Source organism: Cupressus sempervirens, chromosome 7 (genome assembly GCF_028749045.1).
Source record: "Cupressus sempervirens isolate cs-2001-9-10 chromosome 7, ASM2874904v1, whole genome shotgun sequence".
NCBI lineage: Eukaryota > Viridiplantae > Streptophyta > Pinopsida > Cupressales > Cupressaceae > Cupressus > Cupressus sempervirens.
The window spans coordinates 653,677,312-653,821,490 of NC_143124.1; the positions used below are offsets into that span (position 1 = coordinate 653,677,312).

General features: G+C 35.8%; 1 pseudogene; it reads right to left on the reverse strand.

The window, feature by feature from the left end:
* Nucleotides 1-39,491: 39,491 nt before the first annotated feature.
* Nucleotides 39,492-115,878, reverse strand: LOC149548362 (RNA-dependent RNA polymerase 2-like; annotated as a pseudogene).
* Between the last annotated feature and the right edge of the window lie 28,301 nt (nt 115,879-144,179).

Below are 144,179 nucleotides of genomic sequence, written 5' to 3' on the forward strand. Positions count from 1 at the left end.
TAAAGTTTTGGCATAGCCTAGCTCCTTGTGCAAAATTTCCATATGGGGGGTAAGAGTGGTCTAGATGCTAGTCAGTGATGTTGGCTTCATCTGTTGTCAATACAGCTAACTAACTTTGGGTTTGAAGCAATGTTCTGTAATGCTTCTCACTCTGAGTTGGATTCATTGGTAGTTTTGCACCTAATGTAGTAATTTGGCTCTCCAGAATCATAATGTGGCTTTTGGTCTCTTGAGTGAAGAGTGATGGATTGCACAATTTAGTGTACAATGAGAATATGTTCTCAAGTACCTTCTTCACATCCTCAACCTTAGTTGCCAATGCAACTTGTGTCAGTGTTGTATCACTTGATATCTTTTCATTCACTTTGTTTTGGAATTTCTTTTCTGACCATTCAAGTAATTTTACATTAGTATCTAGGTCTTCATTACTAAACTTCACCACTATATCTATTAGTTGTTCCATTAGTGGCTTGGTCTCATCCAGAGTTGGCAAACTGAATGCATCTAAAAAGATGTCTTTAATATCTTGTAGTGCCTATTTCTATCTATACTCCCTTCTAAGTATTTCTTGATGCTTTTTCCTTGCTAGGGCTTGCTATAGTATGCCCATCTACTCTATGGTCATGGTATAATAATCATATTTTAGCAAAATGATTTCTTCATCAAGGTTCACATCTCCATATTGAATTACTTCTTCAGCCTTTGACGAACTCAGGCTCAGTACTGAGATCTGCAATGGAGTAGAATTTGTGATTAGCTTTTGAAGAGTATGACTTGATGGAATGCCAAATACTAGTAAGGTTACCAAGGCTTGGATAGCAATTTTCTCCTTCAGTTGTGGTGTCATCTCACTCTCTTTAGGCCGTCCCTATTCTGCCACAATGACCTAACTTGCACCTTGATCTTGTGCAATAGGTGCAGATAAGTCTATTTAACCTATTTCTTGTTGTTCAACAATAGCAACTTGTGTTTCCACTATGCTCTTCTCTACTATATCAACCTTGGCATTTGTATCAACCTTGTTTGATATGGATTTTGGTATCTTGACCAAAGGTTGTACATTAGTGACTTGAGGGATGATAGAAGGTGGTTCTTGTGGATTCACCTTTTCCCTTTCAGTATCAGTCACTATCTTATGTAATTTATCCATACTTACCAAAATAGGATTGTCACAAAGTTTGGCCTGCAATATAGATTGATCTAGTATCTTCTTCAAATCATCCTCTGTAAGAGGATTGATGTTCTGAGCTAATAGATTAGAAACATCCTTAATAGTTATTATTTCAATAGTCTCCCTTGTTACATGTAGAGGACTAACACTCTGCAATTGTATGTCTTGCATACTCTGTTCTTCTTGCTACTACTCTGGCTTAGCTATTTCCTTGTCATCTATGTTCATTTCTACTTCTCCCTCAACAATACCTTCATTCTTGTCATCTTCTTCATCATCCTTAACTTCAACAGGTTCTTCCTCACCTTCCTTCATTATAGTTAACCCATGAGTAAGCTTCCCTAATCTCCATATCACCAATGCTACCAATTTTACAATTATAGCATTTTCTTACATCTTGTACCATTTTCACATTCAGTGGAATCATCAACAACTCACTAGAAGGGTCTTGCTTATAAGAAATGTTAGGAATAGCTTTGAAAATGGGTTGCTTAACCTCATTACTCACTAACTGAACATTCAAAACTTCCTTCCCCTCTACATTCTTTGAACTTGATGCCATAATGTGAAACTAGGGTTTACAAAATTTAAACTGCATAGCTCGGCTCTTGATAAATACCTTATGAAATCTGATGAACTAGTGTAGAATTGCTGCTCAAATCTTCTGCAATATCTTTGAATGGATTTCTAGCTTTCCTTCTACTTTGCCGACTCTTTCTCGAATTTGAAGTGATGAAAAATGAGCTAAAATCAATCAAATACCCTTTGAAAACCTCACAATAAATGTTGAGTTCTTACACAACTGTAAGCTCGGCATCAACCAATTTCAGGCTCACTCAACATCCATTAACATTTCAATCACTTGGCAACCACTATGAGCTCAACATCTTCTAGCATTTCACTTGGCACACATAGGAAATATTTCATGCTCAACAACAACATGAAAAACTTAAAGATTTATCTTGGATTTCTAAATCATCTTGCATCATTATTCATGCTAATGTAAACTTTTCAGTGCTAAGTCATTTTCAAACTGATGTATGATATAACCTTTAAGTATCAGTCTGACATACCTCTTGATTGCCTAGTTTAATGAGGTATGATTGCCTAAACCATTAGGGTGAAGTGATCCCTTCTCCATTTGATGTACTACAATCATCCTTTCTCTTCCATGTCTTGTTCATTTCATCTCTAATGTGTTCGACATTTGCCCTGCCTTTGCTTTTATCAATTTCACAACTTGGTGCCTTTAACCTGGTTGGACAATACCTACTGATGTGACTAGTCTTCAAATAGCTGAAACATGTGGTTTGGCTCAACCACCTTTGGTAGTTACCTTTGAAGTGTGTCCTAATACAATTCTCAGGAACATGTCCATATTCTTGACAATAGTGATAGCTATAACTTGTATTATAATCCCAGATATAAGAGTTGCCATTGTTTCTTACCTTTGCTTACTTGTTTGATGACCACATAGGTTTGGATCTACACTCAAAAGCTCTATGTCCATACTTTTGACAATTGTAGCAATATCCTTCAAATCTTTGTGTATGCATGGTCTTGGTTCTGCATTCATGTGCTTGATGACCTTATTTGTTGCACTTATGGTAGTAAACCACGTTCTTAGGTTTGACGTTCTAATTTGTAGACTTGCTCCTGCACACATTAGCAGTATGTCCTTTCTCACCACAATTATGACAAGTGGGTTTGGAGTTCTTACCTTTGTTGTTCCTTTCTTTTGCATTTTTGGATGACTCTCCTTTAGTGCTTGTGTATCCCAGTCCAGATGTATCATTATTAGATCTAGGAGATCTCAATAGTTTCTCAAAGTATTTGATGGCTTCATTTGGTTTGTTGAAACTTTCAGCAAATTCCTCTTCCTTCTTTAGGTCACTTTACAATTGCTCATTCTATAGTTTCAATGTTATCTCAATGTCCTTGACATTTAGTTCATAGTTGGAATTCATCATTTGACTTAGAGTATCCAATTGCATGTTGGAAATCTTGGTTAGTTCTAATGATTTCTCTTCCAGTCTATTGGCCAAAACTCTTTTGTCTTCTTCAAGCATAGCTTTTTCATCCATGGCTTTCTTCTTTTGTTCAATCACCTCACATAGCAGTATAGCTTGTGATTGTTTCTCTAACTTGAGATTTCTAATTTCCTTAGCTTAGGCTCTATTCTTTTCCATTAGATTTGCAACTGTTGCATCAAATTCATTGGAGTCTCCATCTGCCAATAGCTTAGTAATATCTATCTCTCTGTATTGTGTGTCATTCTCCGCAATAGCAATTTCCTTCCTTCTCTTCAAGGATTTCTTTAGTTCTTATCTTGTTTCATTTAGTTGATTTAGAATGAGATGTATTTCAATCTCCTAGTTCTCAATAGTCTTTCCCAACTTGTAGACTTCCATTTCAAGATCTTTCCTCAAAGCTTCAAAGCTTTTCTTTTAGAGAACAAAGCTCTGATACAAATTGTTGGAATTACAATAGGAAAGGTAAAATTAAAATAACATATAAAGCACATAAATCTAAATCATGTAAAACATATAAGCAATCACACACATATGACACCAGATATGATTACCCAAAAACCCTCCAAGTGAGAAGGTAAAAATGGGGTGGGGATGAAACCCACATATCTTCACTACTACAGTAATAAAGTGTATCCAATGAAGGTTACAATGTTTTTATCATGAGTCATGATCTACCCTATAAAAGGTTTATCTTGTTAAAGGCTTACAAAGACTGTTTGGTCTCACCTTGATAGAGGATTTCAACACCTTGTTAGAAGTGTGCCTTGCTAAAGGACTTTAACTCACAACTAAGTAAGCACCCTATTAAAGGATTTCATACAGCCTATTAGGACTACTTTGTTAAGAGATTTTGACTGAAATCACCTGTTAGAATGTCTCATTTTTGATCCTATGATTAACACTTGATTGCTTGATAATAGATCACCTCAAAACAATGTCTTTTTGTTGTATCCTTTTCTATCCTCTATTTTTATTTATCTAATTCTACAATGCAATTTCACTTCATAACTTCTAAGCCACCATGAATGCTCTATTTGCACATGCAAACTGTTCTCTTCACTCCTTCTACACCTTACACACTTGCTAAAGAGTTTAGGGTTTGTCCTCCTTATTAAGACAGGTGACTTAAGGTTAGGTATGGATCTATAGCTAAGATTCATCCATTTTACCACTTAATCCTTCCCATTTTTTGATTGGTTGCATATAATTGCATAGGGAATCCAACTTGAGATTGGTCCTTATCTCCAAAATATCAAAATTCAATCTTAAGTCAGCTCAAAAATAGTTTACATAGTTGCTTGTGCCTTTACAAAAAAATACGTCAAAACTATCTTACTCAACATCTGAAGTCTTTGATGCTCAACATACACTAATCTGTATATTGTGATTCGGCACGTGTATTGCTCAGCATCCACTATTCACTTGGCCCCTATGTCACTCGGCATAAATTGTTTGCTCAAGACTTGAGTGTCTCGGCACATTAGTAGCTCGACACTCACTATGACCTAGCATGGTCTAATATATACATGTTGTGCTCGATATGTACTACTTGCTCGACATGAATTAAGTAAATAGCTTAAGTGTGTTAGCACTCACTTTTCAAAACCAATCTGAGATTAGGATGATTATGAATCAATTTTTCTTTTTTAATTTATTAAGGAAGGCTTTTTTTATGATATTTAGTTTGGTTTTTGTTAACATTAAATATTTTATGCTATAAAAAATCTTTACTATTATTTAAATGGATAATAATAATTGAATTTCTATCATTCATTGTATTATTGAATTTTTTTAAATTTAATTTATATTGATGAGTGATATTATATTTTTGAAATATTAAGTAGCCAAAACAAGGGGGTTGGCCCTTACAAAATAAATTGCCAGACTACCAGCATACTACCATTCACTTAAAGGATCACCCCCTAACATAGATTAACACTCCAAAAACAACAACTAACAACAAACTAACAAGTAAAGAAACTAACAACCATCCTACTCATATAACCTGTAACCAAAATGCTAAAAGGAAAGAGTTTTTAAAATAAAGACATCATAGCCTTAAACCTAACCAAGTCCAAATACCAGCAAGACGAAAACCAAAAAACCATAAAGAAACAAGGCACTAACTAGGCTTTCCCTCATTTTTTCCTTTGAGGAGGATGCTCACCCAATCTTTGGCTAGGAACCCAAATAGTAACTTGGCATCCTCCTAGTTTAGGTCCTCCTCCTGGTTGTCCTTTAGCAAATGTAGGGTAGTAGTCACCGCATGAGTCCCCTTGACAGTAAACTTTGTCAACGAGCTAAACCTATCCTTTAGGACCTACACTTTGTCTCTTAGCTCCTTTACCCCCAATTTTAGGGCCTCCACCATTTCCTCCATTTTGCCTCTCGACTTGTCCATCTTGCTACCCATACTATCAACCTGCAAAACTAGAGAGTCAAAAATATTTTTTCCAATAGGGGTCACCCGAGTCGAGGAGGACACTGTCATTGGAGAGGGGGCCTTATCCACCATCTCTGGGAACTAATCCTACATGAGGTCCATTGTATTCATCATAAGGGACTCAGAGATGTGAGTCACCTCCTTACCCTCCTTTTCCTCCCCTCTTGAGCTCGACGTAGAAGAATCTGAAACCTCCACCTCCATATCCCTATCGTCTTCCTTTCCCCCTTTGTAATTCAACATTTTCTATTTCATCCATTGCTTGGGGGGGCATTTCATCTTAACCCAATCCATCCTCCTCTTGCGAGGCAATTGTTCTCATTTTTTTTTTTTAGCATTCATTTTTGCTAGTCTCCTAGACCTCGTTCTACCTTCTCTGACTTCCTCTTTCGAATTACCAATTCCTTCTCTTTCCCTTTCTCCAACTTCAACTTTTTACTAGTGTAGTCTTCTTTCTCTCCTTTGGGAACCCACTAGGTGAGGGTTGAGGGGTGGGGGCCCTAGCTCCAATAATTCTCAAAGGGACTTGAAGGGGACATGGATTATGAATAGTAGGGATATCTATCTCCACAATTCTAGGATGTAACACTGCTAGATGAAAATGGTATAGGTGGAACATTAAACCGTGGTGAAAGATAGTATAATTAGCACTTTTTTTCATTTTTTCCTTCACATCTGCAACAATATCGACCAACTCATGAAATTGAAAGAAATGAATGGAAAGGATTTCACGATGCCTAGAATGGTTTGCCAGGGGAAAATGATAGTAATAGTTAGTGATATTATGTTAATCATACATGAATAATATATTTTTTTAAATCTTGATAGAGTTAATTTTTAGATTTTTATTATTTCTTTTTATCATAGAGAAAAAAGTTTGAAGAAAGACAAGAGCTAACTTTTGAGTCTCTCATGTGGGAGGTTGGGGTTCAAGTCTAGTCAAGCTTAACACATAAACTTTTCTTTTGTCATGTTATTTTTATGACAACAATACATGCAATCAAATCAAACAGAACAATGACTACTTAAAACAAAACAAAACAAAGACTAATAGATCAATATATTAAACAAAATGGAAGTAAATTGGTGGCAAACCTTTTATATTAATAATTTTGATTTCTCTCTTACTTTAATTTATTCAAACACTCTTTCAAGTCAACATTATTATTTTTCCTTTATTTTAAATTGGACATTATCACCCATTACATTAACCCATGTCATTCAACTATTGCACCATATACTTAAAATAGAAAATTAAAGTTTGTCAAGAATAAATACTTAGTAATAAACAATATAATCATACTAATTTCACCAAATTTAAATTCAGACTATTGGCATGACCTTTGATGCTTCTCTTTTGTTGTATATGTGCCATCTTGATTTTATGGTAAAATTAATTTGATATTCATTTTTAGCCGATAGGCTATTATAATTGAACTTTATTCCATTTTGTGTGATGTTTTGTAGAAAAAAAGAAAACTATTGTTGGGGAGAAAACTTACCAATTTCTATGCCAAAAAATAGTAAAAGACACATGACTATCTTTATTCATTGCCATAGCAAACTTTATAAAAAAATGGACTAAGATTTTCAACTAGACCTCACCAAAGAATTAACTAAAATAGAGACAAGTCAAAAGTGCTTGTAGAACTCAACATGGTAGATCAAGCAATAACATATTGTGGAAAAATTTGACATCGCCATCCATTTAAACATTAATTTAGTGTTTTAATAATATAAGAAAGTTATAAAAGGTTAATTCCTATGAATCTTGCTATTAAAATTGATTATTAAAAATATTGAATTGAAGCTACAAAGAAATGAAAACACTGATTATGTGTGTATGTGTGTGAAATTATAAATATATACAAAATTTTTAAACTTACTAAACATAACTCTAAATTCATACATTCTATTAATCAAATTTCTAATTGTATACATTCTACTAATCAAATTTCTAAATTTGTATATTTTATTTTGAAATTAAATTATATTCTTGTAAATATATAATAAATAATATAAAATTAAAAGAAAATCATAAAGTAGTATTATGTGTCCACAAATCTCATAATTTATGAAGCCAATTTATAAATCCATATGTTTTATTTTAAAAGGAATTAAAATTAACATATTACATACTAACATTTGAATGATAAACCCATAGACAATTAATACTAAGTTTTATATATTATGATACATTTCTAGATTTATATTTAAATTGTTAAAAAGAAGAATAAATACATATTTATATTATAAAATATTATAAAATAAAGTAATTCAGTATAATGTTATCTAGGATGGTCAAAATCTTGCACAATCAAATCAAATTAAAAATGTGAGGATTAATCTTTGTAAATCTAATTTCTTTAAAAAACCTATCAAGTACAAGATGAATTTCAAGAGTGCATCCAAAAGTAAATTATATTTACTTCAATAATTTAATTCAAAAAAGTTAAGTTGATGATCCCTCAAATATGTATCATCGAATTTTAATTTCTATAAATTGTTGCATTCAAATATAAATGTTCAACACAACCTCTTATATGTTAACTATTTTTAGATCTTCCATGTTATTGACTAATAGCAGATATATGTCATTTTAAGTTCTCTTTCTTGAAAAATGGGACTATCATTCAATGTAAAATTTGTTTAATTAGAAAAAAAGTAATTATAGTGCATTGTAAAAATTTAAATGTTGAGTTGTGAAGGCTGTGGCCTACCTACAGTATTATAGCAGCAATGTTGCATTGCCCAAGGTGATAAGATATAACCTTCTTATCACTTAGAGGCATTTTTCTCCCTTACATATAAGAGAAGAAAATTTCTATTGAAAAATATATTTTTAATGGACTAAATGACACATTAGAAGTCACTCCAAAACATGAGGACAAAGGAGTCCTTGTCACATACCTTTCGTTACTAGATCCTTAACAACTCCATCATATGATGTGAAAAGAATAAAGTAAACCAATATGAGTTTCAAGGAGAATGTGAGAGGTTAAAAGATATTTGCAATTTTCTAAAGTTACATTATAAATACATTTTGCATTGAATAAACAACTGTAAATTTATGGTGACCATTGGGAGGAAAATCCAATAAAGACCCAAAGATGTGAAATGAGGATCATGATGTTTTACACAGAAAGGCACTTGAGCATATTCATTTATGCTTGAGACAACCAGTGGCATTCAATAGTACAAAAATAAAGGCAACTGAAGAGTTGACAAAAACCCTATCAAAGTTGAATGAAAAACATTTTGCTTCATAATAAGGTATTTCTCATGAAGCATTTGTTTAATATGAATATGATAGAAGGTAGGTTTTTTGTTGATAATTTAAACAAGTTTTATATGATTATAATTCAATTATCTTCTTTAAATGCCCATTTTGATGAAAAAAATAGGGCTCTTTTGATTATGTGCTCTATGCCTAAAATTTGGAATGACTTTTGGTAATGGTTATTAGTAACTTTGTTTCTGGTTCAAATACATTGAAATTTGATGATATTGTTAGTGTTATTTTGAGTGAAGAAATTTGTAGGAAAAGGCCAGGCAGATCTACATCAGGCAGTGTTTTGAATGCATAAAGTAGGGGTAGGTCAATGGATAGAGGAAATAATATTGAAAATTGTGAGAATCATGAAGAAAATCAAAGGGAAAGAGGTCTCAATCTAGAGGACCAAAAGATTGTTGGTATTGTAAGAAACCAAGTCATGAGAAGACATATTGTTGGTCTCAAAAGAATAAAAAAGGAGACAGACAAGAAAATGTAGAAGATTCACGAGTTTAAGCTTCAGGGGCTTTATTTCTTACTGCACCCTATAGAAGTTATTTTCTTGATTATGTCCAAGGATATTTGAGGCTTTTTATTTGGGAGATAATGAACCGTGTCATATTGTTGGAAAGAGAAGAATTAAGATTAAGTTGTGGAATGAGAATCATTTGTTATTACAATAGGTAAGGCATGTTCCAAGAATTGGTACAAATTTAATTTCACTTGGGAAACTAGATGATGAGGGTTGCATAATTACTTTTATAGATACAAATTTGGAAGGAATCAAAAGGGTCCCTAACTTAGTAGAAAAAGGTGTGAAAGTAGGCACCTTACATCTTTGTACAAGTCATATAATTCCTTCTACTTTAATTGTTAGAGAGAAAAGTCAATGTTTGAGAATAATGATCACATTTGAGTAGGTAGAATTTGAAATAGTCACTGTGGATTGTGAAACAACACTTTGACACAAAAAACTTGGGCACATAAGTGAAAAATTTATGCAATTACTTCATTAAAATTATTTTTTACTAGACATCAATATGGATTTTGTATGAATATTGTGTGTGTAGAGAGAGAGAGAGAGAGAGAGAGAGAGAGAGAGAGAGAGAGAGAGAGAGAGAGAGAGAGAGAGAGAGAGAGATTTCTGAAGATTGGGAAGGAAAATAAAGATGATAAATTAGAGCTTGTGCATGCAAATGTATGGGGACTACCTCATGTATCTTCCCTTGGTAGCTCTCTATATTATGTTAAATTCATTGATGATACAATTAAAAAAGGTATGAATTTATTTTCTTAGACATAAATCTAATGTATTTGAAACTTAAAAATAGAAAAGCTTGGCTGAGAATGAGAATGGTAAAAGACTAAAATGTCTAAGATCTAATAATGGTGGTAAGTATTGTAGAAAAAAGTTTGAGTATTATTGTTCCTCCAATGGTATTCCTAGGTAGAAAACTATTCCAAGGAATGGAAGATTATTCTTCCTCCTAAAGGATTGCCACACAATGACCACTTAGTTTTGTATCAATATTTATGTGCTTTCCATTATATGGTTTGAAGTAAATTTTACTAATGGCATTACCATTTCACCTCCTTTTGGTGCAAGTGTTAGTTTATAAAAAAAAATTGAAATACTTTAAATTTTGATGTCAAACAATCAATCCTAATTTTTTGAATAACACTACATAGAATTATAGGTACAACTTTCTAGAAAGGTGAATAGATTTATTGAAGGATTTCAGAATTACAAATCCACAAAATATGAAGAACACCTGCATGCAAGAACCTATCACAAAGAAGAAAAGACAAAGAAGAGGCAAGCATTTTTCTCTAAAAATATAGAAAATTATATTGTTAGACTGAAGGAATGAATGAAATTTACAATTGATCAATCCTTGTAGAAGGAGATTGTAAACCCTAAAAGAGAAACCCTAAGAGGTAAATGACATTTAATAATTATTATTTAATTATTAAATAAAAATGTAAGTGCATAAAGGGAAACCTTAAGAAGGGAGTAAAGGTAATTTAATGAATGAAATTATATTAACCATTTACTCGAACATGCCCCTTTAAGATGAGCAACAATGCATGAAAAAGAAAGAAACTACAATGCTAAAAGAAAACTTGGGTTTCAGCAACAAGACTTGATGAGGTACCCAATCACAACCAAATCTCTATGATATGGAGAAAAAGGGAAAACCACATGGGAAAAATCCTACTCCAAAAAGAGATAGAACAAATGATATGTCTTAAGAGACTCTCTCAAAACCATAAGTACAATGAAACCACCCATGATAGAGGCTTGAGACTCCATAGCCCTCCTAGAATGACAAAACTCATGTGTTGATGAATAGACCAATGTGGCTCCAATCTAAAAGAAATAAAGGTAGTGGACAAGGAAGATGAAACCCCTAAATGTAAGGTGAAGCTAGAAGTCCTAGTTGATCCTCAAAGGATAATGCGTGAGAATCTTGAAATGGAATATCCAATGGAGGTGGGATGATAGGTGTGCTAAATTTACCATTTGAGAGGAGGTGTGTTTCCTTTGATATATCCTTGACAACTAAAGTAGGTGGCTCAATGAGTGGAGCTGCAATGGTAGGAAATATTGAAGGGTAATCATGTGCAATGGATGGAATTTCAATAGGAGGTGGAGGTGTGGAAGTCACAACACTGGCCTCAGGAACAACACATAAGTTCAAGTAACCTAATTCACCTCAATAGTCTCTCATGAAAAAGGAGAGTGAGTCTCTGATAGTGGAGATGGTGGACCAAAATGAGAGAAATCGTATAAGTGGAAAGAATGATCAATAGTCCCTATAGCAACAATATTGCATGTCTCACTATCTCTAATGTGTACTAAATCTTGTGCAAACTCAATTGTCTTCCCTATCCTACAATGTGTAATATGATAAATCGATAGAAGGTTAGAGGAAAAAATGGAACACATAGTACATCATGTAATCTACCATCATCAATGTTAATAGAACCTTTACCACATAGAATTATAATAGTGTTGGTCCCCATCAAAATATGTGGAGTAGGAGAAGCCTCAAAAGAAGAGAACAAATCCAGAGAAGATGCCATATGGTGTGAAGCACTTGAATGGAGTAACCATCTAGAAGAATGTGGAGTAGTAGTTGTAGATTGTACATGACCATTTCCTATGCCTTTACCATCTGACTAAAATGATGATGATGATGAAGATCTATGAGAAGTAGAAGGAATATCAATGTTTCTCTTCTGAAGGAGAGTTGTCAAATCTGAAACCTGTTTGGCATAGCCATCTAACTTCTTCTCATAGCAATGTAATTCATCATGATTGGGCTTATTAAAATAAGCACACCTTGGTCTATTTGGATTTTTTTTATCTCCCTTAGGAGGAGGTGGGCATGATGTGATGTAAGGGCTAGAATCAATTTGAGACTCTATAGGATGTGACTTTTGTTTCTTCTCCTTCTTTCGAGAAGATGTTTGAGCTACCAATGCATAAGTCTATGAGCCTGTGAGAGAATCCAATTGAGAGAGGTTAGCTTCCTCTCAAATCAAATGATAAAAAAAAACCTCAAAGGATGGCATGATAAATATAGTACCCAAAGCATCCATGGTGGAATTGAAGGTAAAAGAAAAAACTAAAAGTTTCCACGAAGCTTAGAAAGAATCAAGTAAATGAACTCAGTGTTAGTCTTGGTTTTCCCACAACCCTACGATAATGATCTCTATTGTTTGAACTCCATCAAGAAGTCCTCAGTGGAAGGAAAAGAATATGGTACAAGAGAGGTAAGCTCTTCCTCAATCTGAAGTGCCCTAAACTCATTCATTGTAACTAACAAGTAGTCACACTTGATCCACATAGCTAGAGGGGTATTGCACCCATCAAGAAGAAACTGTAGACTATCAGATACCTGTAAAGAAACCAACTCCATTTCCTCATCCATCTTGTTCCTATGCTACATGACCTCAAAAGGCATCTATAAAATTGGATGCACTACATCTAATCAAGACCACAACCCTTTTGACGAGAGAAGCCATGTCATTAGGGACTTCCATGTGTGATAGCTATGATGGGTCAAAATTTCTAGACAAGAAGAGGTCTCAACCATTTTTTTAGAAGGTGTTAGATTGTTTTTTGAAAAATTTATGGTTTATTGATGTAAATAATAGAAACAACAATACAAAACACCCCCCACAATGCAAAAAACCAAACCCCAACTGCTAGAAGGAATGTATACAAGAAAAGAGGAAAAAAGATTTAGTTTGAAAATCACATTTACCTTTAAAAATAATTAATGAAAATAATGCATAATCTCGATAGTGCTCGAGAAGAGCTTTCTGGTGCTTCTTTTAGAACAAAAAATGGAGCTAAAACGAGAAAGTTATGCCCTCTAGAAGATAGAAACAATCATTTGACCTTGAGAAAAAATAGGTGTCAAACTGGAAAAAAAATCCAAAAAATACCTTCATTATCATGTCTGTCTCGGAATTAGCTTCCTAACAATATTTTGTTTTCCAAAAAAAGATACAGAATGCTCAAGTTAGAGCCAAAACACCAATAAGGCCTCTAGAAGTCAAAGAAAAACTTCCAAACCCTAACAAAAATTTGAAAAACGGCTAAAGAATTAGTCCCCGACCCCCCATGTGACCATAAGTTGGGTGGGGTGCGGCCGATGGTGGTGTACGGGTGGGGAACATGGGATGTTGTGGCAGTTGCTTGGCATCACATTTTTTAAAACACACTGTATTTTTTATAAACGTAATTTTATATTCATTTATTTTTTTATAATTTTCCTTGTTAGAATGTGTATTGAGGGCCGTAGGACCTTGGAAAGAAAAAAAAAATGCCACAAATTTGCCCAGAGTCCAAAATTGACAAATTTTATATGAAAATAGGGGTTTTGACATTTTTGAAACCAACCGTGAGGTCTATTTGGCCTCAAAGTTCTCTAAAATTTAGAGACCCCCTATTTTCACAAAAAAAAACTCAAAAACATCTAGATGTGTTCCAACAAACCCTCATTCCCACTTTCTTCAAAAACTTAACAAGCCACAACAGATCCAACTCTGATACCATGAAGGATTTGAGCAATACAAATCCACAAAAGATGAAGAACTCCTACATGTAAGAACTTATCATAGAGAAGAAAAGACAAAGAAGATGCAATGGTTTTGTTGTGAAAATATGGAAAATTATATTATCAGACTAAAGGAATGAATGAAATTTACATTTGATTAATCCTTATAGAAGGAGATCATAAAATCTAAAAAGGAAACCCTAAGAGGTAAATGACATTTAATAATTACTATTTAATTATTAAATAGAAATGCAAGTGCATATAGGGAAATCTTAAGAAGGGAGTAAAGGATTTAATAAATGAAATTAAAATAACCCTTTACTCTAACATTTATAATTCCTTTTATCTATAATTTAACAAATTTTAATTATTTTGCTAATTCCAATTCATCCACGAGCATATGATTTTCATTATATTCTTTAATATATTAAATTATTTTGATTATGTGTAGTATGGGACATGAGATTCAAAATATTTAATATTTATTTCCTATGAAAAATTGTAATTTCATTCCACAAAGTGGACACATGTCAGTGATGGTTATAAAGAATATTGGAGGATTCCTCTTAAGTGTCCACTTTATGAGTAGGAGCAACATGCCTTGCATATTGATTATTGTTGATTATTGTCATTTGCATATTCTCTCAAGTGGGGCATCCAAGTGCATATTCTTTTGCATGCTTTGTTTGTCAACCCATCAAAGTTAGTTGAGATTAATTATACACAAGAGAGTAATAACTTTGATTATCTAAGGACTATATATCAATGTAATGTCTTGTGAAGATTTGCTAGTTTTTGCTAAGTTTACAAACTATGCACTGTGGGGTTGTTGTTAGATAACTAAGAGGGGAGGGGTGAATCAATTATTCTTAGGTCTCATAAATTTTCAACAACTTAACACTTTATACTTTCAATACATCATCTTGTTAACAAATCTAAACTTCACAATTATATTCACTTTAATTATTATCAGCAAACAGTCAACTTCATTATGTTCACGTACTGAGTATTAGAGAAATTAATCATGTATACATTGAGTTGCAATATGAAATAGTAAACATGAAATAACATGCAAAACTAGAAACATCCACACATATTGACATGAATATTTTAATGTGGAAACCTTGTTAAGGGAAAACTCACATGGGAACTAGCAACCCAAAATTTCACTCTTTTGCATTGAGATGTATTAGAAGCCTACCTTGTCAAAGGTTACCTACACATTGTTAGATGTGACCCTATTAGGGGATTTACATCAAAGATCATCTAGACCTTACCACTCCTTATTTGGACTAGCATGTTTTAAAGGACTTACAAACATTCAATGGAATGTTATCTTAAAAATGATTTACAAATAAGATTGTTAAGTCCACTCAGTTATTAGATTTTCTTCTACAATTTTTAGATAGTAATAGTGAAATGATTTGATAAGTAATGCAACTACCTTTTTTGTTTTTGATATCCATTTTTCTTAGCTTTTCACTTCTATTCTTTATATTTCTTCATTCTAGTTGATCTACTCACATACACATCAATTTCACACTTCACTTGCTTGATCTAGCAATACAATTATGCGCAGTGACCCTTCTTTATTCTTCTTCACTAAAAAATTGATCAACAACAATGAACTTGGCTCATTGATCCCTTAAATAGATAATTTATTACTGTTTCACTAGATTTTCCAATGTTTTTATGTTTTTAATTACAATCATCTAGTGTTCATCTAGTTAGATTAATTGTATCTAGACACTCAGGTATCACACTTTGACCTTGAACTTTGAGCTCCATTTCAAATCATTGAATCTCCATAGTCATATCTTTGTTGAATTTCTCCATGTGTAGATCTCATAAAAAATGTTGTCCTTATCTTAGAAAAGTCTTGATTAATCCACATTTTTATGAAATATCGACCTGAAATTGATTCTTCTAGAAAATGTTCATATTTCCCTTTCTCGATTAACATTACAATCACTCGGTTAATACTATGCTTGGTCACCACTAGTCAAACTCAGTTAATCTTTTTCATCCTTCACTTGTTTATCTTGTGTTTGATGACTATTGCGATTGCTCAGTGATCACTAGTCCTTCTTTTACTGAGCTTATTTGTCTAGCTTGGTGCACCTTATTGTTTCCTTGTATCCTCACTTTACAACTTCTTTCCTTCTTTGTTAAGAAACATATCTTGCTTATATATAATCTCAACACTTGATCAACTCATGTAAATAACCAAATCAACATTATACTGTCAAAGTCTAACTCACCAAGTGTCCATTGAAATCCTTATACTTATCAATACTTTCTTCCATTTTCTTTTCAAACCATCTTCACCAATCAACTCTACATCCTTCAAATGATTTAGTACTTTAAAGAATAACCATAATGCCTTACCATTTAATTCTTGACATCAATGACAACATAACAACTGATATGATTCTTTCACATACATTATCTTCCTTATCTTCAACATTATCAATTAGGGATAATAATCTCCCCCTTTAGCATTGATGAAAACACATGGCCACATACTATTACATTATGAAACAAACCACCAAATCATACAGTTCAATTTTTTCATTGTTAGGTTCTCTGTAACTTCAGGTTCTTTGATCTTCATAATTTAGGTTCTCTAGCTAGTGTCCATCAACAACTATTGCCCCTTTAGATATACTTCACTATTCATCAAATTTTCACATTCTCCCCCATTGGGTGTACACAAATTCTAAACAACATAAATTATCTTCTATTTGTAAAAAAAATCATTCTCATTATCTCCCTTTGACCATTCTTGATATCTTAGACTTTTTCCTGATTCATATGCATGCTCTCCCCTTTAGTGCACTCAACATTCTCCTACTTTTTCTCTTCATCTCCTTGGTAATCTCTCCCCTTTTTACCAACTTTACCATTTCTCTCCCCCTTTGATGACAATGCCAAAGGTAACTATAAGCTTCAGTTTGAAACTTAAATCAACCTTATAGTTACAGCTTGTACTTTGCATGTAATTATTACACCTTCTTCATTACACTTATTTTCACAAATCTTAGAGGGTCTCTAAAAAGTAAACTCCTCCATCAACTCCATAAAGATATTTTTTGATAAACTATGAAAAGATGCAACATGCATCTTCACATAGTGAATATTATATAGGCGAAGGACTCCTAGTTTACCTCTGAGATACTCAAAAGCATCCTTAGGTAATAGCTTAGTGAATATATTTGTAATTTCTCTTTTAACTTCACAGATTCCAATCTAACCTATTTTTCTTGAACTTTCTCTCTCAAGTAGTTATACTTAATAGATATGTGTTTTGTTTTTGCATTGCATCATCAAATTCTTTGATATGTATTGTCACAATAAATAGTAACAAGTTGTTTGACTTCTTCCATACCTTCCAATAGATGCTTGATCCATACAATGTTTGAACAATTGATTACAACAGCTACATATTCAACTTTAGTATTGTATTGAGATACACAACATTATTTCTTACTTATCCATGTCACCAATCTTTCTCCTAAAAATAAATCTCTAAAACTAGTATTCTTTATGTCATCAACATTTCCTTCCCAATCATCAGTAGTGTAATCTCTTAACTCAAAATCAAAAAAATTTTGTACCATAATCCATAATCTTTAGTTACTTTAATATATCTAAATATTCTTTTCACTGTAGTCATATGTGTCTCCTTAGGATTGGTTGAGAATATTGCAACTATTTCAAAAATATTTGCAATATTAGGTATGCTATGAGATACACATTGCAAATTTCTAATCATAGATCTATATAGTGTCTCATTTACTTCTACACAAAATTTTCTTCTTTAGATAGTTTGCATCAAATGACCATATGTGTACTTACTAGTCTTGAGTTATCCATGCCAATAGTTTTCAATATCTCCTTTTTGTATTTGGATTGATTAATGTGTATTCCTCCTTTAGTTTGATGAACTTGTAGACCAATAAAGAATTTTATCTCACCAAACATTGACATCTCAAACCCTTTCCTCATCTTATCAACAAATGACTTACACATCAATTTATTTCCTCCAAATATAATGTCATCAAAAAATATCTCAGCTATTAAGACCTCATCTTGATAGTCACTTTTCAAGTATAGATTATTGTTGTCACTAGTTCTAACAAAACCAGTTCTCATCAAATAGGAATGCAATCTTTCACACCATGCTCAAGTTGCTTGCTTCAATCTATACAAATCTTTGTGTAGTTTACATACCATGTTCCTCTAATCTTATTTCTCAAATCCTTTAGATTGTTCAATGTAGACCTCTTCCTCAGAATTCCATTCAGAAATGTAGAATTGATATCCATTTGCCAAACTTTGAATCTTTTTTATGCAACATATGCAAGTAGTGTTCTTACTCCTTCCAATCTTTCAACATGTGAGAATGTTTCACCATAGTCAATTTCTTCTTCTTGTGCATATCTCATACATACTAGTATGGATTTGTTCCTAAAAACTTCTCCATTCCCATTGAACTTTTTCCTAAAAGTCCATTTTGCACCAATCACATTTTTATCCTTTAGTCTCAGTACTAGTGTCCATGTGTTATTCTTCTCAATTTTCTCAATCTCCTCATTCATAGCATTGCTCCAATTTTCATTATCAAATCATATTTTACTATTCTAGCCACAAACTTAGAAATAAAACATCTATTATCTTTCAACTTCTTGGCAAGATTCCAACACTCTTATCTCCAATTATACGATATTGGGAATGATTTATTCTAACATATTTTGCTAAAATAGGTTCAGATCTTGGTTCTTGATGACTTTTATCACTTGGTTGGGGTTCAACATTATACTTGGCAGTGGCTTGGGTCCATTTTTTTCTCAGTGGCTCTCTACTGTTGTTTGATAAACCTTTGTTGTGACTCAATTTTCTACTCAGGTAAAATGTTAAGTCTCCTTGTGCATAAACAAATCTATGATAGTACTTAGGTTCTTTCTTTCTTTCATCATCATTCTTATGTGCAAACTCATCAATTCTCACATTTACACTTTCAACCATAGCGTCAGTCACTTTATTCAAACATTTGTATATTTTTCTCCTAGTAGAGTATCTTAGGAATATTCCTTCATTGTGTGTCCATACTAGAGTTCATAAGGTGTCTTGCTTGTACCTTTCTTCAATTTTACTTGGTTAAGGGTGTAGACACTAGTACTAATAGCTTCTCTTGTCATGCCCAAAATTACAGTGCAAAAACACAACTACATTTTCTTTTTGATAAGATAACTTAAGGAATCGCCTATTGACATATGCATGTTACAACCAAGTTGTCACAGTGTTAAGTGATTAGAATATATCTACTCTAGGTTTTCGAATAACAGTTACATTCAATAGGTGCTATGTGTTTTACATATTTAAATAATAGAATGAAAGTGATCTCTAAATTTGGTTGTTTATCATAGAGTAATACACTTATCAATAATAGGTTGTTTCAACATTCTAACTATGTCTTAGGTAACACATGATAAGTAATTTTTTTTGAGTACCTATAGGATATAGTTGATTGATTGTATGGTTCTAGCTTGATGATGATGTCAGATGATTTGTTTCATTTGATGCTCTAGTATAATGAAAATAAATTGTTAGAATTATTTTTAGAATAACTGAGAGGGGGGTGAATCAGTTATCCAAGGTCCAATAATATCCAATACAATTTTTTGTCAAATCCTTAATGGCATATAATTGAAATTATCATGCATGCAATTAATTATTAAACAATCATGAAAAGTAAACATGCATCACGTCATAACACAAAGGATTTTGGTGACCCAGAAACCCTCCAAGAATAAGAAGGTAAAATTGGGGTGGGGATGACACCCACAAAATAACTGCACAATTGATTTCAGCCACTTTTGATGGTTTGCCCTGTTAAAGGCCTGCCCTATTAAAGGCTTTACACACTATCCGATGTGACCTTGTTAAATGATTTCTACACCCTGTTAGAGGACTTAAGAACATTCAACTTAGAATGCCACCCTGTTAAAGGATTTACATAGAGCTATTAGGCCCATCCAAGTCCATGGGATTTATAGTCACCTTCTCAAAAGAATATTTTATCCCTCTCTCTAAGGATCTCCTATCCTTCTCCTGAGGATCTCTTATCCTTCTCCTGGGGATCTTCTATCCTTTTCCTAAGGCTTATCCACCTAGCTATTAAGCTAACCTAGCAATGTAGGATTTCAATGTCTAATACAATGGTAAGAAAGCATTAGAAAGGTTTTGACCTAATAAAGATTGCAACTCTAACCTTGTAGATTTTAGATCACTCTTCAGTTCTTTTCTTTGCTTGGCTTTTCTTCCTTGCAGTGCTGACAGCTTGTCCACCCTTCAAGATCTGTTTCCTTGAGTTCTTCCACTCATTATGCTAATGCACTCTATGGTTGCTTGATCAACTCAGAGTCTTGATGCTCTGTGCTTACTCCTCACTGTGTCCTCTTCTTAACACTTCACACTAGCCTTCTCTTGGCTTCTTCACACGACCACACTTATGACCATCTCACTCTATCTCCCTTTCAATAATCTTGACACTATCTAGTTTTGGATTTCTCAGCATCTTTTGTAGTTTCTATTTTACTCGGCACCTAAAGAATTTGCTCAGCTCTAACTAGCTTGCTCAGTTCTCACAAATGAACTTAGTTATGCATTACAAATGACTTAGTTAAACCTTACATCTTTGATGTGTCTTAGTGTGTCCATCCCCTGTGTCTTAGAGTATGTCATCAATACACTATTTCATCAATGGCTTAGTTGATCCTTGTACTTCATTACAACATCATAACTTCAACCGTTCTCTAGGTTCTCTAGTTACATCTTATTGATTGCCTCCTCCTTGTCAATCAACTAAGTGATAGTATTTGGATCACTTAAGCAATTGTCATTCCTGTAGTTAGCAAGTTTGACATCAATGAAAAAACAATGATTGAAAGAATTCTTTACCAATTCCATCATTCTTCATTCATGATCTTTTCAATCATTTCCAACATAAATAACTTTGACAAGAATCCTATTACATTTATTTATGGTTTATGACTAGATAATAATAGCTTTCAAGGTAATAGGTTTTCCCACAAGATCTCATTGAGTAAGCATTGATATTACTTTCAATTTCATAACCTAACTTGGTAAAAAAATGTTGGATACCTAGTCTTTTCTCAATATAGCTTCACAAACTTAAATATAGAGATGTAAAGATGTTGAATTTGCATATTCATTCACTACGTATATATGTTTTCCAACATCTATACATCAACCTCAATTCATTGCTTATATTATTATTTGTTCCAATTTCCACAACTATGTTTGATTTGAACTCTAAGTAATCTCCTTCACCATTCATATATAAGGTTAGGTGTTGTTATCTCCTACTTACTAAATAACGTAGATTATTATAACATGCATTATGGTTTGAACTATTGAATATTCTTATATGAAAATTTAATTATGGTACTAGTTTAAATATAGATACTCAAAAATTTATGTCATAACAACTATATAGCAAAAATTTTCCTTCAAATCCCTAATTAATTTAATGGCCAATTTACTTCCTACTACTACTTATACACAAACACTAACTTACAAACTACTAATCCTTAATTAATCACTAACTTGTTACATCGAATATTGTCCATACTTCACATCTTATTAACCAATTAACTAATATCTACTAACTAAATTATTAGAATTGTCTACCCATTGAGTAATGCCCCCTTACTTTCTAAATGACATAAAACTAATTATTAACTAACAATTTATTATCTACTATCCACTTTATTAGTCACACCAATTATAATCTTATTAACTCCCTATTTAAGTATTATTATACAATTACAACTATCATAATATGGTGATCCCCCTTACTTGACTCAACCATACTACTAATTAAACACATTCTATTAAAATCTAATTTACTAACCAATTCACATTAGCTATTATTACTACCTACTAATCTAATGACTTTACCCTAATTATTACCTACACTTAACTATCCCTTAACCTTATATGCTATTCCCTAGCGACATCTCCCTCCCACCCCACTCAAACCTAATGTGGCCAACAAGAGGCATGTGTGGCAAGTGTAGAGGCGGTAGCCCTTCATAGGGTATCCCATTTGGTGCCCAGAACCCCTTGTGTCATAACTCTCATACCAGTTTGCCCCTTCAAAAAAAAAATTCACTTCTTGGCACCTCTTCCAACATGGAGAAGTGCATGAATAACAAGGTGGGGAAGGTTGTGGTGTATAGGATAGGGAGAGTGGTAGGGACCACCTCCATCTTCCCTCCTCCAAAACATGTGATCGCTCCCCTTTGTTTTTCTGTTTGTTTCATCTTATTTTTTTAAAAGTATTATTTTTTTATATTATTATTCTTGTCATTACTTTTTCACATAATGAAATTGATAGGACATATTGGTTTTAATATATTTGATGGTGACTTATTCTCTAAGTATAGTCATGGGATATTTATGCACTAGCTCCATTTTCTTTTTATGACTTGGTAATGTTTGATTTGTGATAGCCTATCACTCTTATTTTATTTTTTTATTTTTTAAATTTAGGGGAATCCCAAGGAATATCCCTTATGAATATTTTAATGGACTGTAATAGGTAGTGGGGTATTTTCTCTTCCCCGTACAAAATCTAGAGAGCTAAAATGTGCATCTAGAATATGTTTTCTCTCATAATACATTTATACTTTTCTAGCTATTGATTCATTCACCCTACTTTATTTTTTTGTTATGATAGTTCTTGGTGTAGAAGAGGTATAATGTTAATTGATAGTACATTACAAATGACATATTTATGAAATTATTAAAATCAATAGAAGGCAACATCAACCTTTTCCTAAGTGATAAAATAAAACAAGAACTATATAACTATTTGGTCCATCTTCCTTATCAATAATAAAGCTTACATAAGGATTCTCGTTGAATGGAAACATAGTGAAATTTCTTGAATGAACTCTTACTTGTATGGGTTCTTAATTCAAATGAACACAAGCACATAACACATATACACCACTTAAGCTTTAACAAAAATAACTATTGCAATGAATCTCTTACACCTAAGCAATCTATGAAAACATACCTATGGTTTTGATTCATAAATCAACATAAGGAGAAATTCTTCATTTACATAATAACTACTTGGTCATCATAGTAATGACAATCCCTTTACATGAGACTCTCTCTTTTCCTTCATTTACAACTATGATATTGAAATAATATTTCTTTTTCAATGAAAACTATATGCATAACATTAAATCTTACAATGTAGCTACTTATGTCCATATTCCAACTTATTTATTCACTTCATGAATCAATCCTTCACAACAATGTACATAAAATGAAGATCTCGCTTTTACAATTCAATACACAAATGACAGAAAAATAGAAGGGTTCAACTCTTACAATGCAATATACAATAACATAAAGAAGGACTACATTTTTTTCAACTACATTAGAAAATGGCATACCCCTTCCTTGCTACTATGCAATCTTTCATTGCAACAACATGAATAAGATGGAGAGAGATTCTCCAATACATGTACAATGCACAAAGACAAGTTTTCTCCTTTAAGAAACATCTACAAAATGACCATTCCAAGCTTGTTTCGATTGCTCCTTTTAACACCAATCTGCAAATGTATCACAACAAAACAACAAAGACCATGGGTACTCTCCTCCCAACCATAGGCCTCCAAAGAGACCACCCCCAAGCTTAGGGAACAAGGCTCAAATAGGGTTCATTCCAATCTCACAATGCATATACATCCCAATGCAACACTTGAATAATTCCATCCCAAGGATATTTCACAATGGTTCACCAATGGAACCATGAACATAGGATGAAGGTGTGCTTTTCAAATGGAGACTTGCCATATCAAACAATATTTGCAATAAATAAATTTCATGCCCTTTTGGGGCTTTCACAAATTAGAAATTCCATGCCTTTTCGAGGTTTTCACAATTATCCTCCAAACACACTACCATTAGTTATAGCTCCCTTGGAGCCCATAATACATAAACTTTCCTTTATTTATCACACTACCCTTATCACCCCTAAAAAGATATGAATGATCATGGCATACAATGGAGCCCATACTCCAAGGTTCTCAATACATTTTCAAGTCCAACTAACTACTTCACCCTAGACTTCTCTTCCCTTCCCAAAGGGTGAGTGAAGTCCTTACACTCATACAATAAATACATAAAAAAATGGAGAAACAAAGAGAAAATTAAATGCAACAACATATTTCATCTCAACCCCACAATACAACAATCTTCCCACAATGTAGAACACCATTCAAACATTTACATGAATACTATATCACAATACAACACCATGAACTCTACTTACAATATAAACTTACACTCCTTCATGCTCATGAATGCAATACCATTATGCAAGTTTTGAAGAAAAATACTACATGGGCAAGAAGAAACCAACCTTGAATCCCTTTTACAAAATGGTAATGAATGGTTGTAGAAGAGCTCCTTCCCAAGCTTCTAACCATAAGAGTCTCTAAAATTAGAGAGTGGGTAGACAACCCACTAATTTCCCCCAAGCCCTTTAAAAAGCCTCCAACTTCTCACTTAGCTAAAAATGGCCCAAACAAGAAGCCTCCCTTTTCTTAAATCCTTGCCCCTTTCTAAAATTGTAATCTTGACCAAGTGGGAGGAACATGTGAACTCTTAAATTTCGAAATTCTAAGAAAGTGACATGTTTGGAGGGTTCTCAAGGTCATTTAGGCCTACTAAAGGTTAAATTTAGACCCCCAACCCATAGTACTATCATGAGAGCACTTATTTTTCACCAAAATAACCCCCTAGGACCACTTTTTGATCCTTAAAAGTTAATAGGAAGTTGGAATTCTAATTTCCCTTGATGGAGACTTCTCTTAACACTCTACCATAAGGGGTTAACTTGAGTATTGCATTGGGTTAGGTTTTGGTTAGGTGACTTTTTCCCAAAACCCTAAATAACAAGTCATCAACACATGGACAACACAAGTGTCAAGTGAAACATAAAAATAACATAGTACATTTATAGTAACATGTCTTGAATTATATATGAAATAAACTATTACACACCCATACAATTCATGTTTATGAAACAAAACAAATTACAATGAGGTTTGAATATTTTCCACTGATTCAAACTTGGCTAAGTCATATTTACATGGGCTTAAGCCTTAGTTCCCCATTAACCCCATGGTTAAAATCCTACACACTAAACTCAAGCATCAGTAGTCCAAGAAAATCATGTAAGTAATATGTAAATATGTGCAATAAATTATTACATTCAAATATTAGGGTTTCATACTTCATCATTTCCAATTGACTTACTTTTTCTAATCATTTTCACATTAAACATTCAAAACATTAAAATATCAAATTTTTCTTATCAACATCAAACTTCACTTAACATGATCAAATTAATATTCTAAATAACTTCATAATCTATTTTCTATCATAGTGACAAAATATTGGATCCACAATTATTGAGTCCCTAGGCATGTGAAGTAGATCCTAGTGCATATCACAATCTATCCTTTCACCCTAATTTCTACTTAAACATTACAATTTGACATTTCAAGCATTTCTACAATTTAGTTTCTATCAAAGAAATTGTAATAGGTTAGAACATGAAATAAAATAATTAATCATATAAATCAGGTCCTAATGTGCAAACATAAGTGCGGATCATCAAAATGCAGATATTAAAATGACAAAACCCTGTAGTCTCAAAAGTGTATCAAAACATAGAATTAGAAGTATCAAAATGCAAATATGTTATCTACGCTATGGTAGATTGGGTGAGGCCTCACATCTCTCCTAAACATTTGTACAACTCCTTTCTCAATCAATAATGGATTTATTTCTCCTTGCTGCAATACCATTATGTTGTGATGCCCTCGATGCAAATACTTTCCTTTTAATTCCATTCTCATTATAGAAGTCAATAAACTCATTAGACATAAACTCTCCTCCTCGATCAAATCTTAAACATTTAATTTTCTTACTAGTTTCCTTCTCAACTCTTGCCTTATACTATTTGAACATTTGAAATGCATCATATTTAACTTTTAGAAACATTAAGTTATCATTCTTGAATAATCATCAAAAAATAGAATGAAGTATCTATCACCATAATAACTTTCAACTTTCATAGATCCACAAAGGTTAGTATGAACCAAATATTGCATATCATTAGATGAATGTGATTTGATTGAGAAACTTGACTCAATCATATTACCAAGTTGACATTGTTTACACGTAGCATTACCAGTTTTATGCAAACTTGGTAAACCTCTTACTTTGTTTCTCCTATGGACTTTAATCATATTATCAAAGTTTATATAATAGGGTCTCTTATTTCATAACCAAACATCTTCAAATCTAGCTAAAAAGCATATATTTGAAGTAGAATCTAGATAGAATAAGTTGCCTCTTGTGTGATCACTAGTCCCAATCATTTTTCCATCACCATGAAATATTTTCACCCTCCTTTTCCTTGAATTCCAGTTAGTGACCAGTGTTATTTAGTTGTGTAACACTCAAAAAATTGTATTTCAGACCTTGAATCCAATAAGGATAATCACATCTAATATTTTCATTCAACATCATTGAACCTCTTTCTTTCACATGATAAGGAACATCATTTCCAAGTTTAACAAATTCACCATCATACTCCTTTAGTTTATCAAACTTATCTATATCACCAGTCATATGATATGAATAATCACTATCAATAATTCAAGTATCATTCGTACTAACATGAGATATAAATACTAAGACTTTCTCTTCTTCATACCTTTTCTCCTCTAAATATTCTTTCACAACAACATACACAACTTCCCTAATCATCATATTTTAACTTAGTGTGCTCTTCCTCATCTAGGTAACATGAATTCTTTCCCTTGTCTTTTTAATCTTTATTCCTTCAATATTCTCTCTCTCTCTCTCTCTCACACACACACACACACACACACACACACACACACACACACACACACACACACACACACACACACACACATCATTCCTAATCTTTTTAGGACATCTATATATAATATGACCAACTTCATTACATTTGAAACAAACCAGAGGTAATCTACCTTTGAACTTTCATTTTCCTTTTGGTACCCTCCTAGCTGATAGTGCTTCAAACTCTTCTTTATCTTCCCCATCAATATCACAATCACTTCCATCTTTGATATGATGAATATTATTATCTTTCCTTGAAGTTTCAATGGTTAGACATGACTTGAAATAATTTTCAACCTTAGGTAATATGTTATCAAAGTTACTTAGCTCAAAAGTAGTTAATCTACTGTCTAAAGCATCAAGAGTAAGGATATTACCAAGAATAGATCTCATCTCTTAAATAGTAGAAACTCTAATAACATAAATAACAAACAAGTTTCTTAGTACTTTACTTACAACTTCTTCATTCCTTATGAATCCTCCAACAACTCTAATGTAACTAACCACTTCCTTGATTCGGTTACTATACTATGTAATGTTCTCTCCTTCTTTCATCCTCATGTCATAAAAGTTTCCTCTTAGACTTTCAACTTTTCCCTTAGCACATTCTGATCATGTCCATGAACAAGTACTAGCTTATCCCACATCAATTAGTAGTAGCACGATCTTTGATATCATCAAATTCAACATCATTGAGAGAAGAAGTTATCACTATCATATATGTACATGATCATGGTGTACCAAACTATGGCCTTAAGTAGTAGTGAAAAATTAGCAAATAAGGGTTATGTCAAATTGACACATAATTTTAAAGTGGTTATCGACTTTATATCAAAAAGTTGTAAGAAAATAATTTGTAGGAAATTGAATTTAGTTTCTAAACTACTAGGCCTTATTAGGAGAAAAAATAATTGATTGGTAAAAAGTTTAGATTTTAATGCAGTATTACAAAAATTTTGAGGCGAAAATAAAAAGTAAGTGTATGTTTGACCACCTTAATCAAAATCAAATGATAATATTTTTTTAATATAATTATAGATATAAAAAGTAGACTCATGCCTGGATGTGACGCATATTTTTCAATATTTTTATTCCAAATAAATAATTAAATATGAATTTTCTACCAAAAATTTTTTGAAAAAAAAACTCCCATGTCTGACCACCTTAACTAATAGAAAATTTTACCAAATTTAATTTAATTTTTTTTCTTATACTAGGCGAAACATAGAATGTGATGCAACTTTTAGATTTAAAAAATGTTATACCGTTTGAAAGTTATAGCTATTTTTCAATCAGTATGTCAATCAACACTTTACAATAATCTTCATTGATAATTAACTAATAAATACTTATCAAACTTAGAATTTGACAGCAATTATATCGATGGAATCTTGAGAGCGATATTAAAAAACTCTTTTCATTTCATTCAATTTTGATCAAAATAACATTGTCAGATGGCAACCCGAAGTTTGAGTGTCACTAAAACCCTCCTCAAACACATTTTTTGGGTTGACCAGGCAGGCTTGGTAAATACCAAGCCTAATCATATATACGATATGGCTCAGTGAGCTCCCATACATTTTTGGAGGGAAATTTCAAAAGGCAAGCTTTTTTAAATTTTAAATTCGGAGGGAGACAAATTTAAAGGGAAATAAACATAAAACAATAACTTTAGACAATTTTAGAAGAAATTATATATTTCATGAATGTGTGAACATTAATATTATAATTATTATTACATTATACTAATATATATGATTATTATTATTAATTATAATATAGTTTTAAATATAATATAGTGATATATATGATATAAATTATTATTATTAAATCTATAATCTAGTAACATATATGATTATTATTGTTATATAATCTAATAATATATTATCATTATATTAAAATATACAATACAATATAATTATTAAATATAATATTGACATGTAATGAGTCAAACCTATGACCCCCTTTGACCCATAAGAATGATTCTAATATGTCTCTAGGGGCCCTAGGACCCCTAGGGACATATGTCATCATGTAATGGGTCAAAGGGGGTCATATGTCAACCTATGACCCCCTTCGACCCATAAGAATGATTCTAATATGTCCCTAGGGGTCCTAGGACCCCTAGGGACATATGTCATCATGTAATGGGTCGAAGGGGGTCATAGGTCAACCTATGACCCCTTTTGACCCATAAGAATGATTCTAATATGTCTCTTGGGGTCATAGGACCCCTAGGAACATATGTCGTCATGTAATGGGTTGAAGGAGGTCATAGGTCAACTTATGACCCCCTTTGACCCAAAAGAATGATTCTAATATGTCCCTAGGGGTCCTAGGACCCCTAGGGACATATGTAATCATGTAATGGGTCAAAGGGGGTCATAGGTCAACCTATGACCCCCTTTGACCCATAAGAATGATTCTTATATGTTCCTAGGGGCCTTAGGACCCCTAGGGACAAATGTTCTCATGTAATGGGTCAAAGGGGGTCATAGGTCACCCTATGACTCCCTTCGACCCATAAGAATGATTCTAATATGTCCCCAGGGGTCCTAGGACCCTTAGGGACATATGTTTGTCATGTAATGGGTTGAAGGGGGTCATAGGTCAACCTATCAACCCCTTCGACCCATAAGAACGATTCTAATATGTCCCTAGGGGTTCTAGGACCCCTAGGGACATATGTCATCATGTAATGGGTCAAAGGTGTTCATAGCTCAACCTATGACCCCCTTCGACCCATAAGAACGATTTTAATATGTCTTTAAGGGTCCTAGGACTCCTAGGGACATATGTCATAATGTAATGGGTCAAAGCGGGTCATAAGACAACCTATGACCCCCTTCAACCCATAAAAACAATTCTAATATGTCCCTAGGGGTCTTAGGACCCCTAGGGACATATGTCATCATGTAATGGGTTGAATGGGGTCATAGGTCAACCTATGACCCCCTTCGACCCATAAGAAAAATTTTAATATGTCCCTAGGGGTCCTAGGACCCCTAGGGACGTATAATATAATGTAATGGGTCGAAGGGGATCATAAGTCAACCTATGACCCCCTTTGACCTATAAGAATAATTTTAATATGCTGCTAGGGGCCCTAAGACCCCTAGGGACATATCTCGTCATGTAATGGGTTGACCTATGAACCCCTTCGACCCATAAGAACAATTCTAATATGTCCCTAGGGGCCTTAGGACCTCCAGGACATATGTCGTCATGTAATGGGTCAAATGGGGTCATAGGTCAATCTATGACACCCTTCAACCCGTAAGAACGATTCTAATATGTCTTTATGGGTCCTAGGACCCCTAGGGACATATGTCATCATGTAATGGGTCAAAGGAGTTCATAGGTCAACCTATGACCCCCTTCGATCCATAAGAATGATTCTAATATGTCCTTAGGGGTCTTAGGACCCCTAGGGACATATGTTGTCATGTAATGGGTCGAATGGGGTCATAGGTCAACCTATGACCCCCTTTAACCCATAAGAATGATTCCAATATGTCCCTAGGGGTCTTAGGACCCCTAGGGACATATGCCATTATGTAATGGGTCGAAGGTCGTCATAGGTCAACCTATGACCCCCTTTGACCCATAAGAATGATTCTAATATGTCGCTAGGGGCCCTAAAACCCCTAGGGACATCTGTCATCATGTAATGGGTCGAAGGGGGTCATAGGTCAACCTATGACCCCCTTCGACCCATAAGAATGATTCTAATATGTTCCTAGGGGCCGTAGGACCCCTAGGGACATATGTTATCATGTAATAGGTCAAAGGGGGTCATAGGTCAACCTATGACCCCCTACGACCCATAAGAACAATTCTAATATGTCCCTAAGGGTCTTAGGACCCCTAGGGACATATGTCATCATGTAATAGGTCGAAGGGGGTCATAGGTCAACCTATGACCCCCTTTGACCCATAAGAACGATTCTAATATGTCCTTAGGGGTCCTAGGACCCCTAGGGACATATGTCGTCATGTAATGGATCGAAGGGGGTCATAGGTCAACCTATGACCCCCTTTGACCCATAAGAATGATTCTAATATGTCGCTAGGGGCCATAGGACCCCTAGGGACATATGTCACCATGTAATGGGTTGAAGGGGGTCATAGGTGAACGTATGACCCCCTTCGACCCATAAGAACGATTGTAATATGTCCCTAGGGGCCTTAGGACCCCTAGGGACAAATGTCATCATGTAATGGGTCGAAGGGGGTCATAGGTCACCCCATAACCCCTTTTAATCCATAAGAATGATTCTAATATGTCCCTAGGGGTCCTAGGATCCCTAAAGGCATATGTTGTCATGTAATGGGTCCAAGGGGGTCATAGGTCAACCTATGAACCCCTTCGACCTATAAGAATAATTTTAATATGTCCCCCTAGGGACATATGTCATCATGTAATGGGTCGAAGGGGTCCATAGGTCAACCTATGACACCCTTCGACCCATACGAATAATTCTAATATGTCCTTAGGGGTCCTAGGACCCTTAGGGACATATGTCGTAATGACCCCCTTCGACCCATAATAATGATTCTAATATGTCCCTAGGGGTCCTAGGACCCCTAGGGACATATGACATCATGTTATGGGTCAAAGAGGTTCATAAGTCAACCTATGACCCCCTTTGATCCATAAGAATGATTCTAATATGTCCCTAGGGGTCCTAGGACCCCTAGGGACATATGTTGTCATGTAATGGGTTGAAGAGAGTCATAGGTCAACCTATGACCCCCTTTGACCCATAAGAATGATTCTAATATGTCTCTAGGGGCCCTAGGACCCCTAGGGACATATGTCATCATGTAATGGGTTGAAGGGGTCATAGCTCAACCTATGACCCCCTTCAACCCATTAGAATGATTCTAATATGTCTCTAGGGGTCCTAGGACCCCTAGAGACATATGTCATCATGTAATGGGTTGAAGGGGGTCATAGGTCAACCTATGACCCCCTTCGACCCATAAGAATGATTATAATATGTCCTTAGGGGCCTTAGGACCCCTAGGGACAAATGTCATCATGTAATAGGTCGAAGGGGGTCATAGGTCAACCTATCACCCCCTTCGACTCATAAGAATGATTCTAATATGTTTAGGGACATATGTCATCGTGTAATGGGTCGAAGGAGGTCATAGGTCAAACTATGAATGATTCTAATATGTTGCTAGGGGTCCTAGGACCCCTAGGGACATATGTCATCATGTAACGGGTTGAAGAGGATCATAGGTCAACCTATGACCCCCTTCGACCCATAAGAACGATTCTAATATGTCCCTAGGGGTCCTAGGACCCCTAGGGACATATGTCATCGTGTAATGGGTCAAAGGGGGTCATAGTTCACCTTATGACCCCCTTCGACCCATAAGAACGATTCTAATATGTCCCTAGGGGTCCTAGGACCCTTAGGGACATATGTCATCGTGTAATGGGTCGAAGGGGGTCATAGGGTGAAGGTCACCCTATGACCCCCTTCAACCCATAAGAATGATTCTAATATGTTCGTAGGGGTCCTAGGACCCCTAGGGACATATATTATCATGTAATAGGTCGAACGGGGTCATAGGTCAACCTATGACCCCCTTCGACCCATAAGAATGATTCTAATATGTCCATAGGGCTCCTAGGACCCCTAGGGACATATATCATCATGTAATGGGTCGAACAGGGTCATAGGTCAACTTAAGACCCTGTTTGACCCATAAAAATGATTCTAATATGTCCCTAGGGGTCCTAGGACCTCTTGGGACATATATCATCATATAATGGGTTGAACGGGGTCATTGGTCAACCTATGACCTCCTTTGACCCATAAAGATGATTCTAATATGTCGCTAGGGGCCCTAGGACCCCTAGGGACATATGTCATCATGTAATGGGTCAAAAAGAGTCATAGGTCAACCTATGGCCCCCTTTGACTCATAAGAATGATTCTAATATGTCTCTAGGGGACTTAGCACCCTTAGGGACATATGTCATCATGTAATGGTTCGAAAGGGGTCATAGGTCAGGGGACTTAGGACCCTTAGGGACATATGTCATTATGTAATGAGTCAAAGGGGGTCATAGGTCAACCTATGACCCCCTTCAAGCCATAAGAACGATTCTAATATGTCCCTAGGGGTCCTAGGACCCCTAGGGACATATGTTGTCATGTAATGGGTCGAATAGGGTCATAGATCAAACTATGACCCCTTATGACACATACGAACGACTCTAATATGTTCCTAGGGGTCTTAGGACCCCTAGGGACATATGTCATCATGTAATAGGTCGAAATGGGTCATAGGTCCTTTGACCCATAAGAATGATTTTAATATGTTGCTAGGGGCCCTAGGACCCCTAGGGACATATGTCATCATGTAATGGGTCGAAGGGGGTCATAGGTTAACCTATGACCCCCTTCGACCCATAAGAACGATTCTAATATGTCCCTAGGAGCCTTAGGACCCCTAGCGACATATGTTATCATGTAATAAGCGACCCATAAGAACAATTATAATATGTCCCTAGGGGTCCTAGGACCCCTAGGGACATATGTCATCATGTAATAGGTCAAACAGGGTCATAGGTCAAACTATTGCATCCTTTGAGCCATAAGAATGATTCTAATATGTCTTTAGGGGTCCTAAGACCCCTAGGGACATATGTCATCATGTAATGGGTCAAAGGGCATCATAGGTCAACCTATGACCCCCTTTGACCCATAAGAATGATTCTAATATGTCGCTAGGGGCCCTATGACCCCTAGGGACATATGTCATCATGTAATGGGTCGAAGGGGGTCATAAGTCAACCTATGACCCCCTTTGACCCATAAGAATGATTCTATTATGTCCCTAGGGGTCCAAGGACCCCTAGGGACATATATATTAATATATATATATATTATATTTATAGATTATAATATTAATAAGATAATATATTATTATATATTAATAACATATATATATAACGTTATTATATTTAATAAAAATATAGGAAAAATAATAATAATATAATATAATAATATATATTATATTTTTAGATTATAATAAGAATAACATAATATATTATTATATATTAATGGATTATATGTTATATCTTTACGTTACGTTATTATATATATAATATATTAGAATATATTTTTACATAGTAATATAACTCAAATAATTGATAAGTTATAAACTATTAACTCACAAACTTGGTTTTCCCTCCAAAATGTCTTTAGGAGGCATATTGGATATCCGATTTGAAATCAGATATCCAATTTAATATCGGATATTCAGTTTGAAATCGGATCTCCAATATTACTGGCATCAGTTTCCAACATATTCCCTATCCTTGCAGACCCAAGAACATCACTTTTTGAGTTTTGTTTTTCACGAGTTTTATAGAAAGTTGCATTTTGGGGCCCAACCAATCGAAAAAAGTTTGAAAATATAACTCTAGGTGTCTGATATTGTCATTTGAATGGGGAGTAGTAGTCGTTGAAAGGCTAAATGCAAAAGGAAGATATCCAATGAAGACATTGTGGCATATAGGGAAAGGGACAAAATGGAACACTGTAGAAAAAGACAAGGTATGCTAAATATCAGTCAAGTTGACAATGAATTAGTTGAAGGTGAAATCATAAAGTCAGATAATGAAATGTACAGTTGGGGAAACAAAATGTGCTTGTTGAAAATGATAATGCCAAAATTGAAAATTTAGAGAATGAAAATTTTGAAGACGAAATGCTACCAAGTCATAATCCAAATTACATAATTGACTATGTCGAACATGACAATGCATAGGAACCTAATGCACAAGAACCTTACATATCTCCTAATTATAATCGATATGAAGGTTCTAAAATGCCAAAATGGATAATTGAAATTGATGAAATGATTATTACTAGTTTGGAAGGGAAAAAATTAGAAAGAACCATTCGGTTATGGGCTTCAAGACTATATAAGATTGTTTTCGGAAACAAGACAGTGGTAGAGCAATGTCAGCTTTTCATGCACTTATTAAATATGCAAATGATGAGATCTATGTTTTCCAAATTGAAGATTTGTGTCAATAGAAATTTGGAAAGAAATACCATTATTGTGAAGAATCTTTTCAGTGCTCTCAATAGCATTGAGAAAAATAGCATGGAGAAGGATAACAGAGTTGCTCAAAGGGTTATTACAACCTCTTTGGTAAGTCATCATTTGAGAAAGGGTAGATAAATGAGACAAACTTGTATTGATTTGAATTTAAATCGTACTACTTTGAGAAGAGCACTTAGTCGAAGAGAGAAAATTGATGATCCTCTTCAAAATGAAACATGGGCATTTGGTGGGAGACTTCCACATTTTGATAAGAAGCTATCTGATGATGTGAAGGAAGAAATTACACAATTTTGGCACTCTAATTCACGAGTATCACCTAATGCTAAAGATGTGTTAAAGTTGAGAATTGGCATCAGAGACCGCATGCTACATCCTAAACACTATTTGGAGGTAAGTAAAACTATGTTGTTCAAATAATTTAGAGAGATTCATCCAAGTCTTCATATATCACAAGGGGCTTTTGAATATTTGAAGCCATTTTATTGTGTGCCACTCAAAATTTGAAACACATGTTTTTGCAAATATCATGTTGAGTTTTCTATGCACCATGAACTATTACGCTCCATCCATTCTACTTTGCATAGTAAAGAAATGTTGGAGGATTGTGGTGCTAGTGGGTTTCCAAAATCATCAAGAGACTTGCTAGATCAAATTTTATATCATAGAGTTGATGGTTATTTCTTTTATAGAAATGCTTGCTCAAATGAGAAGTGTTCAGAATATGGTGGCTTATCCAAGTTTGGCACATGTTTCCATGGAGGGTGCGAACAAGATCTTGGAAAGAAAATGGTGAAAAAAAGGTATATGAAATGGGTAAATACACATTGGAGAGTGGAGGTGAGAGCTCTAGAAGTGAATTGGTTGGAAAAGATATCAATGTGGCTAGTTTTATTTCAGATTTCAAGGCAAATTTTTTTTACAAGTGTGCAAGACATAGTCACAGGTCTCAGTGTTTGGATCAATAATTTAGAATGTGCAAGGAGACTTTTCCCATTGGCACTATTATATCGGTTTTTGATTTTGCCAAGAACTACACATTGCAACCTCAAAATGAGACACAATCTCAGTATTACAACTCTATTCAGATTGTTATTTTTGTTCACATAACATATAGACATGCCCCTGATAGTGTAGAAGATAATCGAAAGATTATTAGAGAGTATCATTTTTATATGAGTGATGATAGATCTCACTCTCATGAGTTTGTGCAACATTGTTTCAAGAATTATTTTGATTTCTTACATGAGCATGCAATTGCTATGGATAGACATATCATTTGGTCAGATAATGTACAGGTCAATTCAAGAATGCTCGCATGTTTTATTGGTTGTGTAGGATGCACGTAGAGAGAGGGGTGCCTCATATTTGAATTTTTTTTGAGTTTGGCCATGGAAAAGGGGAACATGATGGAGCAGGGGCATGTGTGAAGAGAGCTCTAGTTAAGGAGCAACTAAAGATTTCAGCAGTAGAGCTTCTTGATGCTTGTAGCATTATTGATTGGTGTAGTTTACCATTATCATAGGGGGGGACTCTTGATTCAGTGGTACACAGGTTCTTTTGGTTGGTTGAGGAAGAGTCTATAGCTGATAGATTAGATTGTGCTACAGTGAGAGACTCATAAAAAATGCATTCATTCTTGAGCTTTGATTCTAGTACATGGACCATTTGGACACGACAGCTAGCTTGGTTTTGTCCTAGTTGTTTTCAGTGTGATTGGGATCACTGTGAGTCAAGTGAGTGGGTGGAAACATGGGCTCCACATTATCTTTCTCCATTGTCTATCATACCCTCTATCAAAAATGATGACATGGAAAGTTCACTTGAGCATAACCATCTATTAGATCTACTTCAGCTAGGACATGTCTTTGCATTGGTTGTACCACAAGGGAATGATGAGAAATCTGATTATTGGTTAGCATGTTGTGTAAGAGGTAAAAAAAAACTTGCACAACTGATCACAGATGATGATGGATTCACATATCCTACTGGTTCAATGGTTGTTGCTGGAACATGGCTGCAGACATACATGCTTAGAAGGAATGAAATTCCTGCATTCGAAGACTATCAGAAGCACAAAATAATTCTCATATATTCGCATCTTATTATAGCAACAAATGTAAAGTTGTTGAAGCATCAAGGAAGACCAAAAGTAAAAGAACTTTTTACTATTGCTAATGTTGATCATGAAGCCCTGTTGGAGACCCTAAAACAGAGAGAGGACCCTATTGGAACACTCAACTAGGTATATTTACTTCTTATGTTATTTTCTTCATAATGATTCAATGAACTGATGATTATCTTGTTTAATACAATAAGTTACTAATTTTTGTATCATATTGGAATGTAGGTGCATCATGAAGAGTTGTGGGGGGGGGGGGGGGGGGGTGGTACTGGGGAGAATTCCTAAGATTTATGATGTATTATGATGTAAAATGTGAACTTTTTTTGTATATGGTTTTTGTAATAATGAAAAATATAGGTTAAATTAGTTGCACATTCTAATTTTTATTTTGGTACGTTCTTTGTAAGGAATTATAAGAGGAAGATATTGAACAAGTTCTTGCAAATCATATTTGCATGTGATACAAGGCTATAAGGACAATTTTAAGAGAATTTATAACTATATGAAAAATAATTGCTTGCAGATATCTTATTTCAAGTTTGGCTTTTTTCTTATTTGACATAAAGCTGACATTATGATTATTAAAACTATTTTTCTCAAACTAATCAAATAAGAAAAATTAAGAAAGTATGGATGAACAATTAGAATACTTGATTTCTTCCATTTTGCAACCAATCATGGCATTTGAAAGCATAAAGAGTCATAATATTGTATAATGTTTTGAAAGACTTTCATATTGAAAAGTTGTAAAGGACCATGAGATTTGAATTTTAGCAATGTCTAGGTTTTCATAGGGTAAGTGAGTCATTAGATAGGTCCTAATAAGGTCTCATAATAATCTCAAGTCATTTCATAAGTTGAAACATTCAATAAGTCACTTAAAATTTAGCTTATTGCTTTAGAAAATTCAAATCTTGAATGTAACGGCTACATGAGCATTTTGGAGAGAAACTCCATAGTTTAAATTTTATGAAGGAATAGGAAGTGAGACCAATTGGAGGTGGTTGAGGGGGTTATTAACCGTCCCTTGAAACTTATAAATAGTGTTTGTACAGACTGTAAGGGCAGTATGTACGGACTGATTTAGAATTTTGAATAAAAAAGCTTGGATTTTAATAGCAATTTGAAGGTTCTTTGGATTTTTTGAGTTCTTTATGATATTCTAATGCATTGAGGCATCTTCTAAGATCTGTAAAGAAGTTTAGGACCAAGTTTTGATTTTTTTTTTTGAAGGGTTATTCATCTAACTTGCTGATTGTTGGCTACAGCAATCCTTTTCATAAGCATTTTGATAGTTTTTTCATCTAATCATGGTCATTCCATGAAATGCTTACTTGATTCTTCATGGAATGCCATTGTCCTAACATGTATAATGTCTTCTAACCCTGAAATGATCAACCAACTAGAATAATTGGTGGCTACCAAACATAAGAGGGTGAAAACAAGGGTTGAAAGTGAGGGGACAGTCTTATAGGAAGAGATTTTCCTTAAAGAGGGAAATGTTTGTGAGTTGATTCATGTTTATGGTGATAAAACATAGATGTCTAAATTTTGAATTAGCCCAAGAAGGCTTGGTAAATGTGAGATTGGTGATGCCCTAGGAACAAGGGTTTTGAGAAGGTGAATTGAGGCTTTTGGGGTTAGGGAACCCATAGGCATTCAAATCGTTAGTGCTATTAGCTCCAATTGAGTGGGTGAATCCTAGTCACACCCTTGTTCTATCCATGGAGACCATCCATCATCCGCGGCCACCCCGTTTTGAGGAGTCTCCAAGGTGCTCTAAATGCATTTCAAGGTCAATCTTCTGAGGGTCATAACTTGGAGCTCATGAGGACTATTGATGAACTATCAAATGCTATAGGATGGTGATGTTGAGACCTAAAATAACCTATCTCATTTTCAAGAGATCATATTTCATTTGGATTCGGCACAATGATCTCACTTGATGCCAAAACTCGCAGTGTGTCTTAGTTCATAGGTGCACCATAGCGCAACTTTGAAACTGCTGATCTTGGCATTGAATCACTAGTTCCATTAGCTCCAAGTGGGCAAGTGAAACCAAGTGACTCCCTTGTTCTAGCAATGAAGACCATCCATCATCCGTAGCCACCCTGTACCGAGGAGTCCCCAAGGTTCTCTAAGTGCATTTCAAGGTCGATCTTCTGAGGGTCATAACTCAGAGCTTGTGAGGGTTATCAATGAACTGTCAAATGCTACAGGATGGTGATGTTGAGGCTTAAAATAACCTATCTCATTTTTGAGAGATCACATTTCGTTTGGATTTGGCACATCGATCTGGAACATTGAAGGAGGAGGCATACTCAATCAACAAATACGAGCTATTTGCTTTGCTAGACATAAAGAAATCTTCTTGATTCCATCTAAATAATAGTAGTTGATACCATCTATATGAACGTAACTATCAGGAATAAGGGAAACTTCATGATCTCAAACATTTAATGTTTACTTGAAAGAGTTAGATGGTTGCCCCATTTTTGTGGCATGTATGGCTGAATCATTTGTACAATGGAAATTTCCCATCCATTTTTTGATGGACTTGGCAGTAACTTCGTCATTTGAAGCAAACATCCAGACTGAATTTTCCCTTAACTAATTGGTCAAGAAGCCAAGGAATTCAAATATTTTGTTGCCTATTGTAATGCCTTCCGTCAAAATTGACAATATTCTATCATATACTTGTGATCTTTGTGGTCTTGCATGAAAACCATATTTAGTTTTTGCAGTCAAAGTAATTGAATGAAGCTTATTAAAATCCTCCTCCACAAAAGAGACTTTGAGGAAATCATCAACATACTTTGAAAAATGCCTTGTCACTCGACTTGAAATATTCAAGTCGGGACCCAAAAAGTAGACCCTAGTTGGAGTAACTAGGGCCGATGGAATTTCAATGTGTCATTATGTCCAAAAATTGTCAGAGACTTCAACTAATTTTGACTAGTTTGCAACTTCTTTACTTGATTTTGAAGCCATGTTTATAGGTCGAAACATGTCGAATTCAATTTATGTAGTTCTATTAAGGCTAGACATATGTGCAAAGCTGATTTCTTCTCATTATTTAGCAAATCAAAAAAGTGACAATTCAGTGTTGGGCCACTGAGTATCCCACAATGAATAAGAGAGTTGATTTGAAATAGTATTTTGTAAGGTAGATTAACACCCTCTAGAACATTAACAACTAGAACCATACATGGAAAGGGAGAAAATGAATTGCCATTTTCTAGAATAAGTTGCTCTGTCATTGCTCTATGCAGAGGCAAGCTTTCAATGATTTTAGTAAGCTCGATACCATCAGGAAGTTTTAGAAAAAATGCATTTGACTATCCAATGCTATAGAATGCTGAGAAATCTATTGTCCTACACTAGATAATCTCAATTTCCTCTTTGCAAAATTTGTAAGGATCTTGGTCAACTATCAAACATGATCTCTGCACTGCAACCTTCTTAAAAATTCTTGGACCAAACTGCCACTGCGAAAAAAACAAATAACATCACATGTTAACTTTATTAGCATTCTACTCCAAGTCTGTAAGCACCATAATATTTTTAATAAAAAGACAATTGCGTGTGAAATAGAAGGTGAATTTAAAACCTTGCCTAAGCAGAAAAATTTGATATCCCTCAAAAATTGTATACCTTTTTTATAGTTTGTGATAACAACTTCCTTTTCCTCATTTAACAAATGCTTAGTTATCAAAGGTGGGTGTGATAGAAAGTCAACATGTAAGTATGCTTAGAAAAGGGTTAAGTAACAAACAATAAGTAAGAAGGCTGAGGCGCTTCTTCGAGAATCTAGCATCATGTGTTAGTATTTAATGTTACAAAAATTACTTATATGTCTTCTATTCTTATTATTATTTGTATAAGTCACACATCTTTTTTATATTATTACAGTTTACATTTAAAAGACAAAATATATGTTAAAAGCATTTGGTTAGCTCAGCCACTCAGAATAAGACTTTTCCAATGCCAGGGACGTTGGGAATAAATATTGAATTCATATGATATTAATTTTTAAATGGGCTAGTGAATTGACTGATTTTGATCTTGAAAATTTTATGGTTAAATAGGTTTTGAGTTAGAGTAGTGCAAGGTTGGAGATTTTTAAGAAGTTTTTTCATTTATATCAGCATTGCTAGAATGCAATAAGTGTTAAATAGACCATACATTCTTATAAGTCATAAATCTGTATAAACCACTACTCATATAATATGAATCAATAATAAAAATTGGAACTGTAATATACCATTTATTAATAATGAACATGTTAAAAGCAAAATTTAAAATTGATGATTGAAAAACTAAATGGATGTCTGCTTTTCTGTATTTTTCATTCGTTCATCAATTAGACCAGTGTATCCATAGATAAAGTACTCAAATATATATCAAAATACATAGATCCATATACAAAATGTGGCTGATCATGCCATCAGAATGTGTATAATATCAATGTTTATGTATACAATGTGGCATATGCTATCTCAAAATGTCTCATGATGCATCCTATGACAACTATACTATCCTAGGGTGCTGGTGGATGATCAAAATGTAGCCTCTTCGCTACACTAGGTGGATCAGATGCTTCCTACATAAACAAAAATGGAAAACCCAAAGTTAAACTACTAAATTTATATGATTCTTTGTATCTAACATTGAATTACTCAAATACATAATGATCTTTTTTGTAATGAAGATTTATACTATAAAAATTTCATAATAAATACCTCTCTTGTTGACCTCCTGTGCCGGTCAGGAGTCCTCTCATATGCCCTCGACAATGCTTCTATCTCTCTAATTGTGGGCTATATATGTTCAAATACGTTTGTCAGATGAATCTACAATTTAAACCATAACATTATAATTCATAGCATGCTAAATTTATAATATATTTAATCATGAATTCAAACCACAACTAACTATTGTAGGCTCCTCCTCCAGAGAGAGTGGCTGCATCATCAAATCTACATAACTCTCCCGTCAGACCTCCTGTGCACTAGGAGTCTCCTATGAGATACAAAATAGTAGTTTTTAATATCATAGAAATCAGTTTTGAATCTATTTATGAAGATAAGGATAATACAAAAAAATGATAGTTATACATACAATGGGGCTCTCAATGCGAATGGAAATGGTCTACGATGTAGAATCTATACATGCTCATCGCTAGTAGGCATGCCCGATATACAATAAAGAATGCAATTAAATGGGATTACCAAAAACATGTTACAAGAATGCATCGATATTTAATCAAATAGAAAGCACCTAATTACCTTTCCTTTGTCAATGGGTGCTGGCTCACCCCCCACACTTTGTCCCCCTGGACAGGTGGTACCTACAAGATAAAAGAAAGTTTAGCAACCATATATGCTACAATATCAAATAGAAAAAAAATGTGAACACAACATAATGTACCGTAGATGTCTCAAGGCCAAATGAAATGGTCGAGAGGGTGGCATCATCAATTTGTCTAAGCTCCTCCTCGATCATCAACTAAACATGAATGAAGATCACATACATATAAAAGTCAATATGGCTTAAAAATTAAAATTACTCTACTATAAAAATTAACTTTAAATCACATATGTCATAAAAAAAAAGTATACACGTACCAACACCGAAGGAGTCCATGGCTCTGCATTCCCCTCCTCTCTCACATCAAGGTCTATAGCCTCTACGCATGTGTTTGGTGTATCCTCATCTAATACAAAATGATACTCATGAAGGTCACCTATGGGACCCATGCAAATATTCTTGCATGCAATGCAAGTGTGAGGCACACAAACGTATGATGAGCTAGCCGATGATGAACTAGCACCAGCATCATCAACACAAGGAGGCAGGACTGACCTAGCTTGAGATATCATTACGCTACTCAACCTATGAATGGCTCTGATGGTCTGAGAGCTAGCCTCTATCATAATATCTAGATGCTACACTCGAGGAGGAGGGGAGATATTAGTGGGAGGGACAAAAGTGCCAGCTTTCTTCCATTGGGAAGAGGGTCTATCCTGAGGAACTCCTAGTCCTAAGCCCATGTTGGGCTTCATGCTCCAATAGTTCACTTTAAGTTTCAATGCAAATTTTGCATATAATTTTCTAAGGAAATAAAATGGTATGTCTAAATTTCCACGTGGAGGGATATCAAAGACCATCCACCAACGATCCCAAAAGTTTGCACGTATGGCATCATTTGTGCACCATTTAATGGATAGTTTGGATTTTTTTGGGTCGACTAGTAAACTCATTTTTGGGTTCGCAAAAAGGCTAGCCAAATCATCTTTGGTTATGTTGAGGCCTACAACCTCATCATAGTCCAAACCATCATCAAACATCTTGTGCATTTCATCACGCCAATGAAGAGTGACATTTTTTTGTTTTGTAAGGGTTTCAATGTTATCCATTATGGTGTTTAACATGGATAACATAGGAGCCAATGCGGGTACATTATTATATGTTCTATGCAAACCTCTCAACTCGGTGAGATTTTCATTTATCAAATCCTCGATTCAAGGAGGGTTTTGAGGGGGTAGAGGATCATTTGGTGGATGATTTTGTGGGGGTACTGGATCATTTGGTGGGGGGTTAGAAGGAATATTATTCCCTACCTCAGTGTCATCATTCTGATCAGCCATTCCTATTGAATTGCAAAACGTAATATATATTTAAAAAAAGCCTTAATTTTAACCATTTTTTTCAAAAAAAACCCTAGATTCAACTAAAACAAACAAAATCATGCTAAAATCTATTGAATTTAGGTTAAAAATGAGTTGGGAAAAAAAACATACCTTAATATCTGATATCTGATATTCAATCGTATATCCGATCGCCCTAGCAAAAAACTAACCCCAAATAATGTAATAATGGGCCCGCGGGTCTATGTTTTTTGTTTTTTGTTGTACACAGATATCGGATATCTGATATATTATATATTAATTATAACATATAATATCTTACATTTTTATTATTATATGATATTTTATATATAATATATTACATTATATTATATTTTATATTATATTATATTATATATATATATATATATATATATATTTTATATTATAATATATAGTAATAAATTATTATTATATTATATTATTATAATTTATAATATATTATACTTTTTTTATTATATATTATATTATAATATATTACTTTTTTATTATTATATTTTATATTATATTTTATTATATTATATAATAATATTATTATTATATTATATTATTATAATGTATTATATTATATTATTATAATTTATAATATATTATACTTTTTATTATATTATATATTATTACATATTACTTTTTTATTATTATATTATATTATATTATATATATATATTATATTACATTACTATATATTATAATATTAAATATTATAATATAATAATATTATTATAGAATAATATTATATGATTATAATATAATAATAATAAAATTATATTATATAATATTAAATAATATATTATACTATTATAATATAATATTTTTATATTGTTATTATATAATAATAATAATAATATATTACATTATAATAATTATAATTGTGGGATTGTGATTATCGGATATCCAATAAGGCTCAGCTTTACCTTCCAAGTTTGGTACCTAGATAGGTGGAAAAAAGTTAGAGTAGATTTTGAAGCATTTTTGGACGTCTTCAACCTCTATTTTTTTCACATCGCCACTTTTTGGCACACCATGATCTTGCACATACCCTATCATCAAGTTATTATGTTATCACCATAGGAGAGGGTGGAGGTGTGTACTCATTATCCAAATAATATAATGCATAGTCTCTAGATCCAAATAGATACAACCTCGTCCTACTTTTCCATGATGTGAAGTTCTCTTTGTAAAGCTTAGGTTCCTCTCTCTTATACATCTTCATATCTTTAGCTTAAGTCCCTTAAACTTTCTCCTTTAAGCACTTAGCTCTAATACCAATTGTTAGATAACTAAGAGGGTAGGCCGGGTGAATTAGTTATCCTTAGGTCCTTTATATATTGTCAACAACTTAACATTTTATGCTTTCAATATATAAGATTGGTAGTAGATCAAAACTTCACAATTATATTTAGATTAGTCATTATTAGTAAGCAATTAACTTTATTATTTTAATCTACTGAGTATTAGATAATTTAATCATGTATATACCAATTTGTAACTTGAAATAACACATGACATAATCAACATCCATACATTTTGACACAAGTATTTTAACATGTAAACCGTGTGAAGGGAAAAAACACCTAGGAACTAGAAACCCAAAATTTTACTCTTTTGAAGTGAGCTTCATTTGGAGCCTACCAAGTTGTTAAAGGTTACATATACATGGTTAGATGTGACCCTATTAGGGGATTTAAACCAAAGATCATCTAGACCTTATCACTCCTAATTTTGAGTGGTCTTCTCTAAAGGACTTACAAAAAAAAAAAAAAAATGCTACCATAAAAGGACTTACAAATGAGACTGCTAAGTCCACTCGGTTAAGATATTTTCTACTACAATTGTTATAGAGTAATAGTGAAATGATCTAATAAGTAATTTAACTACCTTCATTGTTTTAGATATCTATTTTCCCATCTTTTTACTTTATTTCTTCCTCTTTCTTCCTTCTAGCTAATCCACTCACATACACATCAAGTATGCATTTCACTTGCTTGATCTAGCAATACAACTCTTCTCAGTGACTCCTCCTTTCTTCTTATTCACTAAAAAATTGATAAAAACTTGTTCATCCCTTAAATAGATAATTTATTACTACTTCACGAAATCTTCCAATACTTTTCTTCTTAATCATAATCATTTGATCTTTATCCACTTAGATTCATTGTATATAGACACCCAAGTATCACACTTTGACCTTGAACTTTGAGATCCATTTCAAATCATTAAATCTCCATCATCAGATCTTCTTTGAATTTTTCCCATCGTAGACCTCATAAAAAACTTTGTACTTATCTTAGAAACTTCATGATCAATCCATATTGTCATCAAATGTCACCATCAAATTGATTCTTCTAGAAGCTATTCAGCTTTCCCTTGATTGGTTAACATTACACTCACTCAGTTAATACTATTCTCTAATACCAATTATTGGATAATTGACTCACCCCTCCCCTCTTAGCTATCTAATAGGTGTAATTTTTTCAGAAAGGTTTATGCCTCTTGTTTCAAAAATTTACAATTGTTTTAGATTATGGTAAAATTAGGTTTTGAAGGGCCCCCAAAACCCTTTAACAACAAGAGAAAAGATAAAGCAAATTTACAATTGTTGTCTACATCAAATTTTCTATATATTTATGCCTTGGGTTAGTATAATGTAATGGATTTTTGCAAGGTAAAGAATTAATAAAGTGATATCACATCAAAATACATTGAACAAGTGATGAAAGTAAACTTATTGTAATCTAATATAATTGAAGATAATACATGTTTGGGTTCTCTCCTTTGTGGATCCTTTTTTCCACCACTAGTTTCTTTGTGTTAATCCTATATTGTGAGATGTTTCTGTTGGAAATATTCAAGATATAATAGGTTACTAAGAGGGGAGGGGTGAATCAGTAACAACAAAACTTTTTAAGTCAACCATACACAACATTTACTTATCTATCCTGCTGCATAAAAACTGTTAAACATTAAAACCATATATGCACAGAGATTTGGTGACCCAGAAACCTTCCAAAATAGAAAGTAAAACTGGGGTGGGGATGATACCTAAAAAGCTTCGTTAGTTCAGTATGAAGTTGGCTGGTTAAGGCTTACAGTGATCACTTCTGGTGATCTGCCCTGTTAGGAGCATAGAGGATTGCTAGATCCACCTTGTTAGAGGATTTACAAACATACTTTATAAGTATGCACTCTGTTAGGAGATTTGAATAAAGACGACTAAGTCTACCTTGTTAAAAGATTTACAAAAATGATTCACCTGTTAGGATGAACCAACAAATCAACTTACAATTTGACTGAGTTCTTTATTGTAGATCTCCTTCTGTGATTGATGAAATCATTTCTACTCCTGGTAGACCTTGCTGAGTATTCTTTTCTGCTGATGAATTCACACTATCATCCAAATATCTTGTACGTCTTCTTGAAAATCTATATCGCCTTGAATGTCTATAATATATTACATATATATATACCATTCCAATAATTATTCATGCAAGGTCAACCAAACACAAGTAAACAAAATATAACTGAGTCAGCCAAATGGTAAAATAAACTCGGGTTCTTCAGACAGAATTGATGGCCTTCTGATACGCGACATCCACTATGTTACTCGACATCGTCATGCACTCGGTAGAGGTACGGGCTCGGTTCATACTAGTCATACAACGTTGCCTGGAACTCGATAACCATTGGTGACTTGGTAGATATAGTGTCACTCGGTAAAAACTAACTTCTTTGATAACCTCCTGAGCTCGGTTATCACTGAGTTCTTCCTCACTCGGTCATCACTGAGTGCTTCCTCACTCGGTTAATACTATGTGCATCTTCACTCGGTCATCACTAAGTGCTTCCTCACTTGGTCATTACTGAGTTCTTCCTCACTCAGTTAATACTAAGTGCAACTTTACTCGGTCATCACTGAGTGCTTCCTCACTCGGTTAATACTAAGTGCAACTTTACTCGGTTAAAACTGTGTCTTGATGCTCGGTTGAACTATGCCTTCAGTGCTTGATTTGAACTGTGTCTCCAATGCTCGGTTTGAACTGTGTCTTCAGTGCTCGGTTTGAACTGTGTTGCCATCATTCAGTCTGCACTGTATTACTCGGTGTGAACTGTATTACTCGGTTAGAATTGTAAGATGAGTGTTGTCACTATGGCAAATAACTTTATGCCAACAATCTCCCCCTTTGGCATTAGTGAAAAAAACAATTATGTGAAAAAATAATAGACATACAGTTCTGAATATTCAAAATTGATCTTTGCAAGTCTTATTACACATATCTTTCTTACATGTATCTCCCCCATACAATATGCACAGTATTTACAAGTTATTACACATATCTCTTTCACAATTATCTCATGGAAGTGTGCTATCTCCCCCTTTTTGACAATAATGCCAAATTAAACAATATATATTTACACAGAGAGTCCAAAATGAGAGATAAACTCAGAATGTACCTTGAGAATAAGAGCCAATGTCTTATCCCAATTTTCTTGCAAAAGTTTGCTAGTGGAGAGTGCTATTTGAACTTCTATAGATAGTTCAATCATATGATCTACAATTGAGAAGTTTTTGTCATGAATCAATGTTTTGGAATGGGTAATATGCTTTTGCATTGTGTCCATGATAGGAAGGATCATATGTTGGATGTCAATCAGGGTACACTTGATCCTTGCTTCCTCTCTCAACAATTCTGCCAGTTTTTCTAACAAAAATCTTATTTTGAGATGATGGGATGAACTTGAACTGTGGTCAAGCTGCAACATTTGTGCACCGACCTTCATATCCTCATCAATTTTATTCAACTTTTCTTTGATTTCCTTAGTATACTCAGTAACATCACAAAGTTTGCCAAAAAGTGAAGTTACATTTTTAAAAGAATGTTCAAAATTACTCAAAATTGTAGACAGTTCTACCTGTTTTAATGCAATATGCTGAGCAATGTGCTCAAGCACCTTATTGTCAAATTTCTTCTCTGCCTTTGCAATCAATTTTTCTTGGCCAAAGGTATCTTTATTGAATTTATATACAGCCTCTTCTAACTGAATCAAAATGTGTTGAGTAGAATCTACTTCAACACCTATAGCCTCTATTAGAATATTCTTAGCACTTTCAATAATACTATATTCCTGGTCTCTCTCATGCCTCAGTTATTTTTGTCTTGCCTTCTGATCTAAAAGCTGACTCACCATTCTCATTTCATCAACTGATGCATTATCCAGATCTATCTTAGGAATGATAATGTCCTTATCCAAGTCTATTTCCTCATCCACTGCCTTCCTGGAAATCATGTATCTTTTTGCTTTTCCTACAGTGTCTTTACCTTTTCCCTTTGAGACTGAAACAATAGTTGATGAGGCTGGACTGGCCAAAAAAACTGGAATAGGACTAGCTAGAGGAAAACTGAGAGAAGTGCTTTTAGTATCAAAAATTGATGTTCCTCCCAAGATTGATGTACAGGTTGGAATGGGAGAACTAACAGATGCAAAAATTGGATTAGATGAAGTTGTCAAAATTGAAGTACTAGTGGGTACACTTACTGAACACTCTGTAGTGGAAGTTGATATGCCTGATGAGCTTACTGTTGTAGCTGATGATGCCTCGATCAATGAAGATGGCTACAGCTCAGTTGATGAAGTGGTAGAAACTTGCATAGATGGTGCCCGAAGCTGAGAGGAGATAGGTGAAGATTGAGCAATTGATGAAGCTGTTGTGCACACAATCTCACTAGTAGAGGCTATCTCCATAGTTGATGTAGCTACTTTAGGTGGAGAGTGAGGAAGAGATGCAATGACTTTGGCTGCAATTTTTACAGGATCATCTTCCTCCTTAGCTTGATCAGCTTCTTCTTCCTCATCTTCCTTGTCTTCTTCCTCCATTTCATCTTCCTTGAATTCTTCCTCAACATTTATCATCATTGAGTGCAGATCCCCTGGAATATCTTCAATATCATCATCACTACTGTCATTGTCCTTGATTTCAACAATATCTTCATTGGGTTTATGTAGATGATAGATATGTTTCCACATGTTTGTTGCATCATTGACAACATACTCAATGTCTTTGATAAGTATCAAACAAGTGTGAAATCTAATCATCATATTACCTTCATGATCTTTCAGTGATTTCTTCACTTCTATATCAGTGAGAGTCGGCAGGAGATTTTTCAGGGTTTGCTCAAAGATATCTTTGATAGTTTTGGTTGCAATTTCCCATCTTGGTTGCAACCTCTCCAATAGCTCTGTGGGGATCTGAGAGGCAATCTCTTTAGGAGAGTATTTCCATCTTCCCATTTTATTCAATACCAATTCTTCAATCTGCATTTTCTCCTGTTCTGTTCTTGTCTCAAACTTCAATGCTTTGAAGTTTGTGAAGCTAGTACCTTATTCTAGTTGCTTCATCCTTGACTCAAATGTGAGTGGAGGCTTGAAAAATACAGGTTCCTTCTTCCCCTGTCTTTTTCTCCTGGAGAAGACTGTAGTAGTTTTCTTTTTAGGTTTGGTGATAATCACCTTACCTTTCTTCCGTTGAGGCTCCTCTTCTTTTTCTGACTCGATTTCCTCTTCTTCTTCATCATCTTCTCCTTTCCCTTTAGTAATCATCAGAGGACCAAGTTCTATTTTTAGCTTTGCAATCTTCCTCTTTCCTTTGCTAATGACCTGAGGGATTTTGATTGAAAGCTCAATTCTGGCTTTAGCTTCATCATAAGTTCCAAAGACTGGTTGCTTTGGGTCTACTAGTTCATTCACCAGTGCTTCTATGATGTCTTTGGTTTCATCAATATTAACCTCATAAGGTAGAGGTTTCACCCATGCAACTTGGGGCCTGACTGCCTCTATGTATACTTTGTCACAATCTACCATAAAGCATACATCTTCTTTATATTCCTCAACCAGTTTTGGTGGAATCTGGAACCTATTGTTCATTCTTTCCTTAAAATCTTCAAAGTAATTATCCAAAACACTATCAAAATTTTCTCCTAACTCGGCAATAAACTCATTTATTTGATAAAGAACGGGAATATTCTTTCTCCATATTATTGATCCTTTTGATGGAAAAGACTTTTGAACATAGAAAAATAGACAGATCAAAAGTGAACCAAATTTGCAGGAATTGTTCTTTGAAGTCCTTATGCTTTCCATATTTTTATTAAATTGAGACAAAAGCAATTCAGACAGATCAAACTCAACATTCTTCTTTACTATATTATATGCTAAATCTACTGCTTCGCAAGGTACACTGTTTGGATGGCTGGAACTGTAAATTTTATGAGCAATGATGTGAATACCAAATCTTAATTCAGCGTCAGTTACTATATTGAGCTTAAGTCCTCTACCATCCCATTCTGCTTGGGTTAGCCTCTGCAGTTCTTCTCGACCTAGGGTTTTGGTAGTCTTAGCTTTGCTCAATATGGGAAGGCTAGTAATCTTGTTGATCATTTTCTTTGTGATAAGCACTGGTTGCTCTAACCACAATTTCCCGTTGTGAACCTGGCTAAGTACATACCTAACCCATTTAATTTGAAAATTTCTTGGCAAATGTGAAATGTGGGTTAACCCTTTTTTTAAAGATGCTTATGCTCGGGTTTCAAATTCCCATCTATGCTCATTTTACCTAGGACATTATCAATTTCTAGGTTTCCAAGCTCTTGAATGGAACATTTGAAATGAGAGCGAATGTCATTTATAAGGAGTACCTTTGAAGGAATTCGAGACTGGGCACCGTTAGGGTCAAGTGATTCTACAATTGCTGGTGTCAATTTGAAGTTCAGTGCCTTCCATTCCATACCTTTAACCAGCATTTTTGAGCCTCTCTTTGCCTTGGAGCTGCTACTTCCAGATGCCATTGTTGCTCGGTAGGTGAAGAGAAATTTTGAACAGATTCTTCACTCTTAAAAAAATTCGCTTGAAATTGCTTTAAGCTTTCTCTGGAATCACAGAAGATAACTTAGCTCAAAGTTTGTAGTGAAGAATGAGATCAAATTTTTGCCCCTTTTGACGAAACATTTGTCATAAATTCTTGGTATGACAGTAGATGAAATGACAGGTTGTCATCCACTTGCTCGGTAGAAACTATCAACTCGACGATCAAAAAAAAATATTGATGTACCGACTTAACTCGATAAAGTCATGAACCGACCTCACTCGGTAGATACAACTCGATGAGTGAAACTTTTTTGTACCCGACTGAACTCGGTTGAGTCTTGAACCAATTTGGGATCAAAGTGTATCTGCATACTGATCTGATCATTTTTCTTCCTTTGGAACTGCTTAGGATGATTCTTGGAGGATGCAGTTCCATACTTTCTTTTATGAATATTAATTGGAAATGATGGAGTCACTTATTTCTTGAGTGACATTGTCATTGCTTGACTTATCTTGTTTAGTAGATTTAGGAATCCATTGTTGCTTCATTTGCTTCCAGATGTTGTCTGCTTTGATTTTCTTTTCATCTTCAATTCTTTCTATATTCATACAATTTCTAGCTATATGACCAAGTTTTGTACATGTATAGCACCTTACAATAGTGTCCTTCTTCCTTAGGTGATGTCTTGCACAATTTATGCCAGTATGTCCATATTCTTCACAATAGTGACATCTACACTAGGTGTTGTAGTCCCATCCAAATATGGCTTTGACAAGTTGTTCAGCTGGATTGAATGATTTGGATCTACATTGGATTGCCTTGTGACCATGTTTATTGCATTTGTGACAGTTGCCTTTAAATTTTGGTTTTTCTTTGCACTCATTTGCTTTTTGACCATGCTGATTGCAATTGAAACATTTACCATTGAATTTTTCTTTTCCATTGCTCTAGCATTTGTTTGATGCATGACCTAACTTTCCACAGTGATTGCAAGTAGGTTTTTTATTCTTTTGGGTACTTAGATTCACCTTCTTCATTGTATCCAAGACCAACTTTACCTTTTTGTCTATGAAGATTTTGCTCATTTTGCAAATTCAATTGATCCATATCTGCTTGGGATTTCATCATTCTTTCATTGACTTGCCTTTCAGAGATTAGATCATTTTCCAAGCTTTCATTGATTTGTCTCTTAGTTCTTAGATCACTATGCAAACTTACATTGATTTGTCTCTCAGTGATTAAATCATTTCTCAAACTTTCATTCTCAGATCTTAGAATCATGATTTCTTCATTTGCATTAGATAGTTGTCCTATAAGATCTTCATGCTGAAGGGATAGATTATTCCTTATCTCTAAGTCTTCATTTGCTTTGTTTTTCTGTTCCAAAACTTCACATAACCTGATGGACTGGACTTCTTGTTCTCTTTTGAGTTTTCTTACCTCTTCTTGCAGAGATCCATTATTTTCTAGAAGTTCTTTGATTGCCTTGTCAGCTTCTTCTAAACTACTTGATGGTAACAAATCTTCAATCTTTTCTTCAACATAGTGATGGTCATTCATTTTTCTTGCAAGTTCCTTTCTTCTTTTTAGGGATTGAGAAAGATGCTCCTTTACTTCTTTGAGTTGAACCATGGCCATTTCTAGATCTAGCTTTTCATTTTCAATAACATTCTCCAGTCTGAATATCTCCATTACTTAGATCTTTGCTCAAGCTGTCAAACTTTGTCCTGAGAACCAAAAAGCTTTGATACCAATTGTTGGAAATATTCAAGATATAATAGGTTTCTGAGAGGGGAGGGGTGAATCAGTAACAACAAATTTTTTTAAGTCAACCATACACAACATTTACTTATGTATCCTGCTGCATCAAAACTGTTAAACATTAAAACCATATATGCACAGAGATTTGGTGACCCAGAAACCTTCCAAAATAGAAATTAAAACTGGGGTGGGGATGATACCCACAAAGCTTCGTTACTGCAGTATGAAGTTGGCCGGTTAAGGCTTACAGTGATCACTTCTGGTGATCTGCCCTATTAGGAGCATAGAGGATTGCTAGATCCACCTTGTTAGAGGATTTACAAACATACTTTATAAGTATGCACTCTGTTAGGAGATTTGAATAAAGACGGTTAAGTCTACCCTGTTAAAGGATTTACAAAAATGATTCACCTGTTAGGATGAACCAACGGATCAACTTACAATTTGACTGAGTTCTTTATTGTAGATCTCCTTCTGTGATTGATGAAATCATTTCTGCTCCTAGTAGACCTTGCTGAGTATTCTTTTCTGCTGATGAATTCACACTATCATCCAAATATCTTGTATGTCTTCTTGAAAATCTATATCGCCTTGAATGTCTATAATATATTACATATATATATATACCATTCCAATAATTATTCATGCAAGGTCAGCCAAACACAAGTAAAAAAAATATAACCGAGTCGACCAAATGGTAAAATAAACTATGGTTGTTCAGACAGACTTGATGACCTTCTGATACGCAGCATCCACTATGTTACTCGGCATCGTCATGCACTCGGTAGAGGTAGGGGCTCAGTTCATACTAGTCATACAACATTGCCTGGAACTCGGTAACCATTGGTGACTCGGTAGATATAGTGTCACTCGGTAAAAAATAGCTTCTTCGATAACCTCCTGAGCTCGGTTATCACTGAGTGCTTCCTCACTCGGTTAATACTATGTGCATCTTCACTCGGTCATCACTGAGTGCTTCCTCACTCGATCATTACTGAGTGCTTCCTCACTCGGTTAATACTAAGTGCAACTTTACTCGGTCATCACTGAGTGCTTCCTCACTCGGTCATTACTGAGTGCTTCCTCACTCGGTTAATACTAAGTGCAACTTTACTCAGTTAAAACTGTGTCTTGATGCTCGGTTGAACTGTGCCTTCAGTGCTCGGTTTGAACTGTGTCTCCAATGCTCAGTTTGAACTGTGTCTCCAGTGCTCGATTTGAATTATGTTGCCATCATTCGGTCTACACTATATTACTCGGTGTGAACTGTATTACTCGGTTAGAACTGTTAGATGAGTGTTGTCACTAATAGAAAATAACTTTATGCTAGCAGTTGCTCTTGTGTTACTAGTTTGTGTCATTCTTCTTATTGTTATCCCATAGTGAAACAATATGTATTTCTTAGATGGCATATGTTCATCTAAGATAGGTTTAATAAGAATGGTGCACTTGTTGATTTTTACATGACACATAAATTAATATCTCTACGATTTTGTGTATTATATCAAAGCATTTTTTTCTTAAAAGTTATGTGAAATCATACAGATGCTTGCATATGCTTGTTTATGAAGGATTTGTGATAATTTGGCTTTAGGTATTTCTTCATTGTGATTTCTTAGCTTGGAAACATTTTGAAACTCTATAATAAGGAATTATTAGTTATTTAAGGTTTGTAGATTACAAAAAATCTAATGATTTCTTCATCATTTTCCACATATATGAGAATGAAAATCATAAAAATCTAATTTTTAAATGAAAACTGTCAAGGAGATCTATAATGGGAGTTTGATGCTCATGGATGTTTCTCTTAGAGTTGGTCAAGCATGAGTTTCTTACATAGTGGTCATTTGGAACTCCAATTTGGTAATATGCGACTCTTATGTTTCATTGTGGTTGTGTTCTTCTAAAAGGATTTTCACGTTTGTCATTTATTTTTAGACCTCTAGTCACATGCGGAAGAAGCTACTATTTGGATTACAATATGGAGTTATTTTGTTGGGTTCATGGTTTTAGTCCATGGTTACATCAAAGCACTAGATTCTTAGCCATTAGTCATCTATGTATTGTAGAGTTGGTGTGATTTACACTTGATAATATTTTGGAGAAACTATATGTATGTCTATTACGAGTTGTTGGATTGGTTATTATATAAATAGAATCCCCTTGGACACATTAATAGGGTTTTTATGTTTCCTATTTCTAGAAGATATGAGTTTATAGATTCACACTAAATCCATTGATTCAAATGACATAGTAAAAGCACAGATCTATGTCACCTTTTAGGATACCAAAACCTATTTTGGTCAAATATTATTTCTCTATCAAAACTCATTTTAAAAAAAAACTAAAAATACCCTTTTATAGATTTTAGATTCAATATCATCATTATATGAATTTCAAAGTGTTTTGATTAAGTATAATATGTTATAATTTCATAATATTATAAGTTGATATTTTAACATTTTAGGAGATGCTCCCTCAAAAAAGGAAAAAAAATAGTAAATCACATCAAAAAAATTAAAAGTTTATATTTATCTCTAGAGGAGAGAGAGTCCTTTTCAAGAATATGTAATTTGTTTTAAAAAAGGTGTACATATGATAGGGAATTTTTGACAGGAGGAGAAAATTGTTGGATTCTGATAAGGTCAACCTTAAGTATTTATAACAAAGAAAATATATATTAAAAATAATAATATATTTTTCCCTTGCTATACATATCATCTATAAGATATTTTCAAATCAGACCAAAAAAGATGATTTGCATATACTTGTTTAACAAGAACTACATCCTATATTTTTTACAATAAAAAAAATTGACTTCAATTTTTATTTTCTAAAGAATAAATTCTTACTCAAAAAAATTATAAAAATTATAGGCATAAAACTCATCCAATTCTACACATTTCATCAATTTACATCATCTTCAAATTCTAAACACAAATACCATTTTTTATGTCATTAAAGTTGAACAATTGCATTTTGAGATTCTTTTTCTTTATAAAGGTGTCACAAGTTTGTTACTTGAATGCAGTTGATCTAGATTATAGAAGTAGCTTTTTACCTGTTTTACATATTGACCAAGATTTATGATTTCTAGATCTATAAAATTATTGTATCCATGCTATTTGATTTTCCTAAATGGAGATAATTTAAATTTTTTAGGACTTCTTGGTAGATTCTTATTGATATATAGTTACTTTTATGTGGGTTGTTTGGCAAATCAAGTCTACTATTGATCATGTTGTTTGACTCTTGTAAATTTTTATGTTATACCTAATTATCTCTATTATGTGTGTTACTTCAATGTGGAATCTATTTGTTATGCCTTATTCTTGGTCACCATTATTACATTGGTATTTCTATCATGGTGAGAAAATAATTGTTTAGGAGTAGCTAATATAGTTTATTTGAATATGTAGTAGTATTTTATTGTGTATGATAATATAACTTTTATTAGAGTTTTTTTTCCCACAATTATATGGTCATTACACTTTTTGTAACCCAATATCACTTTTAATGGAATCTTTATTATAGTTACATAATATGGAAATTTATGTGTTATACCATATCTTTATTATAGCTACATAATATGGAAATTTATATGTTATCCAATATAATATTTCCTATCATACATGTTACTTATGTAGTTTCTATTTGTTACGCCTCATTCTTAGTCACCTTTATTATGTTGGCATGTTTATTGTAAGAGGAGATAATGATTTAGAAGTGTCTAATATGGTTCATTTGAATATGACATAGTAGTTTATGGTACACGAGAAGACATGTTAATTTTCAATAGTGTTTTGGCAATTATATGGTCATTATGCTTCGTATAACTTGATATCACTTTTAATGAGAGCTTTGCTATAGTTATATAGTGTATATCCTATCTTTTTATTTCAGTATTTTGATTTTAACATTATTTCATTGCACTATGTAATAAGTGCTACATAATGGCATGTGCTTGTTATTTGCATTGTAAAAAATAGCATGTAGAATAATAATAGTTAAAATAAAATTGTTATAGTAGATTTGTAATAGTTAAAGATAAAGTATACCAAAGATTAAAAAAAGGTGTATTATCAAATTATTATTAGTATTGAATTGTATATTATATTATATTTTAGTACTATAAAGTTTCTTCTTATTAATTTAATATGTTTGTTTAATTTAAATTATTCATTTTCGTTGCTAACCACTAAAATGATTATAAGCATTTAAGTTGAGCTAACCTAATTTTAACATAAAAAGTAATTATTTACATAGTAGTATATTAAAGTAAATTTTTTAATATTAATAAAATGTATTAACTAGGTGAAAATCTAGGCGAAAATAAATCAATATGGGAGAGCCTTCGGAAAAAGGGGTCCTATAACAACTAATGAAATCAACTAATTATGGTTGAGATAAATAGTATATATAGATATTAAAATAATAAATTAATATAGGAACTTTATAAATATTTGATTATCTAAAAAATATTCATTCTTATTGATTAATTGATATTGAACTAATTCACTAATTGAGCAAAGTGAATGTAATAGTACTAGCCTACAACAAGTACAATAAGTCATGTATAATCTTTTATTAGAAGATGAATGATGTTTTGCAATTTTTGTTGGTCTAATAAGGAGATCTTGAATTCTAGCCTTATATTATAGTAAGATTTTAGTGACATATTTGAATCTAATGGAAAAATATTATTGACATTCATATTATTCGAATAAAATGGTGATACCTTGGTTTTCCATTTGAAGGTTCCTTTGTTAGTTTTGGTAGACGATCCTTTCTTTAGATGTGTTTTGTATTACATCTTGATTTATTCTATATACTAGTTGGAGTTCTAAGATGATATATGTTTTCTTAAAACTAATATATGTGTTTTGTTGCATGAGATCTCCTAGAGGGGGTATTAGGTAATGATGACATTATGTGTTTCTAATTCTATAGTTTTATCTTTGGAAATGGTCATGTTGGTTCTCTCTAATTTTGAGTAGTAATCATTTGATTGGAACTTCATGATTTTGCAAGGTTACATTTGAACTTGGCATCTGGATTATTGGTGGATGCTCATGAATATTAAGGAGACATGGTTAAAGCTAAGAGATCTTCCATTATTTTGTATCATAATCAATATGAATACTCTCTGATAAGGATTAAAGAGAAAGAATGAGGAACCTACACCTAATTATAGACATGAAGAAAATATTATCTTTTATATCAATGTGTATTTCTTGGAATTGTGTGCACATGACAATCTTGAATTTTACTCTTGGTTTACTTAGTAAGTGAATGATCATAAAGGTATTACTCACCCAAATATTAGATGCATTATATAATTATGAGTTAGTATTGAATATAAAAGCTTAGAGGACTTGTCAAGAAGAAGAATGCAAGCCAATAAATTTAACTTTCAAATGTATATTGTTAATAGGATTTATGGGTAAGTGCACAAAGTTGTGGTGCCAAAAAAAGGGGTATAAGTGGCCACTATTTTTTTATGAAATCAACAATTTCTAAACTTCGACAAGAATTTGAAGATAATTACACTCAAAATTGTGAGATATGACAAAAACAAAAATAGTAGTCATTTGAATCTAGTTTCTAAACTACTAACATTTTTTTCAAAATGGTTTAGTTTTAGGCCCTCAAAAAGGGGGTCCACAAAAAGTGGTCCTATTTTTTCAAAAAAAAAAACATAACATGGTACAAAGTGTGCCCTCCCCCCTAAAAAAATTCAACTTTTTTTTTGAAATCCTTTAATCGCTCTAGTCAAATGTTACCTAACATTATGTAGTTTATCCCAAAATTTTCAGGTACTTTTATAACTTGTAATTTTTTTTAATGAATTTGTAAGTGGGAACATTCCAAAAATGTGAAATTTCTATGTGCTCCCCCTCGAAATTATTGAAAACTAATCTAAAATCAAAACTTTTTTTCAAAGTATGTAAAATGGAGTCTAGTTTCTAAAAAAATTAACATGTTGCAAAATTCGATGAACAAACTAAAATCTATACTCCAATTAGTACATGTTGGTTTTTGAGAGAAAATGGACATACTTGCAAAATAAATTATAGTTGAAAGGTTTGAAATAGTATGAATTAGAAATAAATTATATGGTTATATAGCTAACACAGAGATCTACAATATCATGTAAGGTGATTTTATCAATACTCAACCATAAGGAAACTTGAATGAGATCACATAAGAAAACTCAAGCATTTTTTGTATGCTCTCTACAAAACATGTCTCACACTAGTTTAGAGCCTCCAAAACTTTAGGTTGGATCCCCAAGGAAAATCCAAGCCTTGGCTTGGTTTAATCCAATGACTTTTATAGTGCATGCACTCAATAGCATGCATGCGCTATAGTGCATCTGTGCAATGTAAATTTTTTTAATTCAAGGCTTACATAGTGTGCACACACTTTTTAAGCCTTGTATTTCAATAGAAAGGATGGATAGGGAGAGAGAAAAGGAGAGAGGTATAGATGGAGATAGGCTAGAGAGTGAGAAAGAATAGAGGATGGGAAGAGAGTAGGGGATAGGATGTAGAGAGAGAGGATGGGAAGAGAATAGGGGGAAAAAGAGAGGACAGAGAGAGAAGGGGATGGGGAAAGAGCATGGGATAGGATGCAGAGAGAGAGAGGCTAGGTTAGGGAGGGCAGGTGGGAGAGAGAGGGAGAGAGAGGGAGAGGGGGGGAGAGAGAGAGAGAGAGAGAGAGAGAGAGAGAGAGAGGATTAGGGACAGAGGGTGGGAGAGAGAGAGGATGGGTTAGGGAGGGAGAGAGAGAGAGAGGGGGGAGGGGAGAGAGAGAGAGGGGGGGGAGGGGAGAGTGGGGAGGGGGGGAGAGAGAGAGAGAGAGAGAGATGCAATGAGAATTTGAGGGTACCTCTACTAGAGGTAATCCAAATCCCTACAAATAACCACGCAGTGGAAACACAATACAAAAGATATACAATCTAATACCAAATGCAACTCTTTATTCATAAAATAACCATTTACATGCAATGTGCCCAACTATAAGGCCTTCCTAGTTATGGCCAAATACAATAGCAATTGCAACAATAATTCTACAAGATTCCTTAAGATCTAATCACAACACTAGCTAGTTCAAATCCACACTCTAGTAGAAAGTTCCAAGGAAAATTTAAAGTTGTGCTTGTAAGCCCACCAATCAATCTCCTTGTTTCCCAAGCCTTAGCTACTAGACTTTCTCAAAATCTATCCAAGATGTAATGTAAATTGCCTCACATTCAATGGTTTGTCCGCACTTAGGAAAACTTCACTTACTTAGTTACTTGATCATGATTCACTCCACAAATGAATAAAGACTCTACAAAACCCCCTTACTTATACCCAACTAAGTCACAAGTTGGCCTAACAATTACAAATTAAAATAAATCCTTACATTAAATGCCCATGTAAACCACAAGTTGGATGAAAAAAAAATTAAATACACACAACCCAAATTAAATACCAAGGTCAGGTCACACTAGAGATCAAACACAAATAACTCAGGAAAAGATAGAACCAAGACTTGACCAAGTTTCAAAAACCACCACCAAGAAAGAAAAATTCCTCAAGCATAACCAAACTCCTTCATTTCTCAGTCAACACAACAATTGAACCCTATAGTTTCAGCTGAGCTACCCTGTCTATGACAAATTCCTCCTTTGATGATTGAGTCCCTTCAATGACTAGGCTAATTTGGGAAGCACTACTACCAAGTTCCCAGTGTAAACCAAGACACAATATACAATGAGTTCCTTGGGCATCTTTGAATGCCTTCATTAACTAAGTCATTGAGTTAACACATCAACAAAACACCACCCAGTAATGATCGAGTACCATCTCTTCACTAACTAAGCACAAACCAAAGCTTAACCAAGCATACTTGGTAAACACACATATTAACTCCAAAGTAACTATAGAGCCCTCCTCCAAAGTAGTCACCAAGAAAACCCAAGATGCTCCTACATAATTCTCCCTAGGTAAATAGAAAAGTGTGTTCCACACTTTGATGCCCAAAGAAAGATCAACAACTATCTTCATGTAGTGCCTACCCTTGTTCACATCTTTTCTAGACTTATTTTTGCTATTATTATCAGACTTTGATGGACTAGTATTATGTTGATGGATTAGTGGTATTGTTTTGAGACTATCAGACATTATGTTATGGATTCAGTGGTTATATGATGTGATCATTTAGACTTTACATTTCATGCATACATGATGATTATTATATTGTTTTCAGTTATTAATGATGATCAGTTAGATGGTTTATTATCTCATGTATTTTATTATGGATACTTACCCCATACTTGCATGTGTATGGTGTGCGCGTTTTCTTATTGTATGGCATTTCTGATGTGCTTAAGGAAGGGAGTCGTAGTCACCTGCTTAGTCGGGATCTACACGATGCACCACTTCCTGCCATTGTCTGTTTAGCTTAGCATTATATATATATATATTGTATGTACATGCATGGTTTTTTTGCAGGTTGCAGGTACCGGGTATCGACTTCCCTGAATTGCTAGGATGAGCGTACCCTATTACACTATCTCAATGATAAGAGAAGGGAGATAAATTCTCAAGTCCAAATCCCAAACCCTAAAACCATTTGCCTAGTGAGTTAGGACAAGTATCTGAGTTGAATACTCACCGAATGTGTCAGATGATATATTTTGTGATTTTTAACCCTTTAGACTGATTTTGTATGATTTGTTCTATGATGGGTTTTCATATTTTATCTTGGAGGTCTATGGTGAATTTTCTATTAATTAAGTCTTAATAAATAGATTTAATTAATAAATTAATTATTTGAGAAAATTAATAAAATATCATGATCTTTGATATTTTGATTATAATTAATTAAATGAGAATTAATTGAGGAAAATTAATTAAATAAAAGAAAATTAGTAAATTAAAATTAATAATAATTATAAAATAATAATAAAGTAATAAATAAAATAATAATAATAAAAGTTATAAAAATCAAAATGAAAGTTATAAATATTTAAATGGAAATTATATAAAAAGTAAATTGGAGTTATAAGCTTGCATTGGAATTAACACACTTTTCTATTTCTCATGTGTCAACAACACGGGGGTTAGTGCATCAATTAAGCACATGGTGTCTACAACCCTATGGTTCATCAAAAAGGTTGGAAAAGACCCATGCTTAGTTGGTGACACCTTCTAGCTATTTCTAGAAGCATTCTAGAGGTTTCTTGAGAGCTCTTTATATTCAGGCATCCCTAGAAGCTTAGACATAGTGTTGGAGAGCAATTGGAGCATTGAAGGACTCAAGAACTCTGAAGAAGGGAGCTTTCTCTGCGGGTTTTCTAAGGAAGAGCTAATTAACATCAGAATCCGGGTAGATTCTTGTGATTTTACTTATGCTATTTCCGCATCATGCATTCCTGTCTTCTTCGTGTCTTCCATATGTCTTCTGAGAAATTTCATATTTCTATTGTATGCATTCTCAATTTGGGCAATTAAATTTATTTGAGAATTTTATATGCATAGATCAGAAAAGGAAAACGGGGCTAGGGTTGAAATTCATAGTCAAACCCATTAGATTAATTATTGGAAATTTTGGAAATCAAAGGTTTATAAATTTTTTTTGAAAATTGAAGATTGCATTCATAAATTTGCTTATACATGCTTATATATATATGCAATTATATATATATATATATGTATATATGTTCATATACCGTGATGTTTTTAATTCTACACACACACACACACACACACACACACATACATATATATACATATACCTTTACATATATATATATATATATATATATATATATATATATATATATACATACATATGTATATATATAATATATATAAATAAGAAATCGCATCGCGATTTATCTCTATGAAAAAGGTTTTAAAAATGCTGTTTAAAAAAATAATAAATAAATATGTTTGGGCAGGTATGTACCCCCCCACCTTTATCTGTCCACCGATATTTATATTGGCGGGTCGCAAGGTACCTGCAATGCAGTGTACCGGCGACAAAAGAACTGCCATACGGCAGTGGTCGTAGGGTACCCGCGACGGGTATGATCGCACGTCATCGACGACGATTCAAATATATCAATTGCTTTCGACTTTGGTTATAAATTGTGATCGATTTTTATATAATTTAAAAAAAAAGTTATTATCAATTGATATTAATATATAAATATATATTTATGTATGTATATATATATATATATATATATATGTATGTATGTATGTATATAAGTATATGTATAATAGTTATAAATAATTATTTTATTTAAAATGATTTATATAGATGGATCATTTTGTAAAGATAAAAGATTAAAAGAATATGATTAATAATTATAATGAGGAGATAATAATAATTAACTTAATTTAGTTCATTAAGATTAATTATTAGAACGTGATATAAGTTTTGACATATGCAAATTTTGTTCAATGGAAATGTCATTTTTCAAACAAAGTTTATATGAATAAAATATTATTAGATCAATTAGAAAATTGAGTCTAATGGAGAAACTTTTTATCTATCAAACAAATACATGGGTTAGGTAAAACATGAAATTTCTCCACTTGATATAGTTTGGGAAACGTAAACTGAGACTTTTGCATTTGAATTCAAAATTGAAAACTTAGCAAAACCAAAACATGTGTTTACATTGTGTATTCTTTATGCAATTGTTTTGGGTTTTGGGTTGACTAGTGTTGACCAGTTATAGGACATCTACCAGAGGCTTGGGGGTTTTGTGATTGTGATGTCATGATGATGTTTTAATCTCGATCTTTATAAACCCAACCATGGTTATGTGATGGAATGCACTATGTATTGGATGTGAATACTGATTGTTATAGTTGAGATTTTTTATTTATGAGACTCTTGACCTAACCATTATTTTGGTCATCGATCAGTTATCCTTAGTTATTTTCTAGTCGCCATGATGGGACTAAAATGTGATTTATTCTTGATGATGTCATGTTGTGACATGTTTGACTCAACCATTTTTGGATTCTTCGATCAGTGTGTTTGAGATATATTTTGGTTATTGAGAACCATTGGATACTTTTGATTATCAGTGATGCTTCAGTTGCCAATAGAGAGCTGTTGTGGTCATGATTTTCTATGGATGTTAGCTCATGGAGATTTGATGCTTTTATACATATTTGATGATTTTATTATGGATTATTTTTGTGATTTTGAGATTTATGAGTCCATGAGCATTAGGGTAGGATATCTGCATGTAGTGATGGGAAGTGGCTTACAATGGGGGCCAGGGCCCTAAGAGGCTGCTAGGGTAACTCATTGTAAGTTGGATTAATAAGTGATAACATTTACACCTAATACTAACTGAATGAACCTAAAAAGATAAATGTTTTGGTTCTTGCCCATGCCTTGAGTGCTTGTATAGGCTAGGATGGGAGTAGTGAGAACGCATGGTTGCGACTTTGCATTCCATAGTATGCCTTGTCAGTATGAGAGGATACTAGTGGCCGCATGAGATCAGTATGGACCCATGGAGTTTAGCTAAGTGCCAGGGTAACTTGTACATGATAAATGCGATAACACTTTCCCGCTTGCATAGTAGGTTCCTACATGTCATTGTGTGCCTCTGGGAAGTAGATGTCAGTTTTGTGATTGGAACCTTTGAGTTAGTATACTTTTAGGATTCCTGGACTTATAGAGATATGTGCTATGTGATTTTGATAGCCTGTTTGGGACTTGAGATTATCTCCTTAGCACGGTGGGAGTGGACCACTTAGGTACCACGTGGTCGGGTGGTAGTGTATTTTTCACTCTTATCATTTGAGACTCATTGAGACATCGTGGCTAATGCGTCCTTCGTGATGGTGGATATGTATCCTTTCATTGATGATTAGCATATGTTAGATGATGTTATCTTATGCTTATATTTGCATGTTAGATTACTTTCTACATATGATGTTGTATATGTTAGGAGTTGTAGACACCTAAAAATCCTTTAGAAAATAAAGTATTTTTATTTTTTGAAAAAATCTCTGATGACATCATCATTAATTAATTAATTAATTTTTATGTCATTAAATCCCTTTATCTTAATTAAAAATATTTAATTAAGGAATCCCTCCCAAAAATGTTTAAATCTTATTTAAACATTATTTCCTTATTTTTTAATTATTTAATTAATAAATTGACCAAAAATTCTTTAGAAAATAAAGTATTTTTATTTTTTGAAAAAATCCCTGATGACATCATCATTAATTAATTAATTAATTAATTTTTATGCCATTAAATCCCTTTATCTTAATTAAAAATATTTAATTAAGGAATCCCTCCCAAAAATGTTCAAATCTTATTTAAACATTATTTCTTTATTTATTAATTATTTAATTAATAAATTGACCAAAAATCCTAAAATAAATAAAAAAATTATTTTTTGCCCAAAACTTGGCCAATCTTCTTGAGACCAATAACCTCTTCCAAAATCTTCTAATCCTTCTTTAATTTCGATTAAAGGCTAATCCCATCATTTCCTACCCCTAATCCCAACTCAAAATATTTAATCAAGATTAAATATTAATCCTCATGTTTATTAAAAATATTTTAATAAATATCTCCTCAACCCAAACCCTTGAAATAAATAAAATTTTATTTATTTCATAAAATCTTATCCTAAGAAGTTCTAGACTCTTCTAGAAAGTCTTCATCCTCATCCAAAGCCTAGACTCTTCTAGAAGATGTCTTTAACCCTAATCCTAATCCCCTCCTAACCTTGTCACATTCCCTAAACATGGGTTAAGACTTGCTAACTCAAGCCAAAGTTAACAAATATCTCCTCCTTCACCCACCCTCATTAATTGCAATCCACTTGCCATCCACTTGCCTACTCCTAAGCCATCTCTAACCCTTCCTCTAATCATTTTTTCAACCCTAAGCAAACTTAAAACCCCCCTAAACCCTCAAATTCGAATTTCATGGTATCTCTCACAAAGATCTTCAACCACAAAACTTTATAAAGCCCACAAAGTCATAAATGTTCTTACAAAGCACTTATGAAGATTTTATCTCTTGAGCCTCCTTTGTTGACTCATCCTTGCCATTTCCTCCATCCTCTCACCCTGTGACATGTGTCACTCCCTGATTGGTTGTAAGGAAGCACAATCCATGTGCTCTCCTCTCATGCAATCTAAGCCCTCCATGATTTTTTCCCCATCCTTTCAATCTTAGCCCTCAATTCCTCAAGCCTCTTGCCTATAAATTGGATCCTTCCCCTTTGCAAAATAACACAATCCATGAAGTAAAGTCATAATGCCATTTTAAGAAGCCATTTTACATCAAAACCATACACCCACACCCAAATTCCAACTCTATTTGAAGCCATTTTTGAAGCATAAGCTTGAGCATACATCCTATCTATTTAGACAAAGCTACTCAACAAGAGAGCTTCTCATTGAGAGAGCCCATTAATGACTCATATTCTCAATTGAGAGCTCATCTTAGTCTATCTTGAAGTTTATGAATTTTGTTTAGTTTGTAGAAGCATTATTTAAATTTGGTTTCTATTACCATAATAACATTGCTCATATACATTATGGCACGCCCGGTGGGACCCCGCATGGGTCATCTTCATTAGCTTTTTTAGTCAAGTTTTGTATGTCATTTGCTGATTTCGGCTAATTTTGCTTGTTTTTGTGATTGGTAGGATTGTATAAATTGGTTTTGTAGGTCCACATGAGCATGAAGAAGACAAAGGAACTCATAGTCTATCTCATAGTATTTGCAGATTTTTCAAGCTTATAGATGGACAAAGAACTTGAAATTCTTCTTCCTCTTCTTGTCTATATTCTTCTTATTCCATATACTTCTTCTTCTTCTTCTTGTGGGAGATCTTGGCCATTTTTTTTTTTAAGGAAGCAAAATCATACATACTTCTTTTTAGTGCTTAAAATGAACCCCCAAATCATACTTAGATCTATTGAAAAATTAAAAATTTGCAAAAAAGAAAAAATCTTTTAACAAGTGAAACTAAACCAATCTAATCATTTGCATCCTTGCAACATCAAGGTTTTAGATGCATTCATGCAAAATTAGGAACACTTCATTTTTGGGAATTTAAAAAGAACTTCAAGTTTCCATTTCAAAAGGTTCAAAATCAACACTAAGTGCACACTAAAATCTAAATCAAACTCAAAGCATCAATCAAGGATAAAATGAACCTCATTTGCAAATATTTTAAAGTTCTTTTAAAAATCTCATGAAAACTAAGAGTCCTAAATGGTTGCCAAAATTTTTCCTAAAAGCTTTGTTATTTGTTCCAAACAAATGTCTTGTTGCAAAATCTTGAGTGTTTCTTAGGTTTTTCATGCATCAAAACAATCTAAGAATATCATTTTTGGGCTTAAAATATGCAAACTAGAACACAAAATCTTGAATGAAAATCAAAGCCCAAAGAGTCATTTTCACTTTTGAGTCCAAAACAATCTTGAATGATCTAAGGTTTAAACAAAACACTTCAAAGTTGTTAAAACAACACACAAAATCTCAATCTTGAATGCTCAAAGGAAAAAACTTGAATGTTTAATCACTTGTCTTTGAATGCATGTTGCTAAAATCACTCTTGAGTGCCATGGATTAAAATCAAGTTTGTTTTTTTATGAATGCATGATTAAAACAAAAAATCCAATCTTGAATGCCAAGGATCAATTAACCATTGCAATATCAAACACTTCATTTGGAGCTTCTAAAATTGAACAAAACAAATCTCTTTTCCACATGCAATTTAGGTAAAGTTTGATTTTTGGACATTTAAGAAACTTTGTTAAGTTAAATACAAATTTACAAAAATCAATTTGAGTAGTTCCTTGGACTCACCTCTTTTCTAATCACCCATCAATTCAACCATTGGTTGCAATCTTAGCGCCATTTATGGGGATGGGTCTACTTGAAAAAGGTGTTAAATATTCCACAATCTAACTCACTCACTTGGTCTTTGAACGTTTTCTTTAACTTTATCAAAAATTTTAAATGACCAAAACTCTAGATTAAATCGATCACACTTCAAGTTTGGGCACTAAAATTGAACAACTATTGACGTGGAGGGCCTCTGAGCGTGTGCTTGACAAATCAAGTCTCACACATCTTTGCTTTGGGTTTAAAACAAAATCACACCAACTCTTGAATGCTTTAAAGGAAATTAATTGATACTTGACGTGGAGGGCCTCCGAGCACGTGAGTTTGCTTTTGTTGACCCTAACTCTTCTTCTTGTTTGCATTCTTCGATCGATTTAATTTTGTTGGCACTTCAAGTTGGAATTGAACATTGTCTCTTAAACATGAGTGCTTGCAAAGTCTAGATTAGCACACATAAGAGTTAGTTGGTAAAAGAACAAGCGTGTTTTTTTTTTTTTAGCCCAAGGTCATCCAAGTCTTCTCTCCCTTTGTTGTCTTTCGAGGCCATCTTGGGTACATAAGATTAGGATCCAAAACCTTGTTTCTTTTTAGGAGGCCTGCTTGGGGATTTCATCACCCCTTGGACGACCTCAACTCCAGCATTTTGGTGGAGTATAAGAATCGGGAGGTGAATCGAAAGACACATCTCTTGGGATCAAGATTTTGTCACTCGGGCTAAGCCTCAAGGAACTTTATACCCTTGAGAAGTGAAAGAGGAGAAGTGGGTTACCGCTCCTCTCGGCTGTGTGACATCTTTTTGGTCTCATCTATGGATTTGGGCCTCATGTACCTTGGGTATATCGAGGACTCCTTAGCTAAACCAACTGTCAGCCTTGTAGACAACCATCTAGGATGTTAATGTGTTTGAGGTGACTGATCGAAACATTTGTAGAACATACACACTCCTTGGCGCAAGTATCACTTTCTAAGAATCAAAAACTTCTATCTGGTTGTTTCTATCTATTGCTTGATCTTTTATTTGTTGAATGAATGTTTGCCAAACTTGGTCAATCCTAGCTTAGGGCATACTTAGCGTAGTCACTGCCTATTCCAGAAGTTGAACAAGTTGAAGCAAAACAACCAAGATCTCTCAAAGCCAAGCAGATTCAAGAATTGATGTTAGAGCAACCCAAACCCAAACAGAAGTTCCACAAAGTTAAACTCAAACCATCTCTAGCATACCAAGAACTTTCAGCCAAGAGAAAAGAAATAACACCAAGCCCACGAATTGCCAAAATCCACAAAGAAGAGGACAAAGCTACCAACGAAGCACTTCAAGAGGCCTGGTTAGAGCGCAACATCAAATTTAGCCAACATCCAAGAGTTAATCCTGCTTATGCCTTACCAACTAGGCATGATTTCTATGATTAGACACCCTTGTTTCTCCACATCTTCTTGGATAAGCTTCACTTTAGAGTCATCTTTGTAGAAAAGCCAACCATCTTAGGTTATCCCCTTAAGCATTATTAGCTCATCCATCTCATTTAGAATCAAACCATCTAGCTAGCAATCCAAAATTTGCACATCTAAGCGTTCAAAATTATTGTCACCTTGCCAAAAGTTTGCCATTCCTAAAATCTTTCAAAATCCACCAATCTCACCAAGGTTATCCCTTTGACAGAGCTTTGTCTAGGGTAATCCAGCTTTGTCACTTGTTATCCCTCATCACCTTGAGCTAAAGGTTGGGATCCACAAGTGGTCAATCTCATGTTCTTCCTAAAGGATCATCAGTCTATCCTTAAGTTGACACAATCACCACCAAGCTTGTACATAGGAAAGCATACCTTTTGTGCTTTGGCAACATATCTTTGAAGTTAGAATCCCAAACCCAATCCTCCTTAGGTTTTGTCATATAGCTTTGCCTCAACCTAGGAAATCATTTGCATAGAAAAGCCTTCCCCCCTTTTTTGCATCCACCAGCATTTGTTGCATCCCATCCCTAGGAGCATTTTTCATGCCACCCGTCACTCACTTAGCCAAGAAGAAAGAAACAATGGAGCCCTATCATTTGGATCAAACAGCCTCACCCCCCTTGAGCACTCAACCATCCTTTAGCTCAGAGAAAGCTATGCCATCACCTACTGACATTGAAGCTTTCATGAACCAACCAAGAAATGCAGTATTGGTAAACGCCATTATAGACAAGAACAAAGAGACAATCATGGCTAATTTTCGAAGAGACAATGTAGGAACCTTTGACTTTGGAAGACCCCCTCCATTATCAGATCCATCTCACCTATTTTTTGGGCAGCTGCCACCACCCATAGGCCCTTATGATCTAAATTATCCTCAATATATGCCAAAAGAAGAACCTCCAGCCAATCCATATGATCCAACAGACCCAAACATACTATCATCCACCCAAGTTGAAATCTCCATGCCGCAAGCCAACCTAGCCACCACCACTCCATCCTTGGTTCATACCTCTCCGCTCCAAACCCCCTTTACCCAAAACAACTCACCGTTCACCTCCTTCACTATTGCTGCTGCTGCTCCCCAACCCAGCCTTCCAAATCCACCCATCTCCCAAATCAGTGCTAGCATCTTTGGCCAACCTCAGCAATATACAACAGGGATGCCACCCATGGGGCCAAGTAATCAACCTTTCATTAACCCTAGCTTGTTCACCGCAGCCCAAAGCACAATCCCATCATTTCCATTAGGTCTTGGGAGCTCAATACCATTATCCATAAATCTACAACCTACTACCCTCACTCCACAAAGCTATCAAATCCCACAAGCTACTACCAATTTTCTACCAAGCTCCCAAGTGACCCCAACCCCTGCCACCACTCTACCAAGCTTCCAAATCCAACCACAAAGCTATCAAACCCCATCAGTTCCATTCCCAAGCTTTCAATTTCCACCACCTCCACCACCAACTAATCCATTACCTCCAATTACCAACTACTTTTCAATGCCACTTCTAGGAGGTAATCCACCACCCTAGCCAACCACCAATTATTTGCAGATACCATCCCAAATAGGGGCACAACCCACATATATTGGTCAAACCCCACAAGCCCCCCGATCCTTTCCCCAAGCCTCACAACCATCTTATACCTTACCTCCACAAAGAAATCCATTTATCCCACATCCAGCTTATGTTCCTCAATCCCAACCTCAAATCCCATATCAACAGCAAGCCTCACAGCACATGCAGCAATATGCACCACCTCCCCCTCAGCAACCTGTCATCCACCATGTAGCTGCCTAAACAATGTATAATCCCTATCAGCAAATCCCTCACAGCCATCCATATTCAGTGGCCCCATACAGCACATACCTACCTCAAGGCACTCCTACATTAGGGGCACCCCAGCCATCACCTATCAATTCAGAATGGGAGCAAATGAAGATAGCTCTGAAAGCCATCCAAGAGGAGAATGATCCAAAGACATTCAAGTTTGAGAATGTGTGTCCTTACCCATTTGACAGAGCCATTACCATGACACCATTTCCCGAACACTTTGAGGCACCCAAATTTGACAAATTCAGAGGAAAAGGAGAGCCTGTCACACATATCAAAGAATTTTACATGCACTGCCAGGACGTGGCATACAATGATGTCTTCCTCTTGCAGCTTTTTCCCAAAAGCTTGGCTGGACCAGCTCTTGAATGGTTTTATAGAATCCCCTATGGCACAATTAAAAACTTTGCTGAATTATCTGAGGCATTTGTAGCCCAATATGCCCATCTTGTTGAAATAGAGCTATCAATAGTTGATCTTGTCCACGCCAAGCAAAAAGGTGGAGAAAGCCTTGCCGAATACTTGCAAAGATGGCAAACCCTTACCACCCACATATCCTGCACCTTACCAGAACGCCATGTGGTGAAAATGTTCATTGATAATGCCCATCCTAGCTTGGCTCACCACATGACCATGAACTGTTTGCAGACCTACAAAGATATCAAAGAGAAAGGAATGATCCTTGAGCAAGGACTCATTAAAGATGGTGTGGTCAAGATTTACAAGGAAGACAACCAAAATCAATCACATTCCAATGACAAGTCTAGGTATTGGAACAAAAACAAGCACGTTGCAACAGATGGCGTCACTGACACCAGACATGTGACTATTGTTGGTCCTTCTCACAACCAGTCCAACCCACCATATCAACCAAACAATCAACAAGCTATCAACTACCAACAACAGAATAACCAAAGCTATCAAAACCACAATCCAAGACCCAACTTCCAAGGGTCTAGCAATCAAGCTAATGCCATCAATGTAGTTGTAGGACAAAAGCCCAGATTCCAACCTACACCTAGAAACTATACACCCCTTGGTGAGCCATTGGATGTCATTTTTGAGAAATTAGTCAAGGAAAACCTCATCAAATTTCCTCCTACTCAGCAAATTGACCCAAGCCAATCCAAAGCTGCATGGTACAAGGACAATGAGTACTGCAAATTTCATAGGGTAAAAGGTCACACTACCCTCAGATGCATGCAACTGAAAGACTATGTGCAGGACCTCATTGATCGGAAGGAAATCACTGTTGGTGCCCAAACCTCTCCGAATGCAGGCTTACAGATCTATCAAAATGCTTTTCCTCCTCACAACAATCAAAATCTTGGAAAAGCACCTATCCAAACCAACAACAACACCAACAACCGTCAGCCAAACCAATAGCATGGGAAGAACAATGACCACACTTCATCCTATATAGACTATGGTAGCCTTATAGGTTGTATATCCAAGAAAGAGCCTTCCGTCAATGTTATCAATATCCAAGGACCAAACAATGAGTGTGCAGTCACCACTCAAAGAGCACGATTTAACATCGCAGGCCCACCCGTTACACCAACACCATCAGCTCCATCAAAAAGCCAGTACAATATCTTGGAACACCTTGGGAACATGCCAGCCCAAATCTCCATTTTAGACCTTCTTCACACTAGTCCTGTGTACAAGAACATCCTTGATAGTCCTCTCATAGAATCCTGTGTCCCTTTTGATATCAATGCTACTAATTTTCATAATCTTGTTGGAAACCTCTCATCCTCATGTGCCCTATCGTTCAAACCCACTGACATACCCGTGGTCGAGCCAGATCACACCCTTCTACTTTGCATAGCCATCATGGTATCCAACTTTGCTGTGAAAAGAGTAATGATAGATAATGGATCAGCCTTGAAAAATATGCACCCTAAAATTCATAAAACAAGCTGGGTATACTGAGGCAGATATCATCAGTGAGGTTATCACCATCAAAGCTTATGACAACTTGGAAAGAACCACAGAAGGAACTATTTTGCTGCCAATCAAGGTTGGGCCAGTCATCCAAGAGACACTCTGCCATGTTATTGATCTAAACCTACCATTCAACATCCTCCTCGATCGCCCATGGATTCATGCCATGAAAGCCGTTCCATCCACTTACCATCAGTGCGTCAAATTTCCACATCAAGGCACTGAGGTAACCATCCATGCCGATCCAGAACCCTTTGCTTACTGAAATGCGATTGAAGCTTCATATACAAACCATTGCCCTGGAATTGATATCGGTACATCCATTGCCAGCTCATCCCACACTTATAATGACCCAGAAGCCATCCTCGCCTCTACCCTGTCTACCGTGAAGATCAATAACAAAGGTTGTGGAGAGTATAGTCTATCAGATGCATTTGCTATCGGGGCACTCACACTTGATCCACATGCCCATGGACAACCGACATATCATGAAGGTAAAGAGATTCCACCTCCTTGATACAAACAGTTTGGCCCAACAACCTTTGTATCCTCGAAAATCCCTCTTCATGAAGAGCTCACTCCAGATATCAACAAATGGTTACATAAGGATGCACCTCAAAGAAATCAAGCACGCCTTGATCACTTCAGCTAAAAGTATCCACAAGAACATAAGCTCATCACTGACAAATGGAACTATCAAGGTGGTGGTCTAAGACCAAAAGAAAGAGGCATGCAGTGCCCCATCAACACATACAAGTGGGAATTGAATTCAGGTCTTGGCTTTGGCATACCCACAACTGGGGGCACCAATGAGAATGGTCACGCTTTTTCGAACATTCAACACAACCTTGTCAAAATCAAAGACATTCCTGAGGAAGTTGAAAAGAGAGCCTACGATGATATCCTAGACCAAATCTCCCTCGGAGACTTTGTTCTCCAAGAACTATCCATCCACCTCATTGACCTACCACTCGCCCATCCACAACTCATAGATTGGGACCAACCAAGCGTCATACACATTGATGAGTTCACATCAGAGGAAGCGCTTCTAAGATTCATGGGAGCTGAAACACCTCACAAGAAAAAAAAGCCAGATTATGCCTATATCTACAAGCTAGATCCCAAGGGGTATTTTGGAGAAAATCCCCAACCTAGTTATGATACACCCAAAACTGGAACTAAGGTGAATCTGAGACTAGCTAAGGTAGTGAAGAGAACCCCTCAGTAAGAGCATCCAGAGCCACAAGTAGAACATGAGGATTTAGCATTACCTCCTCAAGATAATCGACCAGAGATATCTTCTATTCTAATTGAGGATACTAGGGAAGTCAACATCGGTTCTTCAGAGATCCCTAGGCTTGTTCACATTGCTGCATCCCTATCACAAGACCAAGCTGACCTCCTCTTTGAGGTCTTAAGAGAGAACATTGGCCAATTTGCATGGTCATATCAGGACATGCCAAGACTTGATCCAAAGCTTGTAGTTCATCATCTTGCAGTTGATCCAAAGATCAAGCCCGTCAGACAAAAGCTTAGAAAAATGCACCCCAAGGTGGCATTATTGGTTAAAGCTAAATTAGAAAGAATGTTAGCTGCTAAGGTTATCCGACCTATCAACTACTCAGAGTGGATCTCCAACATGGTCCCTGTCACTAAACCTTCCGGTTACATTAGAATTTGCACTGATTTTAGAGATCTTAACAAAGCTTGTCCAAAAGATGATTTTCCCTTGCCCAACATAGATATGATTGTAGATCTTACAGCTGGACATGAAATTTTGTCCCTCATGGATGGATTTTATGGGTATAATCAAATCAAGATTGCAGAAGAGGATCAACATAAGACAACATTCACTACCCCTTGGGGAACCTTTTTCTACAACATGATGCCTTTTGGCCTAAAGAATGCTGGGGCTACCTATCAAATAGCTATGACAGCCATCTTTCATGATCTCATCCATAGCATTTTGGAGGATTATGTGGATGATATCTTGGTCAAATCTCATACCTTCATGGATCATCTTGTTGACCTTGAGAAAGTCTTTGATAGGTTAGCCAAATATCATCTCATGCTGAATCCCAAGAAATGTGTCTTTGGGGTCACATCTGGCAAGCTTCTAGGCTTTATAGTTTCTAAACGAGGTATAGAGATCGACCCCAAGAAGGTCAAGGCTATCTTAGACATGCCTCCTCCCCAGACACTGTGACAACTTCGTTCTCTTCAGGGAAAGCTTCAATCTGTTCGGTGCTTCATCTCCCAACTTGCAGATAAGTGTACACCATTTTCACATTTACTAAAGAAGGATGAGAACTTCAAGTGGGATCCTTTATGTCAGCGTAGCTTCAACCATCTCAAGAAGTATCTCATCAATCCTCCTATCTTGGTTCCACCAGTTCCTGGTCGTCCCCTGATTTTGTACATATCAGCAACACCTACTACTCTAGGGGCACTTCTAGCACAGCTTGATGACTACAGCAAAGAAAGAGCCATCTACTACATCAGTAGAACCCTAGTTGGTTATGAACTCAATTACACTCCTATGGAAAAAGCTTGTTTGGCAGTTTTTTTCTCAACTCAAAAGCTTCGCCATTACATGCTAAGTCATACCATCCAACTAGTCTCCAAGGTTGACCCTCTCAAGTATATGCTCTCCAGAACAGCACTTACATGCCATTTGGCCAAATGGGTTATGCTCCTTAGCGAATTTGACATCCAGTATGTGGATAGAAAGACAATCAAAGGGCAAGCTATAGCAGATCACCTAGCTGATGCACCTCTAATAGATGCTTATCCGTTGATCACATAATTTCTAGATGAGCATATCTGTCTAATTGAAGAACAACCCCCATGGAAACTTTATTTTGATGGCTCATACACATCTCATGGATCAGGGGTAGGAATATTGTTGGTCACACCTCAAGGAGATTACATTCCAAAAGCCTTCAAGCTATAATTCCTTAGCACCAACAATATAGCTGAATATGAGGCCCTCATAGCAGGATTAAAGATAGCTGCAGAATGGAACATTGCTGAGCTACAAATCTTTGGCAATTCTCAGCTCATCATCAAGCAAGCCCTAAATGAATATCAAACCAAAGATGAAAAGCTATTACCCTACAAAGAGCTAGTTGATTAGCTAACCTAGCATTTTACAAGGCTTCAGTTTACACAAGTGCCTCGAATATAGAACAAAGCAGCAGATGCTATGGCTACTATAGGCTCGCTCTTGGAAATTCCCCAAGCAGCTACACAGTATGAGTTTTTAGTGGAGCAGCTCCTCACACCCGCCTATGTGAATGAGGATTCAAACTGTGTTTGTATCTTGGTTGGTCCCCAATCCCCTTGGTACCATGAGATTCACGCTTACCTTAACGATGGTATCATATCCCCTCACCTCACACGTACCCAACGCTAGAACCTCATCCGAAAATCATCCCACTATGTTATCATAGCCAACACCCTATATCGTCGGGGTTATCACGATACTCTCTCTCGATGTTTAGACCAAAACGAGGCTGCAATGGTGTTAAAGGAAGTACACTCTGGACTTTGTGGTGCCCACACGAGTGGTATTGTCCTAGTGCGACAAATCCTTAGAGCAGGCTACTATTGGCCTACCATTGAAGAAGACTCCTATGACTTTGTCAGAAAGTGTCTCCCATGTCAGTAGCATGCAAATCTTGTGCACGCTCCAGCACAGGATCTACAGCCTATTGCACCACCTTGGCCTTTCTCTTGTTGGGGCCTTGATCTAGTTGGAACTATCACACCCCTCTCATCTGATGGACATAAATGGATAATAACAGCTATAGACTATTTCACTAAATGGGTGGAAGCAGTCCCCCTAGTCTCAGCTACAGGAGTTCAGGTCTCCAAGTTCATCTTGTACCACATTGTTTGCTGCTTCGGCATCCCATCCACCATCTTCACCAACCACGGAGGTAACTTTGAAAATCTCAAAATGGAAGACTTATGCACTTCCCTCTGCATCCATCACCACTTTTCTAGCCCATATTTCCCACTAGGTAACGGCTAGGCAAAGGCAACTAACAAAACCCTCCTCAAAATCCTAAAGAAAGTTGTCAATGATTCCGGCTGTGATTGGCACCTACAAATAAATCCAGCCCTATGGGCCTATCAAACTTCCTTCTGTACATCCACAGGCACAACTCCATACTCCCTAGTCTATGGTGCCGAAGTGGTACTACCTATAGAGGTTGAACTTCCCTCCTTGTGCATATCTTTGCAAGGGCAAATATTAGATGAAGAATATAGAGTAGCTCGGCTCACCCAGCTAGATCTCTTAGACGAGAAGCGACAAAAAGCCTATGATCATCTCACAGTCTATCAAACTCGTCTCAAAAGGAATTTCAACAAGAAGGTGCTTCCACGACACTTTCAGCCAGGTGACATGGTCCTTAAAGAAAACATGAAAGTCCAAGCAGATCGAGAAAAGAAAGGCAAGTTTGAACCTACATGGCTTGGTCCTTATGTTGTCACTGTTTCCTTTGGCTTCAAAGCCTATAAGCTATCTACACCGGAAGGAGAACTCTTGAATGATCCTACTAACATCATTCATCTCAAGAAGTTCTATGCTTGAAGATCCTTGGTATACCTAGCTTTTGAAAAATACAAAAAAAAAAATAGTAAAGAGAAATAAGCGTCCAATGGTGAAAACTTGGCAATTCAAGCGCCTTGGATAGGTACCTTGGTGAAAACCTGGTAATTCAGGCACCTTATGTACTAAGACTAATCCATTATCTATCACTATCCTACCCCTCATCCATTCACCCACCATCCCATAAAATACCTGCTTGTTCCCTTGGTGTTCCAACCAAATATCCAAAATCTAATGGAGCTTGTAAATACCTCATGTACAGCTTGTAAAATCTTGTACCAAAGCTTGTATTATACTTTGTAAATCTTGTACCATACCTTGTATATCCAAATCTTGTCCAAAGTTTGTACCATATTCTAGCCTATAAATAATCTTGTATCCTAGCTTGTATACTATCATGTGCACACACAAAACTCCATTTTCACTTAAGCTTTTCGCAAACCATCTACCTATCCACCTATCACCTATTATAGACATCCCATCCTTCACAAACATTTCCATCTCACAAAAACCAAAACATGAACAAACTTGTACATTTGTAACATATCTTGGTCCATCAGCTTGTACATCCTCTTTAGCCTAGTACCATTGTATCTATCCAGTGTTCGTGTCAGTTCGTCCTTGATCAGCATCTTGCACCCATCGCACATCTTGGTTAGCTATTCCAATGCATTCTTTAGCTAGATTTTCTATCACCAAAGTGTTATCTTTCTTAGTTCAGCTTGCCAGACGCATCACTCATCCAAATCCAGCAGCTTAGGTGCTCTCCGATAGGTCCTTGCAGGATATAGCTTTCCTCATGTCTGATCTTGGTCCGTTAGTACCTCGTCCTATCCATCTCGTTGGCAAACGGTTCTCTTTTGGATTTTCACTTTCATTTGATTTGGACACTTCCTTATTGGGTCTTGAAATATCTTTTCCAAGCAATCTCCTTGTTCCCTCCTCAAGGTTGCCACGATCTTCCATATCATGGTATACTGCGAATGGGGCAATCAGAGCGTAAGGTCTTGATCATGTCTTTTGCTTGTTTTCTTTTCTGCTTGTGGGTTACCCAGTGTCGGTTCCACTCTGATTCTTTCGATATTCATGTGTGATGTTGGGACAATCCTTGTGTGTTTGTTTTAAGTCAGTCCGTCAGTCCTCTGGATAGTTGGTGAAAAGGCCTTGATGTTTTTGGTAACCTTGGCAATTAACCAACAGTCCTATAGAAAATCTAGTGCTCAACTACATGGTGGTACTTCTCTTTGAAGTATCCCCCCGCTCAAAAAGCTTCAATGGTTTTCCTTCATCTCCATTATCCCCCATCCATATCCAACATCCATCTCTCCTACCCCAGCTTATGCATCAGTATCTCTTTGAATCACTCCTCACCTTTAGCTTTAGGGATCCACAATCCTAGTCTTAGGGATCCACTAATCCAAATCAATCCACCAAGCCTCATCTTTCGAGATCCACAATCCTAGTCCTAGGGATCTATGAAACCCATCTTCCGCCAATCTGACTCTTTGAAATCCTGTTGCATCAACTTTTTAATCCCATCATCCATCTCCCCATCCTGGATTCCTTTCTATAGCACTCCGCTCCTTCATCCTCCACCTTCCCTAAAGTCTTAAGCTTGCTTCCTCTTGTGCATCTGATTCTCCTTTATCATTCTCCTGTAGTGAGAGTTTGTGCTAACTAAACCTCTTCTCTTAAGCCAATCTGAGTCTCCTTGCTCATCCCAGATTCTTGTATTTTTCAAGAAGCCATCGTGCCTCTCTTTCTCTCCCCACTGCCTTCTTGAGGGGGCATCTCACAGTCCATTCTCTCCTCTTCTGCTCTAGCCTTGGGCATCTTATTTTCTTATCTTTGATGCCATGCCACTTGCGGCATCACATCAAAGAGGGGCAAAATGTAGACACCTAAAAATCCTTTAGAAAATAAAGTATTTTTATTTTTTGAAAAAATCCTTGATGACATCATCATTAATTAATTAATTAATTATTTAATTAATTAATTAATTTTTATGTCAGTAAATCCCTTTATCTTAATTAAAAATATTTAATTAAGGAATCCCTCCCAAAAATGTTTAAATCTTATTTAAACATTATTTCCTTATTTATTAATTATTTAATTAATAAATTGACCAAAAATTCTTTAGAAAATAAAGTATTTTTATTTTTTGAAAAAATCCCTGATGACATCATCATTAATTAATTAATTTTTATGCCATTAAATCCCTTTATCTTAATTAAAAATATTTAATTAAGGAATCCCTCCCAAAAATGTTTAAATCTTATTTAAACATTATTTCCTTATTTATTAATTATTTAATTAATAAATTGACCAAAAATCCTAAAATAAATAAAAAATTTATTTTTTACCCAAAACTTGGCCAATCTTCTTGAGACCAATAACCTCTTCCAAAATCTTCTAATCCTTCTTTAATTTCGATTAAAGGCTAATCCCATCATTTCCTACCCCTAATCCCAACTCAAAATATTTAATCAAGATTAAATATTAATCCTCATGTTTATTAAAAATATTTTAATAAATATCTCCTCAACCCAAACCTTTGAAATAAATAAAACTTTATTTATTTCATAAAATCTTATCCTAAGAAGTTCTAGACTCTTCTAGAAAGTCTTCATCCTCATCCAAAGCCTAGACTCTTCTAGAAGATGTCTTTAACTTTAATCCTAATCCCCTCCTAACCTTGTCACATTCCCTAAACATGGGTTAAGACTTGCTAACTCAAGCCAAAGTTAACAAATATCTCCTCCTTCACCCACCCTCATTAATTGCAATCCACTTGCCATCCACTTGCCTAGTCCTAAGCCATCTCTCACCCTTCCTCTAATCATTTTTTCAACCCTAAGCAAGCTTAAAACCCCCCTAAACCCTCAAATTCGAATTTCATGGTATCTCTCACAAATATCTTCAACCACAAAACTTTATAAAGCCCACAAAGTCATAAATGTTCTTACAAAGCACTTATGAAGGGTCTTTATGAAGATTTTATCTCTTGAGCCTCCTTTGTTAACTCATCCTTGCCCTTTCCTCCATCCTCTCACCCTGTGACATGTGTCACTCCCTGATTGGTTGTAAGGAAGCACAATCCATGTGCTCTCCTCTCATGCAATCTAAGCCCTCCATGAGTTTTTCCCCATCCTTGCATCTTAGCCCTCAATTCCTCAAGCCTCTTGCCTATAAATTGGATCCTTCCCCTTTGCAAAATAACACAATCCATGAAGTAAAGTCATAATGCCATTTTAAGAAGCCATTTTACATCAAAACCATACACCCACACCCAAATTCCAACTCCATTTGAAGCCATTTTTGAAGCATAAGCTTGAGCATACATCTTATCTATTTAGACAAAGCTACTCAACAAGAGAGCTTCTCATTGAGAGAGCTCTAAAAGCTTGCCTGTTGCCTCCATCTCAGAAAGCTCCTAATCTAGGGCTAGGGTATCCTGTTTCCTAGCGTTGGATTTGGTTCACTTCCTTGTGCCTTCATCCAAAGTCTTATCCTTTAAGTTGTGGGTGTCAAGGTCCTGCTCCTTATTGATGCTCTGATCATCCTCATAGTGGATGAACTTCTTGATGTTCTCATTGTCCTTGAGGATGCTAGAGCTCTGCTCAACTATGCCTTGCATTGTCATGTCCATCACATGAGTTCTATTGTTGACTTCCTCCACCCTTCCATCCATGCATTGTTCATCCTCATTGACCCTATTGTTTAAGCTATAGATCTCCCTTTCCAGAGTGCTCATTTTGTGTTTGAGGTCAATGATTTTATGGAAAAGCCACTTAGTGGTACTAAAGCTATCCACCATGTTTTTCTTTGCATTGTTAAGGAAATCCATGTTCGGGCTCTCCTTAGTAATGTCACTGAGGATAACTAGAGTAGGATCGATCAACTCCTCTAGCTAGATTCTTCCCTCTTCATTTTCTTTGACCTGAGTTCTGATTAGCTCCCATTTAATACCCATATTGGTCAAAGTAGAGTCAAAGTTTGTCCACACCACCATCCTATCCTTCCCCATGACTGAGTATCTATAGGTACTGGTGTCAAAGTCCTCATAGCTTTGTTTGGGTCCCTCCCTATCAATGGGGTCCCCTTCCACCTTCTCACTCTCCTCTTCTTGTTTATCCTTGTTGTCATCTGGGGTTTTCCTTTTTTGATTCCCTAACACCAGGACTTCCTTCTCTTTTCTTGTCGGCACTTTGATAGTGATGGTCCTCTTACTCTTCTTTCATTCCTTAACATCCCTTTCCCTAATTTTCTCCTCTACCTCAACACTATCTTCACCCATGTCCATCCCTTCAACCCATTCATTGTAACCCCTATCTGAAGAAGTGTCAATGTCCTATGTGGGCTTGCGGTACACATTTTTCTCCTCATTGTTAGTTTTGAGGGTTTTTGTCCTTGAGCCACACTGTGGGGTCTTAGATTCCTCTAAATACATGTGCATCTCAAGAATTTCCTCCATATTTGAAGGCAAATAAGTCTCCTTAGACTCATCAAAATCACCTTTTTTTTTCTTTCCCTCTTTCCTATCTTTGATTTGTTTATTAATAGTCCTAGATTTAAAGTACTCATATATTAACAATAGCAACCCCTTGTGGAGCACTAGATTGCTAGTTTACTTTTCTTTATACTCATTAATATTATCATTCATGGACGAGTAAAGGTAGAAGGGGATAGAGATTTTTGCCCCATACCTAAAATGGTTGAGGAGCACAAAGTGGTAAGTGCATATGTGATCAAACTTGGTATCAAAAGTAATATACTTGATGATGGCACAGAGCATGAATCTCCACATAAGCTTGATGGAGCTTAGGAGATAATAGGTACCTTTCTTCACTAGTGCATCTTTCTGCTCTTGGTTCTTAGTAAACTCCACCACCGCTTGCTTGGATACTTTCCAGTCTCTATAAAATTTCTTGCCAATAATAGGGATGCTAGTAATCTGAGAGATAATTTCTTCCATAGCAAAGAACTCCACCCCATAAATTTGAACCATGCTCTCATTCTAGTTTCTAACCATACTTTTGGTTATAGAGGGTTTCCATTCATGGAGGTGTTCAATATAATTCATTATTTCTCCTCTCCTCAAGATGTTCCACACCTTGGATCTTCTTCTCCACTTCTGGGCTTCATCCTCTTGTTCCCTCCTATGTCTTTCCCCAACCATGGTGTTCTTCTCAATGCAGTCTTTGTAGTTAGTATCAAAACCCTTCAAAACCTACAAGCCTTCAGATCTCCTCATATTCTTACACCTTCTTTTTGCCTTGTGCATTCACTTCTCAAAAGTGGTACTTGACATAGGATGATGGATATTGTAGATATGGGAAGTATGAGAAATATCATACTTTCACCTCACAACTCTGCATATTCCCCGTAAATCATTGATTATCATAATAAATCCAGACATGTTATTATTGACCGCAGCCAACAACTTACTAACTTTCATTATGGCATTCAATTATACCCAATCTACTTGGAAGATAATCCCTTTCGATAACCTCATTAAACTCTAATGAGATATCATGTCCATTTCTCCACTTAGCCACCTCATTATACTTGATTGCCCAATTTTCCAACTAGTTTGACACATTTTTGGCCTCACGGTACTCATATGCCACATAGATTTTTTCAAAAAAAATTAGGTTTTCTATGCATTCATCAATAGTATTTGCAGTAGTCCAAGTAGGCTTGTTCCTCCCATTAAGGTAGTCAATAATTTTTTTAGAGTCTCCTTCTAGCAAAAGGAATTTCACTCCAATTCCTTTTGCTAACTTGATTGTTTGGTGCACTACAATGGCCTCTGCATAATGATTAGTTTGAATCCCAAGGGGGGCGGCGAAAGAAAAAATCCCTTTCCTATGCACATTTCTTATGATGCCACCAACCCCAGCCTTTCCTAGGTTGCCTTTTGCCACCCCATCAAAATTGGCCTTAAGCCAAACCTCAAGCAGGAAAGACCAACTACAACCCTCCCTTTTGCCTTTGACTATTATATTCAGAGGGGGGATGGGGCCATTAGTATAGGTGTAATTTTCTAGCAAAACATTGAGACATTTGTGAAAAACCACTTTGGCATTAGACTCCTTATCCCTAAAGATTTGGTTGTTCCACTCTTTCTAGACCCCCCAACACACATGAGGTAAGGACCATATCCATAAAGTCTTGGATTCCTTATCAGCCATCCCAAATTGTCATTGAAAAAAGAGCTCTAGAATATTGGATGGAAAACACTAGGACAGGTTGAAAAAAGACAAGAAAAATAGACCAGATAAAATTAATAAAAGGACAATGAATAAACATATGGTCAACACTCTTACTGTTATTTTTACATAAGATACATCTATTGGGCATCATGTTATCTCTTTTGGTGAGGTTATCCATTGTGAGAATATGATTTTGGAGCAAGATCCAGAAGAAAATGTTGATCTTTGGGATAAGGCCCAGATACTAGGCTTTGTCCCACACTAGGGCCTGGCCCTGTTATTGCAATGTCTTATAGCTAGAGGCCATAGTATAAAGACCATGCAAAGTCCCCTCCAAATAGTTCCATATTTGTTACGGGATAGAGGAATATGTCTAACCATATCCATCAATGGCTTCAGCTCCTAAAACACCTCTACTAGGTCAATCCACCCATTGTGAATTTTGTAGTCACTCACCCTGCTCCCAAATCTTTCAATGTAGACATTAGCCCATCTGTTGAAAGACTCGTTTTCCTAGAGAGGACCTAAATTGAGCCAGTCATCAAGAAAAAATTTAATATCTTCCCCATTGCCCATATGCCAGTTGGCTTTCTCAAAGGAAAGATCCTTAGTTCTCATTAGACCATTCCAAATGGAAGATCCACTGGGGTCAAAATCCCTATTAATGAACTATCTAAGATTGATATCATTAGCATATTTGGACATCAAAATATCTCTCCATTCACCTTTGTTGTTGAAAATTATCCAAATTTGTTTCACTTGAAGAGCCAAGTTGAACTATTTTAGCTTACAAATCCCCAAACCCCCTTGGTTCTTAGATTTGCAAATGGAATCCCATGCAACTAATGGGTATTTCTTGCTCTCATCAGTGCCTGACCACATAAAGTTCCTTTGGATAGCTTCAAGGTGGTCAACCACCTTGGAAGGAATAGAAAAAATGCTAAGAGCATAAGTAGGTAAATTCTATAAAGTAGATTTAATTAGAGTCACTTTACCCACCTAGCTCAAAGTAATACCTTTCCAACCATCAAGCTTCCTATTGAATCTATCCACTAGATTATCCCAGAAAGTGTCTAGAGGTTTAAGCCCCAAGGGATGCCTTAAGTAAGTGGAAGGAAGAGATCCAACCTTGCACCCCAAAATATCTGTGATTTTCTTCTCTCTTCTAACTAGGGTATTAAAGAAAAACACTAAGCTCTTGTCCTAGTTAATGAGCTTCCTAGAGGCCCTGGAGTAAGTGTTCAAATTTTTTTTTAAAAATCTAGCTTCCCTCAGTAAGGATTCACCCCCCATGTGTAAAGACTAAAGGACCAGAAGATGGTTTCAAACCCACTAAAGCCCCTCTATCCCCTCTAGATATAATGAGTCTACCTAGGTCTTCAGCCAAAATGATGAAGAGGATAGGGGATAAAGGTCTCCCAGGAAAAGACCCTTGGAGGGTTTTATAAAATTAGAGGGGGCCCCATTCACAAGGACTACAAAGGTGGGAGTGGAAATCAGTTGGGGTAATAGCTTCCTTACTTTAGCATTGAAACCAAAAGCTTCAAGAATTCTAGCCAAAAACTCCTAGTCCACCCTGTTGTAAGCCTTGGAAAGATCTATCTTGAGAAGAAATCCTTCCTGCTTCCCCACCTCTAAAGAGTGGACAACTTCATGCACTTCCATGATGGAATCCAAAATTTTCCTGCCAAAAACAAAGTTTGACTGTTGGGGTGAGATGATCTCCAAAAGAAGATTGATAAGTCTATTAGCAAGAACTTTCACAAAGATCTTATAAAAAGAGTTGCAGAGGCTGATAGGCCTACAAGAATGAAAGGTATCCATCCTAGTAAGTTTAGGAATAAGAACTAGAAAAGTAGCTTTAACTTCTTTTAGTAGGTCTTTAGCACCAAAGAATTCCCGGATAGCTTTAACAATATCAGCATGAATAATACCCTAGTACAACTAAAAGAAGAAAGTGGGGAAACTATTAGGGTCAGTGGTCTTCTTGACCAAAAGATCAAAAATTGCCTTTCTAATTTCATCATACATAGGTATAGCCAGTAAGGCCCAATTTTGAGCATTGCCAATGATCTTGGGAATGGAGTTAACAACCTCATTCTAGTCCTCAACATCCAAGTTGAAATCTTTTGTAAGAATCGAAGAGAAATACTTGATAGCATCCTCTGCTATTTCATTAGATCTCATGAATTCTATTGGTTTCCTAGTGTTTCATGGTGGACAGGTGGAAAAATCTAGAATTTTTGTTCCCTTCCTTAAGCCATACTGATCTCGACCTCTGCCTCCAGAACATTTCCTCTTTCCCAACAATGTTGTGAAGCTCAACTAGGATTTCCTTCTTAGAGTTAAGAAAATTATCATCATAACCCCAAGTATAGATATTATTCTGCACCTCAATCAGGTTCCCCATGATCCTCTCCTTATCCTAAAAAATATTACCAATTTATTCCATTTGTGAATCTCTGATTTAATGAACCTAATTTTCTTAGCAACCTTATACATGGCAGTCCCATCCACCTCAATATCCCACCACTCTTTGATTTTGTTATGCAACCCAGGGTGAGTTGACCACATTTTTTCAAATCTAAAGGGGAAGGCTTTCCTTCTATTGATTTTTTCTAGAGTAAGAGAAATAGGAGAGTGGTCTAAACCAAGCCTCACAATAGTAGAAAGCTTGTAGTAGAAGTTTCCTAGCCAATCCAAAGAAATAAGTGCTCTGTCTAACCTCACCTGAATGTAATCCTGGCCAATTATCTTGTTGGACCAGGTGAACTTCCAACCCCCAAGGTCCACATCCAGAAGAGCTAGATCCCTAATCAAATCAACCAAGTATTGTCTACTTTAAACATCAAGCATAAGCCCTCCTAACTTATTAGAAGCTAAGAGAGGAGTGTTAAAATCCCCCATAATAATGATTTTGGTATTGCCTAAATTACTAACCAAATACAAAAAATCCTTCTGCTATTCTTGGTATTAGGAGCATAAAGATTTAACAAAAGCCACCTCATCTGATCTTTAGGATTAAAAAAGTTCATGAGTAAAATATTAGCTTCATTAAATAAGATATTAGCATCCAAAGAGTCCTTCCATATGGTAAGAAACCCCCTCAAAGCACCCTCTGAGTTCATAGCCACATTTTTCATGGCTTTCCCAAAGGAAATCTTCTCATTCTTTTCCTTCTTCATTTTTGTTTCTTGGATTAAAAAAACATCTGGTCTACCCTTACCATATTCCTAACTATTTATTGTTTGTGGGTTCCATTGAGCCCAGAAATGTTACAGGAAATGATCTTCATTCTTTGATTGAAGTGCATGATTCCTAGATGGTTCTTTACATCCCATCCATCAAATTCCTTCTTTTTATTCCTTTCTAATTTGGTTCTTGCTTTTTCTTCCTAGGGTGTTGGATTTATTTCCAAGATCAGCCTTCACCCTACTCCTAGTGGTAGCTAGAGAGATTGAGTAAGGATCCCTGTTGTTCTTCTTTTTCTTCTTGATAGATATCCAAGGGGCCTCATTTACCTCCTTTTAATTATCAAAGAGAACCTCTAACAGGGAGAGGTGCCTAGGGGTAGTAATTGAAAACATCTCAAGGATTCTATTCATAGTTGTAGGGGATACCCCTTTATTAGGGCTGGTGTTTGATTCCTGAGAGAGAGGATGATCCTACAGCTTTTCAATAGGCCCTAGCTGAGAATCTAGAACAATAGAGATATCCATCTCCTTCTCTTTGGTATCTAAAGCAAAGAACTTCCCACCCATCTTGAGAGAGGGAATCCCCCCTTCTCAACCATAGGGTTAATTGATTCAGGAACAATAGACAAGTCATTATTTTTCGTAGAGTGATCCAACTTCTCAACTTCTTTGACTTCTTCTAGACTATTCCTATCCTTTGGTAAATCCTTCTTATCATTACCTTCTTCTCCCCCTAGGTTCTTTCCTTCTAAGGCTTTTTCCTTTCAAATTTTTTTGGGTGCACCTGCTTTGTTCTTACCTAGTTTTTTCTAGGCTTTACCAACCTTAACCTTCTCTTTGACGATTGAGCAAGTCTTCGCTTTATTTCTTGCGTTTTTGAAATGGAAGTAGGAAAAAGAAAAATTTTCATAGTCAATCTACTAAACCCTTCTTCCTAGCTGAGACTGAAATTCAATCACTTGGGACATATCTTGACCCTTAGGCACCCCAACACATATTTTGGCATACATAAGTCTTTTCTTGGCTACAATAATGGGATCAATTGAAAGAAATTCTCCAAAGGATTTGGCTACGCCATCAAAACCATCCTTGTGCCAATATTCTAAGGGCATCTTCAACAACCTCTTCCAAATTGGGGCCTAGGTCTGAAAGTCATTACTCGGGTCAAGGTTGGAAGTCCACTTTTGAAGGATGAGAGTAGACTTACCCATCCACTAGTTTCCTGCACACAAAATTCTAAAGTAATCCTCTAGGCAAGTGAACTCAAAAGACATAAAACCTTTAGCCATGGCTATTACTTCAACCTACCCTTTCAGCTCCCATTTGTTCCTTGCAAAAATCCTAACTAGATCAATGTTTGGTCTAGGTCTAATAAATTTACCCACTAGGGTGTGGTCGATAATTTCAGTGGGTACTTCTAGAGCAAAGATCCCCTTTTTCTTATTGGATTTATCAATGGCCTTGGGGAAGATTGACTTACCTAAAGGTTTGATCGACTTACAAGTCATTGTTGTTCATAGAGTAATCCAACTTCTCAAGTTCTTTGACTTCCTCTAGACTATTCTTATCCTTTCGTAAATCCCTCTTATCATTACCTTCTTCTCCCCTTAGGTCATTTCCTTCTAAGGCTTTTTCCTTCCACAATTTTTTGGGTGCACCTACTTTTTTCTTACCTAGTTTGTTCTAGGCTTTACCAGCCTTAACCTTCTCTTTGAAGATTGGGCAAGTCTTCACTTTATATCTTGCCTTTTTGAAATGGAAGTAGGCAAAAGAAACATTTTCATAGTCAATCTACTAAACCCTTCTTCCTAGCTGAGACTAAAATTCAATCACTTGGGGCATATCTTGACCCTTAGGCACCCCAACACATATTCTAGCATACGTAAGTCTTTTCTTGGCTGCAATAATGGGATCAATTAAAAGAAATTCTCCAAAGGATCTGGCTATGCCATCAAAAACATCCTTGTGCCAATATTCTAAGGGCATCTTCAGCAACCTTATCCAAATTGGGGCCTAGGTTGGGAAGTCATTACTCAAGTCAAGGTTGGAAGTCCACTTTTGAAGGATGAGAGTAGACTTACCCATCGACTAGTTTCATACACACAAAATTCTAAAGTTGTCCTCTAGGAAAGTGAACTCAAAAGAAGTAAAACCTTTAGCCATGGCTGTTACTTCAACCTACCCTTTCAGCTCCCATTTGTTCCTTGCAAAAATCCTAACTAGATCAATGTTATGTCTAGGTCTAATAAATTTACCCACTAGGGTGTGGTCAATAATTTCAATGGGTACTTCTAGAGCAAAGATCCCCTTTTCCTTATCGGATTTATCAATGACCTTGGGGAAGATTGACTTACCTAAAGGTTTGATCCCAAAGAGATTCATCCACTAACCCCAGGCCCTAAGGGGCCCTCCTCCTAAAGACGTTGGAAAAGGATGAAAAATATTATTTTTTCTTGAATGTGGCTACAAATCATGTGGGTCCCCATCCTATGTAGCATCGACATCTTTCCCATCCTTGTCTTGCTCTGACCCTACAATCTAATCACCATTTCCCATCTTCTCCATGTTCCCATCTAGCTTTTGATTCAAAAATCCACCTTACTCCGCTATGCTTGCCATTACATTTCTCATAATTTGACAAGTTGTTTAATATATAGTAAATTCATTGAAATTTGTATGTTTGAATGAATTGTTATTTGGAAATGGTTAGAAATTTTAATGTATGAATAATTAATTATAATTTTACAAGTTATTAAATATATATTGTGTATTCATTGAATTAATGATAATTTGTATATGTCTTTGAATGATTTGTTATTTATAATTTGTAAGTAATTTGGATGTTTGAATAATTTAACATGTATAAATCATCATCATGCCAAGGAAGAAACCAAAAACTCAAACAATGGAAGAAAGAGAGAGAGATTTGGCAATTAAAAGAGATAAAATGAAACTACTACATGAACAAAGAAAATTACAATGAAATAATGAAGAATTTCCTTTCGAAGAGGAACACGAACCACTAATATAAAGAAACAAAGAGGGAGAATTGGAAAGTCAAAGAGAATAAATGTGACTCTTAAGCTCAAGAAGACAATTGAATTGCAAAGCTACACCATCTTCCAATGTTGGAGTCATATCATCATCTCATGTCGAAGAGACAAATTTCTACATTTTGCAATGTACACACTCCATCATGTCATGTTGAAAGAACAACATCAACATATCAAGTAGGTGATATTACATATCTTACATCTTATTGCCAAGGCACATCATCTTCAGTTCAAGGTACATAATTCACTCAACCTTATGTTGATGTTTAAAATGTTGAGGGAATGGAAGAGATTATAACACCTACTATAATTTATTTTAGAAGATCAAAATATTTGATTGATATTGATACCAACATTTTGAAATCAATGCTTGACAATATTAGCAAGCATACTTGTCAAAAAAAATTTAATCGTATGTGGAGATTATTATTTGAAGAATTAAATGTGATAGGTCAATGCCAATTATTTTTTGAAATGATGAGGGATTTTTAATTTAGGCCTGTTGTGAAGATTCTTGGGCTAAGAATGATGGATGATTCAAATGAAAAAAGTATTGTAAAGAATCTAATGAGTGCATATAACAAAGTGGGTTCTCAATATCACATCAAAGATAGTAATATCACAAGACATGCACTTACATCAACAATAGTAAGTACCCAAATTAAGAAAGCTCAACTCATAAGAAAGACAAGAAAAAAATTGAAAATTAGTAGAGGTACTATAAGGAGAGCCATGGTAAGGCATGCAAGAGTGGAAGATCGAACAAAAATATGAGTTATGGACATTTAGTGGTAGACTACCGTGAAAGGATAAAAAAAATTAGTAAAGCTTTGAAATCATTGATTGAATATTTTTGGACAAATAACACACATTTTTTTCCTCAACAAAGAGATTTTGTAAGGAGGATTGGTAGTCAAAATTGTGATCCACATGTGAAATATTTTTTGGACTCAACATAGACACATTTTTTTGCAAAATTTATTGGTATGTATCCTCAAATTCAAATAAGTCAAAGATGTCAAATTTTTTTTGAGATGGGTAAACTTTTTTATGTGAAGATAAACCATACATGCACAACTTGTTATTGTAGGATACATATTTATTTTTTTGAGCATTTTGATGTTGCAAGGCATATATGTGTGTTTTTGCATTCTAAGTTTTCTTTGTAGGATTGTGACATAAATAATCCACCTAGATCTTCAAGGGAATTCATATCCAATATTTTATGTGAAATAGGGTATGGTCAAAAATTTTACAAGTTATCATACTTGGATGGTACATGCTTATTTTGTGGTTCTTTGTAGATTTTATCAACTTGTGAACATATGGATAATACACATGCAATTGAAAATCAAATAGTAGATTATAAAAAATATAAGATAGTGACATATGTTCTAAAAGATGGAAAATAGGGTAAAAGATGTGATCTAGTCATTGAAAATATTTCAGTGTAGGAGTTCATGAAATTGTTTTGTGCAAAGATTATTTACAAGTATTCAAGACATACACATAGAGATCAATGATCAGATTTGCAATTCAAGTTGTGCAAGGATACATTTCCATTGGATACTATTATTTTGAATCTAGACTTTGTAGAGAACTACACACTAAAACCAAAAAATGAGGTGCAAAAAAAGTATATATATATTTCTCAACTAGTTTCCATATTTATTCACATAACATTCATGCATTCACCCACAAGTACAAAGGATGACAAGAAGATATTGAGGGAGTACCATTTTTACATTAGTGACAATTGATCACATTCTACAAAATTTTTACATGGTTATTTTCAACTATTTTTGGGTGAGTTGGATAATAGGGGCATACCATATCACCAATACATTATTTGGTTAGAAAATTGCACATCTAAATTCAAGAATGCATGGATGTTCTATTGGTTAAGTAGGATGCATAGGTTGTCTAGAATTCAACATATGTGGAATTTTACAGAGGTTCTTCATGTAAAGGGAGAGCATGATGGTGCATGAACATGCATCAAAAGAGCCTTAGCTTGTGAAGAATTAAAGTAAAAATATGGAGCAACATTGAAAAATACAAAATCCATCATCTAGTGGTCTAATACTACAATGGGTCTAGGTAAGAAAGGTGAGTCTATAGTCCATAGATGTTTTTGGTTGATAGATAATATTTACACTGCACCATATGAGGATTGTTGCACACTAACAAGATCAAGTGAGTTGCACTCTTTTATCAGCTCTGACGCAAGTTCATGGAGTATCCAAAAAAAATGACATGCTTTTGTCCATCATGTGCAGAGGAAAATTGGGATGAGTGTGAGTCAGCTGAAAATTGGAATGAGTGGACAAATGGGATATACAGGTTTTGGACCCAATTGACACCTATTGTCCCCCACAAGCACTAGAAATGGTAGAGATGGATATATTGATTGACTTTGACCGCTTGTCTAATCTAGTGCAACCTGGTTATATATATATATATATATATATATATATATATATATATAATATGTGACTCTATAACTTTTACCTAAGTAATTGTTGAATTAATGAGCGCATTATGTAAATTTATCACTATAGGCCATATTTTTGCTATTATTGCACCTAAAGACAATGAATAAGGGATATATTATTATTTGTGTTGTTGTGTCTAGGCTTTTTTTTTTTTTGAATCACTCGATTATAGATTGTGAAGTTTTAGAGTACCATATAGGTGTGGTGGTTGTAACCAGTACATGGCTTAGACGATATTCTATGAAAAACTCTAACTTGTGGTTATTCAAGGATTGATAAATAGAGAGGAAGATTCTTCATTGTTAGAACCTTGTCTTCATGTCAAATGTTCACTTGATCAAATATGGAGGAAAATCACATAATAAGACTCTTTGGAAGGTTTGCAAGTTAGACCATGAGGCAATACTTGAGATAAAAAATGTAGAACAGATCCAACCAGTTCATTAGATTAAATATAATTACAAAAATAGTTGACGTAACATTTATATTTCATATATATTTTTGGGCAAGATCAAAGGTTTTCTGTCTTAGCTCTTTCCTATCGGTGCCTTTCAAAGATAAGTTGTGCATAAAAATGAATATCATTAAGATAAAGATATGAATATTATTGTCTACTTGAAATATTTGTTGACTTATATTAAATTAGATCCATTATTGTCTAGTTGAATTTTTTTTTGACTTTTCTTAAATTAGATCCAATCTTGCAATAAATTTTTTTTAGAGTAATTGGTCTTTGATATATTTCATTTTTATCTACACATTTCTTCTCTATTACTTCTTCATCCCATCTTACTAACCACTTGAACATTCTAGGGAACACCTGACAGAATTGACCTTGAGAGTTACTAAATGCCATAGGGAAGGGATCTTTCACAAGGCATATTTTGGAGCTCATGCAAGGTATCAATGCAATGTTGAGTGCTACAAGATCATTTTGTCAACACCTACAATAACCTCTCTCACTTTTTGGAGATTTGATTCTATTTTGATTTTGTAGCCACATCTCGAGCGATGGTGAAAATTGTAGTGTTGGCTAGTACAAAGTCACTAACTAGTGAATCTCTCTGACTATTCATTGTAGGATTGACTATCTACATTATTAGTTCTGAGTGGGTGGGTAAACCCTAGTTATAGGCTTGTCTTTTCCTATTGATCACTTGAACATTTTGGGGCACATCAGACATAATTGACCCAGAGAATCACTAAATACCTTAGGGTAGCAATCTTTGACAAGGCATATCTTAGAGCTCATGTGAGGTATGGATGCAATTTTGAGTGCCATAGGATAGTGTTTTCAATAGCTATAACAACCTCTCTCTCTTTTTGTAGATTCAATTCCATTTTAATTTTGTGGCCACATCTTAGGTAATGTTGAAACTTGTAGTGTTGGCTAGTACAAATTTGCCAACTAGTGTATCTCTCTAACCGTTCATCATGGGATCAAATTATCTACTCTGTTAGCTTCGAGTTTTTGGATAAACCCTAGTCCCAAGCTTGTCCCATCCCTTTGATATATTGAACATTCTTGGGCACACTAGACAAAATTGACCCAGAGAGTCATTACATGTCATAGGGTAGCAACCTTTGACATGGAATATCTAGGAGCTCATGTGAGGTATGGATGTAATGTTGGGTGTTACAAGATAATATTGTTGACACCTAAAATAACCTCTCTCTCATTTTGAAGATTCAATTCCATTTTGATTTTGTGACCCCATTTTGAGTGATGTTGAAACTTGTAGGGTTGGCTAGTACAAAGTCACCTACTGGTGAATCTCTCTAACCATTCATTGTGTGATCAAATTGTCTTCTCCATTAGATCTAAGTGGATAGGTAAAACCTAGCCCCAAGCTCATTCCATCTCATTAACCACTTGAACATTCTCAGGAACATAGGATGAAATTGACCCTAAGAGTCACTAAATGTCATATGGTAGTGATCTTTGATGGGGCATATCTTGGAGCTCATGTGAGGTATCGATGAATTGTTAGGTTCTATAGGATCATGTTTTTGACATCTACAATAATCTCTATCTCTTTTTGAAGATTTGATTCCTTTTGATTTTGTAGCCCCATCTTGGGTGATGCTAAAACTTGTAGTGTTGGTCAATACAAAGTTTCCAATTGGTGAATCTCTCTAAACATTTGTTGTGGGATTGAACTATCTTCTCCATTAGCTCTGAGTGGCTAGATAAATCCTAGTCCCAAGCTTATTATGTCCTGTTGACCACTTGAATGTTCTTGGGCACATTGGATAGAATTGACACTAAGAGTCACTAAATTCCATAAGGAAGTGATCTTTGAAAAGGCATATCTCGAATCTCATGTGAGGTATGGATGAAAAGTTGGGTTCTACAGGATCTTGTTATTGACATCTATAATAGCCTCTCTCTCTTTTTGGAGATTTGATTTTTTTTTTTTGTGGCCCCATCTCGAGTGATGTTGAAACTTGTAGTGTTGGCCAGTACAAAATTTCCAATTGGTGAATCTCTCTAACCATTCATCATGGGATTAAATTGTCTACTCTGTTAGCTTTGATTGACCAAGTAAACCTTAATCCCAAGCTTTTTTTGTCTTGTTGACCACTTGAATGTTCTCGGGTATGATGCGTTACGCCACTTTTCATCATCTAAGAAATAAGTAAAAGTGAAGACTTGTGCTATAGTGAGTTCCTAGTTGTTTTTGAGTCTAGTTATAAGCCTTCTTAGGTGGTACAAGTCTCCATCAGATTTCTCCTTTTCCCCTTCTTCAAATTTCATAGCTGGGTGGTTCTCCATTTTGTCAAAGGGATCATATAGGTAGGTTAGTGTCTAGTTTGATGGAGATTCATGTTGCTCATGCAATGATCATTTACAAGTTATATTTTATTTTAATCTATCACTTTATCAATAGAAACAAAAGCTTGCAAAAGTCTAGAATTCATCTTCTCCTCAGTAGGTTTCTAACCCATGAAAGCAATTTCTTGCGAAGGGCACCAAATGATATGTATGGATCAAAAACAAGAAAATAACAAGGTATCCTATGGTGAGTCCATACTCCCTTTATGATTATTACCTCAGAAAATGTTAAAGATTCATCATAGTTTTCATAATCATTTCTAGCAGAAAACTCAAAATGAACTTCTGCTAGGTGGGTTTTCAACCCATGAAGTTGGTTTTCCACTAAAGGTAGTTCTAAATGAAAAGAAACAATAAGTGGGCCCTTACAAAATTTTTGCACCTCACTTAGACAATTCCATACCCCAGAAAGGACAATGGTCTAAAGGTCAATTAAAAAGGAAGTGTTGGCAAAGACAAAAAAACTATCTTCTCCTCGGGGGGTTTTCAACCCATGAGGACAATTTCCCAAATTTCAAAGAAAATCAAGCTGTAATCAGATTGGACCTGCAATTTGTGCATAAAGAATCTTAGAATGATAATAAAAAGAATCTAATGATTACGAGAAAGAGTTAATGAGTAGAATTCAACCCAGTGGATATTTTCCCATGGAGTACTCTATTGTTAACCTCCCAAAACTTAAAGGAAAATGGAAAAGTAAGAATGAGGAGATATAAAATTACTATTGGGCCAATGGAATAGTGAAAAAACCCCAAAATATCTGTTAAAACCATGCATTTACTATTTTAATAGATTTCTCAATCAATTCATTCGTGTGGCACGAATTTTGAAGATCAATAGATGAATCAAGGCTCCTATATATATGGAAACATGAATAGTTGGACAAACTACTGCTCTTTCTTTTAAAGTGTTATTTTGTTAATGTGCATAACTTTTTTAAAAATCTAGTATCTATTACATTAGCTTTTCTTCTCACTTTCTTAATTCAAAACTTGTTCTCAAAACAATGGCAACTAGGTTTGCATGTTTTGACGGGTTGAATGGAATCAAGTCTCAATTGTAGAACTTCACAGATACATCCTTTTACTTTTATGACATGGAGGATTTCCAAAAGAGAGTGAAGTTAGAGTGGATTCATCCCATCACTAAGAAGCTTTGAGGATGTGGGTTGGTTGAGGCAGCTAGTTTTTCAGTTGCAGTTCAGGCTCCAGAGTTGATCTATGAATGTATAGAAATCATTACAATCGAGACACAAGGTAAATTGTGCTACCAGATGACACAATGCAAATTTCAATCGATAGGAAAACTATGGTGAATTTCCTACAAGTACTAGAATGAAAGGAACTCTCAAATTTGACCTTTGGAGGAGCCATTTTTGAGTTCTCCACAAAGAAGATGATCTGAAGAAAGGAAATCATATAGGCATGGTTCCAAAAACCATGGAGCACCAAGAGTAAGGTTCCTTAGACTCTATTTGGAACTAATCTCAAACCTAAGATTATCAATATCTTGGTCCACTTACATAGATTGAAAGGTGAGGTAGAAGCTTTGAATTTCATTTAGCAATATTTCTTTTTAGTGCAATTCATCTGTTTTGACACCCAATATATTAATTGGGCTCATGAGGTAAGCGAGATTCTATCCAATACTCTCTATGCCACAAAGTTCTACAATACATTCTATATGTCCTCTTTCCTCATTTATATTTTGGCTTCTTTGCAACAATGGCTACGCCTGCCAAGAGTGGAAAATTTTCCTGATAATGTGAAGTCTTATGAGATTTACCCATGCTTACAATTGGAAAATAGCTATGCAAAGTATTTTAAAGCTAATGATGCATTCACTATGAGAATTTTTAGGGAGCTTCAGGGATGTCCAGAAATGAGATTCAGTCTTAAAGCCATGGTAGCCATTAGCCAATTTGGGAGTTATTTCATCCAATTCTCATCCTTTTCTTATTTGTGTCTTACAGCTTTTGATGGTTTCCCCTTAAACCTACTGAGATATCCTAGTGATATGATCATGTTGATCAAGATCATGCGATAAGCTACTCAACTAAACATGTTAAGTGGGAGTTTGAAGAAGAAAGGGTACGAGTTTCCCATGAAGGTGGGTGCTTTTAGTTGTGAAACACGTTTTGATGCCAAGAATATGTTGAAGGTGTTTGAAATGAACTATAAATTAGAGATATATGAAGTCGTGAGGCCCATGTTTGATCCAAATAGGTACACAAGAGATGCTCTACAAATTGAAAGTGTTATAAAGCACATCACCACCATTGAAGACTATTGGGCCAATTGCAAACATGAGTTTGAGAGCTGTGATCATGCTTTCACCAAACTGATAGTGTATCAAGTGAAAATGTATAAAGGCAATATCAATGTAGAAGGAGTAGAAGATGATGGTCAAAGCATTTATAGTAAAACATACCTGACCAAGCTAAGAGGTACTCTGATAAGCTTGGAACCTTATGAGGATTTGGGAGAAGAGCTAGATATAATGATGGGTTAGATTATCAAAAGGACTAGAAAATTGGTCAAATGGACCATAACTAGAAGGATTCAAAGATAAAGTACAACCGCTCAAGCTTCCCTAATAGTTACAGTGGATTCCTCCTCCTAGGGTGGCACATTAGGAGCAACCTTGGCCATTACCTCAGGGCTATCAAAACCATTAGATGGAGGTGATAAACCTCCTAACAAAAGTATTTCCATAGATAAAACTTGTCAGGATGGCTCCCTCCTAGTGATAAGAACTTCATTAGAAGCAAAGAAGAAGAAGGTAGAGGAATCAAAAGTTGGTGCAGTCACTTTTGCCCTCTTGCCTCATAGCAGCCCAATCCCATCTGTAAGTGTTGCACTTCTCTTGCTAAGTAGTCCTCAAGTGCAAGTAGAAGATCTAGGAGATGGTGGAAGTAGTGAGAGTGAGTGGACTAAATCCAATAAGGCAACGAAGAAGATTTTAGAGGTAGATAAGGTCCTAGATTCTTCAAAGCTCATTTCACAAGCTCCAAAGAATCCTTTTTTTTGGCTCTGAAGACAATCAGTCTAGCCAAGAGAAAGATGTGTAGTATAGATTCTCTTAAACTACCTCTAAGGTTATAGGCACATATTCATGGTTGGAGGACACCCTAGACAAAAAAAGAAAGAGGAGAGATGAAGGATCTCCCAACAAAGATACTTTATCTCTTGCTATCCACTCTAGATCGACATCCTAAAACAAGGCATCTAACAATGGAGATTGCAAAGCCTACCAAAGAAGGAAGGATTGAAGATATGTTTGCAAATTATTTTTCCTTACACTCTATGGATCTAAAGGAGGCCAGACATGACACCAAGGTTGGCCTACGAAAGTCAAAAAATTTAGGTAATAAAGGGATAGCTTGAAAGTCTTAAATTATCAAATGTCAAAATGAAGAATAAACTCCATGAACTAAATAACTTCATCAAGAAATTGGTTACCCTACTGAAAAACATCTTTGGAATGCCTATCACTAGTGATCCTACTGCTACTAATGTCCAAGCACTCATCTCTTAGCTAATAGAGCTACCCTTGTAGTAGAAAAGGTTAAAAGTAAAGATTTTGTCTCTTTACTAAAGATGATTATCCATATGAAGGCTAAGGAGGCTGTCAAAGAAAAGACCTTGCCTAAAGGAGATGAGCCTTTATTTGAGTGGCTTCAGAGCATGCAATTCAAGTTTGAGATGATCATGGCAGTAGAGGAAGGGATTAAGGAAACATAAGCTAAAGTGAAGAAGGATCAAGATAGAGACTATGAACTCCTAAGAGGTTGACATACGGACTCCCAAAATAGTGGACAAGGGAAGGGAATCATTGGAATAACTTTCATACAAATAGACTTCTCCAATTACATAGATAGTTTGACAAGGATATCTTTTGGTCACCAAAACAGAGTTTCCAAACTTCAAAAGCTTGGTGGGTGTGTATACATGGCCATGGAGGAAATACAAGACTAGTTAAGTGTTGTCAAAGATTTAGCTAGAGAGCATTTTAAATGGCTCTTAAAATAAACTAATGTGCATGTACATAGGCATGTGGAATTAATTCCAATCATTGTTTCCACCAAAGCCTATAGGGAAAAATCAAAAAAGGGAAAGAAGAAAAAGTGATTCATATTTTGCCCCTTTCATATTTTGATGTAATTATTGTAATGAACAAATTGGATCCTTGCCATTTGTCATTTTTGAAGAGATGAACTAATTTAAACTCATTTGTAATGGTCATCATAGAATCCCATATGTACTAGAATGAAAGATTAATAAAAGGTCCACTAATTTTTGGTGTGAAATACTTGATGTTGCAGAGACAATTGAATGGTATTTTGTGTCAATTATTATCTATTCCATTATGTTTTGTATTAATTTTATATTTTCTCTTTCATCTAAATTAAATCAAGGAATGAACAAAGCTTTACTCCCCTATTTTGAAGTAGCATAATAAAGATGATAGTATTGTCATCATAGGTTTAAGAGAAATCCCTTTTGTGCTTTCCTTCAAGTTAGTCTTTCTTTCTTTGCAGTTAATTTCCTATTGAATCAGTTTAGTATTAGTAACTATGCATTATTGAATCATTAAGTCTTGTGGCTTTATAAGATGTGTGAATTCATAGACTTAATCGATCTTAACATACCATTTCTTGCCTGAGTTAGTTCCTATTTAGGCCTAGCTTGGTTTACTTCTCCTATTCTTGGGTTAAGAACACACCCCATTTTAAATTTAGATGCAAACATAATTCCTTGCAAATAATACTACAATAGGGAGTTGTACCTAATAATTCACAAGAAGGTTAGTCTTTATAGAAGCAACTTTCCAACCATTGTAACCAGATATTGTTCATAATTTTGGGCATTTAACAGTTAATTCAAAAAAAAAAAAAAGTTTACCAATGCACTGGATGGAATTAACTCTAAGAGTCACTAAATGCCATAGGGAAGTGATCTTTGATGAGGCATATCTCAGAGCTTGTGTATGCTATGGATGCAATGTTGTTTTCTACAAGATCATGTTGTTGAAACCTACAATTGTAGACACCTAAATTCGATTACACCACTTTGGTAATCCTATTTAGCTATCTCTAAAAGGCATCATTAATTAAATTCCTATTTATTTAATCCTTTTCCATCCCCTAGCTGATTAATTTAATTAATCATCTATAGTCCTAATTGATAAATCAAATAACCCATTATTTATCAATTAATCCTATTCTCCTATCTAATTCCAAATCCCAAATTTATTAAAATCACTTTAATAAATAAAACCCTCAAATCTAATAACCCCTAAAGCCTATCTTAAATCCTCCATTTAGCCTAATCCACCCCATCCACCCATACTAACTAGGCTTAGCCACTAACTCACCCACCCTCATAAATTCCATCCACTTGCACATTTCTAACATCCCTAATCTAATCTTAACCCAAGCCTAACCCATCCCCTAATCATTTGCACATTCCTAAGCAAGCTTAAAAATTTCCTAAACCAAGCCAAAGTCTCCCCTCAAAATATCCCAACCACCAAGCCATGAATGCTCTTACAAAGCCATAAATGGCTCTTACATCCTCACTCATGACTCTTACATACCCAACCACCCTCATCAAGCCTTTGACCAACCCTTATCCTATCCTCTCACACCCATCCTCCTTGTGACAAGTGTCCACTCCCTATTGGTGCTAAATAAGCACAATCCATGTGCTCCTCTTTAAGTGCATCCTAACCCTCCCTCACCATCTTGCCATCCTTGCATCTTACCCCTCCATCCCTCAAGCCCTTAGCCTATAAATTGGATCCCCTCCCAAGCCATTTCATCACAATCTTTAAGCTAAAGTTACCATGTCAGTTTGAGAAGCCAAATCCATACTTTTACATATACCCACACCAAAAATCCCAAATCCACCTCCATTGAAGCATTTTGAAGCTTGAGCATACATCCCAAATCCATATCAAAGGACACCTCTACAAATCAAATGATCATCCTCATTGAGAGAGCCTATCCATGGCTCATATTCTCATTTGAGGACCTCACTTTGTCTCATCTAAAGTTTATATTAGTTTTGTTAGTAAATGCTTTGTTTTTAAAATAGATCAGTGTTTCTTGCTAACATATTAGTGTATACATTTTTGCACGCTCGGTGGGACCCTACAAGGGTCATTTTAATCTTGTTTAATGCTATTTTCACATGCTTTTTCATGTTTTGGCTAATCATGGAAAATTAACATTAATGGCAATATCTTTTGTTTTTTTTTCTTTTTGATTTTGCTTGTAGGGTCACATTGAATGCCTCAGAAATGCACTCCCAACCTTGTTCTTGATTTTCACCCAACGAACGATCAAAATAAAAAACATTTTACATCCCCGCAACCCTAGGAAAGCGATCTCGCAGCCTCGAGAATGCGCCATAAGACTGGCAGGGACACGATCCCGCAGCCTCGAGAACGAAGAAAGACCAATGGGAATGCCAAAAAACTAGTTCCAATCAACTCGTATGTGCCCATAAACCTAACCAATGAACCCACTGGCCAACCTTTCAGCGGGAACGTGCCTCAGAACGGTGGGATTGTCATTCCCACTAGCAGGAATGTTGACTTTTTCTTGTCTTAACTTCTCAAATTTTTAATAAAACTTTGTCTACAGGATCGTAATTCTTGCTTGCAAGAACGTTGTAAGGCCATAAATCTATGAGATCGCTCTGTCAAAAAGAGCTCTCAAGTTTTTGGCTCGTGGTTTTAATTTCTTTTTTGACAGTTTTTCCTGGCATTCCCACGCTTAGGAACACCTGGGAGAATGCATCCCCGTGAAAGAAAACTCTGATAGGATCGTGAACCCACTTACGGGAACACCACCCTCATGGGAACACTACTTCTCACATTTTCTCTACGGGAACGATGTCTGAGTCTGTTCATTGTCATTGTCTTTGTGCTTATCTTGCATGGTTAAATCTGATGAAATGAACATGTATGCATAATCACAAACAAAACATACATCTTGATTTTGGGCTTAAAATGAACAATGCTTTCTTTTAATCTATTGGAATGTATGTTCACTCAAATCCACAGTTTAGAAACTTTCTAAGTTATAAAAACGAATCAGGACACTTTGAGTGAGTTTGTTGTTGGACTCACCCTTTTTAATCACCCATCATTTTAACCATTGGTTGTAATATCAGTGCCATATATGGGGATGGGTCTACCTAAGAGGGTGTTAAGTGCTCCAAAAAAATCAAACTCCACTCAGTTGGATTTTATTGGTTTTTCTAAAATAGAAAATTTCTTGAATAAACATTAGTCTCGCTAACACTTCATTTGGGCATAAAAATTGAACAAATCTTGATGTGGAGGGCCTTTGGGCACACATTTGAAATCAAGCTTTACACACATCTTTGTTTTGGTCTTAAAATGAACAAACACCAAATCTTGAATGCCTTAAAGGAAATAAACTGATACTTGATGTAGAGGGCCTCCGGGCATGCGGGTTTACTTTCTTGTTGACCCTAACTCACCATTGTGTATTCATTCTTCGGTCGCATTTTCTTTTGTTCACATATATCAAGTTGGAATTGAACATTTGCATCCTAAACATGTGTGTTTGCAAGGTCTAGACTAGACAACTTAAGTGTCAGTGGAAAAGAACATTTGTCTTTTAGCTCGAGATCATCCGAGTCTTCTCTCCCCTTGTCGCCTTTGCAGGCCATCTTGGGTGCATAAGATTAGGATCCAAAATCTTGTCTTTTTAGTTTTAGGGGGCCTGCTTGGAGATTTCATCACCCCTTGGGATGACCTCAACTCTAGCATTTCGACGGAGTATAAAAATCAAGAGGTGAATCCAAAGACACCTCTCTTGGGATCAAGATTTTTTCACTTGGGCTAAGCCTCAAGGAACTTTATACCCTTCAGAAGTGAAAGAGGAGAAGTGGGTTACCGCTCCTCTCAACTATGTGACATCTTTTTGGTTTCATCTACAGATTTGGGCCTCACATACTTTGTGTATATCGAGGACTCCTCAAATAAACCAACTATCAGCTTTGTAACCAACCATCTAGGATGTTCATGTGCTTGAAGTGATTGCTCGAAACATTTGTAAAAACATACACACTCCTTGGCACAAGTATCACATTTTGGGAATCAAAACTTCTATCTGGTTGTTCTTATCTATTGCTTGATATTTTACTTTTTGAATGAATGTTTGCCAAACTTGGTCAATCCTAGCATAAGGCATACTTAGCATAGTCATTACCTCCAAAGAACCCCACGGTTGTGATTTTTAATCCTTGGAAATATCTCATGTCAAGCCATCCCAAGACTAAGTTTAAGAAGGCTAAGCTTCCTCAAATACCAGCCTATAAGGAAATCAAAGCAGAGCATAAAAAGCATACCCCTAACCCTAGGATAGCCAAATTGGATCAAATTGAGAAAGACGGAGTTGAAGTAGCATTGCAAACTAAATGGGACTACAAAATCCAAAATCTAACCCTTCAACGTGGTGTTAATACGAGCCTTATCGACAACTCTATTGTTACTCATTCTAATTAGGTCCTTCCTTTTCTTTCACACACTTACACACATATAGGTTTAGTCTCTTGTCTAGGAATTGCATTATCCCATCCAAGCATTTGGAGTTAGACCATCTTCTCTCATCTTAGGTTGTTGAAGAAGAATCCTCCACCTGCAATTGTTAAAATCTTAGCGTTATTTCCTCACTTACTTAGAAACATTTTTGCATCACATCTCTCATCATCCTGAGTATCCTTGAAACACAACACTTTGCGAGGAATCGGTTGTTGTTGGTGTCCCACATCACCTTGAGCCAAAGGTTAGGGTCACACCTTTTGCATCACCATCACATTTCCCACATTTAGATTTTAGGAACACACAAGCTTCTTGCACTTAGCACCATATCCTTTTAACACCCTTAGTATCATATCTAACTGCATTTAGGAGAAGCATCCTTTCATGCCACCCACCACATGTTTTGGTAGGCACACATGGAAAAAAGACATGGATCCTAGTCATAGTGGTAACACATCTCGAGCTCAGCCATACTCTATGGTATCCATGACACCATTAGACCCACCACCGCAAATCCCAGAAGAACCAGGATCATCCATAGATATTGAGGCTTTCATGAACCAACCTGGTCATGCTACTATTGTAAATGCCATCATAGATCACAACAAGGAAACCATCATGGAAAATTTCTTACGAGACAATGTTGGTGTCTTTGAGTTTGGATGTCCACCACCTATCAACATAACAGATCCTACTCACCCATTGTTTGGATGGCAACCACCTCAGGTAGAACCAACAAACCCAAATATCCCCTCAACCTAGGTGCTGGTTCCCATTCCATAGAACACTCATCCCATTATCACTCAACCATTAGTGCATACTACATCTCAACCAACCTCAAGTATACCATTTGCATCTATTTCCACCACTCATTTTTCCGCTCCACCAAATCCTCCATTTGCATCTAGCAGCACTACCTTTTCGTTTCCACCCCATATTGTATCTAGTCCATTTGCTACTCAAATACCACCATTAGGGTCCAATACCTCATCTTGCATCCCACCAAACATCACTATCAACCCCTTTGTAACTAGCCAAACCTCTTCAACCGCTTTTTCTTTGAGACCTTGGAATTTTACTGCGATATAGGCACCTATCATTAGTCTTCCCCCTAGAACTGCACTCATGTTCACACCTTTGACACTGTCATCCACTGCTTCACATAGCTATTCACTCCAACCCCTCACCAACTATTTCTCCATGCCACCTCTAGGCAATAGCCCAAATCCACCACCACTGTAGTTCTCTATAGTAAACACTTTGCCACAAATTAACTACCTTACCTACTCCAAATCATTCCTACTCTCAAGCAGGCATGCAACCCACATATATTGGGCATGGTATATATTCCCAGAGCATAGCACAAGCATCATCTACATTACCACCATTCTAGCCGCAGTCTTCACATCAGCAGTATGCCCAAGCACCCACACAGAACCAACTCATAGGGCAACAACCTAATAGTTATCTACCACACACACCTTAGCAGATGCAACAGTATGCACAACCCACATTCTAGCAAACCATAACATCCACTCCGTCAGTTATGTAAACCATTTTTTCACAGATGCCATATGGTCATTAGAATTCTCCATATCACACTTCAGATTCTGGCACGTATCCTACACCGGGGACACCTGGATCGAGGGCACCCACTCCTCCACCTGTAAAGTTTGAATGGGAAGAGATGAAGAATGCTCTCAAGGCCCTCAAGGATGGGACAAACACCAAAACTTTCAAATTTGAAAATGATTTCCCATACCCTTTTTATAAGACTATCACATTGACTCCATTTCCTAAACATTTCGAGATCCCCAAGTTTGACAAATTTAGGGGGAAGAGTGATCCAATCACTCATGTTAAGGAATTCTATATGCATTGTCAGGAGGTATCTTATAATGATGTGTTCCTCATGTGGCTCTTTCCCAAAAGCCTAGGAGGACCAGCCTTGGAATGGTTCTGTCGTATCCCTCAAGGTACTATTAAAACTTTTGCAGAACTTTCTGAGGCCTTTGTTGCTCAATATACCCATCTCGTTGAGACTGAATTATCTACAGTAGACCTTGACCACACTAAACAAAAGGGAGGAGAAATTCTTACATAGTACTTGCAATGCTGGCAGATCCTCACAACAAGGATCTCTTGCACCATCCCTGAGGATAATCTTGTCAAGATGTTCATAAACAGTGCACACCCTAGCCTCGCTCATCATATGGTTATGAACTATTTGAAAACATATAAGGACATCAAAGAAAAAGGAATGGGCCTTGAGTAAAGACTCATTAAGGATGGTGTCATCAGATTGTACAAAGAAAATACCTAGGACCATGGGTCGAGCAATGACAAAACTTGATATTGGAACAAAAACAAGAATACAATGACAGATGGTGCCGCTGACACTCAACAGGTCCATATTGTTGGGGTGGCTACCAATGTTCCCACCACATTTTTCCAACAACAAACTTATCAACAGCAACCTCCTACATATCACCAGCCACCCGTGTAAACTCATCAAAAAATACCTATTCCTCATAATCAAACTAATGCTATCACACTAGCGGCAAGTAGTAAACCCCGTGTTCAGAGGCAACCATGAATATACACCCCATTGGGGGAACCTCTTGATACAATCTTCAAAAAATTGGCCAAAGATAACCTTGTTCAGTATCCACAAATGCAACCCTTGGAACCTAATTAGTCTAGAGCATCCTAGTACAAAGATAACGAATATTGCAAATTCCATCGTGTCAAAGGGCACACTACCCTTACATGCATGCAACTTAAGGATTATGTGTAGGACCTCATTGACTAGAAAGAGATCACAGTGGGGGCACAACCCTCACCTAATGCAATATTAATGATGTATCAAAATGCTTTCCATCCTCATAACATGAACCCAGGAAAGGCATCTGCAAACCAACCTGTCAAAAAACCTAACAATGCTTTAGGTAAACAAGGTGACAATCGAGATACGTCTCAAAATTATACCTCAACATACTTAGACTATGGTAGCTTAATTGGTTGCATATCCCAAGTTGAACCATCTATCAATGTCATCAATATCAAAGGCCTAGACACTCAGTGTGCAGTTGCTACCCATCAGAATCACCTTCACTAGGGCCACAATATAACATCTTGGAACACCTTGGAAACATGATGGCCCAAATCTCCATCCTGGATCTCTTGCGGACAAGCCCACTTTATCAAGAGATCCTTGATAGCACTCTATGTGAGTCTCGCATCCCCCCCGACATAAACGCCACTGATTTTCATAACTTGGTTGGCCATCTTTCAGCCTCATGTGCCTTATCTTTCAAAACCACTGATATCCCAACAGTTGAACCCAATCACATCCTCCAACTTTGCATCGCTGTTATGGTTTCTGACTTTGTAGTTAAACATGTCATGATAGATAATGGATTGGCTCTAAACCTATGTACTCTAAAGTTCATCAAGCAGGCAGGATATACTAAAGCAAATATCATCAATGAGGTGATCACCATCAAGGCATATCACAACTTGGAGCGTACTATTGAAGGAACCATCTTGCTCCCTATTAGAGTTGGTCTAGCCACTCGAGAAACACTTTGTCATGTAGTTGATCTTAATCTTCCATATAACATCCTCCTCGATCATCCATGGATTCATGCCATGAAGGCCCTTCCATCCACATATCATCAGTGCATCAAATTTTTGCATAATGGCACTGAGATAACCATCCATGCAGATCTTGAACCCTTTGCTTATTGCAATATGGTTGAAGCTTCATACACCAATTACTGTCCTGGGATCAAAATTGGCACCACCATGGCCAGCTCCTCTGGCACCTACCACGATCCAGACACCATCTTAGCCTCCACTCTCTCCACAGTTAAGATCAACTACCAAGGTTGTGGTGAGTATAGTCTCACGGATTCTTTTTTTGTCGACGCTCTACCACTTGACCCACATACTCAAGGATGCCCAAGACATCAAGGGCCTATACTAGAAAACACCTCTCAACTTCACCAGTTGGGCCCCACCACATTTGTCACCAAAGATATCCTTGATGGAGTAGAGAATACACTAGATATTAGCACATGGTTATACAAAGAGCCACCCCCTAAGAGTGAAGCACTTCTTGATCACTTTAAACAGAAATATTCCTAGTCACATCACTTGGCCATGGAGCAATGGGATTATCAAGGAGGTGGTTTAAGCTGCTAGGAATCATGTATGAGACAGCCTATAGAAGCACACCAAGGGCAAAAAACCAAAGGCTTGGGCTATGGACTCCCCACAACTAGGGGCACTACAATGGAAGGCGACGCCTTTATGAATATCCAAAACACTCTGGTTGAGGTTGAAGACATCCCTGAGGAAGTTGAAAAGAAAGCTTATGATGATATTTTCCTTGATGAAATAATCCTTGGAGCCTCAGTGCTCTACCAGTTATCCCTTAATCTCATCAACCTCCCCCTTGCTCACCCTAAACTCATAGATTGGGACCAACCAAGTGTTGTTCATGTTGATGAGTTTTCTACCAAGCGCGCACTCCTTAAATTCATGGGGGCAGAAATGCCACATAAACGATCACCTCCACCATCGGCGTATGTCTACAAGCTGGATCCTACAGGTTACTTCGGGGAGGAGGAAATCTCTAGTCGCAAAAATGGAACGCTGAAAGAAACAAAAAAGAAAAAAGATAAGAGAAAATCATCCCATGGTGAAAACCCCTCTAGAGCGCCATTAGGTGACTCAAAAAATGAAACAAAAATAAAGGACATATCCAACGGTGAAAACCTCTTAGAGGCACCTGAGGATGGAGATTTCATACTCCCCCCACAAGAGCATCGACCTCCTATATCTTTAGTTTTGACAGAAGAAACTCGGCCTATAGATATCAGTCTGACAAAGATACCACATATCACATACATCGCAGCCTCTTTACCACTTGAACAAGCAGAGCTTCTTCTTGAAGTCCTCCATGAAAATATAGGCTACTTTGCATGGTCATATCAGGATATGCAAGGATTGGACCCCAAACTAGTTGTACACTATCTGGTAGTGGATCCAGGGGCCAAGCCAGTCAAGTAGAAACTTTGAAAAATGCACCCCAAAGTGGCTTTATTAGTCAAAGCAGAGCTAGAGAAGTTGTTAGAGTCCAAAATCATTCGACCAATAGATTATTCTGAATGGATTTATAATATGGTACCTATTACCAAGCCCTTTGGTGATATCAGAATTTGCACCAATTTTAGGGATCTTAATAAAGCTTTTCCAAAGGATGACTTTCCATTGCCAAATATCGAGATGATTGTGGATCTCACTACAGGTCATGAACTCTTGTCACTAATGGATGGTTTCTCTGGATATAATTAGATTCGTATAGCAAAAGAAGATCAGCATAAGACAACATTTACTACACCTTGGGGCACATTCTGCTACAATATGATGCCCTTTGGGTTAAAGAATGTTGGGGCAACCTATCAACACGCGATGACGGTCATCTTCCATGACCTAATCCATAAGATACTTGAGGATTACGTGGATGCTATTCTAGTCAAATCTCTCAATGCTCTGGATCACTTATCTCACCTCGAGGAAGTGTTCAACCGACTAGCAGAATATCATCTCATGCTAAATCCAAAGAAGTGTGTCTTTAGTGTTACTTGAGGAAAGCTCCTAGGCTTCATTGTGTCACAGCGTGATATTGAGATTGACCCTAAGAAGGTCAAAGCCATCATGGATATGGCTCCTCCTAAGACACTCAGGCACCTTTGTTCTTTGCAAGGAAAACTCCAATCAGTTTGGCGATTCATTTCTTAGCTTGTTGATAAGTGTCAACCTTTCACTCACTTGCTTAAGAAAGATCAAAATTTCAAATGGGACCCAGCTTGCCAGTGCAATTTTGAGCTCATCAAACAATACTTAGCTAATCCACCTATTTTGGTTCCTCCAGTTGCAGGGTGCCCACTCATATTGTACATCACAGCTACTCCTACTACATTAGGTGCTTTGCTAGCATATCTTGACGATGTGGGAAAGGAATGAGCTATTTATTACATCAGTCGAACATTAGTGGGCTATGAGCTCAACTACACACCAATGGAGAAGGCATGCTTAGCAGTAGTGTTTGCCACCCAAAAACTATGTCACTACATGTTGAGTCATACTGTACAATTGATATCAAAGATTGATCCATTAAAATATATGCTCTCTTGTATAGTACTCACCAGATGCCTGGAAAAATGGGTTATGCTCCTTAGTGAGTTTGACATTCAATATGTTGACAGAAAGGCTATCAAAGGCCAGGCTATTGTAGATCACTTGGCTGATGCCCCCTTAGTTGCGATCACCCACTCATCATGGAGTTTCCAAAAAAATACCTTTGTTTAATAGAAAAACAATTACTCTGGAAGCTATATTTTGATGGCTCCTATACATCTCATGGCTCTGGTGCAGGCATACTTTTGGTTACACCTCAAGGCGATTATATCCATAAATCTTTCAAGCTACAATTTTGGTGTACCAATAACATTGCAGAGTATGAGGCCCTTGTTGCAGGACTAAAAATTGCCATTGAATGGAATATCATAGAGCTTCAAGTCTATGGTGATTCTCAGCTTATCATCAAACAAGCTTTGGATGAATATCAAACCAATGATGACAAGTTACTACCTTGCAAAGATCTGGTTGATCAACTAAAGGAGTATTTCACTCAGATCCAGTTCATACAAATACCTCGACTCTAGAATAAGGTAGCTGATGCTATGGCTACTATTGGTTCTCTCTTAGGAATACCACATGAAGCTACGCAATATGAATTGTTGGTTGAGCAGCTGCACAAACCCACATATGAGAATAATGAATCAACATGTGTTTGCATCTTGGTTGGTCCCCAATCTCCATGGTACCATGAAATTCATGCTTACCTAGTAAATGGTATCATATCTCCTCACCTCACATGAACCCAACGCCAAAATCTTATTCACAAAGCTTCTCGTTACACTATCATCGCCCAAACCCTATATCGTCGTGGTTATCATGATACTCTCTCTCGATGTTTAGATCAAAATGAGGTTGTGATGGCTCTCAAAGAGGTACATGTTGGACTTTGTGGTGCTTACACAAGTAGGATAGTGCTAGCAAAGCAGATCCTTCAGGCTGGATATTATTGGCCTACTCTAGAACAAGATGCATGTGAATTTGTGAAACAATGTTTACCTTGTCAACAACATGCTAATTTAATCGGGGCTCTAGCACAGGACTTGCAACCCACTACACCACCATGGCCTTTTGCCTACTGGGGATTTGATCTTGTTGGTCTTATTGCACCACTTTCTTCAGAAGGGCACAAGTGGACAATCACCGCCACTGATTATTTCACTAAGGGGGTCGAAGCAGTTCCCCTTGTTACTACCACGGGAGTTTAGGTGTCCAAGTTTATATTGTATCATATCATATGTCGCTTTTGGCATCCCAACTACCATATTCACAGACCACAAAGGTAATTTTGAAAACTTAAATATGGAAGAATTGTGCACTTCCCTCCACATCCATCACCACTTTTCTAGCCCATATTTCCCACAAGGTAATGGTCAAGCTGAGGCAACTAATAAAACCCTCCTCAAAATCCTCAAGAAAGTTGTCAACGACTTTGACCATGATTGGCATTTGCAAATTAATCCCACCCTATGGGCATACGGCACTTCATTTCATACTGCCACTGGCACAACTCCATACTCCTTGGTCTATGGTGTTAAAGTAGTCCTGCCTATTGAGGTTGAACTCCCATCACTTTGCATTTCTCTCCAAGGATAGATATCTGATAAGGAATATAGAGTGGCTCAACTTACTCAACTTGATCTACTTGATGAAAGAAGACAACAGGCCTACGACTATCTCATGGTCTATCAAAGTCGCCTCAAGTGCAATTTCAATAGGAAAGTCCATCCACACAATTTTTAGAAAGGTGACATGGTCCTTAAAGAGAATATGAAGGTTCAAGCTGACCGAGAAAAGAAAGGCAAGTTCGAGCCCACTTGGCTTGGTCCCTATGTGGTCACAGCATCTTTTGGCTCAGGAGCCTATCAATTATCTACCCTTGAAGGTGAACTCCTAAATGATCATACCAACATTATCCACCTTGAGAAATTCTACGCCTAAGGATAGAATTTTCAAATCAAGGAAAGAAAAAAGGCATAAAGAAAAAATAAAGCGTCCAATGGTAAAAACTTGGCAATTCAAGCGCCTTGGATAGGTCCCTGGTGAAAACCTAGCAAATAGGCGCTAGGTGTACTACAGCTCTTCCATTATCTATCACCGACACACACCCCTTTATCACCCCTCCATATTTTATCACTCATCCCACCCGCTTTTCCAAATTGTTCCTTATCATTATTCGCCATACTTCGCAACATCATCCTCTAGCACTTTGCACTATGTAACATCCCATCTCATTTATAGCATCTCATGTACCATACTTGATGTATCCTACCATTGTACTCTACTAGATCTACCCTATCACGTGTTTTTTATCCTTACCATATGTAGCATATACGGTCCATATAATGTGTCTCATACCCCCTGTACTAACCCTTGTCTTCCATATACTGTACCTATGTGAATACAACAATATCCAGACCCCTGTACATAAATCGCGCTTTACATAAACCCACCTCAACAAAACCTTGTATTATAACAACACTATCCCCCCATCTTGAGCTTTCCCCCGTCATGCATATACCTACTACTATGTTTTTCTATCTAGTCATGAGTTCCCATGTCCTTAACTAGTCTTACTTTTTATCCAGGTCTTGTTGTAACCCGTCAGTTGATCCCTTTGAAAAAAGGTTCCTTTTTCACCTTTGTGGAATCTTTTGGTTGTTTCATTTTTTGGTTGATTGTTTCCACGAATCTTTTGTTGCTTTCTCCTCAAGATCACCATGATCATTTCATATCATGGTGTGTTTTGCCTGGGATAACTAAGGAGGTTGGTTTCGATCACAGTCTTTTTCTGCTTGTGAGTCAATTTGATATTATCCTTGCATATTCCAACATGTTTTCATCTTTTGATAAAACATGATGCACCTGGGTAATCTCATTTGTTTGTGGATCATCCAGCATCATTCCCACACTGATCTCTCTGGGACTCATGTGTGATGCTGGGTCAATCCTTGCGTGCCTGTTCGAGTCAGTCCTATAGAATTTTGGGGAAAAGGCCTTGATGTTCTTAGTAACCTTGGCAGATCCCTAACAATCCTATATCAACTAAAGTGTTTACACTACATAGTGGTACTTCCTCACGAAGTACCCCATGCTCTAGCTTCCCCTATGCCTCACTTTTATTTTAGAAAACCCTAGGTATATTTCTCCTTATCATCACCCCTCTCCCTTGAACTATTACTTTTTACATCCTCAGAATCACTTGCTTCATAGCCGTGAACATCAATTCTTATTCATGCTCATCATGATGTGATCCCTATCATAAGTTACTATCCTTGCTCTAAAATTCTCTACTATCCTCCTGACTGCAAGTTTGTTGGTCACTCTTTTTCCAACATTATTCTCCTTAGAGTCATCATCTCCTATGAACACTCTTCATATCACAGACCGCTATCATAAGTCAAAACATTGGTTATCTTATTCCACCATCATTTTTTGTCTTGCATCTCCTACAATTCCGTATGTTGTATTATCATCGCTTGTATCCTTTATCATATCACAGAATAGCATTGCATGTGTTCTTTTTATGATATTCTCGCATGCTTATCATAAATCTTAGGTGTATCTTTTAGTTTGTGTTCTTTTTAGCATTTCATAAATTCACTATTCTCTCTTATGGTTCATTCTAGCATAGTCATTCATCATTACATTATGGTTCATTTTAGCATCATCATTCATTAGATTATCAATCATTTAGTGTAGTCGCTCATCATTAGATTGTGATTCATTTTAGCATTATAGTCATTTATCATTAGGTTAGGTTTCATTTTAGCATTGAGGTTCATCATTAAAGTTGTACTTCATTTTTTATTTTTATTTTTTTCATCTTTTATTTTGTCAATTCATTTGTTTTAATCTTTTATCCATCTTTAGTTTGTGTTAAAATTTCATGACATTATATTCATTTTTCCATATCATAAATCTGTTGATTATCCTTTAGTTGGTGATTCTTTTTACATTTGTCACTTATTTTATAGTTTGTACTTATCATCATACAACATCATATCAAATACTCTCCAAAGCAATCAATTTCTCGGGATCACATCACATCTATCATAAAGCAACATCACATCATCAAGATCATAGCTGAAACCTATCATACTACATGATATCTATCATATAGAAAATCTCATGATCATCAAATCTACAATATCATAAGGAAAATTATGTCATTAAGGATCACATCAAATCACATCACATCTGTGATATCATAGATCAAAATCACATCACATCATATCTGCACTATCATAGCTGAATCACATCAAAATCATATTATATCATGTATACAATGTCATCAAAAATCATATCTTGCATCACAAACTATCAACACAATAAAAAAAATCATAGCACCTATCACATCCCGCATCACCAATCATCAGCAAATACCATCAAAACATCACTATCAATCACTATACATAATATCACCAGTCAATAAACACAAATATCACCAAAGTCATCCAATCTATATATCAATGAAAGAATGAAAGAATAAAAATCCATCAGTGTACAATGTCCATATAGTACAAATGGGTCTGAGTCTGCACCAAATCTCCATGTGTCTCAAAACAACCTATATATATACAGAGTACTCAGTATCCCAAAAAGATGCCTACTCATCGATGGTCAACCCATCATCCCTGCATCATCAGTCTACTCCTGTGCCCCTCTCCCAGCCCTGGTGGTGGTGGTGGTGGAGGTGGTGGCCCCATTAGTCCTCTCCTTGTCCCAGAGCTCTCTACCTCCTCTCCCATCCCATGCCGTTGGCTCGGCCTTTCCCTCTAACTATGCCCTGTGTGTCGAGACCCGCCTACACTCTCTCCCCCAGTGCTCCATCCACTCTCCCCTCCTCCCTGCATCCCTGTATGGGTACCTGTTGTGCCTGACTGAGTCAGCCACCTGTAATGCTCAATTTTTGATGCTGGCACTATAGCATGGTACCTCCCCCGGTAGAACCCAACCCTCTCCCTCAACTCCTCCATCTCTGCCTGCTCCACCGTCATGGCATCCAACCTCCCCTCCACCCGACCCACCTCTATCTGTAGCCTCCCCACCTCTACACCTACCCTATCTGCCTGCCCCTGGGCTGTATCTTGCTCCTATCTAAACTGATCTCGCTCTACTCGAAGCTAATCTCTCTCTTGTTGAGTGTCACAGAGTAGCTAGCTCATTACTGCGTGTGCCTACTCTAGCAAGGCGTACTAGCCTACCAATCTGTCATCTCCTCCCCCAGTAGACGATCCTCCTACCTCTCCCCCTGCTGCCCTCTATCACCCCTGTGCCTCCTCTCCCCCTCTCTCTAGCTGGGCTCCCCTCTCCTCTGCTCTCCTCTCTGGCTTAGCTCTCCTCTCCTCCCCCACCACCTTCCTCCTTTGACAGGCGGGCTCCTCCTCCTATGCAACTGCTGTTGCACATTGCTGCAACCCCCTTGCCACATATCACCCCTGTTGGGCTGCTCAGGCTAGCTCCCCTTCCACCACCGCTGCCCTCATGGCCTGTGCTCTCCCCACTAGTCTTGGCCTCACAAAAGTATCTCAGTACTCTTGTGTGGAGCCCGCATCTGCTGCCCCGTCGAACCAATCCCACTACTGTGGTTCCAACTCTCACCATGCCCTCAACAGCACATCGCTCCGCAGGGATGGCCTGTACATCGACACTGACTCATGTGTAACCTCCTGGTACCAGTACGAATCTCCTATTGCCACCTGCTGCCACCCAAACTGTCATAGTGCCCTATCTGACCTATACTGCTCTGCCACATACTCTCATCTCTCAAACACAGAGCATGGAGAAATGGTGTAGGGGAGATGCTTCTCCCTCCTCTACCCACGGTCTCAAGCCCATGTATGGCCTCCACACCACTGCTACTATCTCATCAATCTGCACTCTCCAGTAATCCACTGAATCCGTGTGGTGATATGTCAAAGGCTTCACCCAACTGTATGCCACTGGCTCCTCTAGTTGCCTATCCCTACGTCCCAATGGTCTGAGCACTGTAATATGCTCCCATGCCCACACCTGTAATAGTTTCAGGAACCCAATTCTCCTCCCCTATTAGTCACTACCCTGGTACACTATCTGATGTAGGTCCTGGTATAGCTTGACCAGCATCAGAGAACCCCATGCCCCTGGGCATCCTACATCCACAATCTGCATCACTACTAGAATCAATGCCAGTGTAACCCCTGTCCCACCTGTGTCTAGAGCAATGTACACCAAAACTAGCCCTAGAACATAAAAGTAGATCTGCCTCTCCGTCGTCATGCGATCTAAATGCTCGTCTAATGCAAACTATCCCCTTCGAATCCTATACTCCACTCTGGGCCCCATTAGTCTCTGTACAATTGCCTCTACTGTCATCTCTCTGGTTGCCATGACTAGCATCCCTCGCTCTAGCAATCTGAATATGCGGTATACATCCTCTAGCATCACCATCATCTCCCTTGTCAGTAGGTGAAATGTCGCTGTCTCATTGTGCCATCTCTCACACAGCGTTGTAACCATTGTCATATAGGTACGGGTATGCGGCAACCTCGTTAGGTAGCCTAGCCTAATCACCTCAACCCGTGCCTAGTCAATCGGTGTCAACATCTCTTCTATGCTCACCACTACTACTTGTTGCTCCCATGACACTAATGCATCCAACGACCATTGCACACCACCAAAACAAATCCAACTATCAGTTTTCTATCTTCTTGTTTATCCTCCCATCCTCCCTTACCTCAACTCCAACTTTTTTTGCTTTTATTCTACAAAAATTGCGTTCCTACAGAAACAACATCCCCATGAAGCCTACCGCCCACATTCCCATAGAATTATTTTCCATCAGGATCACGATGTTGACTCTGCTCTAACCCTTGACCTTTCCCCCTGATCTCGCTAGAGAGTTCCTGCACTCTCTCCACCTGGTGATCCCGTCGATCATTGATCCCATCCATGAGATCACATTCCTACACTGTCCCTTTTTTCTCCCTTTTTCGCTATACAATGACCTTAACCCACAGGGTCACCTTCTCACTGCATGAATCATGTTCCTCTTCATGAGGAAGCGATCTCGCTAACTCTATCCCATTCCCACATGACTTCCCATCCCAGGATTGCTTTCCCACAAATTCCTATTTAAAACCCTACATCATCCCACCTGATGCTATTTTTTGCAGGATCGTAATCTTGCTGCTCCCACTCGTGTTCCCGCTAGACCCGTGCCTATAGGATCACATTTTTTCCTTCGTGGGAATGATCTACCAAAAACATAAACAAAAATCATGAAGAGGTTTTAGACCCTGCCGATCGATCGGGCGTCCCTCGTACTCGTACTTGTCGCACTATGTCCTCTCAGTGCTCTAGTCGCCCAATACTTGCCATCGTAATCTCCACTACAGAGCTCCTAATCAACAATATCTCCTCCTTAATTTGATTGCAAATGACCCCTTCTAGCCCCCTCTTCGCCCCTTATAGCTTACCTCAGTGCCCTACCTACCCCTCTCGGTCATCCCAACCTTCCCAAATATTCCCCTCTCCCACCCACAAATCACAACACCTCTTTGTACACTTATACCATCTCTTGGTCTGTCAACTTGTACCTCCTCTTTCGCTATGTATCATTGTCTCTGTCCCCACTTTCATATATGTTCACCAACCTTAGCATCTTGCACACATTGCACAACTCTTGGTTAGCTTTTTCAATACATCCTTTTGCTAGCCCTCTTGTCCCCACCCTATTATCCTTCTTAGTTCAGCTTGCCCGTCGCATCCCTCATCCCGCTCCCTCCACTTAGGTGCTCTCTGATAGATCCTTGTAGGATATAGCTTTCCTCCTGTCTGGTCTTGGTCCATTAGTACCTCATCCTACACATCTCATTGGCAAACAGTTCTCTTTTGGATTTTTGCTTTATTTTGATTTGGCTTTACCCCTTTGGGTCTTCAAGTATCTTTTCCCAACAATCTTGTTTGTTCCCTCCTCATGGTTGCCATGATCTTTTATATCATGGTGTGCTATGAATGGGGCGATTTAAGTGCAAGGTCTTTATCAGGTCTTTTGTTTATTTTTTTTGCTTGTGGGTTACCCAGTCTCAGTTCCATGTTGCTTCCTCTAGAATTCATGTGATGTTGGGGCAATCCTTCCATGCTTGTTTTGAGTTAGTTTGTCAATCATTTGGAAAGTTGGTGAACATGCCTTGATGTTCTTGGTAACCTTGGCCATTAAACCAACATTCTTATATTAAATCTCATGCTCAACTATATGGTGGTACTTCTTTTTTTTCCGTCTCCCCCCACTCAAACCACTTTCATGACTTCCCTTCATCTCCATTATCCCCCATCCAAACCTCTTTATCTTCCCATCATCCATCCCCTCCTCCTAATCTCCTTTTATCATGCTCCCCCCCTTCATCCCCCCCCCAAATCCGAGATTTTCCTAGGCTTGCTTCCTCTTGTGCATCTGATCTCCCTTTTTCATTCTCCCATAGTGCACGTTTAAGCTCCTTCGGCCCCTTCTCTTTGTCAATCTGTGTCTCTACTCATCTCAAATTCTTTTACTTTTCAAGAAGTCGTCGAGCCTCATCTTCTCTCTCTACCGCCTTCTTGAGGGGGCATCTCTAAGTCTAGTCTCTCCTCTTCTTATCTGAGACTGGGGCAACCTTGCTGCTAAAAACATCTTCCTCGTGTCATCTCTGTTTGAACTTCTTTGAAATAATGTTATCTCAACACTATGTCAAAGAGGGGCAAAATGTAGACACCTAAATTTGATTACACCACTTTGGTAATCCTATTTAGCTATCTCTAAAAGGCATCATTAATTAAATTCCTATTTATTTAATCCTTTGCCATCCCCTAGCTGATTAATTTAATTAATCATCTATAGTCCTAATTGATAAATCAAATAACCCATTATTTATCAATTAATCCTATTCTCCTATCTAATTCCAAATCCCAAATTTATTAAAATCACTTTAATAAATAAAACCCTCAAATCTAATAACCCCTAAAGCCTATCTTAAATCCTCCATTTAGCCTAATCCACCCCATCCACCCATACTAACTAGGCTTAGCCACTAACTCACCCACCCTCATAAATGCCATCCACTTGCACATCTCTAACATCCCTAATATAATCTTAACCCATCCCCTAATCATTTGCACATTCCTAAGCAAGCTTAAAACTTTCCTAAACCAAGCCAAAGTCTCCCCTCAAAATATCCCAACCACCAAGCCATGAATGCTCTTACAAAGCCATAAATGGCTCTTACATCCTCACTCATGACTCTTACATACCCAACCACCCTCATCAAGCCTTTGACCAACCCTTATCCTATCCTCTCACATCCATCCTCCTTGTGACAAGTGTCCACTCCCTATTGGTGCTAAACAAGCACAATCCATGTGCTCCCCTTTAAGTGCATCCTAGACCTCCCTCACCATCTTTCCATCCTTGCATCTTACCCCTCCATCCCTCAAGCCCTTAGCCTATAAATTGGATCCCCTCCCAAGCCATTTCATCACAATCTTTAAGCTAAAGTTACCATGTCAGTTTGAGAAGCCAAATCCATACTTTTAGATATACCCACACCAAAAATCCCAAATCCACCTCCATTGAAGCATTTTGAAGCTTGAGCATACATCCCAAATCCATATCAAAGGACACCTCTACAAATCAAGTGATCATCCTCATTGAGAGAGCCTATCCATGACTCATATTCTCATTTGAGGACCTCACTTTGTCTCATCTAAAGTTTATATTAGTTTTGTTAGTAAATGCTTTTTTTTTTTAATAGATTAGTGTTTCTTGCTAACATATTAGTGTATACAACAATAACCTCTCTTTTTTTGGGAGATTCAATTCTATTTTGATTTTGCAACCCTGTCTTGGACGATGCTAAAACATGTAGAGTTAGCTAGTACAAAGTTGCCAACTAGTGAACATCTCTAATTGTCTATCGTGGGATCAAAATTTTTCCTCTATTAGCTTTGAGTGGCTAGGTAAACCCTAGTCCCAACCTCATCCCATCTCATTGATTGCTTGAATGTTCTTAGGCATATCAGATAAAATTGACCCTGAGAGTCACTAAATATCATAGAGCAATGATATCTGATGGGGCATATCTCAGAGTTCGTGTGAGGTATTAATGCAATGTTTGACACCTATAATAACCTCTCTCTCTCTATCTCTTTGGAGATTTGATTCATTTTTTATTTTGTGGCCCCATCTCGGGTGATGCTGAAACTTGTAGTAGTGGCTATTACAAAGTCTCCAACTAGAGAATCTCTCTAACTGTTTGTCATGGGATTGAACTATTTGCTCTATTAGCTTCGAGTGTTTGTGTAAACCCTAGTTAAAATACCATCCCACCCTATTGATTTCTCAAACATTCTTGGGAACACTAGATGGAAAATGACCCTAAGAGTCACTAAATATTGTGTGTCAATACTTGTAAGAATGAAAAATATACAAGAAGTTGAAGATGACATCCTAGGGGTATAGAATCCATCACCATATGAAGGAGGTCAAAGATAGTGTATTCAATGCATAGTGGATAATGACACACAAAAGATATGTAAGAAAATATGCAACAATTATAGGTACAAGAATCATAAGAAGAGCATATATAATGAGTTTACATTAATGAAGCTCTTGAAGAGATGGATAAGAAAGAAATCTTGATATCAAATTCCATGAAGAAATTAAAAATCTTATTTCAAGTCTTCTCATGGTGTGAAGATAAAGCATATATAAAATCTTGACATGTTTATGATGACACTAAGACTCAAGCTTAGACATTTACAAAGTGCAGCCAACTCAAGACTCAAATTTCAATGTTAATTGTATACCAGTAATAAGAATTCAAGTTTCATTGTTTTTGTCCCAACAAAAACACCAAATAAATTACCCATAATCAAAAGTACTCATAACTTGCACAATCTAAAAATAAATTAATATCATAGCCTTATTCACATCTCAAAAGATACTATCAAAGCTTGTTATAATGGTTCCTACCCTTATTTTGGATGTAAATTAAATTAAAATAAAATATTTAAAATATAAACAAGAAAAAAAAGATATATATTACTATAACCAATAATATCATACATGAATAAACTGATGCATCAAATTTGTAAGTCTAATAATGGCATGCATCAAATATATGTCATACGTCAAATATATAATGCCATGTATACATCAAATGTATGTCGAATATGTCCACTAACATAAATCCAAGATATATGTCCACTAATGACTATACATGTGTCCATCCCTATATCTTCTCCTTCCCATGAGGGGAAGGAAATAGATCCCTAGAGCTCTTTGATCATTTCATGGAGGGAGATGATGAATATGTTGGGGTCTTCCTCACACACTCACTCATCCTCTTGTTTAGGCCCTTCTCTAACTATAGCTGATACAAAAATATATATATAAATCAATAATTATTATACATTGAAATCAAATATATGTACACACAAAATTAATTATTTTCTTACCGCCTGTTGGTCTTAGAATGGTTTTTACATTTGAGTGTCAACACACTTAACCACTTTCTACATAGAAGTTGAGTACACTATGTATGCCAAGCTACAGTATGTGTCGAGCTAGAATTCCAACAGGTGTCAAGTGATATATAGGTGTCAAGTCACAGTTGATGCCAAGCAAGTTAGAATTTTTCATATGCCAAGTGAGCCAAAGTCATACATGTGTTGAGCAAGACAAGATGCAATAGGTGCTGAGAAAAGCAGGATAGTATATGTGTCGAGCACTAGTAGTCTAGTATGTGCCGAGTAACACAGAATTAGCATATGAGTTTGTGCCCTCAAAAACTTAGATGTAAACTATTTTTTGAGCTGACATAGAAGGATTTTGAAGGAGAATAAGGATAAGAATAAATATTTTATATTTCCTATTCAATCAACATGCAACCAATCAGAAAAATGGAGAAGGCATGCAACCAATGAGAAAAATGCAAGGAATGAGTGGGAATTAAAGATTCAATATGGATCATAGATCCATACCTAACCCTAAGTCTACGAAGTTTTTATAAGAAGGCTTAGACCCCATGATTTTAAGTTGCTAAATAGAAGTTAAGGAAGTTGCTAAGTAGATAGCAAAGTTGCAGAATAGGGAAAATAATAGGGGCATCACAGATTTAGTGAATTGAGAAGCAATTACATATCTAGTTGATCAGAATAGTACAAGGGATATGAAAAAATATCAAATCAAGCAAGGATTACATTAGAGTGAGTAGATCAAGTGCCTAAAATCAGTAATTGAAGATTGTAAGCAATCAGGTCAAAGATTTCTAATACTCTCTAGCAATTGTATTAGATAGTGAAAACCCTATGATGATAGGTTAACTTAAAACCTATTTTGTAGATCCTTTGAAGAGGTGACTAAATCCTTTAACAAGGTGACACTTCATGTAAAGCGTTTGTAAATCCTTTAACTAGGTCACTATTGACATAGTGTAAATCCTTTAACAGTGCAGGCCTTTCATAAAGCAGACCATTAGAAGTGGTCAAACAATTATAGCTGCAATGATTTTGTGGGTATCATCCCCACCCTAGTTTTATCTTCTTATTCCTGGAGGGTTTTTAGGTTATCAAATTCTGGTGTCATGTGTTTACTTGCATGTGTTTACTCTATGTTCATTTAATATGTTTATATGCATGTAGTCTTCTTTCAACTATTTATTTTAAAGAATTTGAAAAGGTTAAAGTGTGTTACTTCTGATTCACCCCCCCTCTCAGAAGTACTCTTCCCATTTGAATATTTCAAAAATTGGTATCAGAGCAAGGTTCTCACAAGGAGAAGCCTAACAACTTAGAGAAAAGATTTGAAGATGGAAATCTTCAAACTTGGGAAGATCATAGACAATCAGCTGATTGATGTGCATCTCACTCTACACAAATTGGAGGAAGCCAAAGAGGAATTGATGAATCCCTTAAAAGGAAGGAAGGATATAGCTATAGCTAAAAATGACATAAACTACAAGGAGATTGATACCACACAAGTGTTTTCCAAAGGAGATTCTAAGGAATTTGATGCAGCAATAGCAGAATTGATGGAGAAAAATAGAGCACAAGATGAAGAAATTAGAATACTCAAGCTTGAATAAGAGTCACAAGCCATAATGCTTTGTATATTGGCTAAAAAAAAGAAGAGAGCCATTAAAGACAATGCCATGATAGAAGATGACAAGAGAAATCTTACCAATAGACTGGAGGAGAAGACAATTGAGTTTCAAAGAATCTCAAACATGTAGCTTGATACCTTAAGTTAGGTGATGAATGCTCATCATGAGCTAAACATGAAGGACATTGAGATCTCCACCTTGAGAATGCAAAATGATCAACTGCAAAATGACCTAAAAAGAGAGAAGGATATAGCAAAAGGCTTCAACAAACCCAATGAGGCTATCAAGTACTTTGAGCAACTACTAAAATCACCAAGGGCTAGTAATGATACTTTAGGACTTGGTTACACCAGCACTGAACAAGGAGAATCATCCAAGACTATAGAAGAAAGGAGTAACAAAGGTAAGAACACTAAACCTACTTGTCATTTCTATGGTAAAAAGGGACACACCTCTAATGTATGTAGGAGCAACAATGGTCATCAGTATGATAAGCCTAAAAATGCAAGCTTTGTCACAAGTGAAAAAAGCAAGGACATCAAGCACATGAATGTAGAACCAAGACCATTAGGCCACCAAGATTTAGGGGTCACTGCTACAATTGCAAAAATTATGGACATGGAACATTTGAGTGCAAATCATAGCTTATGTGGACACCTAATTAGCCTTCAAAAGGAAATAACCATGGTCATCACTACAACTAGGATTACAACACTAGTTATAGTTGTCACTACTATCAGGAATATGGACACATTCCTAAAAATTGCATAAGGACACATTCTAAAGGGAATTACAATAGGTGGTTAAGTCAAACCACATGCTTTAGTTACTTGAAGACTAGACATATCGACAGGCATTGCCCAACAAGGTCAAAAGCACCCAAGTCATAAGTCAACAAAGGAAAAGAGAACATTGATGTTGAACAAATTAGAGGGCAAATGAACAAGATTTGGAAGAAGAAAGATGAGTGTAGCACATCAAATAGAGGGATCACTTCACCCAAGAGTTCAAGTGATCACATCTCATCCAACTAAGCAAGAATAGGTGTATGGGACTAGTATACAAAGTTATATCATACATCAGTCCCAAGACAAAGAACTACTACAAAGAAGAAATCAGCATGAGCAAAGATGCCAGATCAAAATTTGAAGTTTTTGCAAACACTACAAAATTGTCCTTAGATGCTAAGTAAAGCTCGAATGGATGTTGAGTTGCTAATAACAACCAAGCCGATGTTTTTTGTCAAGTTGAGAAATGTCAATGGAAGCTGAGTGAAGTGGAAATCTAGTGGAAGCCAAGTAAATGAAATACAATGGGAGCCAAGTCATGGTGAAACCTTCAAGTGCCAAGTTTAGAGCTGTATGCACTAAGAATTTAATGCTAGGTTTGGAAAGGTATAAGGTCAAATTTTGATCATTTTTATGCCATTCAAACATAGAGAAAAGATGAGAAAAGTGCAGGAGAGATCATACAACAACCTTAAAGCCTTTTGTACTAATTTCAATAGTGATTCAACATGCATTTCATCGATCCAAGGTATTTATCAAGTGTCAAGCTACATAGTGTTGAAATTTTTAATATATTAAAACCCTAGTTCACTATAATGGCTTCTAGTTCTAAGAAACCTATGGGAAAGGAAGGTCATGAGGTCCAGCTAGTTAGTAATGAGGTCAAACAATTCAAGTTTAGGCCAATCCCTAAAGTCGCCTATAAAAATGATCCTACTAGTGCATTGTCCATTATTCCACCAAAAGCTGTCATGGTACAAGATGTGAGAAAGTGTTATAACTAAAAAATAGGAGCAGTAAGTGATCTTGAGATATTCCAAGCCTATGAAAAACTATGTAAAAACAAAATTCTAAAGGATGCGTTCCAAATAGTTGAGAAAAAGGGTTTGACCAATGCCCTAGTTTACCCTACAGGTTTCAAAACAAAATGGATAAGGATTGTTTTAAGCAGAATTCACAATGGATGTTTGTGGTTAGAAATAGGACTAGTAAAGATTACTAAGAGGATAGTACATAAGGTTACGAGTTTCCCAACCCTAGATTAGCCTAAGACCCTGTGCAATGATTCAAAATAGATCATTGAAAGGAATATTGGAGCTAAGTGGAATAAGAGGGGTATGACTATTAACATTGTAACTGATTCTCTTCTAGATTTTGCAATGAGAGTGATTTCTCACAAATTCTACCAATCTAGTAGATTGAATAGTGTGCCATGTATAGCTGTTGATGTAGCTTACAAACTTGTGAAGAAAGATCATACATATGATCTAGCAGAACTAATGTTACAGCAAATAAATGAGAATCTTGGAGCAATAAGGAGGTCAAAAGGTGCTCAATGTAAGTTTGGTTTAGTTCTTATGTGCATATTCTTATAAGCATAAGCAAGCACTACATGAGATTAAGGACATCTTTATGGATGCCTTCAGCTTGCAATCACCAGATGAATCAAAACCTATAATAGAACAATTATTAGATATAGTACACTACGTGACTAGTGAAGACCAAGATACAAATGTTAAACTTATGGAATGGTCTGAGAGAAATTTTCAAGGGAAGGTAAATGAGAAAATATCTAGAGGTATAACACTTGAACAAGTAGAATTGGCTAAGAAAATTGACAAGGTCAAAATTGTACTGGAGAACATTTTCTCATTGTACAAAAAGTTGTGTGATTTTTCCAATTTCACATAAGAGACAAGTCAAAGGATAATGAGCTGGAAGAGAAATTTGAAGATTTCTCGCATGCAATTACCAAGAGATCTAGCTCAAAGTGAGAATCATTTTTCCCAATCACTTCACACTCAAAGAGAGGTAGTTGCACTAACAAGTGAAGAGGCCAACATAAAGGCCAAATTAATGCAATTTCAATCCTCCATAACCCCACATTTGGAGGTCCTCCACAAAGAACAAGTCTATGCAGAAACTATCTTAAAGAAAGATCTTAATCTTTCCACATTAGATGGACTTGTACATCTTGCTACAAAGACTGCCATCTAGCACAAGTCACTAGACATTGCTTTGGAGAATTAGGATGCAACTTTAAAAATGATAATGGAGGTAAACAACTAATTTTTGGCTAAATATGGTATTATTTCTTAGAACCCTTTAACATAAGTGTCAAAAAGGGGGAGAAATAAAATAACAATAAAGGAGATAGATATAATGTTTAGGGGGAGAAATAATAATAATAAGGAAGATATGACTAAGGTGGAGAATACTAAGTATTCCAATAATTACATTCTTTCATTCATTCTTTTGGAGAATAAAAGGGAAGAGATTGCAGATAGCCAAAAGGGGGATAAGACTTAATGTGTAAATAGTATGGGGGAGAAGTAATGTTTTAGGGGAGATTTGAATAAAACTTACAAGTACAGTCAAAGTAGATAGAATAGCTCAGCACATAGGTACAGATTACAGGAACAGGGCAAAGGCAAGTAATATCAGGTACATCAGCACAAGAATTTTGGTTGCAAGAATGGAATGGCACAATTAGCTTAGGGGGAGTTATAAGAATTTTAAGGCATTTTGAAAAAATTTTGAAATTAACATATGCAAAATAGATTGGATAGGGTACTCATAAGATCAAATCAATAATGTTTAGTTAATTGTTTTTGACACTCATGTCAAAGGGGGAGATTTTTGGTCTTAGAATGGTTTTGACATTTGAGTGTCAACACACTTAACCACTTTCTACATAGAAGATGAGTACACTATGTATGCCAAGCTACAGTATGTGCTAAGCCAAAATTCCCATAGGTGTCGAGTGACTTCAGGTGCTGAGCATTATACAGGTGTTGAGTGATATATACGAGCCAACATAGAACTATTTTGAAGGAGAAAAAGATAAGAACAAATATTTTATATTTCCTATGCAATCAACATGCAATCAATCAAAAAAATGGAGAAGGCATGCAACCAATGAGAAAAATGAAAGGAATGAGTGAGAATTAAAGATTCAATATGGATCATAGATCCATACCTAACCCTAAGTCTATGAAGTCTTTATAAGAGGGCTTAGACCCCACAATTTTAAGTTGTTGAATAGAAGTTAAAGAAGGTGATAAGAAGATAGTAAATTTGCAGAACATGGAAAATAGTAGGGGCATCATAGACTTAGTGAATTGAGTAGTAATTTCATATCTAGTTGATCAGAACAATACAAGGGATACAAATAGATATCAGATCAAGCAAGGATCACATTAGAATGAGCAAATCAAGTGCCTAAAATCAGCAATTGAAGATTGTAAGCAATTAGGTCAAAGATTTCTAATACTCTCTAGCAATTGTATTAGATAGTGAAAACCCTATGATGATAGGTTAGCTTAACAACTATTTTGTAGATCCTTTGAAGAGGTGACTAAATCCTTTAACAACATGACACTTCATGTAAAGTGTATGTAAATCCTTTAACCAAGTCACTATTGACACAGTGTAAAGCCTTTAACAGGGTAGGCCTTTCATAGGGATGACCATCAGAAGTGGTCAAACAATTATTGCTGCAGTGATTTTGTGGGTATCATCCCTACCGTAGTTTTACCTTCTTATTCCTAGAGGGTTTTTGGGTTACCAAATTATGGTGTCATGTGTTTACTTGCATGTGTTTACTTTATGTTCATTTAATATGTTTATATGCATGCAATCTACTTTCAACTATTTGTTTTAAAGAATTTGAAAAGATTAAAGTGTGTTACTTTTGATCCACCCCCCCCTCTCATAAGTACTCTTCCCATTTGAATATTCCAACACCGCCATCAAAAAGTCACTCTAAACATCCACCTCAAAGGCTTATCGACGATCAAGAGTAGCAAGGTCCTACAATAATTCAATTAATATAATCACTTGATCATACTTATAAATACCATTTGAAATTTCAATAAAAACTCTTATAAATAACAACTAAAACTATGAAAACTCTTTCATACCTCAGTCAATGGCTCTAAACTAGCCATTGTGAAAGAAACTTCATGATTGATGGACTAACAAAGATGAGGAGTCTCTAATTTCAACAACAACAAATCATATAGTATAATTTACATTTTTTTATAGAATATAATAAAATCAAATTAATTAAATTAACATGAAACAAATATACCTCTATGAAGCTTGTATCATGCCTAGGCTCAGAGTCCATTATGAATGTTGATGGTCCAGTAGAGAACTAATGCATATGGATAATTTTTCTATCAATCCTTCATATGCTTACTTAATAAATATATGTATTAATTGAAGTGATTAAACCAATACTTACCTATTGACTCATTGACAAGGACATAAAATGAGACTGGGAAATATGTACTAGGGTCATCAACATTGTTACCCTAAATTTTGAACAATGTCAAGACGTGCTAATTTATTAGTCATTCATTATACATCCAAAATGTGATCAAATTAGTTCATTATAATTATAATTTACTTGTGTGTCAATTCCAAATGTCTCACTCAAGTTATCAGTGACTAACCCATTATCCATATTGTCTCCAATGAGATAGCTAAATGTGTATAATGATCCACAAGATGTGCACATTTGACCATGGTGCAAAGAAAGTTCCTCCTTACTTAATGGACTAGTGCAATGAATGAGGGTCTATGTCAAAGCATTGATAATCCCTAGAGTACTGGTCCCTACATGTGACTTCACAAATGAAGGAATAATGACATGCTCATGCTATGGCTTGACAATAGGTGCCCTAATTGCATTAGGGTCATGATGTGGCCCCAACCTCTCAAATGATGACCCCCACCTCTACCCTAAGAATCTAACATGTCAAAATAAATGGGGATCTCCTCTAGGACAGATTCACAATACAATTTCCTTAATAAATATATTGGAACCTTGTGATTATTGTAGGAAGGGACATCAAAGACCATCCACCATCTATCCCAAAAGTTATTTCTAATATCATCATGGATGCACCAGTGGATGGGGAACATTTTAGTTGTAGTTTTAACAATTTCTTCTTCACCTGGACTTTTAAACAATGCAGATATGTCATCTTTCATTGTGTCCTTGCTTATTACATCTTCATAGGATTATTTTTTTGCATAATTTCTTCTTCATTCTTCTCTCTTAACATGCCAAATATCCAACTGAACACTAACATAAGCTACCTAGCTCACAATAGACTCAAGGGAGGTTCCCAATTGTGCTCTCATAGGATTAGTTTTTCTGCAAGATCTTAACCTACCAATGATTGCTTCTAATTGAGTTTTCTCTCTTTCTATTTCATTTGCTATATTATCTGTTAATATATGCTTGAAAGGATCATTTGAGTAAGAAAACTATTGAAGAAGTGTTTTCAATCATTGTTTTGTCACTAATGTCAAACTCGCTACATGCTGGTAAGAAAATTTTGTATACGTTTCAAGCACTATCACTTAGTTGATTGATGAGGAGGATTTGATCAACAATATGTAACAAAAGTACCTAGAGGAAGGGTTGAGTTATGATTATGTATTCAAGTGCAAGAATCAGTTAAGTTAGTGATAACATTATGTATTGATGATCTACTTGAGGTTACAAAATGATTGGCTACACCTAAAAAGTTTAAAAGAAAAAGGTTGGACAAAGTTCATTTGCTAAGCTTGAACAAGTTGATAGAAGGTGTCAAGCAAAGTTAGTGCAAGTTGAGAAAAAAGTCAGTTGGAGCTGAGTGAAAGCAATTTCTAGTGGATGTCAAGCAAGTTAGTAGGTGTCGAGCAAGATAGTTGAAGCCGAGCAATTTTTAGTTGATGTTGAGCACCAGTAAAATCTAGTTGATGCTAACTGATTTTACAATAGCTACTAGATAACATAGTATGTGTTGAGCATCAGTAAATTGATAATTTCAAGCTGCTACATTATGAAAAAGATCGAAGATTCGCTAATTAAAAGCTGACAAGTTTTCTTTCTTGGAACTTGTGAATCAAGACAAAGATAAGATTGCTAAGTTGGAGGCACAAAATCTTATGTAAACCATTTTGGAGGTGAAATCAAGTGGATTCTAAGAGAATTTTCTAGAAAAGATAAGATATAGGGTAGATACATTGTATCTTACCTAATCCATTGAAAGCCCTACTTTTTGAGATTGATAATGAGTGGAAAAAGAGTTCTAATTTCGTATATATAGGGATGTCTAGTCATGAAGCGTAGATGTTAGAGAGTTTTCAAAGTGAAAATTTGACAAGAAGAGGTTAGAGTTTTGGAAACAAAAATATAATAAGGAGAAGAAAGAGGGTTTGCTTCATCAAGTGACCCAAGAGAAGAAGTCTACAATGGAAAAATAAGCAAAAAGCCTTAGAGAGGATGAATTCTTGAAGGGTGAACAAGTTGTCAAAGTTGTAAAGATTGGAAGACAAGTAGAGTTGAGGACTAAATAGTGATCTATAATCTGCAAGTAAGGTTGTAAGTTGTATCAAATCAAATCTCTACTATTACTTTTTAAAATTGTATCAGATTAGGGAAAATCCTTTAGAGAAAGGTTAACTTAATAGTCATTGAAAAATCCTTTAACGGGGTGGAATTCCAAGTGAATGGCCTAAAGTCCTCTTACAAGGCTCACTTTTAACAAGGTGATTGAAATCCCTTAACCAGGTCACATTTAACAATGTGTTTTGTAACCTTTAATAGGGTTAGCCTTTAACAAGGCATCACTTTAGAAGAGTGAAAAAGGAGTAGCATGTTATTGGTGGTTTTTCCCAAATTGGATTTCTATGTTAAATCATTGTTTCAAGTGTACTAATGGATATGTTGTGTTTTATGCTTTATACTTCTACATGTTAATGTTACAATAACATATCAATTTAGGTTAATACACAATGAATGCATGCATCGTTGAGAAATTTTTAAGGGTCCACTAAATTGTGAAAAGTTTTATTTTTTACATTTGGACCTTGAATAATTGATTCACCCCCCCTCTCATTTATTCTAAAATAATTCCAACAATTGGTATCAGAGCTCAGTTGCTTACGAAGATTATTTTTAAGGTACTAAAAGCATAAAGATCAGAATGTCAAAAAGAGAGGTACCCAAGCTCAATAGAGATAACTTTTCTACATGGAAAAGTTTAATGAAGGTACACCTTGGAGGACTTGGAGATTATGCATAATCTTGCATTTCAGTAGAACATATTGATCCATTAGGAGCCCTAACTATTAAAGATTTGAAGAAAAAGAAAGAGCACAATCAAGCGGTGTTGGAGATTGCCTCTGCCCTAAGTTATGCTGAGTTTGATGATATCAAAGGTCTTAAAAGTGCAAAGTAGATGTGGGATGCCCTAGACACCATCTATGGAGGAGACAAAAATGTTCAAAGAGCCTTAGAGGTAAGTTTAATGATATGAGAATGGAAGAAGGTGAGAATATTGTTCAATATGTTGCTAGAATAAAAGAAGTTGTTAGTGAAATAAAAGGTGCCACTGGTAAAATAGATGATGATACTATGCTAAGTAAAGCCTTGAGACCATTGTTGCCTATGTATGCCATTAGAGTGTTTGCAATCCAAGAGTTAAGATGTATGCCAAGAAATGATTTAACCCTTGAAGGTTTGGTAGGAAGACTCATTGCTTTTGAGTTAACCAATTTTGACAACTATAGACCAGAGAGTATTGAATCAACTTTCAAAGCCAAACTATTATTGACGAATTTTGAGGAGGTAAAGCCAAAGAAGAAAAAAAGAAAGAAAAAGTATGCATCCAATGACAACAGTATAGATGAGGAAGACATTGAACAACTAGAAGCATTGTTGGCCAAAAAATTTCATAGAGAAAAAGCTAAATTCAAAGGTAAGTTTCTTATCATTTATTTTAATTGCAATGAAGTTGGCCATATTGTAGCAAGATGTACATAGAAGAAGAAGTTTAGAAAAAGGAATAAGCACAAAATAAGAAGAGAAGACGATGGAAGAGACTATAGAGATAAAGGAAAGAAGTAATGCTACATTGCTGATGAACAGAACTCTAATGAAAATGATGATGAAGTGGTATATGTTGCAATGAAGGATGAATCAGGTGAGGATGAAGCTACTACACTTATGACTTGTGTGAACAAAAATGACAAATGGATCATTGAAAATTGATGATCACATCACATGACTGGAGACAAAAGTAAGTTCATTACCTTAACGTATTATGATGGAAATAGTGTAAGATTTGGTAATGATGCACCATGTTTAATAAAAGGAAAAGGGTCTATCAAGCTCATAGCCAAGATTTCATGTGATCATGCTTATTATGCTGAGGGATTGAATTATAACCTATTAAGTGTGTCACAGTTGAATAATTTAGGGTGCAAAGTTGAGTTTGAGAACAAATTAGCCAAGATATATGATACAAATAGAAACTTGATTGGAAAAGGTGATCAAACTAGGAGTAATCTATTCTATTTGGATATAGAAGATGCTACTTGTCTTATTGCAAAATTTGATGATGTATGGATTTGGCACAAGAGATTATGTCATGTTAACTTTGATAATATGATTAGTATTAGTAACATGAAAAGAGTTAGAGGTTTGCCTAAGTTGAAGAAACCTGAAAATATAATGTGCAAAAAATGTCAACTAAGCAAGATGAAAAAGTCAAGTTTTAAAAGTAAAGTTTATATCTCTTAGAAAATACATGAAATTGTTCATACTGACTTGTGTGAACCTACTGAAGTGCAAAGCTACAAAGGAGATAAGTATATAATGTTACTTGTTGATGATTACTCTAGGATGATGGCCGTCATGTTTCTAAAACAAAAATTGGATGCTTTTCAAATGTTTAAATGGAACTTGGCAAGAGTTGAGAACGAAAAAGGTAAAAGCTTAAAATGTTTGAGATCAAATAGAGGAGGTGAATTCACTTCACATGAATTTGAGATGTTCTACAATGATAGAGGAATCAAGAGATGGACATCAGCTCCTAGGACCCCTCCACAAAATGGAATTGTTGAAAGAAGAAATAGGTTTATAATGGACTGTGCCAAAACACTCATGATGGAGAAAAATGTTGCTCTAAAATATTGGAGAGAAGTTATAAGTATTGTGGTATACACCTCGAACCATGTGCAAGTAAAGAAAGGTGCTCACTCAACACCTTTTGAACTATGGCATGGTCATCCACCTAATGTGAAATATTTTAAGGTATTTGGAAGAAAATCCTATATTCTTAAAGATGTTAGGAGTGAAAAATTTGATGCAAAGAGCAAAGAAGGTATATTCCTTGGTTACTCCACAATAAGTAAAGCTTATAAGTGTTAATTACTAACACTAACAAAATTGTGGAAAGTGCAAATTTGAATTTTGATGAGTTTACATAAGCACATGAGGTTGAAAATACAAAAGATCCAAAAGATTACAAGAAATTTGCATACTATGATGAAGGAATGCCAACTAAAGAAGATGGTACAAATCATGCAACAAACCAACATCAAGTTTCAACAACTATCGAGTCACATATTGTGAATGCCAAGTTGCAAAATGAGGAGAATGCACAATTTGAATCTGAGATTAGCACACATAAAAGAGATGTTGAAACTTCTAATAGAGTTGCACATAGTGATACTAAATTGAGAGACATAATGTAGTCACAAGGAATAAACCAAGACTATCCAAATATGTCAAAAGACACCATCTTGTAGATCAAATCATTGGAGACAAAGATGCAAGGTCAATGACAAGAAATTGATTGAGAAGTGAATCATGTTTGTTAAGCATGAATGAACCTAAGATAGTGAGAGATGCATTTGAAGATGATGATTGGTACAAGGCTATGGAAGAGGAAATTCAGAAGATAGAAAAGAACAAGACTTGGAGCCTAGTTCCTAGACCAGAGGAAAAGAATGTGATTGCATAAAGTGGGTATTTAGGAACAAGCTAGATGAGAATGGTGAAGTGATAACAAACAAAGCAAGACTAGTTTGCAAAGGTTATGCACAAGAAGAAGGAATTGACTATGGTGAAACATTTTCCCCTGTTGCAAGAATGGAAGGAGTAAGAATTTTGCTTGCTTATGTTGCATACAAAGGTTTCAAATATTATCAGATGGATGTTAAGTCTACATTTCTAAATGGCATATTAGAAGAAGAGGTCTACATAGAATAGCTAGAAGGATTTGTGGATAAAAACAATAAGAACATGGTATGTAAACTGCACAAAGCCCTATCTGGATTGAAACAAGCACCAAGAGCATGGTATGAGATACTTCATACTTATTTTTTTAAGATTAGATTTGAAAGGACAAATGATAACATTAGTTTGTACATGAAGATAGATAAAGAAAAAGGTATATTGTTATCTAAAATATTTGTTGATGACATAAAATTTGGAGGACAAGATGCTCTGTGTGAAGATTTTGTAAATTAGATGAAGTAGGAGTTTGAAATGTCAATGTTTGGTGAGATCAAATTCTTTGTAGGATTACAAGTCTATCAAATGAAATATGGTGTATATATCACTTAGTCAAAATATGTCAAGGAGATATTGAAGACATTTGGACTTGAGGATTCAAAATGGTAACAACACTCAAGCTATCAAAGAATGATGATTCACCTAAGGTCAATCAAACATTCAACATATTCATGATTGGAAAATTGCCATATGTAGTACACAATAGACTTGATATTGCATTAGTTGTGGGGATAGTTGCTAGGTTCTATGCTAATCCTAGAGAGAATCATTTGATGGCTGTGAAAAGAATAATGAGATAACTGAAAGGAACAAAAGTGTATGGTTTATACTATAAGAAGAATGAAAAGTTTGAATTGAAAGCCTACACTGATGCTGATTAGGTTGGAAATATTGATGATAGAAAGAGCACCAATGGGGGAGCATTTTTCTTGGGTAGAAGACTTGTTACATGGACAAGAAAGAAGTAGAGTTGTACTTCCCAATCGATTGTTGAAGTAGAGTATGTTGCTACTGCTATTAACTACATGAACATTGCATGGATCAAACAGCTACTAAAGGGAATGAATGAAGAAATAATTGAGCCAGTGTCACTTTATTGTGACAATATAAGTGCTATAAATATATCAAATAATTTTGTAATGCATACAAAGACAAAGCACATTGCAATAAAGTATCATTGTGTAAGGGAGTTGGTTCAAGACAAAGAGGTGAAGATGGAATATATTAACACAAAGGAGGAAGTTGTTGATATCTTCACCAAGGCATTACCTAAGGATGCTTACGAGTATCTAAGAGGTAAATTAGGGGTGATACACCTATCAAAGGCTATGTAAAAGATAGAGGAAGTACCCTACATCAAACAAACTGACGCTCATTTCATACAAATTGATGTAGTGGATTGTGCTTTAGGATATTGCCGAAAGTAATCACAAGAGCTAGAATTTCAAATTAGTCACAAGCAAGGTGACAGAGGGAGAAAATTGAAGAAGCCTACAAAAAATTATATCTACATATACCAAAGATGCCAAGTGTTGAGTATATGTCTTTGGCATTGTTGTCAAAGGGGGAGAATGTGCATCAGATCAAGTGCATACTGATCAAGAGGGAATGATCAAAGTAGAAAATCAAGGGAGAAAATACATAGATTATACATTGAACTAAATAGTGCAAAAGAGACATCAATGAAGTGAGAGTAAATCATTAGAAGATCAAAAGACTAAAAGCAATAAAGAGGGTGATATTTTAATATTCTGATGATCCATGACAAAAGAGAATTACATAAGAAGGGTATTTTGTAACCTAAGAAGGAGTTGCTAATAGAGGGAGGAGTTTTATTAACAAACTTTCTTTTTGGCATTGCCTTACTATTTTAACCTAGTTAGTTTGATAGAACAAGGTGTTCATCATTTGTTTGACTGGTTGATTAGTTTGGTTTTCCATTAATGCCAAAGAGGGAGATTGTTGATATATGATTGAAAGGATCATTTGAGTAAGAGAACTGTTGAAAAAATATTTTCAATCTTTGTTTTGTCCTTGATGTCAAACCTGCTACATGCTGGTAAAACATTTGCTTATATGTTTCAAGCACTATCACTTGATTGATGAGGAGGATTTGATCAACAAGATGTAAAAAAAGTACCTAGAGGAAAAGTTGAGTTATGATTATATATTGAAGTGCAAGAATCATTTAATTCAGTGATAACATAATGTATTGATGATCTACTTGAGGTTACAAAATTATTGGCTAAACCTAGAAAGTTTAAAAGAAAAAGGTTGGAAAAAGTTCATTTGCTAAGCTTGACCAAGTTGATAAAAGGTGCCAAGAAAAGTTAGTGCAAGCCAAGCAAAAAGTTAGTTGGAGTTGAGTGAAAGCAATTTCTAGTGGATGTTGAGCAAGTGAGTAGGTGTTGAGAAAGATAGTTGAAGCTGAGTGATTTTCAGTTGATGTTGAGCACTAGTAAAATCCAATTGTTGCTGAGTGATTTTACAATAGATGTCGAGTAACACAATATGTGCTAAGCATCAGTAAATTGATAATGCTAAGCTACTGCACTATGAAAAATATTGAAGATTTTCCAATTAAAAGCCAACAAGTTTATTTTCTTACAACTTGTGAATCAGGAGGAAGATAAGATTGATGAGCTAGAGGCACAGAATCTTGTGTAAACCATTTTGGAGGCAAATTCAAGTGGATTGTAAGAGAAGTTTCTAGAAAAGACAAGATATGGGGTAGATACATTGTATTAGATATGGATAATGAGTAGGAAAAGAGTTCTAATTTTCTATATGTAGAGATTTTTGGTCATGAAGCATAGAGGTTAGAGAGTTTTGGAAGTGAAAATTTGACAAGGAGAAGGAAGAGGGTTTGCTGGATCAAGTGACCCAAAAGAAGAAGTTTGCAATGGAAAACTAAGCAAAAAGGCTTAGAGAGGATGAATACTTGAAGGCCAAACAAGCTATCAAAGTTGCAAAGATTGGAAGCCAAGCAGAGTTGAGGACTGAATAGTGATCTGTAATCTATAAGTAAGGTTGTAAGTTGTTTTAGATCAAAGCTCTACTGTTACTTTCTAACAATTGTATCAGATTAGGGAAAATCCTTTGGAGAAAGGTTGACTTAACAGTCATTGGAAAATCCTTTAACAAAGTGGCATTCTAAGAGAATGGCCTAAAGTCCTCTAACAAGGCTTACCTTTAACAGGGTGATTGAAATCCCTTAACCGGGTCACATTTAATAATGTGTGTTGTAACCTTTAATAGGTTTGGCCTTTAATATGGCATCACTTTAGAAGAATAAAAAAGGAGTAGCATGTTACTAGTGATTTTTCCCAAATTGGGTTTCCATGTTAAATTATTGTGTCAAGTGTACTAATGGATATGTTGTGTTTTATGCTTTATACTTCTACATGTTAATGTTATAGTAACATATCAATTTAGGTTAACACACAATGAATGCATGCATGGTTGAGAAAGTTTTAAGGGTTGAAAAGTTTTATTTTGTACATATGGACCTTGAATAACTGATTCACCCCCCCTCTCAGTTATTCTAAAAGAATTCTAACATTATCTTGGGTGCCAAGAGGAAGTCTTGCTATCAGTGGAGGTTGTAGTGGTTCTTTCTCTTCCTCGTGAGGGTTTTCATTTTGATCTTGTAGAGGGTTTCTATTTTAATTTTGTGGAAGATTTTGTTGACCAGTATGGGGATTTGGTGGTTGATAATTCACATTTCATGATAAGAAACTAATTGCATTTTTAAAAGATAAAGAAATTTGAAGAAAAAACTAATAAAGACATATAGAAAAATGCTAAAACATACAAAAAAATGAAAAAATAAGGTTAGAAGACATACTTAATGAACCCAACTTGATCTCTAGTGATGAGGGGGCATTTTGAGGAGGAGAGAAAGAAAATATTTCACCTTCTAGAAAATGTGTGCATGTTATTGGGGTTAGAGAAGGAAACCGACAAAAGAAATGGGAGAAAATGAAATGGGCCATAGGTTACATTCATTTTGTGTGATTTCACATAGTGCACATGCACTGTGTGAATCCATTTAGCACATACATGCTCCTGCTCTCCACAAGCCTATCCATAGCTCGTACGTGTTATAGGAAATTTTGGAAAACTAATATGGCTATCATCTTTTTGGCACAACAACTTGGTGTATTCACCCTTATGGAGGGCCTTTTAAGCTCATAAATGTTCATCTATGATTTATTCTACTCATGCACAATGTTATATTATTTTCCCCTTATGGTCATGTTTAGTGAAAGGGTGTGCATGTTGGTCGTATACTTTTAGTCTTTGAGTTACATGTAAAAATATGTACTATTTATACTACAAGATGCAGTTGTATACACCTCAAATTGACTTGATAAGATTAATTAAATATTAATTATTTAATTAAGAGTCCTCCCTCTATTGATAAATAAATTATTTAATTTATCTAATTAATACATCTTATATTATTCCTCTAAGACCGAATCTTCTAAATTATGCTAACTAATAATATTTTATAATTATCTTATTATCATATTATCACGCAATTAAGTCTCCTAGTCTACCTCATCCTCCACCTCATCCATGGATAAGGAAACTAGTTTAAATTAAATTATAAATAAACCTATTTATCCTCAAGAAGGTGTCCTTGGTCACAAGGGAAGGAAATAAGTATGTAGAATTATGAGACTGAGTCTCATAGCTAGGTTTCTTCATGAGACCAAGTCCTTTCTATCTTTCCTATCATCTGGCCCATAGTCCCTCCACATTGCTTGGTCAAAAGTGACTCAGAATTGTGCCAAGAGTCCTACAACCTCTAGCTTGCTTCCACCATTATCTCATTGGGTATTCTCTCACATAAGCCTCTAGGTTGTTTATTTAGGAGGAAAATCTCCCCTATATTCTCCATCAATATCTAACCAATCCCTACTTCTCTACCTTCTAATTAAGTCACTTTGAACCCTCCATTATTCCAATATTTAATGCTAACCATTAAGTTATACCACATGGGATCAAGATGAGGAAAAGTTTACAAAAGATCTCCTATTCCTCTAGTTTAGAATAATAAGTAATTTTGTCTTTGGAGATTTTGAGCATTTAAGAATATTTTAGAGAATTTTTAAAGCATGTATTTGGCTTAGTGAGCGTGCACTTTATCTTAAATATTGTATAGATATCATATCAGTAACATACCATATAGAATAGTACTAATTTTTATTTATTTATTTACATATAGTTTAGCATCTTCAATCATTATCATAGATCTAGAATTGTGTTGGTAAAAAAATTTGTTCTATTCTATTTAACCTTTTGGGGCCCGAATTTTATGAACAATATCTAGTTACAACAGTTGGAGAGTTTCTTCTAAGATAACTAACTTTCCTCTGAATTATTAGGTGCAGCTCCCTATTGTAGATTTTCAATGAATTTTTTTAGTTGCTAAATTTAATGAGGTATGTTATTAACCCAAGAATAGGAGAGGTAAACTGAGCCAAAACTATACAAGATTTAACTTAAGCAAGGAATGATTTTAGAATATTAACTAAGTTTTTGAATTCACACATCCTATGAACTCATAAGATTGAATAATTCTAAATTGCATACTAAATACTACTAAGCCAAATTCACTAGAAACTAAAATGCAGAGGAAGGAAAACTAACTTGCAGGAAAACACCTAAAAGATCTCTTTCAAACCATATGATGATAGTACTTATCACATTTAGCTCATTGCCTCAAAATAGGGGATGAAACTCTATTCATTCCTTGTTTTAATTTAGATAAAAGTGAAAAAGGAAACAGAAAATGAACAACTAATAGAATGGAACATAAAATAATTGATAGAAACTAACATTCAATTGACTCTGCAACATCCAGTATTTCACCACAAAATTTGTCGACCCTTCATTAATCTTTCAAATTCATACATATAGGATTCCAAGATGACCATTACAAAAAATTTTCAATCGATTCATCTCCTTCAAAAATGACAAATGGAAAGTAGCGAGTTTGTCTATTACAATGATTAGATCGAAATATGGAAATGGATGGAATATGAATTAGTTGACCTTCTTTTCCTTTTCTACTTTTTTTCCTATAGGCCTTAGCAGCTACAAGGATTGGGATTAACTCTTCATGCCTATGGATGTGTACATTGGTGTATCTCAAGAGCCATTTACTATGTTCTCAGGATAGATCTTTGATAGTGTCCAACCAATCTTGTAATTCTTCCATTTCCACGTGCACACATCCACCAAGCTTCTAAAGTTTGAATACTCTATTTTGATGACCAGAAGCTCTTTCTATCAAGCCATCTATGAAATTGGAGAATTTTTTTTGCATGACAGCTACTCCAATGATCACCTTCCCTTGCCCACTAGACTGTGAATCTATGTGCAAACCTCTTAATAGCTCATAATTTCTATCATGCTCCTTCTTTACTTTGGCTTTAGTATCCTTTAGTCCCTCCTCTACTGCCATTATCATTTCAGACTTGAGTTGCATGCTCTAAAACCATTTGACTAAGGGTTCATCTACATTAGGTATAATCTTTTCTTCGACAACCTCCTTTGCCTTCATTTTGATGATCATCTTCAATCAGGAAACACAATCACCACTCTTGGTTTCCTTCGTGGTAAAGGTGGCTCTATTTGATGATATGTTATCCTTCTCTATTTGCAACCTCAATATATCATTACCAATCTTTTCTATACTGGAGAGTCCTTCAATCTTGATTTTCCTACTCCACTTCCTACCAATTTTCCCAAAGTTCTTATCTTCCTAGAGCTGAGAGATGAGTGCTTGAACATTTGTAGCGGTGGGATCACTAGTCATAGGCATCTTGGACATGCTTGCCAATGGGGTGTCCAATTTTCTAATGAAGCCATTTAGTTCTTGTATTTCCAACTTCATTATGACCTTTGACAACTTGAGGCTTTCCAATTGTCCTTCAATCACTTCATTTGTTGACTTCCACAAGCAAACCTTGATGTCATGTCTAGCTTCTTCAAGGTCAAAGGAATGCAAGCCAAAATCATCTGTAGACATATCTTCAAGTCTTCCTTCCTTGGTAGGCTTCATAATTTCCATAGTTAGATGCCCTCTTTTAGGATCTTGTTCAAGAATGGACAAGGTCTTCTACTTCTTGACCTTGCTCAATGCTTATCCAGAGCAGATAGCAAGAGATAGAGTATCTTTGTTTGGGGCTCCTTCATCTTTTCTCTTTCTTTTTCTATCTAAGGTTTCCTCCAACCATGAATCTATTCTTATTACCTTGGAGGCATTCCCAAGAGATTCTATGCTAAACATCTTTCTTTTAGCTAGAATGATTTCTTTCACAGTTAAAGAAAAAGGATTCTTTAGAGTTTGTGAAATAAGTTGCGAAGAACCTTGGCCATTCTCTTCTCTTGCATACTTCTTTTATGCTTCATCAAATTTAGTGGATTCACTTTCACTGCTTCCACCATCTCCCAAATCCACCACTTGTACATGAGGACTACTTGGCAAGAGAAGTGTAGGACTCACACACGAGACTAGACTGCTATGAGGCAAAGGGGGAGGAATGGCTACACTATGTTTTACTTCCTCTAACTTCTTCTTCTCATCTTCTGATAGGGATCTTATTACTAGGAGGGAGCCACCCTGGCAAGCTTGAGCAAGGGGAATTTTCTCATCAAGAGGTTGATCACCTCCACCTGATGTGTCACCTTAAGAGGAGGGAGCTACAACAGTTGCTGGAGAGGCCTGAGTTGTGGCACTTTTTCTTTGTCTCTTCCTTGTTGTGGTCCACTAGATCCATTTTCTAGTCCTTTTGATAATCTATGCCATTGTAACATCTAAATCTTCTACATCTTTGTAAGGTTCAAAACTAACAAGATTGCCTCTTAACTTGGTTAGATAGGTGCTACTATACATATTTTGTCCATCGTCTTCAATTCCTTCAACATGAAGATCAACTTCATACATCTTTACTTGATCCACTATAAGCCTAGCAAAAGTATGATCATGGCTCTTGAGTTGATCTCTACAATTGGCCCAGTTGTCTTTTATGGTGGTGATATGTTTGATCACACTTCTAATCTAGAGAACATCTCTTGCATACCCATTTGGATCAAACATAGGTCTCAAAACCTCATACATCTCCAACTTATATTTCCTCTCGAACACCTTAAGCATGTTCTTTGTATTAGAATGGGACTCATAACTGAAATTTCCTACTTTCATAGGAAACTTGTAACCTTTCTTCTTTAAGCTTATGTTCAACACATTCACTTGAATTGCTTGTCTCACAATCTTGATCAACATGATCATATCACTTGGGTATCTTGGTAGCTTCAAGGGGAATCCATCAAAAGTTGCAAGATGCAAATATGAAAAGGATGAGAACTGGATGAAAAAGCTCCCAAACTAACTAATGGTTGTCATAGCTTCAAGACTGAATCTCCTCTCCGGGCATCCCTGGAGCTCCCTACAAATTCTCATGGTAAATGCATCATTAACTCTTATATACTCTGCATAACTATTTTCCAACTATAAACATGGGTAGAACTCATAAGGCTTCGCATCATCAAGAAAATTTTCCACCCTTGGGAGGCTTGGCCATAATTGCAGAGAAGCCAACATGTAAATGTGTTGTAGAATTTTGTAGCATGAGGAGCATTAGATAGATTCTCACTTTCCTCATAGGCCCAATCAATATATTAGGTGTTAAAACAAATAACTTGCACCAAGAAGAAATATTGCTCAATAAAATTCAAAGCTTCTACCTCACCTTTCAATCTATGCAAGAAGACCATGATGTTAACAATCTCAAGTTTGAGATTAGTTCCAAAAATTTTTTTAGGAATCTTACTCTTGGCACTATGTGGCTTTTGGAACCATGATTGCATGATCTCCTTTCTCAAAACCATCTTTTTCACAGAGAATTTAGAAATGGCACCTCCAAATGTTAAATCTAAAAATTCATCTCGCTTTGGAACTCGAAGGCAATTTACCATAGTTTTCCTATCAATAGAAATCAATATTGTGTTATCTAGCAATACAATCTACTTGGTGTCCAAAATATTTTATGCATTCATAAATCAATTTTAGAGCTTGGAATGCAACTGGAAAACTAGCTACCACTACTAGCCTGCATCCTTAGAGCTTCTTAGTGATGCAATGAATTGGCTCTGATCTCACTCTCCTCTGAAAATCTTGCATGTTGAATAAGTGAAGAGAAGTGTCCATGAAATTTTGTAGTGAACACTTAATCCCATTCAACCCATTGAAACCTACAAATCTAGTTGCCATTCTATTTCAGAATGAATTTTGAAAC